Source organism: Opisthocomus hoazin, chromosome W (genome assembly GCF_030867145.1).
Source record: "Opisthocomus hoazin isolate bOpiHoa1 chromosome W, bOpiHoa1.hap1, whole genome shotgun sequence".
In the NCBI taxonomy this organism is placed as follows: Eukaryota; Metazoa; Chordata; class Aves; order Opisthocomiformes; family Opisthocomidae; genus Opisthocomus; species Opisthocomus hoazin.
Window position 1 is genome coordinate 40449935 of NC_134453.1, and position 144179 is coordinate 40594113.

The following is a 144179-nucleotide window of genomic DNA, read 5'->3' on the forward strand; positions in this document are numbered from 1 at the left end:
TAAATATACCCTAGACATCATATCATGTTTTTTGTTCCATTATGTACGTGTTATGGCATGAGCATACTGAAGATACACTGAGGATGTAAGATACTGAATGCACCCTGTTCTCACTGAAGTCAGAAATTTTGCTATGGATGTCATGGGTGTGGAACAACATACATCCTCACATGCAAGATTCTGTATTTGTGATTCTGAACAGAGACCTCTCACTTCTAATAGCAATTTGCCACTTTGCTGCTTTTGGGTGGTGAACTCCTGTAAGTCAGGAAATGGCAGGAAAATCCTCGCTGAGCATGAGACAAAGAGTTAAAAGGTCTAATACTTACAAGATACACTGGTTATTGGTGTTTTTTTACCATTGGGACCTACCAATGTTGTAAGTTCAGTGAATATAATTTGCATTTTGGAATCGGTATAGGTGACTGTCCTGTTTTGTTCAGCAGGAAAGGGGAAGATGAGCTTTTTAATTCTCTGTGTGGTACTGAAGAGTTATAACAATGACCAAGAGGCTTGACTAAAAACAAAGCTTTACTTGGAATGGCAGTGGAGTTACAAAAGATTATAACTTTGCAATTTCATAACATTACTTTTAGCACAGCAGGGTTGGAAATGAATATTGACTTGGCAAAGGTTTCAACAACACAATGTCTGATTTCACAAAAACCACAGAATATAGCAGGTTAACAAACTTATAACAACGTTACCCTTATGTGCCTAGAAAGTCAGAGGTAGAGAGGAAAACGAAAAGAGAGATAAGAGAAGAAATAAGAGAAAAGATATCACCACCCTTGGATCCAGCGGCGATCTCTGCTGGTGGTCGGAGTCCTCCGGTGGTGGGTGCGCACAGTAAGGGGCTGGCCCCCTCTCCTTTTATATCCTTCGGGTACCTGTCTCATAGCTTCCTGAAAGTTCTCAAAAATGAGTCAGTGGGCATGGAGGGGGGGTCTTGGTGGTCTCACAGTCTGTCCGTTGTCATTGTGTGTGTGTGTGTGTCCTGAAGGCAAGTGCTTAACTGTGGTGAATGACTTCACAGACACCAATCTTGTGCTCGATCAGAATCCTTTTATTGCTCAAGTGAATACCTTATATACTAATACAATAGTTACTAGAGTCAATCAGCTTTGGATTTGTGGCTTTGCGAATGCCAGTTCACAGTTGCTGTTTTCCAGGATCTTTTGCAGCTGGATGTGTGAAAACAGCTTATCTCCTGAGAACAGAGAAGGGAGGCACAGGATGCGCTGATCCTTCAGGGTCATGAGACAGTGCTGTTCTGTCTCAAGTTATATGGTTTCCCACATCTCCCCCTTTTTTGTTTAGCCAGACACTGTTGATAAGAGCTGACATAATTCTGCCTTCAGCTTTCTACAATCTTCTCAGAGGCCCACACAAACTACAATACTAAAAACAGCCAAGAGAACACAAATGCTAATAGAAGACACAGAGATGTGAAGTGCATACCATAACCTGCCTGGTGTAAAGAAAGATCAAATTAGCCTGAGAATAGTACATACTGATGGCAAAACTGTTACCTAAAATATGGGTGTAGATTGATTTACTTGCATCCAATTTTCTTTCTGTGTGGATGGTGGGACCCAAGCACTGCCTGACCACAACATATCATTATAGCCAATCGGAGAGGATGCATCCCACTATGTCAGGAGTTGAAATAATGGTGGATCAATGATATAAGCTCAGTAAATTTGCACTTGGGTTATAGGTATACTCATCACACATACAAACATCCATAACAGAATTGGCTATTCATATTAATCACCTAGGCTAAGATCAATGTATCTAAGGGTATAACTCATTAACTCTATACAATACCTGCAGAACTCACCAAACCAGAAGACACAAAAGCAGTTACTTAGTCCAGACAAATACATTAGATCACAGAAACCAAATAAATCCATCAGAACACAGAAATACAAACACTATGACAACAAACACATAAAACCACACAATCATAGTCGCGACCGCACATGCACAAGAACACCAAGTTTTCAACATTAATCCAAATATTACAAATAGACAGAGACTTACAATAATATTCAACATTTAACAGACAAATTCCCGAGCCTCAGTTTCATGAAGAGTACTCTCTTTTTAGTTCTGTTTTAGGAAGGGTACTTTCCCTTCTCCCCAGCAATATAGCCCAGTGCTGTGAAGCTTTCACTACAACTAACAGGCAAGCAACAAGAAATAATACTATAAGAATGCCTTTACCTTATTGATGGTCCTTGCTCAGAACCTCTTGGTCCAGGGATCGGAGGTTCTCCCCGAGAATCCCTCGGTGCCGGCTGGAGGTCCTGCAATCCCTCGGATCGTTGAGGCTCAGGAGCAGGGTCCCATCTGGGTTACCAAAATCTGTTACCTGAAAGTAGCAAAATAATTAACTCTCTAAAATTTAATTTTGGAGTTCTAGAAAGCAGGCATTCTTTACTGCAGCACTGGATGCACAGGGGATAGTTCTACCCAAATGTGCGTACCGAAAAGACACTACTACTAGATATTTATGCCATGTTAACATACATAAACATTACATTTCTGAGAAGTGCTTATCATTTTCCCCTTTTTTATATAAATATATATATAAATATCTTTTGTACATGTCTATTGGCACCTCTGGGCAGTTGTCGGGAGCCCTCAGATGAAGGTTCATACTTTTCCTCACGGTGTCTGCTAGTTGACCTTTGCTCTTGTGCAGACGCAGTTCTAAAATCACGTATACCGTGTCCTCCAAGATTGCTTCGTTATACAAAAGCTGTTGTGGGAGATAATTGCCAAATATGCAAAGAATGTATTAATTGGAGTGGGTGGTGCACCCACTGCAGCCATCAGAGTACTTGCGTTTGCTGTAATTTTTTCAGTTTTCCCCGTGTAATAGGATCATCCAGAGTGGATATCTTCTGCTTCCACGTCAGAGGTTGCTCCTTGAGAGTGAGTGTGGTCACCTCTGGCATCAGATTCTGGGTTGCGTTCTTCCAGCTCATGATATGGTTTCACATATTTTGCTGGTAATCATCGAGGGCCTGTTGAAAGAAGAACACATGCATACCCTCTTCCCCACGTTATTAGTTCTACAAGACCTGTCCATTGTGATTCCCCAAATTCTTTATACCATACCTTTGGTCGAGCCGCAAATGGAGGGACCACCCCAAACTGACGGTCAGCTGCTGTTGTAAATAATTGATCATCAGAACGATTTAAAAAATTAAGTACATATAATGCTTTGTCTAACTGTTCCTGTGGGGTAACACTGCCCATAGGATTCCCCCTTTTTTGTTTATTTAGCATAGCTTTGAGGGTCCCATGGACATGTTCGACAATGGCTTGTCCAGTAGGAGAATGCGGTATACCTGTAACGTCATGTACCCTAGTCCTGTAGGAAAATAGAAATTGTCCGTGAAACATAAGCAGGACCATTATCAGTTTTAACTGTTTTTGGAACGCCCATAGTGGCAAAACATCTTAGCCAGTGGCGTTTCACATCGCGTGCCTTTTCTCTTGTATGTGCAGTGGCTACCAGAAATCCTGAGAAAGTATCCACACTAACATGCACATAATGCAGTTGACCAAATGTTGATATATGTGTAACATCACTTTGCCACAATTCATTAGCTTGTAAACCACGAGGGTTCACTCCTGTGTATGATGATACGGGTGTAATACATTGACAATCAGGGCATGCGCGAACAATTTCTGTGGCTTGCCCTCGGGACAAAGGAAATTGTTTATGCAAGTGAGAGGCATTTTGATGAAAGAAGTCATGAGATAATTGGGCTTGCTCAAAACTGCGCGGCAGTACTGCTGCCATTGTCAATTTGTCTGCTACAGCATTTCCTTCAGTTATTGGTCCTGGTAGAGTAGTATGTGACCATATATGCATTATAAAATATACGTGTACACGACTTTTAAGTAGTGTAGCTAATTTCAATAGCAAGGCAAAAAGTTATTTGTTATTGACCTGTTTTATCATTGCATCTTCCATGTGTTGAACAATACCCACAACATATGCAGAATCTGCGACAACATTGAGTGGTTTAGTTGAAAACAATTCAAAGGAATGCAAGGCCGCTGATAGTTCAACAATTTGTGTGGATCCTTCAACGATTAAAATAGATGATTGCCAATCTGATGAATCTGTTTGTTTCCACCCAACTACAGCTTTATGTGTTTTCCCTGATCCGTCCAGAAACACTGTTCGTGCTCCTTTAATAGGAACAGGAACACATCGGTTTTTTGGCTGCAATGGCATTTGAGAGAGGGAATGTAGCTGATTATTTGAATGACATAAGTTATACCCTTCCACAACATAAGATGTTTTCCAGGATCTTTTGCAGCTGGATGTGTGAAAACAGCTTATATCATGAGAACAGAGAAGGGAAGTACAGGACGTGCTGATCCTTCAGGGTCATGAGACAGTGCTGTTATACGGTTATACGGTTTACCACATCTGAACTGTTTTTTGGTTTGGGGCATGGTTTGTTTTTTATAAAGAGAGGCCATTCCTACTGTTATAGTTTGGCTGCGGCTGGCAACAAAAGCGCCATGCGGCCGCCCCTCCCCCCACCGGGGTGCGGAGGAGAATGGAAAGAAACAGGCAGAAACTGGTGGGTCGGATTAAGGGCAGTTTAACAGAACAGCAAACAAAGGGAACAGGAACAACAACGATACAGATAAGGAGAAAACACAACACAAACTGCACTACCCAGAGAGCCGCTCTCCCAGACCGGACAGACACCATGTGCTCCCGAGCCGCGAGAGAGTTCCCGCCGCTCCGCTCCCCCCCACCGGAACCCAGCATGACGGCACATGGTATGGAATACCTGGCTCTGTTTGGCCAGGTTGGGTCAGCCCACCCGGCTGTGTCCCTTCCTGGAGTCCGGTGAAAATTAACCCTGCCCTGGCCGAACCCAGGACATTATCCACCCCTTATTCCATACCATCTACGTCATGCCCAGGTCCCCCATTGTCCAGTTGATCACCACCATTTCTCCTGTTTCCAGATATCATTCCCTTAGTCTATGGATCATCCCTCTAAAGTGTCCGTTGAGTTCATTTAATCCATGACTTCAGGCTCCATCTGTTGTAATGGTCTTCCGTGGCAGGAGAGGTGATGTGTGGTGATGGGTGGTCACTTGCTGCATCCGGAGGTCACGGCTGATGTATCTGGTGCGGCCCATGCCCACAGTCTGCAGGAGATGTTGATCTTGATGAAGTTGCTGGGTGCCAGTTGTTGAAAAGCAGGTCCAGTTCCATCATCGCTGTGCTCTGCTAGGTTTTCATCAAAAAGTCCATCCTTCTTTAATCTGGACGATTCTTACTATGTTACTACTGGTATAACATATAACAATTATAACAGTGATAACAGACAGTGACAGGGTTATTTTAACAATTAACTTTATACAATTTATTTATGGACTATTCTCACCCAAAATCAAATCCCCATGAGGTACACATCGGACTTCCCCATCCTTCCGCATTACCCGCCAGGTACATCCAGGTCCTTGAGCAAAAGTAATCCCGCGGACGGGCTTGCCTTTGCCCGAGGCAGGACTAACCCAAACTGTCTTCACTAACATGTTCCGCATGTGCACTACGGGGACTTTGTCCCCTTCTATGGGGCGCTGAGGTTTTGACTGGGCAGGACCAGCCCGGTTGGTGGACCCTCTGGTGTTAACCAAACAGGTGGCCTTTGCTAAATGAGTATCCCAATTTTTGAGAGTCCCACCTCCCATTGCTCTCAGAGTGGTTTTTAGCAGCCCATTGTACCGTTCGATCTTTCCCGAGGCTGGTGCATGGTAGGGGATGTGATACACCCACTCGATACCGTGTTCTTTGGCCCAGGTGTCTATGAGGCTGTTAAGAAAGTGAGTCCCGTTGTCCGACTCTCAATTCTTTCGAAAGTGCCATGTCGCCACAGGACATTTTTTTTTAAAGCCCAAGATGGTATTCCGGGCAGTGGCATGGGGCACAGGGTAGGTTTCCAGCCATCCGGTGGTGGCCTCCACCATTGTGAGCACATAGCGCTTCCATTGGCGGGTTTATGGGAATGTGATGTAGTCAATCTGCCAAGCCTCCCAATATTTATATTTTAGCCATCGTCCTCCATACCACTGAGGCTTTACCCGCTTGGCTTGTTTGATTGCAGCGCATGTTTCACATTCATGGATAACCTGTGCGATGGTGTCCATGGTCAAGTCCACCCCTCGGTCACGAGCCCATCTGTATGTCGCGTCTCTTCCTTGGTGGCCTGAGGTGTCATGGGCCCACCGAGCTATACATAGCTCACCCTTATGTTGCCAGTGCAGATCCACCTGAGCCACTTCAATCTTGGAAGCCTGATCCACCTGGTGGTTGTTTTGATGTTCTTCAGTGGCCCGACTCTTAGGGACGTGGGCGTCCACGTGACGCACTTTTACAGCCAACTGCTCCAGCCGGGCAGCAATATCTTGCCACAATGGGGCAGCCCAGATGGGTTTGCCTCTGGGCTGCCAGTTGTTCTTCTTCCATTGCTGCAGCCACCCCCACAAGGCATTGGCCACCATCCAGGAGGAAAGCCTCTCTTCCTCAGCTGTGGAGAAATTGTCCCAGAAGGTCCAGCAAATCAAAGAGAATATGTACTGCTCCCCACCTGTACGGGCCAGTGTCTCAGCTATTAGGGGCAAGTGTTCCTCTGCTCAGGAGAGAGAATACAGAGGCTACACACCACAGAGCACCCTGTGGTTTTACCTGCGTGACCACGGAGAGGACATGAGGAAGTGGGATAGAAAACCCACCTCAAGTCTAGAGGCACGAGTGCGTGAGTTGTGAGGTAAAACAATCACCAAAGGGGATTCTGTTAGGAAAAATGCCGCTCCAGTTTCAGCAGCCAGCTCTCCAGACCAGGTAGATAGTTTGATCTTGCTTCTGATCCTCTGGAAGGGACCTCCAAGTCATTCTTACAGCTAGTGAGCAGCAAATTCTCTGACCAGGATTACAGGGGCCCTGCCTCCAGCCAGGTGGAGAAAAGGGACAACCGTGTTTATTGGTCCGTGTGAATTCGGTGGCCTGGCACGTTAGATCCATAAGAGTATAAAGCTCTAGTGGACACTGGTGCAGAGTGTACTCTAATACCATCAGATTACAAAGGTTCAGAATCCATCTTTATTTCTGGAGTGACAGGAGGGTCCCAACAGCTGACTGTACTGGAGGCCGAAGTGAGCCTAACTGGGAACGAGTGACAAAAGGACCCCATTATGAGAAAACTTGCTGGAGAATGGAGAGTGACAGTAGACTACCGTGGCCTGAATGAAGTCACACCACCACTGAGTGCTGCCGTGCCAGACATGCTAGAACTTCAGTATCAGCTGGAGTCAAAGGCAGCCAAGTGGTATGCTACAATTGACATCGCTAATGCATTCTTCTCCATCCCTTTGGCAGCAGAGTGCAGGCCACAGTTTGCTTTCACCTGGAGGAGCATCCAGTACACCTGGAATCGACTGCCCCAGGGGTGGAAACACAGTCCCACCATTTGCCATGGACTAATCCAGACTGCACTGGAAAAGGGTGAAGCTCCAGAACATCTGCAGTATATCGATGACATCATTGTATGGGGTGACACAGCGGAGGAGGTTTTTGAGAAAGGGGAGAAAATAGTTCAGATCCTTCTGAAAGCCGGTTTCGCCATTAAGCGAAGTCAAGGGACCTGTGCAAGAGATCCAGTTTTTGGGGAAAAAATGGCAGGATGGGCGCCGTCAAATCCCAATGGATGTCATCAACAAAATAGCAGCTATGTCCCCACCACCCAGCAAAAAGAAGCACAGGCCTTCCTGGGTGTTGTTGGTTTTTTTGGAGGATGCACATCCCAAATTGCAGCCAGATTGTAAGCCCTCTGTACCACGTGACCCGGAAGAAGAATGATTTTGAATGGGGCCCTGAGCAACGACAATCATTTGAACAAATTAAACATGAAATATTTCATGCTGTAGCCCTTGGTCCAGTCCGGACAGGGCAAGATGTTAAAAATGTGCTCTACACCGCAGCCGGGGAGAATGGCCTAACCTGGAGTCTCTGGCAGAAAGCACCAGGGGAGAGTCGAGGTCAACCATCTGGACTGCCCCATTGTGGCAAGATATTGCTGCCCGGCTGGAGCAGTTGGTTGTAAAAGTCCGTCACGTGGACGCCCACGTCCCTAAGAGTCGGGCCACTGAAGAACATCAAAATAACCACCAGGTGGATCAGGCTTCCAAGATTGAAGTGGCTCAGGTAGATCTGGACTGGCAACATAAGGGTGATCTCCTTATAGCTTGGTGGGCCCATGACACCTCAGGCCACCAAGGAAGAGACGCGACATACCGATGGGCTCGTGACCGAGGGGTGGACTTGACCATGGACACCATTGCACAGGTTATCCATGAATGTGAAACATGCGCTTTAATCAAGCAAGCCAAGCGGGTAAAGCCTCAGTGGTATGGAGGACGATGGCTAAAATATAAATACGGGGAGGCTTGGCAGATTGTCTACATCACATTCCCATAAACACGCCAAGGCAAGCGCTATGTGCTCACAATGGTGGAGGCCACCACCGGATGGCTGGAAACCTACCCTGTGCCCCATGCCACCGCCCGGAATACCATTCTGGGCCTTGAAGAGAAGACCTATGACAAGATGGCACCCCTAAAGAAATTGAGAGTCGGACAATGGGACTGACTTTCATAACAGCCTCATAGACACCTGGGCCAAAGAACACAGTATCGAGTGGGTGTATCACATCCCCTACCATGCACCAGCCTCTGGAAAGATCGAACGGTACAATGGACTGCTAAAAACTACACTGAGAGCAATGGGGGATGGGACTCTCAAAAACTGGGATACTCATTTAGCAAAGGCCACCTGTTTGGTTAACAGCAGAGGATCCACCAACCGGGTTGGCCCTGCCCAATCAAAAATTGCACACCCTGGAGAAGGGGATAAAGTCCCCATAGTGTACATGAGGAATATGTTAGGGAAGACAGTCTGGGTTAGTCATGCCTCGGGCAAATGTTAACTCATGCGTGGTACTGCTTTTGCTCAAGGACCTGGATGTACCTGGCGGGTAATGCGGAAGGATGGGGAAGTCCGATGTGTACCTCATGGGGATTTGATTTTGGGTGAGAATAGTCAATAAAATGAATTGTATCATTTTAATTGCTAAATAACCCTGTCACTGTCTGTTATCACTACTATAGTTGTTATATGTTATATCAATAGTATCACAGTAAGAATCACCCAGACTAATGGAGGACAGACTTTGAGGAAACCTAGCAGAGCACAGCGGTGATGGGACTGGACCTGGCTTCAACAGCTGGCACCCAGCAACTTCAAGATCCACATCTGCAGTGCGCAGACTGTGGGCTTAGTCCGCACCAGATACATCAGCCGTGACCTCCGGATGCAGCAAGTGACCGGCCATCACCACACATTCACCTCTCCTGCCCTGAAAGTCTGTTACGACAGATGGAGCCCAAAGTCATGGATTAAATGAGCTCAACGGACACTCTAGAGTGATGATCCATCAACTAAGGGAGTGATATATGTGTGTATATATTAAAGACAGGAGAAGTGGTGTTGATTAACTGAAAAATGGGGGACCTGGGCATGACGTAGATAGTATAGAATAAGGGGTGGATAATGTCCTGGGTTCAGTCAGGACAGGGTTAATTTTCACCACAGGAGCCCCCATGTCGGGGGGGGGAGGGGGGGGGGCGGGATTGGCACGGGGACCCCGGCAGCCGCATGTCGGGGTGTGCGGGGCGAGGGGCGGTGGCTCGAGGTGTAGCAGCGGGAGTACGTCAGCAGCGAGGGGCGGGAGGGGAGGCCGCCGGGGGAGATGATATCAGGCGCCGGGCAGCAGGACTGGGGGAAGCCGGAGGTGAGCCGGGGAGCGCCGTGAACGCTGCCACGGAGCCCGGCCTCCTCCTCCGCCTCCTCCTCCTCGTCCCTGCGCCGCGGGAGGCTGCCTGGCCGGCTGAGGTGAGGCGCGGCGGTGATGTGAGGGGTAACCTACCGGAGCGTCCCACTTCTCCGCGCAGCGCAGCCGGGCCTGGCTAGGCGAGTGGAAGGACCCGGTGGCCGCCTGTTGCGGCCGGGGTAAGGGAGGCAGGTCCGGGCCCGCCGCGCCGATGGGCGCGAGGCGTGCTGCCCACCGGGAGGCAGGTGGGCGGGCCGGAGCGGCCACTGCCCCGCGGCCTCCCGTCCGGGCCCGCCGCCGCAGCAGGTCCTGGTGCCAGGTGTCTGCCTGCACCCCCGCCGCCACCTCCTGCGGGTGCCGTGCTCCCTCCCTGGGGACAGCGCCCGGCCTCCGCCTCCCTCTGCGGCCATCGCAGGACAGGCTGGCGTGGCTGTGCTGAGCCCGTCGTCGTGGGGGCTGCCGAGGCCGCAGAGGGGAGCAGATGCAGCTTTGTCAGGGCTCGGGTGGGCAGTGGGGCCAGCCAGGCCGTCCCGCGGCGGAGGGCGGCCCGGCCCGGCCCGGTCTCCCCTCGGCTGGGCCCGCCGTCCCTCGCCTCGCCTGGCCTCCGCCCGGCGCGGAACCAGGGGGTGCGGGCCAGGGCTTGCGTGGTGCCAGGTTTTGTGTGATTTTTCAGGAAAACGGCCACGTTTTGGCCCAGGCCACTCCGTATTGGGTAGGGCCAGTAATCTTTTTGTGGAGACATCTATTGTAGCATTGCAATTTACATATTATAGCCACACACATATATAAGATATTATATATACATATATCTTTATGCATATATATGAAAATAAAAATTGCAGTGCTCTAATAGATGCCTTCCACAAAAGCTGGCTCTGTGTGTGCATATGTGTGAAAATACACATTGACACATACAGTCTCACATACACACACTTTCCTGTTTTCCTGTATGTTGTGTGGGTTTTTAAAAATTTTATTTTGAGGTAGGGTTGATTCTTCCCCCTTAAAACAAGGGGAAGCATTTTGTCTAAGATATCCATTGATGTAACATTGCTATCCTGCTTATGATGCATTAAATCCAGCCTGAGAAAGTGGGTTACTTTGGGAGCTAGAGCAAAAGGTTTTACTAGCATTAATGGAAGACAAGATATACTAAGTTACTCATTTTAGATGCATATTAATGTTGAAGGGGAATAAGTATTGTGGCAGTGTGATCAGTATAAAATCAGTGCTGCTTCACTGGAGGACCTATAAAAGATTGCTGCAGATCAGAGTGATTGTGGTCTCTCCTCTGCTTAAAACTTCCTATGGGAACTGAATGCATCTTCTCTGTTTCCTTAACCACACCAGCACCCTTCTTGTTGTTTATTTGACCTCTGCTTGATTTAAATATTGAAGAACTTCACACTTCTTAATGGTGGCTAGTAAGAAAACATCAGGGCAGAGAGATGTTTATACTATAAAAGTTTAAATTCAGGTGTTATTAACCTCCGTGATCATCTCAATTTCAACACTTTTGTGAATGAAAAGCTGCTGGGGACTCTGATATAGCAGACTGGTGTTTAAATTGTTTCCCCATTCCCCTTTCCCCAATATGATCTTACTTAGCATCTGCTCTGTGCATAAGCAAATGTTTTACAGTGCCTTTCTTTATTGTTGTGGAATATGAGTAATTAAAATGGGATTCTACTGTACTTTTCCAATGAACTATCTCCAGCAATGCATGATCAAGACATACAGTACCAAGTCTTTTTGGAGTGTTTCATAACATAGCTCCTTTACAAAGAGGCATTACTCTGATAAATGACTTGTAAAATACTCTTAATTTCTTCTGTATGCATATTAAGATAGATGTCTCTTCAATTTAATAGTAATAAATAGGTGTATTTTTTTTTTACTCTTATTAGTATTGCAAAAATAACACAACTCATAACAAACTTAAAACTCTCCTTACTTATCCAAACATCCTATCTATGCAGGTTGGTTTAAATAGTTGTTATTGCACACCTATTACAGTGCAGAATCTTTGCCAGTGAAAGATGGAGTTTACTTCAGTGTTAAGGCTGACATTTAATAATGCTTTTGTTTATATTTTTAAATGTGAAAAATGGAAATGTTTGATACGAAATCACTAAGAGAAGAACATGGAATTCAGTGGTATTAGAGAAACTCATCAGAGTAGAAGAGCCCTTTACTTGCCTGTGTTCTTAGGTATAATAAGGTTTGGTTTATCAATATCTCGTACCAATCAATGGATATCAAGTAGTAGTAATAATTTAAAGGTGTTACCAATTGCATTTATAAACTTCTGTTGTAGTTTAACCTGGCAGCTGGCAACTAAGCACTAGACAGTTTTTCGCTCACCCCTCCCCTCCCCTTCCCCCCCCGCGGGATGGAGAGGAGAAATGGACAAAAGGTACAACTCATGGGTTGAGATAAAGACAGTTTAATACAAAGGAAATACTACTACTGATAATAATGAATATGCAAAATAAGCTATATACAGTACAGTTGTCTCACCACCTGATGACCAATTCGCAGTCAGTCCCCAAGCAGCGATCGCAGAACCCTGAACTCATGGATTTTGCAAATTTTGCAAAACTCCCAAAAAAGACCGAACTCCCAGAAAAGTTCAAACTCCCAGACAAGAGAGGATTCGAACTCATGGAAATTAGAAAGAAAAGATTCCTGCCCCCCAAGCCAACCCCCATTCATAAACTGAGCATGATGTCTATGGTATGGAATATTTCCATTGGCCAGCTTGGGCTAGCTGCCTGGCTATGTTCTCTTCCAGCTCATGCACACCTGCTCATTAGCTGAATAAGAGAAACTGGAAAAAACATCCTTGATTTCATAGTAACAACTGAAAACATCAGTGTTATCATCATTCTTCTCCTACTCAATCCAAAACACAGCAGCTATTGGGAGGAAAATTAACTCTATCCCAGCCAAAACCAGGACAACTTCAAATACAAATAGTACTATTAGAGCTGAAGTGAAGTGTACTTATGCTTACTTTCACATTTCTATTCCTTAAATATTTCTGTATTCAAATTACTAGCTTCTCATCTCCTCACAGATAAATACCTTCCTCCAGCCCCACATGGTTGTAACCTAGTCATCAAATTGAATTAACTATACATTCCAGAAATCTTTAGTCGTCCTTTGATCTGTGAAATGTTAAGTTTGGGGCAGCTCGCCTGGTATAGGTGCATGCTTTTCCTTGGAACTGTTTTCATCAGTGAATGACTACTGGATAGTCATTTCGTAAACTATTTAAAAACAAACAAACAAAAAACCTTTTTCATACAATAGAAATGTGTTGTGGGTTTTTTTTTTAAATAATCAAGCAAAATTCAACCTTCCTCCAAAACTTCTGATTCTGGCTGTTTCAGTATGGATTAAACAATCCTGAGTGGAAAAGCCTGCTTTAATGTGTTTCCACTACTGCATTATTTTAAATATGACTGAAATGGCATATGCAGTGTCTTGATAGCTCCTCTCTGGTTTCCTGCAGTTTTGTTTGCTATTTCTGACTTTTTTGTTTTGAACAATGGGGTGTGACAGCATGTATTTATTTAGTCATTATAAATTTAGTTGGTGTTCTCCAGTGAGCCTGAGATTTCAAAGAAGCTTTAAAATATCTTCCTAAAATATGTAAAAGGATCCTCCCTCAAAAGAGTAATGAGCTTTCAAATCTTCCCCAAAATTTCACTGAAATTAGTGAGAATAGTCAGGACTAATACATCTCTTTTTTTTTTTTTTTTTTTTTTCAAAGTTAACTGAAAAAATCTACCAATGTTCTAAATGATATATCTGTATATATTTAAATGATTCCTTGAGTTGCAGATCTAGCAAGATGGATTTGTCTGAGCTGTATACTGAACTGTTTGTTGTACAGCTATTAAAAAAATAGCATTTTATATTTTTTATTTGTTTTCAAATATGGGTTGTTCCTCTCTTGGTCCTGTACTTTATTTTTGTAGTAAAATACTACCCTATGATTTTATTATTACTGTAGAATGGGGGACCTGTATATTCATAGTGGCAGTGTCTCTCTTCTGCTTATGGTTAGAGATTGTTTATGGGCCAGGGTGAATTGAATTTACTGTTACCCTTTCTTCTAGGCTTCATCAAAACATGTAAATAAGGATGGTTAAACAGGTTTCTTCAATTCTGTGGAATCACTGAAGAGGAAGAATAATTAGTAAAGGTGTGGTCCCCTTTGAATCAGTAGCCCCTGAGGCAGTGCTAGAAGAATATACCTCATTCAGAAATTATAGCATAAGGGTGGTTGTGAGCCTGCTGCTGCACTGGCCTTTCCCAAGCACTGAATATAGATGAAATTCAAATGGTATGGAATGCTGCATTAACCACAACTGATTTTATACTTCTCATACACCAGATGTAAAAATGTGAAAATAGCTCTTTTGCAGGTAGAAAATCCTGCAAATATAAAGGTTTCCTAGCTTGAATAGCATTTCTCACAGCTGTTGTAGAATTAACCAGGAAAATTCATCATTTTGGGGAATTTGAATGATTTGTGAGTTGATAATAATAAAATAGTTGGGGATGTTAAAAATAACAGTGTAAATGATATTACAGTGCAGCACAGACAACTAAAAGGATTTTAAAATGTTGGAGTATTTATTTCTTTTGATACTGTAGCATTGAGAGTTTATGGTGTCAACCTTTACTCTGAAGCTGCAGAAATGAGTTTTCTGAAGAAGCAGGAGGTAACAACCTGATTTCTGCAACAGAGGCTTAAAGCTGAAACACTAATTTAGGATTAATATCATGAGTTAGCAGTGCTGATACTGTTCCAGTAATTTATACAGTATGGTATGGTAATTTTCAACAAAGGAAAGTGCAGGGTCCTGCACCTGGGGAGGAACAACCCCATGCATCAGTACAGGCTCAGGGCTGATCTGCTGGGAAGCAGCTCTGCAGAGAGGGAACTGGGAGTCCTGGTGGATGACAGGTTGACCATGAGCCAGCAGTGTGCCCTGGCTGCCAAGAAGGCCAATGGGATCCTGGGGGTGCATCAAGAAGAGTGTGGCCAGCAGGTCGAGGGAGGTTCTCCTTCCCCTCTACACTGCCCTGGTGAGGCCTCATCTGGAGTACTCTGTCCAGTTCTGGGCTCCCCACTTCAAGAAAGATGAGGAGCTACTGGAGAGAGTCCAGCGGAGGGCTACGAGGATGGTGAGGGGACTGGAGCATCTCTCCTATGAGGAAAGGCTGAGGGAGCTGGGCTTGTTTAGCCTGAAGGAGAGAGGGGACCTAATAAATGTTTATAAATATCTGAAGGGTGGGTGTCAGGAGGATGGGGCCAGACTCTTTTCAGTGGTGCCCAGTGACAGGACAAGGGACAATGGGCACAAACTGAAGCACAGGAAGTTCCATCTGAACCTGAGGAAGAACTTCTTCCCTCTGAGGGTGACGGAGCACTGGAACAGGCTGCCCAGGGAGGTTGTGGAGTCTCCTTCTCTGGAGGTATTCAAGATCCGCCTGGACAAGGTCCTGTGCAGTCTGCCGTAGGTGATCCTGCTTCGGCAGGGGGGTTGGACTAGATGACCCACAGAGGTCCCTTCCAACCCCTACCATTCTGTGATGTGTTCAGAGGTATGATTAACTTGCTTATCTTTGTTCTAAACCCACGCCTAACAAGCAAGTATCATCTGTATTTCTAGAGAAAAATAGTTATCGAAGATTTTAAGGCATTCTTTCAAAAATTCAAGTACATCAGGACAGGATAGCCTGAGTGCTAAGAGGTATAGCTTAGAAGTTTGAAGCACACAAACATCTATTACAGTGCGAAGCAGGGGAAATGCAGCATATTCAAAGAATCACAGAATCACAGAATGTTAGCATCCAAGAAGTTCTTGGATGGATGTCAGGATGGTTGATGATGGAGATAAAGACAGGATGACAACACGGGGGAGCTTATATTTGAGTTCCTTTCCGCTCTTAGAGACATTCTTGCTAATGTTCTCAGAGATAGAACTTCAGTCCTGTGGTAACATGTTCACTGATAGCTAGTGAATGCAAGTTAACGAATGTTTTTTTATAATGAAGCTGTGATAAATTGAACTAAAGCAGCAGTGGTTATACCCAGAGAATTGTGGGGAACAAAAATGAACCATCTGTAAGTACGAGACTGATGAAAGTAAAGGCAAACAAAGAGCTGCTCAGGAATGTGCTCTATCTGCTGAGGAGTTTGCTAAATATTGCTTTTGATGGCAATAGGTATGGACAGCAGGGAGAAGTGATTGATTTTGGGGAAGACTGTGCCCTGAGATGCTGCCTGTTTCTGTGGTCCCATTAGAAAGCTTAGAGAAGAGAGATCTGTACTGGGTTTGCATGGCAAGGTATTGGTAGCAGGGGGGCTACAGGGGTGGCTTCTGTGACAAGCTGCTAGAAGTTTCCCCTATGTCTGATAGAGCCAATGCAAGCTGGCTCTAAGACAGACCCACTGCTGGCCAAGGCCGAGCCAATCAGTGACGGCGGTAGAGCCTCTGTGATAACATATTTATGAAGGAAAAAAAAAAAAAAATCTCTGTAGCAACATTTGAAATAGGAAGAGAGCAGTGAGACTATGTGAGAGAAACAACTCTGCAGACACCAAGTTCAGTGGAGGAGGGGGAGGAGGTGCTCCAGGCACTGGAGCAGAGATTCCCCTACAGCCCCTGGTGAAGACCATGGTGAGGCAGGCTGTCCCCCTGCAGCCCATGGAGGTCCATGGTGGAGCAGGGGAAGAGTGTGAGGAGGAATGAGCGGCAGAGACAATGTGTGATGAACTGACTGTAACCCCCATTCCCTGTCCCCCTGTGCCGCTGGTGGGAGGAGGTAGAGAATTCAGGAGTAAAGTTGAGCCTGAGAAGAAGGGAGGGATGTGGAGGAAGGTGTTTTTAAGTTCTGGGTTTATTTCTCATTATCCTACTCTGATTTAATTGGTAATAAATTAAACTAATTTCCCTGGGTTAAGTCTGTTTTGCCTGTGATGGTAATTGGTGGGTGATCTCCTTGGCCTTATCTCGACCCATGAGCCTTTCATTGTATTTTTTCTCCCCTATCCAGCTGAGGAGGGGGAGTGATAGAGCGGCTGTGGTGGGCACCTGGCACCCAGCCAGGCTAAACCAGGACAGATGTAAGTCAATTGATGTCTGAAGAGATTCTTGAGGGCTCTGAACAATTAAATATTCTTTTGATGTTTTATTCTTCCTTTGTTCTGAGAACAGGACTTTCAGATAAACAAGAAATACCAGACCTTGTTACTTATTTTTTTTTTCTTCTAGCTGGAACAGCCTACAAGATGCCTGAATCTTTGCTAGCTTCTTAGTCATATTGATGTTAGGTTTGAATTTGCATTTCTTGAATGCTTATTTTTCAGAGGATGGAGTTTATTTCTAGTTCATATGTGCCTTTTTTTCCATCCTTCTGAAGATGGGATGAGGAAGACTGAATCCAGCTGTGAGCTGGATTGGAGTTGGAATAGTTTGTGTGGCCTTTGTAAAGGTGAGGAAGCATTGGTGCTGTTTTGCATGGACATATGAAAATGCTTGCACCTACACTTGTATTTGTGAGAATGTTATCTGTCACCTGTGATGGTAGCTTGAAATATCTCTTCACAAAATGACTGGGCTCAGATTGATGCTCAATAATGACTTGCTCATCATGTCTGTGGCCCAAGCATGGTATCTGAAAGCCCTGATTACTTGCTTTGAATATTGTTCCTAATGTCTGTGGTATTCTTGTCATCTGACTTTCACCCTATCTTTCTCTTAAGAAAGAACTTTCTTTACCTTGTCTTTCTAACTTTCTTTACCTTGTCTTTCTAGTTATCTGTGTCCTTAGCTCTCCTGGTGTTCTTTGATCCCATCCAGTTTTGGTAAGTCCACAAACTGCATTGCCTGTGAAGTTCATAATTTTGTTTTACACTGTCAAGCTTTTAGTTGCATGCAGCTGAAAGAATTTGCTACTGTAGAACATTGAGTGAAAATAGCAGTTAAAATTCAGAATTTGCTATTACTCAATGCCATATTTTTAACCATCTGTCATCTTCTGAAGATAATTGTAATAATGGTTACAGATATCTGCATGTTCCTTTTCTGGAAGAAATGCAGTTCTTAATCTGTGGTAAGGTTTAAATTCTTACTGCTCCAAATATGTTGTACTTACTGTAGTGCTGACTTCCAGATTCTGATCCTCAAGCTATGGTAAATGGGTCATAGGGCCATATAGTCAGATTCTGAAAATTCTCAGTTCTGTGTGCTTGCTGATCTGCAAGTAAGTTTTAGGGTTGACTGACAGGGATCTGTTGTTCCAGGGAACTGTTGTTTGTCTGCTATCCTTGCGTATTGGGTTTTGTTTAGGTTTGGCCTGGATAAATGCCAGGTGCCCACCAAAACCACTCTATCACTCCCCCTCCTCAACTGGACAGGGGAGAGGAAATATGATGAAAGGCTCGAGGGTCAAGGTGAGGACAGGGAGAGATCACTCACCAATTACCATCAGGGACAAAACAGACTGAACTTGGGGAGAAAAGGGAGTTTAATATATCACCAATCAAATCAGAATAGGATAATGAGAAATAAAACCCAAAACTTAAAAACACCTTCCTCCCACCCCTCCCTTCTTCCCGGGCTCAACATCAATCCCGTTTCTCTACCTCCTCCCCCCGAGCGGCGCAGGGGGATGGGGAATGGGGGTTACAGTCAGTTCATCGCACATTGTCTCTGCCGCTCCTTCCTCCTCAGGGGGAGGACTCACACTCTTCCCCGGCTCCAGCATGAGATCCCTCTCACGGGAGACAGTTCTACATGAACTTCTCCAGCGTGGGTCCTTTCCACGGGGTGCAGTCCTTCAGGAACAGGCTGCTCCAGCGTGGGTCCCCCACGGGGTCACAAGTCCTGCCAGCAAACCTGCTCCAGTGTGTGCTCCTCTCTCCATGGGTTTGCAGGTCCTGGCAGGAGCCTGCTCTAGCGCGGGCACCCCACGGGGTCACAGCTTCCTTCAGGCATCCACCTGCTCCAGTGTGGGGTCCCTTCCATGGGCTACAGGTGCATATCTGCTCCACTGTGGACCTCCATGGGCTGCAGGAGGACAGCCTGCCTCACCATGGTCTTCATCACAAGCTGCAAGGGAAGACTCTGCTCCGGTGTCTCGAGCACCTTCTCCCACCTTCTTCACTGACCTTGGTGTCTGCAGAGTTGTTTCTTTCTCAACAGTCTCACTCCTCTCTCTCAACTGCTGTTTCACCGCAGTTTTTTTTCTTCCCCTTCTTAAATATGTTATCCCAGATGCGCTACCACCATCGCTGATTGGCTTGGCCTTTGCCAGTGGTGGGTCCGTCTTACAGCCGGCTAGCAATGGCTTTATCGGACATGGGGGAAGCTTCTAGCAGCTTCTCACAGAAGCCACCCCTATAGCTACCCCTGCTACCAAAACCTTGCCACGCACACCCATAACAGTTTGCATGGCAAGGTTTTGGTAGCAGGGTGCTACAGGGTTAGCTTCTGTGAGAAGCTGCTAGAAGCTTCCCCCATGTCCGATAGAGCCAATCCCAGCCGGCTCCAAGATGGACCCGCCACTGGCCAAAGTTGAGCCAATCAGTGATGAGGTGGTAGTGCCTCTGTGATAACATATTGAAGAAGGGGAAGAAAACTCTGCGCAACAGCAGCTGGAAGAGAAGAGTGAGACTGTGTGAGAAAAACAACTCTGCAGACACCAAGGTCAGTGAAGAAGGAGGGGGAGGAGGTGCTCCAGGCACCAGAGCAGAGATTCCCCTGCAGCCCCTGGTGAAGACAATGTTGAGACAGGCTGTCCCCTGCAGTCCATGGAGGCCCACGGTGGAGCAAATATCCACTCTGCAACCTATGGAGGACCCCATGCTGGAGCAGATGAATGCTCCCGGAGGAGGCTGTGACCCTGTGGTAGGCCCACCCTGGAGCAGGCTCCTGCTAGGACCTGTGAACCCATGGAGAGAGGAGCCCACACTGGAGCAGGTTTGCTGGCAGGACTTGTGACTCCGTGGGGGACCCACGCTGGAGCAGCCTGTTCCTGAAGGACTGCACCCCGTGGAAAGGACCCACGCTGGGGCAGTTCATGAAGAACTGCGGCCCATGGGAAGGACCCACATTGGAGAAGTTAGTGGAGGACTGTCTCCTGTGGGAGGGACCCCACACTGGAGCAGGGAAAGAGTGTTAGGAGGAAGGAACGGAAGAGACAACGTGTAATGAACTGATTGCGGCCCCCATTCCCCATCCCCCTGTGCTGCTGTTGGGGGAGGAGGTAGAGAAAATTGGGAGTGAAGTTGAGCCTGGGAAGAAGGGAGGGGTGGGGGGTAGGTGTTTTTAAGATTTGGTTTTATTTCTCATTATCCTGCTCTGATTTGATTGGTCATACATTATATTAATTTTCCCAAGACAAGTCTCTTTTTTGCCTATGTCGGTAACTGCTGAGTGATCTCCCTGTCCTTATCTCAACCCACAAGCCTTTCATCATATTTCCTCTCCCCTGTTCAGTTGAGGAGGGGGAGTGATAGAGTGGCTTGGTGGGCACCTGATGGCCAGCCATGGTCAACACATTCTGCTTCACTTCTGTGACTTACTCCTACTCCTGGGAAGAGTCTGTGTTAATTTCTGCCTGCCCTTTCTGCATTTTCATTTGAATAATCCATGGAAACAAGGCAATTATTGCTTTCTCAATTATAGATCTACTGCAAATGACTTTAAAATTAAAACAAAAGCAACAAAAAACCTACACATAACTTTAAGAAGGCAACAATAGCTGGAATACTACTTTTCACTTGAATTTCCTACAGCTCCTCTGCTGAAAGCTATGACATCCACAGATTTTATGTGGCACAGTTGTAGCTCAGGCAACTGTTTCAATAGCTCCTTAGGTATGGAGGGTATGATTGCAAAGCTTAATGACCTGCTGCTCACCATTAGTAACCATGGTCAGCATCGTATTTGAATTTGCGTGTGGAATATTCTCAAAGCACTCATAAAGAGAGTTGATGTTTGGCTGATGAACAGTAACTCATTAGACTGTGCTAACATGTGTCTGCAATTAGCTGACCTAATCTGTGCAGCTTTGAATTCTGTCCCAGTTGTGGGGATAGGGGAGAAGACAGCGCAACCAAGTATTTTAAAAATAGATGCAAATGCGTACATAGGGTTACTGCAATACTAGTCTCACCACAGTGTTAAGTTAGTTATGTTAGGTTTGATAGTCTACCAGCTGTCTAACCATATTTGGTGGGGTTTTTGTAAGTATGGTCAAGAGAAGAGCTTTCTTTACTGTTGTCTCTGAAATCAGTAGGTATGTTTATGAGGTCACCCTTCGAAACTGGAGGGATAATGTTAGAGGGAGTAAGAAGGTTTGAAAACTGAACAAGTTGGCAAGGAACATGGGTGCCAAGTGGGAGTAGGAGATGGTCTTCTGATAGCAAGTGGCAAATAAAATTGCAGAAAATTAGAGAGGAGGTATATCTTATGGACTTGTTGAAGAGGCGCCTGGAGAAGCAGGAGATGAACCTGGGGACGCAGAGTTGTGGAAGATGAGCAGGGGCAAGAGCAGAGTGGCTGGCTGTGTGGGAGGCTGAGTGTGGGCTACAAGTGCTGAGCTATAGGAAGGCTGTTAATCTTTAAGAGCAGATGCTGTGACATATGAAGTGCAGGAGCAAAATTTGAGGGAGCTGACGGGGGAGCTGGAGAACTGCAAAACAGCAGCTCTAAACTGCTGAGGCATGCAAGGGAGAAAGATTAGCGACCAGAGAAGAAAGGTAGGTCATTGGCTATCTATGTGGTGTTTGATGTTACTAATCAGGTTTGTATTGTGTAGTGAAGGAGAGATAGAGGAAAGGGGGAGATTAGAAAGAGTGAGTACTGAGCACAGGAGAGATCAGATATATGTCAGAGAGGAGGATCCAGGAAGTAAAAATCTGCCTTAGTCCTATCTTTCTGTCTTTTAGATGTTAATTATTTTCAGATACACCTGAAATTGATTTCATTTTGTGTTGGATATATTCACTTCAAATCTGAATGGATATATTCACTTCAAATCTGAGAAGCTGAAAGGGAAAGCATGAAAATTTTGTTTAAGAAAACCTAATTTTTCAGATTTATTAACTGTGGCTATTTTGAGTTGTCTCAAACACAGAATTTTAATTTAGTAAATTTCCGTCACGCTTTCCTTGTAGGAAACACTTGTGTGTATTAATTTTCCAAATCTCTCTATCGAAGAAAGTGCTCTTCAAGAAACCAAATTATAATCTCATTAAAGCATGAGACTGTGTAGGAAAATGTAAATAACAGGTTAGTAGTTTGTATAACAAAGAACTTCGTTTTTGATTAAATAGGCTACCTAATCAAATTACTAATTTTAATCACTTGAGCAGAACACCAGTGGTGTCACATAGGTGCTTAATCAGGCATATGCTTAAAACCTTACTTACCTAAGGTGGGTTTCAGTGTGATGTTGCATGATATATTTTCCTAATACTACTCTGCCACCTCAGTTTTGATAGCTGGTAAGACTTCTGTTTTCATTAAAGCCATAGAATTTTGTAGTTGTTAAGAGATCATGTTTCTGCAAATATGACTGCTGTTTAATTAAAAGCACTCTTTAATGTTGTTGCTTATACTCTTAATAAGAGTATCTAGTTTTGTATTAGTACAGTTTGGTGACAGTTTAGTCTTTTGGAACTACTACATTGGGTGCCAAAAAGGATTGTGGTGGGTTAACCCTGGCTGGGTGCCAGGTGCCCATCAAGCTGTTCTATCACTTCTCATCCTTAGCTGGACAGGGGAGAGAAAAATATAATGGAAAGGCTCATGGGTCGAGATAAGGGTAGGGAGAGATCGTTCAGCAATTACCATCACAAGAAAAACAGATTTGACTCAGGGAAATTATTTTAATTTGGTTTTCTCTGTAACATCAGCAGCTAGGGTATATATGGAGATATATACTTAGTTTGTAATTTAAGTCTCTTCTTACAATGCTACCCCAAGTGTAGGTAGTCTGGGAGATCATGGTAGGATTGTAATTTTAAGACAGAACTTGAATCATGCACCTTGAACCATAAGAAATGCATTGTGGTCCTTGAGGAATTCTGTGATCCAGTACTTCAGCACTTGTTTAAATAGATTAAACCTTAGGTCAGGCACTGCTACAGTTTATTTTTTGTCAGAGTAGGCCAGTACTTCATCACAGGACTGGACCCGCTGTGTATGTCATGAGGGCTGGGGCTGGATTAGTTGTTCTGGTTTAGCAGAAACATTCTGCAGGTCATAGCTTGAGCATCCTGGTGTCTGTTCTCATAACTTCAAATTTTAATGAAAACTACTTAAATTTATTTTTCTTTATTTTTAAACTCAAATTTAAGTCTGAAGATGGATTGCCTGCTATGTAGCTGTTGATTTAGTTTTGCACATATTTATTATACTGTGTATGTTTATCTGTGCCAGTTATGTTAAAAGGTCCTTGGTGGATTGTTTGTGATTTTTAAAGGAAAATGACCTGTGGAATTAATTCATGCTGTGTAAGCAATTGTCTGCTTCCAGTACTTGTAAAGTTTTGATACAATTTGTGTTTGAGTATCTCATGATCTCGATAAAGTATTTTTCATACTGGTCTCTCTGGGGTAATGATTATTCCCATTTTATAGATGAGGAGTTCAAGCAGATCAAGTAACATATCTGTGTTGTGCGATTTGATATACTACTTACATAGAACTTGTTTAGCATTAGTAGCTAAATTTGCTGAAGCCTTAGGCCACAAGCTGTTAACTTTCACATAGATATGCTGAACTTTTACCTAGGTAAGTAAAAGAAGGCCCCAGAGCTGGTTTGAGCTGGAAGATAAGGAACCAAGGAAGGCCGCTACAATCGTCAGCTGACACAGCAACCTTAGAGATAAGAGAAAAAACGGCCCACCTTAGGGACAGTGAAGGGACCCAGTGAAGAACAGGAAGACCCCAGACCCTAATGTTACTGTTGGTCCGAACTGTCATGTGAGGGATGGGGAACTTAGATTGTAAGAGTATAATTGTCCAGGGATTTATTTGTTTGGGGTCCCTCTTTGGAGGCACCCATCTCAAGCTGCTCTGTGTTGAGTTTTGGGCCCCTCACTACAAGAAAGACATTGAGGTGCTGGGGTGTGTCCAAAGAAGGGCAATGAGGCTGGTGAGGGGTCTAGAGAACAAGCCTTATGAGGAGCAGCTGAGGGAGCTGGGGCTGTTTAGTCTGGAGAAGAGGAGGCTGAGGGGGGACCTTATTGCTCTCTACAACTACCTGAAAGGAGGTTGTAGTGAGGCAGGTGTTGGTCTCTTCTCCCAGGTAACTAGCGATAGGACGAGAGGCAATGGCCTCAAGTTGCATCAGGGGAGGTTTAGATTAGATATCAGGAAAAATTTCTTTACTGAAAGAATGGTCAGGCATTGGAACAGGCTGCCCAGGGAGGTGGTTGAGTCCCCATCCCTGGAGGTGTTCAAAAAACATGTAGACATGGCACTTCGGGACATGGTTTAGTAGGCATGGTGTTGTTGGGTTGATGGTTGGACTTGATGATCTTAGAGGTCTTTTCTAACCTATGATTCTATGATTCATGTCAGATAAATAAACTACTTATTTACTCAGTGGATTGGTGAGTCATCTTCTTCGAGCAGGAACCTAGGGCTGAGCCCTGCATAATTCCTGCAGGTGGTGTAATTCCCTCAACATGGGCCAAGGGTGTTGATGGTGGTATAATTCCTGGCAGGTGGTATAATTTCCTCAACAGTCGATATTAGAGCTGGAAATTCATTCCGATGCCTTTAAATCCTTGGCTGGCAGCCTAACTACTTAGGCTTGAGTTCCCCTAAGATGAAGGCACCCCAAGCTGTGTTTAAGCCCTGAGCCATGCTGTAAGAAACAATAACGCTTTTGGCTTCTTATCTTTCTGTTATTTCTGTTATTTCGTGGCACTCAGTATTGAGGGTCTGCAGGGGGGCAACCAGATCTCTCGATTCTAAGAGCCTGCTGAAATGATTGTGTGGCCTTGAAGCTGCATCTCTCCTTCATGCACTTTTAATATGAAATAGGGGTTGCAGCTATAATTTGTAATTAAATAAATTTCCAACTTTGTTCATTTATTTCCTATTTATTTTTTTTTCTATCTTAATGCTTACAGTAATGAAGATTTTGTGAATAAGGAACTGCCTCAGTTGCACAGGAATGTATTCACTCATCCTGTTAAATATGGGTTTTGTTGGTGTTCCTTGAATTGATCTCTGTTATCCTCTGGTGCTGTAGCTGTTCGTGAAAAAAGATGTGCCATTTCTTGCATAGTAGCTTGCATAATGTTGAGAAGGTGGAAAATGATACAATTCCACATTAAAGCAACTGTTGCTCATGTGAGTTTATTACATACAGTCTTTAATCCCATTATGTAAAATGATATGCTTATGAAGAATGTAAGATTTTTTTTTCTTTCAGTTAAAACATGAAAAGCATAATTTGCCTCATTTAAAAAAAAATAAACTTAATTTTCCTCCCTCCAAACACACACACACTTCTAATATGTTTTTTGTACAAATGGTCATGATGAGCTTGGTTGCTTAAGGCTATGTTACATGTGCTCAGTCAGCTTGACTGTTAGCTAACCAATTGGAGTGGTACCCCATGAGCAGAGCACGGTCCTGCAGTGCGTGACGAGGATTTGACTTGACAGTTTTACAGTGTGACACATGGAGGCTTAGAACAACAAAAAAGGGGCATGACGGACTTCATGGCAGGGACTTGTGCTGTTCCTGCTGCTTCTGTGGAGAAAAATGTGTAATGTTCTTGTTAAGGAAAAATGAAAAACTGTTTTCTCTCTCCTTTTTTCTCGCTCATGCATTAATCAAGAGACTGTCTAGATGTGGAGCCATCTGTATTTTTATTTTTTTAAAGACACTGATAAATCAGTTCTGTTTTTTATGAGGGAAATTATTATTTATTACCATTGGCAGCCATTTGATTTGTCTTTGCTAGGTTACTGTGCCTTTCAAAATGAAGGTGCTTGTAATAGACTACACACTTATGTTGTGCTGTAGATCGGAATGGGACTTTTCTAACCTAAAGAGATCCCAGTGTTCTTCCAGAACAAATTGAACTCATGAACTTGTGGTAGCTCATGCTTGTGAGAGTTTGGGCTGTAGCTTGAAAGGAGCTGATGGGTTTGTGTATAGTTCTATAGACCTGGAAGAGCCTTAGCTGAAGAGCACTCAGTGGACTCCAGGAGCTCTTGTTCATCTTAACCTGACACTGCTTTGACAAGGAGAATTTGAATCCAAGAGCTTTCAAGGAGCTATTGCCACTATGTTTGGTCTTCAGTGCTTTAGTTTTGTCTTGTCACTCCTTAAAGTGTCTATAGTCTGTTGTGAGCTTTTGTTTTTAACGACCTTGTAGCATCTCCTGTTCATAGTTGAAATGCTTTTGGAAACAACCAGCTGGTAGGCACAAAAACTGGCCAGTTGTAGAGAGAAGTTCTGAATAATGCTTCTGTTTGTTCAGAGATGGATTTCAGTGCAAAGTCTCAAAAATAAATGAACTTCTTCTTCCTGTTGTTATCTTTTGGGCCGTTTAATTTTTATTTGCTTAATTTGTGGTGATAACTGTGAATGTAACAAATGCAACATGTAGGGGATGTTATCACGTTAGGTGGTCAGAATCATTGCACAACCAAAACAAGTCTTGGTTCTTTGTGAATAATTGGGAAGGTTGTAAGATAAGGGACTCCTGAATAATCCCTTTAGGCGCCTGGGCCTTGGGAGAACAGGTATGCAAACTACAGAGATAAGGAGGCTGCAGGATAATCTGAAAACCCCGCCATCACCGAGAGAGACGCCAAACAAACATGTTCAACAGACATTACCATATACTAATGAGTTCTCAGAAAAACCATTACTGTGATAAGCATTTCTTGGAAATGTAATTAATATGTATGTTAACATAACATAAATATCTAGTAACTGTGTCTCTTCGGTGCACACGTTTGGAGGAGAGATCCCCCGTGTGCCTGGCACCGTAATAAAGAATACCTGCTTAATAGTCTTCTGACTATTGAGTCTTCAATTCCGGCTTTTCACGGCATCATTTCTGGCACCCCAAATGGGACCCACTCTGCTCGGCTGCAGGACCCGCTAAGAACAGGACTCTCCCTACGGTACCTCCGGGATTTCCTGGAGGGACTCCTTGTCTCACTCGGATCACTGCGGGAGCAGACAAGGACCATCTAAATGTCACTGAAAATCCAGGGATAAAACCTCGTAACACCAATGTAGTGTTAAAAGGCAGGCATTCTTTATTGCAGCGCTTGATGCACGGGGGATAATTCCACCAAACGTGCATACCTCATACCTTTTCCATGCAGTTTATATAGATCAAAAATATACATATTTATTTTATTCATACATATTCCATATTATTCTCTTTGGCGATTGGTGTAAACTTTTCTCGCTTCCTGCGTAAATGGTTGCGCAGACTCAGTTACCCTCTCCTATTGTTTCTTTTTGAGTAGGTGGTATTACTTGAGTAGGGGGCCAGTGAGTGGGTGGTCGCGATCTCCCCCTGCCGGAATTACCTTTTACCTACTAGGCTCGCAGTCTTGGCAATCCCGGTCAGTTTCTTCAGTCCGTTTCACAGAAACACACTCCATCATTTCTCTTGACAGAAACACAATTACCTACCATTGTTAGCATTAATAGTTACCTAGAGAGTAGACCTTCTGTTCCCAGACCTAATGTCCAGATGGGTCGGGCTGTACCAGGAACATAGCAGCATTGTTCATGTTTATGGTTAACTGATTCTATCACCCTGGTTACATTTCCCCCCTTTGGAAGTTTTGAAATAATCATCTTTTCAGTACTTCCATCCTAAATTAAATTATATTTTAGTTATACACTAATTCAATACTCTACTGTCAATAATGATTTTACAACAATTCAGTTATCCACTGTCCACTATATGATGGTGGGAGCGTTGTGACCAGATCACTTAAATGTTGTCTTTTGGCTACTGCCTGAGTAATTATTCGATTGAAGGCTGTTTTATTGGTGAGTACCTTTTTAAACAATAATAAATGAGTAATATCACTAAAAATACAACTAACAAATGTAGCCCAGTACTAATTAAGGATTTTACTTAGGAACTCAGATTCCACCCCAATCCACTGAAAATTTTGCCAAACCAATTTTCTTCCAGAGTTCTTGGGAAGTATATTAACTGTTCTGCTTTTATTGACAGTGGATCCTTACTTCTTGTTTTCACTTTTAATACTTTAAACAATGCTCCCATCAACATCAGTCTCCAGGTCAGAATTCATTTTTTTTCCCGGTTTTACAATGATAGCCCCCTCTTTTAGACATACTTTAAAATTAGTTTTGCAGTCTCTGGATCTCTACTGATGATTCTCCATGAAGGGGCCTTTTTCACTCGAGTATAGTGTATCCACGGTTCCACTCCTTCTACTTTGATCGCAGTGTAAGTTGTTAACAGTACCTGAAAAGGTCCTTTCCACTTCTCCTGCAGTGGTTCAGAGTTCCAAGTCTTTATTTACACGAAATCACCTGGTTGATACTGATGCACAGGCGTATCCAAAGCAAGCGATCTGGTCAGCACAATGTATTTTTGCAGTGCTTCAAGGGTTTTTCCCAAAAGAAGTCAAATACACTTTTAAATCTGTTTCCCCTGCTATTCTCATGTCCCCTGGGATTAGAGGAGTTTTGATAAGATCTGCCATACAAGATTTCATATGGACTTACACCATCTTGAAATCTTGATTGGATTCTGATTCTCAGGAGTGCTAAAGGTAAGGCTTGTGGCCATTTTAATGATACTTCTTGACAGATCTTCCTTATTTGTCTTTTTAATGTTTGGTTCATTCTTTCAGTTTTCCCACTTGATTGCGGCCTCCAGGGGGTATGTAAATCCCAATTTGTTCCTAAAACTTTACTTACTTGTTGAACTATTTCTGCTACAAAATGTGGTCCCCTATCAGAAGACATGCCTATTGGTACTCCAAACCTTGGTATTATTTCTTTTAACAATATTTTAACCACTTCTCTTGCTTTGTTGGTGCGACAAGGAAAGGCTTCCGGCCATCCAGAGAATGTATCAATCGATACTAATAAATACTTAAATTCACTTTGTCTGGGCAATTCAGAAAAATCAACCTGCTAATAGTCTCCTGGGGAGTTACCCTGTTTTGTAACTCCTAAGGGTGCCTTTCTCCGATTTAAGGGATTATTTTTGAAACAAATTGGGCACTTGGCTACTATTGATTTAATTATTTCTGTCATTCCTAGAGATGATTTTAAACTCGAGACCATAGCATCTACACCCCAATGTGTTTGCTCATGCTTTTCTTTCGCAACTTCTAACGTAACTTGGGGGTTACTATTACCTGCTTTTCTGGCATTACCCACCACCCTTCTGTGTTTTGTGATGCTTTCAATTGTTCCGCCAATTGCTCATCCAATTTACTATATTTTGGTTTCAGATTCGGGATTTTTATCTGTTTTACTGGTACTAGTGCAAGGATACCTCGTTTTGCAGCCTCCTTTGCCGTTTTGTCTGCCAATCGATTACCTATGTTTATAGCTGTCTGACCAAATTGATGAGCCTTGCAATGCATTATCGCCACTTCCTTTGGCTTCTGCACCTCTTCGAGGAGCTGGAGATTTTCTTCTTTATGTTTTTTCGGTGATCCTCGGGCTGAGAGCAGTCCTCTTTCTTTCCAGATGGCTCCATGAGCATGAATCACACCAAATGCATATTTGGAATCAGTCCATATATTTACCCTCTTTCCTTCTGCTATTCGCAAGGCTTGCTTTAACGCCACCAGTTCTGCTTTTTGTGCCGAGGTATTTGCAGGCAGCGTTCCTGACTCCAGTACCTCGGTGGTGGTGACAACAGCATATCCGGCCGTTCATCTTCCTTCTTTCACAAAGCTGCTCCCATCCGTAAATAACTCCAAATCAGGATTTTCCAGAGGTTCATCTTTCAGGTCCGATCTGCTGGAATAGACTTGTTCAACAGTTAGCAGGCAGTCATGTTCTAGACTTTCTGTCAGACTTTCCGTTGACAAAAACATTGCTGGATTTACAACAGTTGTGGTTTTTAATTCCACATCGTCCTGCTCCAGCAAGACAACCTGATATTTCAGCATTCTGCTGGGGGATAGCCAATGACCCCCCCTTCTGTTCTAAAACAGTTGCCACCATGTGTGGTACATATAACACCATCTTTTGGCCCACAGTCAATTTTCGAGCTTCCTGAATCAGCAATACCGTTGCTGCCACAGCACGTAAACATCCCGGCCATCCTTTACTCACATTTGTGAAGTTGTTTAGAGAAGTATCCTACTGGTCGTTTCCAGGATCCCAGACGTTGTGCCAGAACTCCAAGGGCCAGATGTTGCCTCTCATGGACAAACAGCTCAAAAGTTTTGGTTAGATCAGGTAGACCCAAGGCAGGGGTCATCATCAATGCCTATTTAAGTTCAACAATGTTGCCTTTCCCTGTCTCTGTTTCTTCCATATTTCTAATTCTTTTGCCAACTGGTTCCCAAATATTGTGGGGCTTTTTTTGAATCCTTGTGGAAGTACAGTCCATGTCAATTGCATCTTTCGTCCTGTGGCAGGGTTCTCCCATTCAAAAGCAAATATGCTTTGACTTTGTGTATCCAGAGGTATGCAAAAGAAGGCATCCTTTAAATCTAGTACAGTAAACCATTTACGTTCCTCTTTCAAAGATGTCACTAAAGTATAGGGATTGGCTACTGCTGGGTGTATATCTTGAACTATCTGATTTATCACTCTGAAATCCTGGACTAGTCGATATTCCTCCAATCTTTTTCGAGCCTCCCACTTAATAGGATATTGGTTTTGTCTTGCCAGTTTGGATCCAGGTTTTAAGGTCACTTTTACCAGTTCTGCCAATTTGGACCGTCCCGGCACTTCACTTGTCCGAACCAAGGGAATTACTGTGTTTTCCACCTCTTCTGGAACTTGTTCCTCCTTAAAAGAATCCTGTAACATAAACACTCTTGCCTCCATGGCTTTTGATTTTGGTATCAATAATTAATTTTCCCCATTTTTAAAATTTATTTGTGCCTCTAATTTGCTTAATAAATCTCATCCTAACAAAGGCAACGGACATTCAGGCATATATAGAAACTGGCGAGTTACCCACTGTTTTCCCAATCTGAATTTTAACAGCTTTAAGAAAGGTTAATTTTCTTTTTGCCCTGTTGCACCAACAACATCTACTGATTTATGACTAAATTTCCCTTTACATGCATTCAATACTGATTAAGTGGCCTCTGTATCTACTAAAAATTCTACTTCCTCATTCCTTAGCTTCTCGGAGAGGGGCTTGGAGGGGAGCTGGTTCAGCCACTCCCCCCTCCGTTCTTCTCTGTGTCCTTCCTGAAACTGGGCTGAATCCCTCTGCCACCGCCCCCCCCCCCCCCCCCCCCCCAGGAGAAGCAGAAGGACTATCAGCCTCCAAATTTTGATCCTCTTGATCATCTCCCCATCTCTGGTGAGGCGCAACCATTAATTTAACATCGTCTTCCTCAAGTTCATATTTTAAAAAAACTTTTACCAATACTACAAGCAGAACAACACTTTTAAAAATCCTCTTCAGATTTCCCTTTCTTTAAAACCATCACCCTAGGATTTTCTGGATGTATCCCACACAGCTTCTGCCACTCCGGATGATTTCTCAGTGTGAAAAACAGATCTGCATATATTATCTCCTTTACCTTCCCTTTTACAAAACAACATTAATTGCAAGATGGTGTTATAATGCAGTGTCCCATTCCCCGGTCATTTTTCCCCACTTTCCAAGGTATACTTTGGCCACCAATGATTGCAGCACTCAATCAATTGCTTCTGAGTCAAAGGATCACCCCCCAGATCTTTCCAATGTTTCAGAATACATCCCAAAGGTGTACCCCGTGGGATGGGCTTTTTACTCGGAAATGTGCGCATCTCCCAAACGACCAGGGGTTGTGATTGTGCACTATCACAGGCACTAGTCAGAGGGACCCCAACCCTTGCTGGAGCTTGCTCTGGGATCCTAGCCCCCTGCCGGAGATCCCAACCTTGGAGACTTCAACCCCTTACTGAAGACTCCCCCCTCGGGCCCCGCTCCACAGGCTTTCGCCTAGCAGAGACTTTCCAACCGAGGTACCTTTTTTCAGCCCAACCCTGCATGACTTTCGCTGCGCCTCAAGAGCAGGCTTCAGTGGGACTCTAACACACCTCCTGTGGGACTCTAACCCACGTCCTACCAAGAGCTCAGTTACTTGTTAAAAGAATGCCTTAATTAATTTCCAGGAGACTTACTTGGAATCCTTCGGTCCGGGGATCAGAGGTTCTCCTCGAGAATCCCTCGATGCTGGCTGGAGGTCCCGTGATTCCACGGATCCATCGGTATTCACAAGCAGGGTCCCATCTGGGTCACCAGAAACTGTCACCGAAAATCCGGGAATAAAACCTCGTAACACAATGTAGTGTTAAAAGGCAGGCATTCTTTATTGCGGCGCTGGATGCACGGGGGATAATTCCACCGAACGTGCATACCTCATACCTTTTCCACGCAGTTTATATATTTTATATATTTTTTGATATATATATATATCAAAAATATATAATTTTTTTATTCATGCATATTCCATATTTTTCTCTTTGGCGATTGGTGTAAACTGTTCTCGCTTCCTGCGTAAATGGTTGCGCAGACTCAGTCACCCTCTTCTATTGTTTCTTTTTGAGTAGGTGGTATTACTTGAGTAGGGGGCCAGTGAGTCGGTGGTCGTGATCTCCCCCTGCCGGAATTACCTTTTGCCTACTAGACTCGTAATCTTGGCAATCCTGGTCAGTTTCTTCAGTCCGTTTCACAAAACCACACTCCATCATTTCTCTTGACAGAAACACAATTACCTACCATTGTTAGCATTAATAGTTACCTAGAGAATAGACCCTCTGTTCCAAGACCTAATGTCCAGGTGGGTCGGGCTGTACCAGAAACATAGCAGCATTGTTCATGTTTATGGTCAACTGATTCTATCACCCTGGTTACATAAAGAGTAGAGGTATTCTTTAATTTTTTCTTCCTTTCTTTCTCTGTTTTGGAATCGGAGACTGGTCATTTGAAGAGTTCTCATAAGTCGTAGGAGACGTCCTGCACTGAGCGCTGTATACCAGGCTACTAGTGCGTGAGGGTATACGTCTTGGTTCATTGGTGTAAGCACAGGTTCTGCTTTGCACTTCTGTAATAACGTACTTTTGGTAGTTATGCATTGGTACAAGCATGAGTTAAGCTTTCTACTTCTTTAATAACGTACATTCGGTATTGGTACACTTAGGAAACCCGCTTAAGCTGTACTTCTGGCGATATGGATTTGTTGGTATTGAACTGGGATATCGGATATCTTGGATACTGGCTTGTTAACATACCCATCAGGCATCGTAAAACCGGCAATTGAATGTGAGTGAGTGTGAATGTGAGTTAACTGGTGAATGAATGAGTGACTGAAAGGCGGTATGGTTGTAAAGTGGGGGTGAGGGGGGGAAAAAAAAAAAAAAAGGCAAAAAACCCGAAAAAAACCCCACCCAACCTTGCACCGTGAACCTCTTTTCTCCTGACCAGAATATTAATTGTGACATTTTTGGAACGTGGTCAGAGCGGGACAGAAGGGGACAACAGGTTAAAATTGTTAAGATAAAGACTAACAGAAGTACAGAATCAACAAAGTAAAATGGGGGACAGCAAAGCAGTGGTATTTTAAAGAAAAGCCCCTTAGGATGTATTCTAGCACATTGGAAAGATTGTGTGACAGTGTATGAAGCCTCTATGTGAAAGACAAATAAGTAAAAAAAAAAAAAAAGAAGTAAAAAAAAAAAAAAAGAAAAAAAGGAATAAAATAACCACCATGTACGTTTGGTACGTTTTGCTGATTTCTGCTTTTTGACTTGGGACTGTTGTATTTGAACTCTGATTCATCGGGGCCGTGGTTTATGATTTCTTAAGTATCAGTGCAGGGTCTTCCCGCGGGGGGGGGGGGTGGTGGAGGATTTTGAGAGTAGGTGGAGACCCCTCACTCGACAACATCTTAATAATGTATGGGGTTTGGTTTGCTTAAAGAAAATCGGCGTGATTTAGGAATTGAATTGGGAATTTGGGGATTGGTTTTAAAATACTTACGAGTTGGTATATATTGTGGGGTTACAAGTTCTCTAGTTATTTGGCATTGATCGATCATTTAGGGACTCTGGTTTTGGGATATGTATTAAATATACTGTGTTATAAAGGCTAAGAGCCAGTTGTATTTATTAGAGCCAAATTTATTTAAGCAAGTAAATAAGCAGGCAAAAACAGCGCTGGGCAGCCGGGGCGTCTCCTGCTCTACCAACGGCGCGTGCCACCCAGTCCCCTTCCCCAGTTTATATGTGGTCTGCTAATACATATTCATACAGAAAGTTCTGGACTTTGCCATCGGTTCTCCTTGTTCCTAATACATATTCATAGGGAAGGTTCCAGACGGTCTACGTAGCCCATCCTGGTATCTTTCCGCGGCTGCACGTACTTGTTGCTAGGGGTCGTCCTACTCCCTCCAGTGGTCACTAGGACAAAGGTCGCAGTCCCCCTCCGCGCCGCGGACCAGCCTCCCCCCCCGGCCATGCCAGCCCAGCATGAAGCAAGGAAGCCGTGGCACCCCGCCAAGCAAACAAGTCCCAAAACTTCCCCACCCCAAGGTTAACAACGATTATGGAAGTGTTTTTTGCAATCGTTGCACAACAGTAATAAAGCTAACACCAAAGGAAAGGGAGGGGGCTCTTCCTCTTTCTCCATCTGCCGGTTTGAGAACAAATTTTATATGTATACATTTATTACATACTGTATATATTGTTTTGAAAGAGCTCTATGTATATATGTATATAAACATGTTAACTGAAGTGGTTTGCCTGTATATATTGTTGTACTTAGGTGATTGTTCTGGGTTTGGCCAGGACAGGGTTAATTTTCACCGGACTCCAGGCAGGGGCACAGCCGGGGGGTGGGGGCTGACCCCACCTGGCCAAACAGAGCCCGGTATTTCATACCATGTGACGTCACGCTGGGTTCTGGTGGGGGGGGGCGGCACGGCGGGAACTCACTCGCGGCTCGGGAGGGTGTGGCGCCGGTCCTGTCCGGGAGAGCGGGTCTGTTGTGCGAGTTTGTGTCCTATTTTCTCCTTATTTGTATCGTTGTTGTTCCTGTTTTCCCTCTGTTTGCTGTTCTGTTAAACTTCCCTTATCCCGACCCACCAGTTTCTGCCTCTTTCTTTCCATTCTCCTCCGCACGCCGGCAGGGGGAGGGGCGGCCATGTGGCGCTTTTGTTGCCGGTGGCAGCCGAAACCAAAACAGTGATACAGTTTGTAAACAGAAGGATTTTAAAAGATCCCTTCTAGAATGTGTGTGTGTGTGTGTGTACATGTGTGTTGTGTTAACCGATTGGTGGAGAAGTTTAGAAGTTATTTTATTGTAACATGAGCTTTGGAGGGAGATGATCCCCTCACAAAGAAACAATTAACTGAATTATGATATGTTATTAGAATTGATGCGGTTTTGTAGACAATTAAAAAGTATTGGATATGAAAAGTTTAACGCGGTATTGAGGAAAAAAACAAAAGGAAAATGCCTCTGGATTTTACAAAGGCTTGTGTAAAGTGATTAGAACAGAAAGGTATCAAGTTACAAGCTGCTTTGCTAGCTGCTGCTGTAAAAGAACAAAAAAAAAAAAAGCAAATTTAGAAGTTAAGCAACAGAAAAACGAAATGAAAAAGAGGGGAAACAAGGTAACTTGTTACAGTGTGGGCTACTAGTGGAGTGTGAATCAGAATACAATACTCCTGTGTTACCAGTAAAAAAAAAACAAAACAAACAAAAAAAAAAAACCCAAAAAAACACACCACCAAAACAATAACAGATTGAACTTATTGGGTAGTACAGGATTTAAGAGAAGTGAATAATATTGTTTGGGCCATACACCCTGTGGTAGCAAGTATGGTTTACGGTATTGGATTTAAAGGGTGCATTCTTCTGTCTGCCTTTAGCCAAAGAAAGTCTGAATTTATTTGCATTTGAGTGGGAAAATCCTACCACGGGTAAAAAAAAACAGCTTGCCTGGACAGTGTTACCCCAAGGTTTTAAGAATAGCCCAACAATCTTTAGAAATTAACTAGCATGAGAACTTGAAGCATGGAACCCTCCCTCCAGAGATGGAACCCTTTTACAGTATGTAGATGATATTAATAGCAACTGAAACAAAACCTGACTGTATACAGTGGACTATCAGTTTGTTAAACTTTTGGAGATTAAATGGGTATCAAGTCTCTCAACAGAAAACTCAGATGGTGCAGCAACGTGTAACCTACCTTGGATGCAAGCTGTCTGGACAAAGAGAACTAGGAACAGAACAGAATGAAGCCGTCTGTAGGACTCCCCTCCGTCAGACGGTAAAAGGGCTCAGGACCTTTCTGGGGCTGACAGGTTGGTGCCGATTATGGATTTATAATTATGGAGTAATATTGAGACCCTTATGTGAACTTTTGAAAAACAACCCCACCCGACTGATCTGGTCCAAAGAAGCTCAAAATGCATTTAAGACACTTAAGAAAGGACTAATGAAGGCTTCGGCTCTGGGCCTGCCTGATGTTACCAAACCCTTCTGCTTGTTTTCTTATGAGCTCTGGGGATCCCAGCTCAATGGCTGGGACCCTACAAAAGAGCTGTGGCCTATTTTGCTAAGCAGCTGGATGGAGTAAGAAAAGGATGGCCAGGATGCCTGCGAGCTGTGGCTGCGGTGGTCTTGAACATTCAGGAAGCCCGAAAATTTACCTTTGGCCAAAAGATCACAGTGCTGGTCTCACACACAGTATCAGCTGTACTGCAACAAAAAGGGAACTACTGGCTTTCCCCATCCCGATTTCCATGATGCCAGGCCATTCTGATTGAATCAGATGATATTAATATTGTAGTAACTAATATTACGAACCCAGCTTCTTTTCTCAGCGGATCAGTCTCTGAGCCATTGGTACATGATTGCTTAGAAACCATAGAGACTGTGTACTCCAGCAGACCAGATTTGAAAGAGAAACCCCTGGAAGATGCACAGGACTCCTGGTTCACGGATGGAAGCAGCATTGTCGGACAAGGTATTCGAAAGGCCGTGTATGTGGTGACAACAATCACTACCTGCTGGAACATCAGCTCAAAAGGCTGAAACTATTGCCCTAACGAGGGCTCTGGAGTTGACAAAAGGAAAAAAGATAAAAATATGGACAGATTCCAAATGTGCTTTTGGAGTTGTCCACGTTCATGGGACAATTTGGAAGGAGCGAGGACTACTGACTGCGCAAAGGAAGCAGATTAAATGTGCTGAGGAAATCCTTCGCCTATTAGAAGCCATCCAACTGCCAACAAAAGTTGCCATCATGCACTGCCAAGGACACCTGAAGGGTAACACTGACCAGGAAAGAGGCAACAGGTTGGCTGACTATGAAGCTAAACAGGCGGCAGAGAGTGCAAGAGATTTTGGCCTTAATTCCAGATAACAGAAATAGAAACCTGAATGACCAAAAAATACTGAGTAATCTAAAGCTGATGAACAATTAATAAAGGGACTAGGAGGACATGTCCCATCCCAGGGATGGGCCTACTCAAGTGATGGCAGGATTATAATCCCTGTTAAACAGATATGGGGGTGGTTAAAGAACACAATAGGACACATTGGGGAGCAGACTCCCTGTAGAAATTTTTAAATCAGAAATTTACAGGGGAAAAATTTGTATACTACAGTCTGACAAGTAACCCAACAGTGTGAAACATGTTTAAAAAATAACCCCAATACAGGTAACCAGGTACAATTAGGAAGTATTGGGAAGGGAAGCGTACCGGGAGAACACTGGCAAATTGATTTCTCTGAACTTCCAAGAGAAGGAGGGTACAGGTACTTATTAATACTCACGGATACCTTTTCAGGTTGGCCAGAAGCATTCTCCTTGTTGAACAAATAAAGCAAGGGAAGTAACTAAGGTATTATTAAATGAAATAATACCTTGGTTTGGGGCACCAACAATTATCTCCTCAGATAGGGGGACACATTTTGTGCAGAAGTAGTGCAACAGGTCAGCAAACTATTAGGAATCGATTGGCAGTTACATACGCCCTACAGATGATAAAGCCAGTGAGCAAGTAGAAAAGATGAACCACATGATAAAACAACAGACAGCAAAAATATGCCAAGAAGCGAACCTATATTGGTACCAAGCATTGCCTATTGCACTACTTCAGATACGTGTAAAACCTAGGGCCAAAGAAAATCTGAGCCCTTTTGAGATACTATATGGGAGACCATATCAGGCTAAATATCAAGGGGAAGATTTGAACCAGCTGGGAAATCAGTATCTACAGAATTATGTTATATCCTTGGGAAAACAATTAGAAAAGATCAGTAAAAATGTCTTGGGTACCAGGGCTAAAGGGTTAGATCACTCGATCCATCCATTTAGCCCTGGAGATTGGGTTTACGTTAAGAGAATTTTTCAGGTGCTCCACTGAGAGAGAATTGGAATGGACCTTACCAGGTATTGCTGACCACTTTTACTGCAATCAAGAATCGAGGACAACCAGCCTGGATCCATTATTCCTGAGTGAAGAAGGCTCCTAAACCAGGATGGATGGTTGAAAAGGCTGGCGGTTTGAAACTATTGATTGTGGCGGTAACTTTGTTAAACTTAGGCTTATCAGTGAACACTTGGAGTGAGAACTTATATTACAAAGCAATTCAGATGACAGGGAACGCCACGGGAGCTAAGGCTTGTTGGATTTGTACTGCCTTACCAAAAGGTGATATGAGAATCCCTTTATACGGGCTAGGATCTACTCACTGGAATTGTGACAATAGTACTTGGCCCGAGTTTTGGAGAAGACACAATAGAGGATACTGTGATTACGACAACTCGAGTTACATGACTGGACCAAGATTTGACCTACAGATATTAGATAACAACACTCAGGTATTGGATTCAGTTGAGACACACAGTGATTGGAAAAAGGAACAAGATTAGGCACCAAATAGAAACCGGAAAATACTTTTCCCGGACCCTTGGCGTGAAAGACTGAAGAAATTTGAATATAATACCTATAAAATACAGTAGTGAGGATTCATAGCTTTCTAGCTACAAATCCTCAAAAGAAAAGGAGGGATTGATAACTGTGAATGTAATAAATGCAGCATGTAGGGGATGTTATCACGTTAGGTGGTCAGAATCATTGCACAACCAAAACAAGTCTTGGTTCTTTGTGAATAATTGGGAAGGTTGTAAGATAAGGGACTCCTGAATAATCCCTTTAGGCGCCTGGGCCTTGGGAGAACAGGTATGCAAACTACAGAGATAAGGAGGCTGCAGGATAATCTGAAAACCCCGCCATCACCGAGAGACGCCAAACAAACATATTCAACGGACATTACCATATACTAATGAGTTCTCAGAAAAACCATTACTCTGATAAGCATTTCTTGAAAATGTAATTAATATGTATGTTAACATAACATAAATATCTAGTAACTGTGTCTCTTCAGTGCACACGTTTGGAGGAGAGATCCCCCGTGTGCCTGGCGCCGTAATAAAGAATACCTGCTTAATAGTCTTCCGACTATTGAGTCTTCAATTCTAGCTTTTCACGGCATCAGTGGCTTCAAAAGCATCAGCTGGGAGGGAGATAACTGAGCCTTTCACGTCAGGGCAGCGTGTGGTCTATCGTAAATGTGCTGCAAACAGGGGGACTGTGAGTTAGAAATCTGCCTGGTTTGGGTCTAGGGGGGTCTATGGGCTAAACCCTTCCTTTTCTGTTTATAAACACATTTTGGGTTCATGTATCATTTTACAGACTGGGTGTTAATAGGCGCCTAATAGCCTAATATTAATTAGGATATAATTAATAACCTAATTAAATGCCTGGAGCATTTCTCCTTTCTGGCTTGGACATAGAGGGCTCTAGAGAGCAGCAGAGGGGGGTGTTCAACAGTCTTAGTTATATGTTTAGTAGGAATATGTGATAAACTGGGCATCATATCTCTCAAACTTCCTGCAATATGTAATGATGTTGCTTATTTCTCAAGATGATGGCATTCCCTGTGGATATGTTGAACAGCTACAGTCATGAGGACTTGGAGAACTCTGCAAAGGACTACTTGTCTGACCTTCGGTGTGGGGATCCAAATTGTCCTGAATTCTTGTCCCTGCCAGACCACGGCAAAGTAAGAACCAATATCTTAGTCCCAGTTTTCTTGATATACATGTAGATTTCAAATATTTAAAATATCCAGCCCATAACTATTCAATTACATCATTATTTTAGCAAAGCTTTTATATTTTCCAAATTCCTATTTGTGTGTTAAGCTCTACTTTTTTTTTATTCTGTAACTGGGTTTGAATTTGGGCGTCAGTGACTTTGCTGCTTCTAGGCAATGGATCTGTATGCATTAAATAATTTAAAAAAAAACCCTTAAAATCTCAACTATGAGTCAAACTCTTTCCTAAAAACACTACCTCACATAAGTCACAGAAATCTGTCATCATAATTAAGGGGTTCATGATTTGCTGAAGCTTACTGGCTCTCTTTGTATCTTAGTCCTTCAGTGATCTTCATGGTTGGGTTCAATTCCTGATCAGCAAGTTTCACTAATTTTAGAAGTGATGCTTTTCTTTTTATCTGAAATATTCCCTGCTGTTGTTGGGAGTTCTAGTAGAATCTGGCTGTGACACTTCATGCTTTAAACACTTATCCCTTGAGTGATAAGTTAGTCAACGTTGGTTCTGTCTAGATGAGCACTTCTAATAGAATTAGTGCCAATAAAAGCAATGGTGTGTAACTTGAATGAAAAATAAGTGAGCTGAGAGGATTCTCTGTTGGAACAAAAGGTCAGTGCTGCAGATTCCTTGGCAGAAGCAGAGTCTTGAGTACTTTCCTGCATTTCTGCAGGTGCTGTATACATAAATATTTGTCTGTATTGACATCATTGTTTGTGGCATAGCATATCATAATCTTCTTAAATTGGGTAAGCAAATCTATTTACCACACCATTAATGCCTGTCTAGTTTTTATGTATTAACTAAGTATTGAAAATGAATAAAATTAAATATCAAAATGAATTTCACCAAGTTCCTCAATTCCTGAAAGGTGGATTGATTTAATCCTTCTCATGTTGTTCCTGAGGGACAGTCAAGCAGACAAATTTGGAATTCCTAAAATGTGTGCAATTTAAGGGAAGAAAACCCTTTTGAATCCAAGCTTCCCAGCTTGGCATGTTAGGACTCATTTTCACGAACAGCAATTTTGCTGTGCCAGTTTGTTTCTGTGCCTGACTGCCTGCCTCATTCTTCTATCGGCTTTGACAGCTTGCGTAGCTGGGGCAGTTGAAGTGAACATACTGCTGGCTCTTTGCACACCTTAATTCAGTTGTGCACATAAATGCAAACTGATGACAGTAGAGAGCTGTAACAGTATAAATTCAGCTTCATTGGGGGCCCAGCTTAAATGCCTTTATGCAAATGCACACAGCAGGAGGAATAAACAAGAGGAGTTGGAGATGTGTGCACGACTCCAGGGCTATGATCTCATTTGGCATCACGGAGATGTGGTGGCATGGCTCCTAAGACTGGAGTGCTGGAATGGAAGGATACATGCTCTTTAGGAAGGACAGGCAGGGGAGATGAGGAGGGGATGTCGCCCTCTATGTCAATGACCAGCTGGAGTGCATGGAGCTCGGTCAGGATGAAAGGGAGGGCAGGGACTGGTGACATTATAGTGGGGGTCTGCTACAGGCCACCCGATCAGGAAGATTGAGCGGACGAGGCCCTCTATAGGCAGATAGAAGCAGCCTCATGTTCACAAGCCCTGGTCCTCATGGGGGACTTCAACCTCTCCCCCCCCCTCCCAGATATCTGTTGGCGGGACAACACAGCAGGGCATAAGCAATCCAGGAGGTTCCTGGACTGCGTTGGTGATAACTTCCTCCTCCAAGTGACAGAGGAGCCCATGAGGAGAGGTGCTATGCTGGACCTTGTCACCATCAAGGAGGGGCTGGTGGGGAATGTGAAGCTCAAGGGCAGCCTTGGCTGCAGTGACCATGAAATAGTGGAGTTCAAGATCCTTTGGGCAGCGAGGAGGGTGCATAGCAAGCCAAGCTCACTGCCCTGGACTTCAGGAGAGCAGACTTTGGCCTCTTCAGGGACCTGCTTAGTAGAGTACCATGGGATAAAGCCCTGGAGGGAAGAGGGGCCCAAGAAAGCTGGTCAATATTCAAGGATCACCTCCTCCAAGCTCAGGAGCGATGCATCCCAACAAAGAGGAAGTTAGGCAAAAAAAACAGGTGGCCTGCATGGATGAACAAGGAGCTCCTGGACAAAGTCAAGCACAACAAGGAAGCCTACAGAGGGTGGAAGCAAGGACAGGTAGCCTGGGAGGAATACAGAGAGATTGTCTGAGCAGCCAGGGATCAGGTTAGGAAAGCTAAAGCCCTGATAGAATTAAATCTGGCCAGGGATGTAAAAGGCAGCAAGAAAAGATTCTGTAGTTACGTCGGTGATAAAAGGAAGAGTAGGGAAAATGCAGGCCCTCTCTGGAAGGAAACAGGAGACCTGATTACCCGGGATATGGAGAAGGCTGAGGTACACAACGACCTTTTTGCCTCAGTCTTCACTGGCAAGTGCTCCAAGTCACACCGCCCAAGTCACAGAAGGCAAAGGCAGGGACTGGGAGAATGAAGAACCTCCCACTGTAGGAGAAGATCAGGTTCGAGACCATCTAAGGAACCTGAAGATGCACAAGTCCATGGGACGTGATGAGGTGCATCCATGGGTCCTGAGGGAACTGGTGAATGAAGTTGCTAAGCTACTATCCATCATATTTGAGAAGTCATGGCAGTCCGGTGAAGTTGCTGCTGACTGGAAAAGGAGTAACATAACCCCCATTTTTAAAAGGGGGAAAAAAGGAAGACTCGGGGAAGTACAGGCCAGTCACTCTCACCTCTGTGTCTGGCAAGATCATGGAGCAGATCCTCCTGGAAGCTATGCTAAGGCACATGGAAAATAAGGAGGTGATTGGGGACAGCCAACATGGCTTCATTCAGGGCAAATTGTGCCTGACCAATTTGGTGGTCTTCTGTGATGGGGTTACTGTGTTGGTGGATAAGGGAAGAGCAACTGATGTCATCTACCTGGACTTGAGCAAAGCATTTGACACTGTCCCGCACAACAGCCTTGTCTCCAAATTAGAGAGACATGGATTTTGATGGATGGGCCACTGGGTGGATAAGGAATTGGCTGGATGGTCGCACTCAAAGAGTTGTGGTCAATGGCTCGATGTCCAAGTGGAGACCAGTGACGAGTGGTGTTCCTCAGGGGTCAGTACTGGGACCAGTGCTGTTTAACATCTTTGTCAGTGACATGGACAGTGGGATTGAGTGCACCCTCAGCAAGTTTGCAGATGACACCAAGCTGTGTGGTGTGGTCGACAGGCTGGAGGGAAGGGATGCCGTCCAGAGGGACCTTGACAGGCTTGAGAGGTGGGCCTGTGTGAACCTCATGAAGTTCAACAAGGCAAAGTGCAAGATCCTGCACATGGGTCAGGGCAATTCCAAGCACAAATACAGGGTGGGCAGAGAACGGATGGAGAGCAGCCCTGAGGAGAAGGGCTTGAGGGTCTTGGTTGATGAGAAGCTCAATATGACCCAGGAATGTGCACTCACAGCCCAGAATGCCGACCGTATCCTGGGCTGCAGCAAAAGAAGCATGGCCAGCAGGTTGAGGGAGGTGATTCTGCCCCTCTACTCTGCTCTGGTGAGACCCCACCTGGAGTCCTGCGTCCAGCTCTGGAGCCCTCAGCAAAGGACAGGCATGGACCTGTTAGAGCAGGTGCAGAGAAGGGCCACAAAAATGATCCGAGGGCTGGAGCAGCTCTCCTATGAGGAAAGGCTGAGAGAGTTGGGGCTGTTCAGCCTGGAGAAGAGAAGGCTCTGGGGAGAGCTTATAACAGTGTCATGTGAATTTATCAACGGCAATTCAGAATTGCTGTTGATAAATTCACTTGCTGCATTTAGCCCTAAATGTCTTAAGGCTAGACAGTAATTAATTAAACCGTATTAACAATTTCCCTGGGTGTCATCGGACACCTGAATCTTAGGGAAGAAGCGTCCCTGCTTGGGGAGGAGAGAGGTCCAGGCCTGTCCGTCAACGTTTGCATGTCAGAGCCCTCTCAAGGAGTTTCACTGAGTCAGTTTCACAAAGTTAATCAGATATAAATGATTTATTAATGCTACAAGCAGCCTTCCAGTAGCTGAAGGGGGCCTACAAGAAAGCTGGAGAGGGACTTTTTACAAGGGCACGTAGCGACAGGACAAGGGGTAATGGCTTTAAACTGAAAGAGGGTAGGTTTTGATTAGATGTAAGGAAGAAATTGTTCACCGTGAGGGTGGTGAGACACTGGAACAAGTTGCCCAGAGAAGTTGTGGATGCAGCATCCTTGGAAGTGTTCAAGGTCAGGTTGGATGGGGCTTTGAGCAACCTGGTCTAGTGGAAGATGTCCCTGCCCATGGCAGGGGGGTTGGAACTCAATGATCTATAAGGTCCCTTCCAACCCAAACCATTCTATGATTCTGTTAAATTGTTGTTGCTAAATCTGCCAAAGCTTGAGAGTCAGAGCTCATTATCATGTAGTCTGTCTTTAGGAAGAAAATGTCTGAAGTAAGAGCCAAGGTCTGATATTTGTCTTTTACAGTTAACTGTTAAGCACTCTGTTTTCCGCATTCGACTTGCTTACCCTGCTAAATATTCTTTGTATATTTTACTAATGTTGTATTAGCAAGAGTCTACTGAAGTATTATACATTCTTGTTTCAGATTCCTATTAGCTTGTCAACTGTGGGCTTCGTTCCTCTTTATGGTGGAGAGCAGACACACAAAGTTCTTGCTTTGTTTGTACCAGAGGACTCGCTCACAGGTTTCATTTTAAGAATGTAGTCTCTCTGTGTGTTGTTGTTTTTTGTTTTTTTTTTTCTGTGACAAATACATGTAACCAGCCTTTTTACATTCATATGGCTCCCTAAAATGTGCACAGTTTCAATATAAATATCCATTAACAACCCAAAACTAAAATAAATGTATGAATGAGACTCTTCTTAACAGGCCCAGTTTTCAGTGGAAGGAGGTGTTAGAGCACAGTGACACAGTCCCTGTATGTCATGCTGCACAAAATCTGCATTTGGTTTTATTGTTTTCAGTTTTCAAACAATTTTTGGACCAGGGAGTGTTTGTGGTGAGTTGACCTTGGCTGGCTGCCAGGTGTCCATCAAGCTGCTCTCTCACTCCCCCTCTTCAATTGGACAGGGCAGAACAAAATACAACAAGTAGCTTGTGGGTCGAGATAAGGACTGGGAGAGATCACTCGGCAATTACCATCACAGAAAAAACCAGACTCAACTTGGGGAAATTAATTTCATTTACTACCAGTCAAATAAGAGTAGGGTAATGAGAAATAAAACCAAGTCTTAAAAACACCCCTCCCTTGTTCCCAGGTTCAACTTCACCCCCGATTTCTCTACCTCCTCTACCCCAGCAGCACAGGGGGACAGGGAATGGGAGCTGTGGTCAGTTCATCACACGTCTCTGCCGCTCCTTCCTCCTCACATGCTTCCCCTGCTTCAATGTGGGGTCCCTCCCACAGCAGACAGTCCTCCACTAGCTTCTCCAATGTGGGTCCTTCCCATGGGCCGCAGTTCTTCATGAACTGCCCCAGCAAGGGTCCCTTCCACGGGGTGCAGTCCTTCAGGAACAGACTACTCCAGCTTGGGTCCCCCATAGGGGTCACAAGTCCTGCCAGTAAACCTGCTCCAGTGTGGGCTCCTCTCTCCATGGGTTCACAGGTCCTGGCAGGAGTCTGCTCCAGCGCAGGCTCTCCATGAGGTTACAGCCTTCTTTGGGCACATCCACCTGCTCTGGCAAGGGGTACTTCATGGGCTACAGGTGGATATCTGCTCCACTGTGGACCTCCACAGGCTGCAGGGGAATCTCTGCTCCGATGCCTGGAGCACCTCCTCCTCCTCCTTCACTGACCTTGGTGTCTGTAGAGTTGTTTCTCTCATGTATTCTCACTTCTCTCTCCCGACTGCTGTTACACAGCAGTTTTTTCTTCCCCTTCTTAAATATGTTATCACAGAGGTGCTATCACCATCACTGACTGGCTTAGCCTTGGCCAGCGGTGGGTCCATCTTGGAGCTGTCTGGCATTGGCTCTATTGGACATGGGGGAAGCTTCTTCCAGCTTTTCACAGAAGCCACCTCTATAGCCCCCCCCTGCTACCAAAACCTTGTCATGCAAATCCAATACAGTGCTGCATACTGGGGGGAGGTGTGTGTATAGCACCACATATGTTATGCTAAGGTAGAAAGAGCTGCATTAATACAGTGCCAACTAGAAGATCTTTAACTTGGTTACTACAGTTTTATTCCTAATTGTTTAGCAGTTTTAACTAATATGTTTCTTTTTGGAATAGGAAGAATCACTAACTTTTTATTTCCCCTTGTTTCTTTCAAGCTGTAGCCCTGTATCTTGCTGACCGTTGGTGGTCAATTGATGACATTGTGAGAACATCTTTCCCTTCTAGAGAGGGACTTCAGGAGGTAAAGTGCTCCAACATTCACCTAGCAATTATTCTTATCCTTCAAGACAATGGCAAATAGCTAGTCTGTGAGATGTTACATGTTTTCATTTCATTCAGAAATTAATTAGCTGTCTCATGTCAAAAGCAAGGTCAATGGGAACAGAGGAAATAGGAACTAGGGGGAACGGTTGTTAAGACAGTATCTAGAGAAAGAGGGACTCTTGTACAGTAGCTTCATATGCAAGCTATTTAGATGTTGATGATACGAAGAGTTTTTTCCTTTTCAGAACATAGTATGTCTGATTGTATTGAAACATCTTAGTAGAGTGGTGCATTTTATCACAGCAGTCCCTATCGGTCTTATCAGGAGACTAGTAAGCTAAAAATATTGAAAGGAAACTGTTTGATAGAGGCAAGTTGGAGCTGATGGCCTGCAGTGGCGATACATGAGGTTTGGGAAAGTAAGTTGCCTGGTATCTGCTTTATTGCTCATCACTGGGCTGTGTTACCATTACTGACACCTATGTAGTATGGAGTTTTGGTTTCTTCCAAAACTGGAAACCTGTATTTTTCCAGGAGTGTAATTTGTATCTGGACACTCATCTTTGATTTTTGTATTTAAATTTACTCTAGAGAATTTGGCATGTAGCCTTGTTTTCCATTTGCTGCATAATGTTAGGCTAGTGAGTAAATGAGGAAAGCTGAATCTTTTACAGGTAGGGTAGCTGAGACTTTGGACATTGGGAAGGGAACATGGTTTCTTTATTCTTCCTTCACAGTGGGTAGGATAGTGGTGAATTTAAATTTCATATGTAAAAGGAACCCTGCAGAACAGAGAAAAGGCTATTGAATTCCTTGTTTCATACCACAGAAACTGTTCTGACTAGTTCTTCCACTGCATATCATGTCGTCTTGCCACTCTATCAGCAGTGACTGAATGTGCCAAGTCCTACTACCCCATGAGGCTCATAATTTTTTCTTTGTAGCACTCCAGTTACCTACTAGCCTGGGAAATCTGAGACTGGCATACTGCTATTGTATGTGGTGAATGTTTCTTAAATTCAAAAATAGTTCTGAGGTAAAATCAAAACATTCCCCCCACTCCCAGCACTTCTCTTAGCTTTTACCCATTGGATTGGGAGTGACACTGAAGTAGTGAAATATCCTCTATGGTAGTGCTTTATACTTAACCTGTTGCTGTGCCTTCAGAGCATCTCCTAGGCCTCAAGCAAACCCCAGAGCTTCATCCTGCTTTAGCACTTATAGCTTCTCTTGACTCCGTCTGCAGCTGTGTTAGCTGACAACTTTGAAAAATAAGGTCCCTGATGCGTGAGTATCAACTAAACTAACTACTCTTCTGAAATGTTTTTCTGTGTTTCCCTAGGTGAAGTCTGTTGGAGAGAGGGTGGTTCTCTATGTTCTGAATCGAATTATCTATCGGAAACAAGAATTGGAAAGAAATGAGGTCCCATTTCTCTGTCACGGTAGTAATGACTATGCTAAGATCATGTGGAAAAAAGGAGAGGCTATTGGGTTCTATTCTGTTAAACCTACAGGTAAAACACTTGTGTATTGGGGGATTTGAGGGGGTAGAAGGGGGGAGATAGGGAACTTATTTGAAGAGTATTGTTTAATAGACTTTACAAGCCTTGCAGGCATAGTGAGTTGGTGTTTTCTTGAATTCGTAAGAAGTCAGATTGCAGTTAAAATTTCTAGCTTAAATGCTTATGTCCTTTAGTAATCTAAGAAAGTTTTTAGATTTTTTCGTATTCTACAAAATAGATTTAAAATTGTGGAAATGAGGAATACCTGAAAGCTTTTTTTCTCTCTCTTTTTTTTTTTTTTTTTCTTCTCCCTGTAGAACAATTGTTTACTGTTAGATTGGGCTATGCTTGGTTTTTGGTGGTTTTTTTGTGGGTTTTTTTTTTTTTTACCTAGCTCCAGAATGCAGAAATCCCATTTACCTGAAATGATTGTAGAATCAGATGTCATTATCACTTAAACATTTTATAGCATTACAACATGGAAACTTTGCACACAGGTACAAGATTCAGCTATACTTGGTGGTAACAAACAGATTCCCTTTCATTCCACACATGCATTCCCTCAGAGACTGCAGTTTGGCTAGCAAGTTTATGACATTAATGGTACATATTTTCTGGTGTTTTTCTAAAACATTATAATTTCCCTTTAGTTATTTTGGACTTAATTGTGTTTTTCAATTTTTGCTAAATAAAATTTGGTATTTGAGTAGGTGGTTTAGCACGTTGGTAGAACTTTGTAGAATATCAACTTTTGGATTAAGAAGAAACAATCTGGAATTTTTGTTTTATCTCCAGAGGGGGTTAATGAATTCAGTATTAATGATGGTACTGGAGGCTTGCTGGAGACTTCCCCCATTTGACATACGTATATGCCTTTGCAAACTGTTAAAAATACAATAGTAAACTGTCTGGGTCACTGACCTATTCTGGTCTGTCAATCAAGATAGGAAAGCAACTAGCTAATTTGTTCTGATTGTGTTATCTTTTTTTTTTAAGAAATGATGCATTGCATAATTTGTATAATTCTCAGTATTATTTTTAATGTAAAAAAATGCTGCAGCATGGTGGTCACAAAGTAGTATTTGCATTGCGATGTTTTTTGTTGTGCCCTTATAAAGCTGGAAATTAGAGTAGTGGTTCTACTTTTAGTCTAGAATGGGGATGCTTGTTTATGTGGCTCTGAAGTTTTGCTATACTCATGCTCATTTGTTATAGTTTTCATGATGCTCTCCCATTTACTTGTTCTGAGTTAGCAAACACTAAAGGCATTATCGATATTTCACCCATGTTTGACTGTGTGATGTATTCTCCAAGCGAGTAGCCCACATGGAGAAAGACAGCTCTGGATACAGATGATTAGGAAAGAGTGGTGGAGCTTGACTGGTATCCCAAAGGGTACCCAAGTAATGTAACCTCTCTGCTTACATTGTCCTTGCTTGAAAAATGAAGATAAGTATGTTCATTGGTTTCAAAAGTACAAGGTTGCGAAGACAAACTATATTGTGTAGATGAATGTATGCTTCTCTGGCCTCATCTCTATTAACCCCCACCCTCCCACCAGAGGAAGGGAAAAGGAGGAAAAGGGAGAGAGACTTACAAATTGAATATAAAAAGTTTTACTAATAACACTAATAATACTAATAATATTAATAATAATAAGAGAAATTATGTAAAATATACAAAACCGATACTGAGTTTCTCGGAGTTGGGTGTTGGGGTGCTGGCATCCGGCCAGCAGCTGCTGGGCAGCACCAGGAAGTCCCAGACTGGCCTTGGCAGCAGACAGGGACAGGAACTGGACGCAGGAGTGCACAGATCGGAATCTGAATCAGGATCGCAGGCAGGACAAGGACCAGGGTCCTCTTCAGAAGGCGGCCATGGATGCAGAGAGCGAGACCCTTGTGATCCCCCAGCTTTAAACGGAGTATGACGTGCATGGCATGGAATACCTCGTTGGTCAATATCGGGTCACCTGACCTGTCCGCCCTTCCCCGCAAGTGTGACCCTTTACGACTCCTCACTTGCAGGACCTCAGAGATCTGTTGGTGACCTTGGCTGCTATAGTAATAATTATAAACAGGGGCCTTTTTCTGCATTCCTTTCCTGCCATTAGCTCAGTGTAACTATAAACATTAGGTGTTATCAGCTTTGGAGTGGACAGTGTCTGTAAAATATGCATCCAACTTCAGAAAAATGGAGTTACTTAGAAGAACTTAGCTGTAAGGAAGATTCACTAAAAGAGAATCGGTTCTGCTTTTAACCAAAACCAGGACAAGTCCTTAAACAAGAGCTGAATTGTAGTCTTCATATTTGTCCTGAGGAGTTATATAATCTACATTAAAAAAAAAAATTTATTGTCTCCTTTTCCCTCCTCCCTTGGGGAGGAGTGGCTGGAAAGCTGCCCAGCAGAAAAGGACCTTGGGGTGTTGGTCGACAGCTGGCTGAACATGAGCCAGCAGTGTGCCCAGGTGGCCAAGAAGGCCAACAGTATCCTGGCTTGTATCAGGAATAGTGTGGCCAGCAGGAGTAGGAAGGTGATTGTGCCCCTGTACTCAGCAGTGGTGAGGCCGCACCTGGAGTACTGTGTTCGGTTTTGGGCCCCTCACTACAAGAAGGACATTGAGGTGCTGGGGTGTGTCCAAAGAAGGTCAACGAGGCTGGTGAGGGGTCTAGAGAACAAGCCTTATGAGGAGCGGCTGCGGGAGCTGGGGCTGTTTAGTCTGGAGAAGAGGAGGCTGAGGGGGGACCTTATTGCTCTCTACAACTACCTGAAAGGAGGTTGTAGTGAGGCAGGTGTTGGTCTCTTCTCCCAGGTAACTAGCGATAGGACGAGAGGCAATGGCCTCAAGTTGTGTCAGGGGAGGTTTAGGTTGGATATTAGGAAAAATGTCTTTACTGAAAGAGTGGTCAGGCATTGGAACAGGCTGCCCAGGGAGGTGGTTGAGTCCCCGTTCCTGGAGGTGTTTAAAAAATGTGTAGATGTGGCACTTCTGGATATGGTTTAGTAGGCATGGTGTTGTTGGGTTGATGGTTGGACTTGATGATCTTAGAGGTCTTTTCCAACCTATGATTTTATGATTCTATGATTCTTCCTTTTTCAGCTTCATTTTTAGTATGATTTTCCTATGGAATTGTGTAGTGAGATTTCAAAGTGAGCCTTTCCTCTCTATCTCTGCTATCCTTTTCTGATACTACTGGACTGCTTTAACAGACTCTTTCTAACATATTAATCTATGATGTATCTTGGCAACATTATGAAGCATGCCCAAAGAGCCAATAAATGTCTGATAGCAATTATTTATTTTTATAACTTTAATATAACTTTATATATTTATATGACTTATTATATAGTTTGATATAATTTTATAAATTATAAAGGGCTTGATTTGAATATGCTAAAATCCATATGGCAACATGTCAGTGCTGAAGTACTGATGGATTCCCTCCCTCCCCTATTATTTCAGGAAGTATTTGTAGCTCTTCTCTTACTCAGAGTTATCAGCTGCCAGTGCTAGACACAATGTTTGTAAGAAAGAAACATCGTGGGAAAGACTTTGGGCTAGTCATGTTGGAAGACTTTGTGGATTCCTTTACTGAAGACACTCTTGGCCTACGATACCCACTGTCATCCTTCATGTACATAGGCAAGCTTTTTGATTTATTCTTCTGATCTTTGTGCTTTCTTTACATGTCCAAATGAGTGCTGTTGTTCAAGCTCCATGTTTGTCTGCATCCTCAGTTTTTGTATTAAATGTCCTGCTCTTCAGTGAAGGTTAAAAATCCTGATTTGTTGAAGATGGTGAAGTATTTCCTGGTTAGATTTTAATCCTCTGTGTGAGGTTAGATTATTGGATATCTGTTGGCTTTCTGTTACCGTGCAGTTTACTGCTGTATTCCATTCCCCCCCCACAAGCCTCCAGAGTGGGCTGAGGTGTTTTTGTGTATGATCTCCTAACTTATATCTTCTTTGTAGCACCTTTTTCTTCCTCACATCTAAACCTCACAAGGTCATTTAATTCATGCTTTCTCAGAACTTCTGGTCAATTGGACATACTAGGCTACATTTTAACTTGGGTATAAGAAAGCACAGTTCTAATGTACAAGAATGTACTGGGTTTGCATAAACACTTATGGCTCTTCTATTAACAACCCAAGAGGGTTATGTCAGCTAGGAAATGACACACATTTTGGAAATGATGTTGCTTGAGACTGTGTTCAGGCAAGAAGCATTTCCTTTGTCCCGTTTCTCAAGGCCTACTCTTGGGCCATCTGTCAGGCTTCCTTCTATTAACATTTTCATCTGGCCTTCTTAGGCACTGGGAATTTTCTAAGTACCACTGTCTACTGTTGGATCTGTCTAGTCCTGGTTTGTTAGGCTTCAACCAGCAAACTGTCTTGAGCAGAATTTAATCACTAATACATTTCCCTGGCCAAGGAATGATACGGCAGGGATCTTGTCCACTGAGATTATGCATCAGAAATGAATCAGGTGAAAAATGGTAGTTTTCCTGGTAGCTACTACAGAATAATGTCAGAACATTCCTCTCTACATGGATATTTTGTATGTGTATTGAGAGGAAAGAGGTGGAGGGATAGCAGGGAAGAAAATATTCCAAAAATGAACAGTGAGTGGATGATAAACCATGCAATGGCACCATGTTCATGTTCCCAAAGAGTGCTTTTCACAAGTGCCTATAATAACATGAGGTGACAAAAATCACTTGACTACATCCTCTAAGAGCCCTTCCATTCTGGTCGGGTCTTGTTATTGGCAAGGACAGTGACCAGTGAAGTTGTAAAACTTCAAAGTGGGTGCTTAGAGAAGAAGAAAAGAAAAAAATCCAATCTATCTTTGTTTGCAGTTTAAGATAATAATGAAAGTGCTTAAACCTGAGGAAAGGATTTATTGAGAAGAATGACTAGGTTGGGTAAAGCAATATTATGTTTATTTCAGACTGGACTGTTTTGTTGAACAGTTCTTTCTGTAGTGGTTTATGTGTATGATGGAAGATTGCAAATGAATTTGATTTCAGATAAACTTTAAAAACTGAGGTACAGATGAGTATGTAGTATATATAGTAGTGTGTTTTTTCTTATGTTTGTTCAGCTTGTAAGCACTATTTTGAGAAGTACCCTGGGGATCATGACCTTTTGTGGGAAGTCGAGGGAGTAGGACATTGGTTCCAGAGAACACCTATTACCACTGTATTGCAAAGGGAAAAACTCAGAATTGCAGGTATGGATGCTTTGTTTTGTTCTCTGACACTTTGTAAAAGTTGTACTGTAGAGTGTTTGTTCAACAGTGACTTCTGTGAACATTGCCCATGAAAATTAGCAGAAAGATTTTTATTTGTCCTGAGATCAGTGAGATCATATTTGGAATAGTTAATTGTTATATAAAGGTACCATAATTTTCCTTTTCCCTATTTCCTCTTTTAAAACTTAATAGCAGAGGTCTTTCAGAAAGAAAATACAAGTTTCCAAGCAGAGGATTATTTTCAACAGTCTGCAGCAGAATCTGAAGCAAGTGGACAAAAGACTGAGCTAGAAACACAGCTAAGTGTAGGTACACAGACTGTTTTCCATATATTAAAAAGGCTTGAGAGCTTTTAAGAGTTTTCTATAATCATATAACGTATCTTGTCCTATTCTTCTGACTTTAATTACCTGTTCTTTCTATTCAGTAAATATTTTTAATTTCTACAAAAGAATATGTTTCTGAAATTAAAAAGTGTAGATTTTCAGCCAATGAGTATGTTTGATCAACTGTATGTTATGCTTCCTTGATATTTCTATTTCAAGTTCTCAAAGAACAGTCCTGGGTTATGCAGAGAGCTTGTACTTTTCGTATCTCTTCACTTTGTCTAAGTGGCAGCCACTCTGACAGAGCCCATGTTTTTTTGATTGCTTTGTTACTAAAAAAACCATAAAATATAAGAAATGTTTTTTGTCCATCTCAGTATAATTGAATTGGTTCAAGTCTGCACTATATATAAAAGACTTTAAAAAATGCTTTTGTTACTTTTTGGGTGGTTGTTATGCTTCCCATTGATGTAACACCAATGACTAAGTTGGGGTTAAAAATACACTTTTTTTGGGGGGTGGGGGGTGTCCCATGAATATAGAGGTGTCTGTCACACCTGTCATGGTCTAGTAATTTGAGCTGTTTTCTGTCAGCTTAGAGAAGGAGAGTATTTCAACTGGCTCTGAGATTAAACTGTCTAGAAAGGCTGTTGAACAGTAGAGTCATCTTAAGAGTGGAGAGAATGAGGAAAAGTGTTTATAGAAGTGCACATTCACATCACAGTTCAATACAAAGTGTTTAGTTTGCATTCAGAGTTATACATTGACCATATAGGAGGACTGCAGCTTTGTACGTATTTGAAATCTCAACTAGATTTCAGCTACATATGGATATGTGGTCATGAATATATTTGTGTCTTAGAATATTATGAAACTGTTCCTCTATCTTATTTGTGTTCTGAAGCCACACAGAATGTGCTTGAGAAAAACTTGTAGTTCCAAATACAGTGAGGATGGATTTGTGTGCTTCAGGACGGTCTGTAGTATTGACATGACCATGCTCTCGTAGAAGTCAGTTTAAAGCCATTACCCCTTGTCCTATCGCTACATGCCCTTGTAAAAAGTCCCTCTCCAGCTTTCTTGTAGGCCCCCTTCAGGTACTGGAAGGCTGCTAGAAGGTCACCCCGGAGCCTTCTCTTCTCCAGGCTGAACAGCCCCAACTCCCTCAGTCTTTCCTCACAGGAGAGCTGCTCCAGCCCTCTGATCGTTTTTGTGCCCTCCTCTGCACCTGCTCTAACAGGTCCATATCTGTCTTATGTTGGGGGCCCCAGAGCTGGACGCAGGACTCCAGGTGGGGTCTCACCAGAGCAGAGTAGAGGGGCAGAATCACCTCCCTCAATCTGCTGGACATGCTTCTCTTGATGCAGCCCAGGATATGGTTGGCCTTCTGGGCTGCGAGCACACACTGCCGTGTCATGTTGTGTTTCTGGTCAACCAACACCCCCAAGTCCTTCTCCTCAGGGCTGCTCTCAATCCGTTCTCCACCCAGCCTGTGTTTGTTCTTGGGATTGCCCTGACCCATGTGCAGGACCTTGTACTTGGCCTTGTTGAACTTCATGAGGTTTGCACAGGTCCACCTCTCAAGCCTGTCAAGGTCTCTCTGGATGGCAGAAAAACTTGCAGAAAAAATGGAAATAATGTGGTGGTGGGGAAGAAGAAGAGACAAAAGAGCTCTAGGGAGAGGGATCTCTGACATAAGCAGCCTTTGGTTTTTTTTTTGTCTGATCTCTGCTTTTTTATTTTAAGATAATCCATGCACTGCCATATTTTATTGTGTGCCACAATAAAAATAAGACTACAAAATAGAATACAAGTATAAAAACGAAACTGTCCTGATAAATTTTGACAACTACTGTAGTACAGTCTCTTGGGTTTATACAAAAACTAAAAAAAAAGAAAAATGACTTACAGCATTTAATTCTGTGGACACCCATTATAAACTGAATGGTTAGGAAAAAACTTGGTGATGGTGTTTATGTCAGGTTTCTTTCAAGTCTTATCTTCTATGTTGAGGCCAGAAGTAAAATGCAGAAAAATTCATGCTCGTAGTAAAGGTGATAAAATATATTTATACATACATACATATATATAAGTATCTTAAATTAAGAATGGTCATAGCTGCTCTTCCATAGGATCATTACTATGAAATAGTGCTTAGAAAGATGCAACCACAGGTAGGGAGATCAAGATATTTCAATCAGTTCAGAAGTTTTTGGAATAACATTATCCTTGCTTTTGCTTCACAGGCTGACTCTCAAAAAGGTAAAGAGTCAATAGATGTCCATGCAAGCACATCTGAAGGTAAAAATAACCTTGATTGTAAGTATTGTGATTACTAGCAGGCTCTTTTACTGCTTTCAAGTTTAGCGTATTCTTCTGCAAAGTGTATAAAAAAACATGCCTTCCTCTAAGGTGCTGAGGCTCAACTCATAAATATTTTGAGGACTTTGGATGAATTTGTTAGGAGTCTTGGTAAAGAGACTATGCATGTGTATTCAGAAAATAAGTACCACAGTGCAATATTTTACTTGTGCTCAGTCGCTTTAATGAAACATGGGCGGGGGGAATATGTGCAGATCTTACAGACTGCATGTTCACTTTGCATTTATTTTGTTTTTTTCCTAAGACCCTGACAAAACTCCCATATCCATTTGGACACGAAGCAGTCATTTAAAACGTCTCAGGATAGGAAAAAATATCCAGGAATCTGAACTTGAAACTTCCCAAGGAAATGAGGAAAATGTTCTTCATGTATCAGAAAGCAGGTAAAGGACCCCGTATTTCATTGATCGTTTCTTATTTTGTTGCTTGGGCAGTCACAAACTGTTTCCCAGTGTTCTGGTTTGGCTGCCACCGGCAATAAAAGCGCCACGCGGCCGCCCCTCCCCCCGCCACGGTGCCGAGGAGAATGGAAAGAAACAGGCAGAAAACTGGTGGGTCGGGATAAGGGCAGTTAACAGAACAGCAAACAAAGGGAACAGTAACAACGATACAGATAAGGAGAAAACACGACAAAACAGACCGCACAACAGAACTGCTCTCCCGAACCGCCGCCGCTGCACGCTCCCGAGCCGCGAGTGAGTTCCTGCCGCGCCACCCCCCCCCACCGGAACCCAGCATGACAGCACATGGTATGGAATACCGGGCTCTGTTTGGCCAGGTTGGGGTTGGGTCAGCCCACCCGGCTGTGCCCCTTCCTGGATTCTGGTGGAAATCAATCCTGTCCTGGCTGAACCCAGGACATTATCCACCCCTTATTCCATACCATCTACGTCATGCCCATATCCCCCGTTGTCCAGTTGATCACCACCACTTCTCCTATCTCCAGATATCATTCCATTAGTCTATGGATCATCACTCTAAAGTGTCCATTGAGTTCATTTAATCCATGACTTCAGGCTCCATCTGTTGTAATGGTCTTCCATGGCAGGAGAGGTGATGTGTGGTGATGGGTGGTCACTTGCTGCATCCGGAGCTCACGGTTGATGTATCTGGTGTAGCCGGTGCCCACAGTCTGCAGGTTGTAGACGTCGATCTCGATGAAGTTGCTGGGTGCCAGTTGTTGAAAACGAGGTCCAGTTCCATCATCGCTGTGCTCTGCTAGGTTTTCATCAAAAAGTCCATCCTTCTTTAATCTGGACAATTCTTACTATGCTACTACTGGTATAACATATAACAATTATAACAGTGATAACAGACAGTGACAGGGTTATTTTAACAATTAACTTTATACAATTTATTTATGGACTATTCTCCCCCAAAATTAAATCCCCATGAGGTACGCATCGGACTTCCCCATCCTTCCGCATTACCCGCCAGGTACACCCAGGTCCTTGAGCATAAGCAATCCCGCGGACGGGCTTGCCTTTGCCTGAGGAAGGACTAACCCAAACTGTCTTCCCTAACATGTTCCGCATGTGCACTACAGGGACTTTATCCCCTTCTATGGGGCGCTGAGGTTTTGACTGGGCAGGACCAGCCCGGTTGGTGGATCCTCTCGTGTTAACCAACCAGGTGGCCTTTGCTAAATGGGTATCCCAATTTTTTGGAAGTCCCATTCCCCATTGCCCTCAAAGTGGTTTTTAGCAGCCCATTGTACCAGTTGATCTTTCCAGAGGCTGGTGCATGGTAGGGGATGTGATACACCCACTTGATACCGTGTTCTTTGGCCCAGGTGTCTATGAGGTTGTTGCGAAAGTGAGCCCCGTTGTCCGACTCCATTCTTTCAGGAGTGCCATGTCGCCACAGGACTTGTTTTTCCAGGCCCAGGATGGTATTCCGGGCAGTGGCCACTCAGAGTGCCACTCCAGATCCACCTGAGCCCCTTAAATCTTGGCAGCGTGATCCACCTGGTGGTTGTTTTGATGTTCTAAAGTGGCCCGACTCTTAGGGACATGGGCGTCCACGTGACGGACTTTTACAACCAACTGCTCCAGCCGGGCAGCAATATCTTGCCACAATGGGGCAGTGCAGATAGGTTTGCCTCTGGGCTGCCAGTTGCTCTTCTTCCATTGCTGCAGCCACCCCCACAAGGCATTGGCCACCATCCAGGAGTCGGTGTCAAGATAGAGCACTGGCCACTTCTCTCGACTGGCAATGTCTAAAGCCAGCTGGATGGCTTTCACCTCTGCAAACTGGCTGGACTCACCTTCTCCCTCGGCCGTTTCCGCGACTTGTCGTGTAGGGCTCCATACAGCAGCCTTCCACCTCCGCTGCTTCCCCACAATGCGACAGGACCCATCCGTGAACAGGGCATACTGTTTCTTATCTTCTGGCAGCTGGTTATACAGTGGGGCCTCTTCAGCACGTGTCACCTCCTCCTCTGGCGATGCTCCAAAATCTTTGCCTTCTGGCCAGTCCATGATTACCTCCAGAATTCCTAGGCGACTGGGGTTTCCCATTCAGGCGCGCTGTGTGATCAGTGCGACCCACTTCCTCCATGTAGCCTCGGTGGCATGATGCGTAGAGGGGACCCTCTCTTTGAACATCCAGCCCAGGACTGGCAATCGTGGTGCTAGGAGGAGCTGTGCTTCAGTGCCGACCACTTCTGAAGCAGCTCAAATGCCTTCATATGCTGCCAGAATCTCTTTTTCAGTGGGACTATAGCGGGCCTCGGATCCTTTGTATCCCCGGCTCCAGAACCCCAGGGGTCGACCTCGAGTCTCCCCTGGTGCTTTCTGTCAGAGACTCCAGGTTGGGCCATTCTCCCCGGCTGCCGTGTAGAGCACGTTTTTAATATCTTGCCCTGACCGGACTGGACCAAGGGCTACGGCATGAACTATCTCCCGTTTAATCTGTTCAAATGCCTGTCGTTGCTCAGGGCCCCATTCAAAATCATACTTCTTCCGGGTCACGTGGTACAGAGGACTTACAATTTGGCTGTAATTTGGGATGTGCATCCTCCAAAAACCCACAACACCCAGGAAGGCCTGTGCTTCCTTTTTGCTGGTTGGTGGAGACATAGCTGCTATTTTGTTGATGACATCCATTGGGATTTGACGGTGCCCATCTTGCCATTTTATCCCCAAAAACTGGATCTCTTGCGCAGGTCCCTTGACTTCACTTAATGGCGAAACCGGCCTTCAGAAGGATCTGAACTGTTTTTTCCCCTTTCTCAAAAACCTCCTCCGCTGTGTCACCCCATACAATAATGTCATCGATGTACTGCAGATGTTCTGGAGCTTCATTCACCCTTTTCCAGTGCAGTCTGGATTAGTCCATGGCAAATGGTGGGACTGTGTTTCCACCCCTGGGGCAGTCGATTCCAGGTGTACTGGATGCCCCTCCAAGTGAAAGCAAACTGTGGCCTGCACTCTGCTGCCAAAGGGATGGAGAAGAATGCATTAGCGATGTCAATTGTAGCGTACCACTTGGCTGCCTTTGACTCCAGCTGATATTGAAGTTCTAACATGTCTGGCACGGCAGCACTCAGTGGTGGTGTGACTTCATTCAGGCCACGGTAGTCTACTGTCAGTCTCCACTCTCCAGTAGATTTTCTCACTGGCCATATGGGACTATTAAAGGGTGAGTGAGTTTTGCTGATCACTCCTTGACTCTCCAGCTGGCGGATCAGCTGATGAATGGGGACAAGGGAGTCTTGGTTAGTGCGATATTGTCTCAGGTGCGCCGTTGTGGTCGCGATTGGCACCTGTTGTTCTTCAACCCTCAGCAACCCCACAACGGAAGGATCCTCCGAGAGACCAGGCAAAGTAGCCAGCTGTTCAATTTCTTCCGTCTCCAAAGCAGCTATGCCAAAAGCCCACCGATACCCCCTTTGGGTCCTTGAAATAGCCTCTCCTACAACAGTCTATACCAAGGATGCACGGAGCCTCGGGGCCAGTTACAATGGGGTGCTTCTGCCAGTCCTGCCCAGTGAGGCTCACTTCAGCCTCCAATACACTCAGCTCTTGGGACCCCCCTGTCACTCCCGAAATGCAAATGGACTCTGACCCTTTGAAATCTGATGGCATTAGAGTACACTGTGCACCAGTGTCCACTAGAGCTTTATACTCTTGTGGATCTGAGGTGCCAGGCCACCGAATCCACACCGTCCAATAGACACAGTTGTCCCTTTCCTCCACCTGGCTGGAGGCAGGGCCCCTCTAATCCTGGTCAGAGAATTTGCTGCTTACCTGCTCTAAGAATGACTTGGAGGTCCTTTTCAGAGGATCAGAATCAAGGTCAAACTGTCTACCTGGTCTGGAGAGCTGGCTGCTGGAAACTGGAGTGGCATTTTTCCTAACAGAATCCCCTTTGGTGATTCTTTTACCTCCCAACTCACGCACTCGTGCCTCTAGACTTGAGGTGGGTTTTCCATCCCACTTCCTCATGTCCTCTCCGTGGTCACGCAGGTAAAACCACAGGGTGCCCCGTGGTGTGTAGCCTCTGTATTCTCTCTCCTGAGCAGAGGAACGCTTGCCCCTAACAGCTGAGATGCTGGCCCGTACAGGTGGGGAGTAGGACATGCTCTCTTCGAGTCGCTGGACCTTCTGGGACAATTTCTCCACAGCCGAAACGAGGGAGGAAGAGAGGCTTTCTTCATATTGCCGGAGTCGGACAGCCACCTCATCCACTGTTGGTGCCTCTTTACCTTTCCAGTCTACTATTGCCAGTGGGTTAACATATGAGGAAGGTGCGCTCCGCACAAACTTTCTCCACATGTGCTGTGTGCAGTGGACTTCATCTGGGTCTGTGGGTAACTGGTCATCGTCTGGTTCACAGTAAACCAGCTCCCGCACAGCTAATTCCCTCAAGTACTGAATACCCCTTTCCATATTGGTCCACTTGCCAGGATAACATACGAAATTTTCACTGAAGGGGTACCTGTCCCTCACGCCTGACAGAAGTCTCCTCCAGAGGCTGAGGACTTGTTCCTTTTTCCCAATGGCCTTGTCAATGCCCCCTTCCCTGGCCAGGGATCCCAGCTGCTTGGCTTCCTTGCCCTTGAATTCCAAGCTGCTGGCCCCGTTATCCCAGCACCTCATAAGCTAGGTGGCAATGTGCTCACCAGGGTGGTGGCTGAAATCTTTGTGCATGTCTCGCAGCTTGCTCAGAGACAGGGACCGGGTGATGATCTCTGCCTCTATCTCCCGCGATGACCCTGGCTCATTGTCATCCCTCCCAGAGCGATCTGCTCTCTTTGCGTCTTTCTTTAGTTTTACAGGGGCGACTGCTACCAGCACAGGTTGGTTATTGGGCTCAGCCGCCATGCCTGCAGCTGGAACTGGGGCTGGCGCAGCTGCTGTGCCCTCTGGGGAAACCGAGGCAGACCCTGCGGCTGTGGCAGTGGCAGCGGTGGTGCCGGTTGGGGGGGCTGTGACTGCCTGCTGGGCTGGAGGGGCTGCAGGGCCGGCTGGGGGGCAGCACCAGCCGCAGTGCCTGCCACTTCGTTTTCTCCCCCTTCCCCTTTAAGGCACTGAACACTGTTGAACAGGGAAGCTCGTTAGGCGTGGGCCAGACCCCAGCACATTGTGGTGATTTGTGTCTCTCTGGAGTTCCCAGGGTGGCAGCACACTTTTTGCAGGTATTTTACTAGTTTGTCCGGATTCTGCACTTGTTCAGGGGTGATTTTAAAAAACACCGGTGGTGCCCACTGCCCTAGGTGCTTTGCAATGCTGTCCCACACACCCAGCCACTCAGAGCTATCCAGCCCCGGGGCAGGTCTCTGCACAATGTTCTTAACTACTTGTTTAGCCCTAAACAAAACCTGCAACCCATTCAGGAGGCATAACAAAAGGAGTGTGCTGCCCTGAGCATCCCACGGGTACTTGAAATTCTCAGAAGCCCTTAGGACCAGCCTGAAGGAGAGAGGGGGGGCGAAAGAGTGGGGGAAGGCATCCCCTCCGGTTTTCCCCACAGCTTGGGTTTGATTACTAACAAATTCTAAGACATAGGATCCGAGGTATGGAAATGACCGCAGGGCCGCGTGCAAATGCAAGCCTAATTTCATGCACAGTGATGTTATCATATCATAAGTCGACATCATACAGTACAGTAAAATCATAATCGTTATCATTTTCCCTGAGGTAATGAACATCACCACAGGGAACAAGTACAGCAAGTACGGATTCAAATACCACAGCTATTTGATTAAAGTCAGAAACATTTTTACCGGCGCCTGTTTAACTAACACAGTAAATACGTACAACAAATTATAACAAAACCTAAGAAAGCTATTTTAACACCCGCTGCTCAGCCCTGCCTTTATCTCTGCCCCACGTTGGGCGCCAAATTTAATGTTCTGGTTTGGCTGCGGCCGGCAACAAAAGCGCCACGCAGCCGCCCCTCCCCCTGCCGGGGTGCGGAGGAGAATGGAAAGAAACAGGCACAAAACTGGTGGGTCGGGATAAGGGCAGTTTAACAGAACAGCAAACAAAGGGAACAGTAACAACAATGATACAGAAAAGGAGAAAACACAACAAAACAGAGCCGCGCTCCCGAGCCGCGAGTGAGTTCCTGCCGCGCCACCCCCCCCCCACCGGAACCCAGCATGACGGCACATGGTATGGAAAACCCGGCTCTGTTTGGCCAGGTTGGGGTTGGGTCAGCCCACCCGGCTGTGCCCCTTCCTGGATTCTGGTGAAAATTAACCCTGTCTTGGCTGAACCCAGGACATCCAGTCTGCTAACTGGTTTTTGTTCTCCTTTTTATCTTCTCTGTTTGAGTGCTCGATTTTAAAATTACTGAAAATAAAGGCTGGTGTGAGAAAGGAAATTGAGACATCACCTGAAGAGTGATTGCACCAAAATGTCTGGTGTCTCTGACAGCTCAGTAGATATTGGAAACAACAATAAGAAAATGGTGAGGACTGAGGCTGTATATACAAGGGGATGTGTTCTGTTATAACTGAGTCTGCATTAAGGTAAAACCATCTGTATTCTGTCGTGGTTTAACCCGTCAGGCAGCTAAAAACCACACAGTTATTAGTTCACACACACAGTGTGGATGGGGGAGAGAATCAAGCAGAAAAAAAAAAAAGCTGAACTCGTGGTTGTTGCTTAAAAAGGGGTAAAGGAGTCTGATAAGTGGCAAAAGGAAAGCCCTCCCATTGAGTCACGAGGTTCAGAGAAGACCCCCTTGTGTTGTGAACTCTCTCTCAGAGAGGAGTCTAGGTGGGGATGGATCTACTCCTAGTGCCAGACTTGGTCAACGGTTTATGCCTAAAGGGTTAAGTGTGTAGCCACTTATCAGAGTCAACTTGCCTGTCAGAGCCCTTCCAAGGACTTTCACTGACACAAAGTTGAAACAATAGGTAATTTATTCAAGCGACAGGTATCACAGATTCGGGATTGCTATTGATAAATGCACTGTCTACAAAAGTTGAGCTCAAAGTGATGGTTTAGCGCTTTAGTTAACAATGTGTTCCCGGGGATATGTCTGACAAAGTCAGAGGCACGACTCTTACCAAATAGGCGTCCCTTCTTGGGGGGGGAAGAGAGGTTCAGGCCCGTCGACCCGTCCATCACGTAAGGTTTTCTCTTGGCTCCTCCTCCCAAAGAGAGTTTTCAAGGGCCAATTTTTATATGTTTAGAAATCTTTTTGCGAGGTGGGACTAAGTCGATTGGCTCTTGGCACGGAATGTCGTGTCGTCAGAAGCAGGACTCAGCAGTGTGACACGCCTATGGAGCGGCCATCTTGGTATGTGCTCAGGAGGGCCATCTGTTCTTTATCTGAAGCAATCTCTGGCTGCGGGGCCTCCGCTACGCCCCACAGATCACTTGATTTACAGTGATGACAGAATCACAGAATGGTAGGGGTTGAAAGGGACCTCTGTGGGTCATCTAGTCCAACCCTCCTGCCGAAGCAGGGTCACCTACAATAGGCTGCACAGGACCTTGTCCAGGCGGGTCTTGAATACCTCCAGAGAAGGAGACTCCACAACCTCCCTGGGCAGCCTGTTCCAGTGCTCCGTCACCCTCAGAGTGAAGAAATTCTTCCTCATATTCAGACGGAACTTCCTGTGCTTCAGTTTGTGCCCATTGCCCCTTGTCCTGTCGCTGGGCACCACTGAAAAGAGTCTGGCCCCATCCTCCTGATACCCACCCTTCAGATATTTGTAAGCATTTATAAGGTCCCCTCGCAGCCTTCTCTTCTTCAGGCTAAACAAGCCCAGCTCCCTCAGCCTCTCCTCATAGGAGAGATGTTCCAGTCCCCTCACCATCCTTGTAGCCCTCCGCTGGACTCTCTCCAGTAGCTCTTCATCTTTCTTGAACTGGGGAGCCCAGAACTGGACAGAATACTCCAGGTGGCGCCTCACTAGGGCAGTGTAGAGGGGAAGGAGAACCTCCCTCGACCTGCTGGCCACATTCCTCTTGATGCACCCCAGGATCCCATTGGCCTTCTTGGCAGCCAGGGCACACTGCTGGCTCATGGTCAACCTGTCGTCCACCAGGACACCCAGGTCCCTCTCCGCAGAGCTGCTCTCCAGCAGGTCCACCCCAAGCCTGTTCTGGTGCATGGGGTTGTTCCTCCCCAGGTGCAGGACCCTGCATTTGCCTTTGTTGAACCTCATCAGGTTCCTCTCTGCCCAACTTTCCAGCCTGTCCAGGTCACGCTGAATGGCAGCACAACCTTCTGGTGTATCCACCACACCTCCTAGTTTGGTGTCATCAGCAAACTTGCTGAGGGTACACTCTAACTCTTCATCCAGGTCGTTGATGAAGAAGTTAAACAAGGCTGGGCCCAGTACTGACCCCTGGGGGACACCACTAGTTACCAGCCTCCAACTAGACTCAGCGCTGCTGACGACAACCCTCTGAGTTCTGCCGTTCAGCCAGTTCTCAATCCACCCCACCGACCACTCATCCAGCCCATACTTCCTGAGCTTCCCTAGGAGGATATTATGGGAGACAGTGTCAAAAGCCTTGCTGAAATCTAGGTAGACAACATCCACGGCTCTCCCTTCATCTACCCAGATGGAGTGTCCCCCCTTACTTCTGTCTGATAAGATAAGCACAAGTCAATTGCTCCCTTTGTTAACTCTTCGGCTTTAGATGCCTGAGTCTGAGCATATGTCTTTTGTCTTGCATTGACAAGTCCAGCAAGGCCATCAATTACAGTGGGTTGAGATAAAGACAGTTTAATAAGACAGCAAAGGAATGGAACAATAATAATAGTAATGATAAAAGAATATACGAAACAAGTGATGCACAATACAATTGTTCACCACCTGCTGACTGATGCCCAGACAGTCCCTGAGCCATGGTGCACCCCTGGCCAGCTTCCCCCAAATTTATATGCTGAGCATGATGTCATATGGTATGAAATATCCCTTTGGCCAGTTTAGGTCAGCTGTCCTGGCTGTGTCCCCTCCCAGCTTCTTGTGCACCCCCCATCTCCACATTGGCAGGCCAGTAAAAGAAGCTGAAAAGTCCTTGACTGCTTAGCAACAACTAAAACATCAGTGTGTTATCAACATTATTCTCATCCTAAATCCAAAACACAGTACTATACCAGCTACTAGGAAGAAAATTAATGCTATCTCAGCTGAAACCAGGACAATTCACACAGCATAGTTTCTTGCAGTAATATAACTGGACACATTCACAAATACTATGTGTGATCTTTTGAGAGAGGTTCCTTCCTGACCCCTTTTTATGGTGGCATATTGCAGTAAAATAAAGCCTGACTCTTGTTTAGGAGCTGTTTACTGCTTGTCACTTAATAACAAGAGTTACAGGGAGCCACCCATCTTCAAAGTAAATCCCTTTGTTTAGACAAATTCTGTTTTAAAACCATCACATCCAAACTTACATCCTTAAAAAAAAAAGTCATCTCCAGTTTAAAGAATATTACCCTGTGTAATAACTATCAGCTGAGGATGTGAAGAATTGTACTGCTTGTGTTCTATAACAGTTCATACAAGACAGGGTCTGAAGTACTAATTTGCACTGGCTTCCATCCAGAAAGCAGAGCTGTGCCTATTTAAAATAAATAAATAAATAAAAAATTCCTTCCTCCCCCTTCCTGTGTGTGGGTGTATGTACACTCGTAGACACACTGCTTCTCTCTCTCTCTCTGTCTCATTCTCTTAAACAAACAACTAAAAAACCCCAAAATAACCCTCACCCCCAACAAACAAACAAAAAGCCACAAACCCTTATTTTGGGAACTGAAGATGACATGATTACTTTCTAGGAAATACCTCGAACGTGTTCTGTTAGCTTTATTTAAAATTATAACATTAGGTGGGTTTTTTGTTTTTTGGGGTTTTTTTTGTTTGGTTTTTTTTTTGTTTTTTCCTGTGAGGCCCAGTTCTTCAGCTACCTGTAGCCTAATTTTTACATTTAAACTACTCTCTGGAACTACAGAGATGCAGAATTGCTGTCCTGCACTGTCAGCGTGCTGCCCTAAGCTGCTTCAAAACAGGCAAAATGGCATGGTTTGACTGCCACAGGTTGAGAAATTCTTTGCTGCTACTACTAACTGGCTAGTTGGTGTGTGAGAGGACTAGTCTGTTCTGGAACATCAGTATTTTGGGCCTTGCAAGGTGGAGTCAACAAGGTGCCATTACTCCTTTGCACAAGATGTGTAACATGGTGCTCATGAGCAGAGCTACAGTGAATCCTTATGGCAACAGGGCAGGATATCAGCTTGATTCTTCCCTTCCATGCACATTAGCAAATGCAGCAGGGTCTTCTGTTAGGGACTTTCTCCTCCGGAGTGCTTTCATCTCAAGACTGGCACCTGGGATAAAACCCTCCGATACTGCCGATACTGCCTTGGTGGATTGAGAACTGGCTGAATGGCAGAACTCAGAGGGTTGTCATCAGCGGCGCTGAGTCTAGTTGGAGGCCTGTAACTAGTGGTGTCCCCCAGGGGACAGTGCTCGGCCCAATCTTGTTCAACTTCTTCATCAATGACCTGGACGAAGGGATCGAGTGTACCCTCAGCAAGTTTTATGACAATACAAAGCTGGGAGGAGTGGTGGATACACCAGAAGGCTGTGCTGCCATTCAGCGTGACCTGGACAGGCTGGAAAGCTGGGCAGAGAGGAACCTGATGAAGTTGAACAAGGGCAAGTGCAGGGTCCTGCACCTGAGGAGGAATAACCCCATGCACCAGTACAGGCTAGGGGCAGACCTGCTGGAGAGCAGCTCTGTGGAGAGGGACCTGGGTGTGCTGGTGGATGACAGGTTAACCATGAGCCAGCAGTGTGCCCTGGTTGCCAAGAAGGCCAATGGGATCCTGGGGTGCATTAAGAGGAGTGTGGCCAGCAGGTCGAGGGAGGTTCTCCTCCCCCTCTACACTGCCCTGGTGAGGCCCCATCTGGAGTACTGCATCCAGTTCTGGGCTCCCCAGTTCAAGAAAGATGAGGAGCTACTGGAGAGAGTCCAGCGGAGGGCTACGAGGATGATGAGGGGACTGGAGCATCTCTCTTATGAGGAAAGGCTGAGGGAGCTGGGCTTGTTTAGCCTGAAGAAGAGAAGGCTGCAAGGGGACTTTTAAATGCCTATAAATATCTCAAGGCATGGTGGTGTTAGGTGGATGGTTGGACTTGATGATCTTAGAGGTCTTTTCCAACCTCTGATTCTATGATTCTATGAAATATCTTAAGGGTGGGTGTCAAAAGGATGGGGCCAGGCTCTTTATACTGGTGCCCAGTGTCAGGACAAGGGGCAATGGGCAAAAACTGAAGCATGGAAATTTCCATCTGAACATGAGGAAGAACTTCTTCCCTCTGAGGGTGACGGAGCACTGGAACAGGCTGCCCAGAGAGGTTATGGATTCTCCTTCTCTGGAGATACTCGAAACCCGCCTGGACAAGGTCCTGTGCAGCCTGCTGTAGGTGACCCTGCTTCGGCAGGGGGGTTGGACTAGATGACCCACAGAGGTCCCTTCCAACCCCTACCATTCTGTGATTCTTTGATTATTATGAGACTGTGAAGCAGCCTCCTGCAAATCTATTGTGTGCACTTTTGTCTTTGCTTGTATATAATACTTCCAGTACATCTAAGTGTTATCATCTCAAAAATGAGAACTGAATGTTTGAGATGGTGTTACTACCTATCAGGTGCATCAGAGCTTCATCTTTAGCTTTTTGCTAATTTATTCTCTAGCTGATTGAATGTTCTTCAGCCTTGATGTGTTTATCACTTTGAATTCTTTTCCAGTCATGGTCTTTGTAATATATGTATATTCAATGATTGTACAAGCATATTTGCTTATATAGCTCCATAATTTTAAGCTGTTTCTTGAGTGAGGCTGGGAGAAGTTGCTTCCTTTCTCACCCCTTTGCAGCTTCCAAATACGTAATTGATTACTGCATTCTAAATTTAAAACAACAAACTTAAACACATTTCTGACTCTTATTCACATAAAATTGAAGTGGGATAGATGTCTTCATTTTATACTTGTCACAGCAATTTTGTTTAGTTTATGTATTTTTCCTAATTAGTAGTTAGCTGGTTTTAGATGTATTTAGTTTTCTGAATTCATATTTTCTATGGCAAGTATGTGATATAGCAGTTTAAAATTGGTCATGAAAGAATTTTCCTGCTGCTGAGTTCACCAAAACTATGTATTAATCTAAAAGACTTAAAGGACATATCTTAATACCTGCTGCAGGCTGGAACTTCCTGCCTATGCATTTGAAAGCTCTGAAGACTTAATAGAAGAACCTGAGGAGAGTTCTGTCGAGAATGATGAGGAAATGATTATTGAAAATGAAGACCGATCTGTGTTAGAAATGGAGTTACATGCATCACGCCCTGAGAATCAGGGTGAGAAGGAGGTGAGTTGGATGTGATAGCGATAGTAGATAAGAAGTTTGGAATACATCTACAGTTTAAGTATGGTCCTTGCTGCCTTGATCCACGTGACTATCAACTCTTTGATTTTTGTACCAATGCTTTGTTGAGAAGTATATCTGAGAAGCTAAAGCTAGTATAGAATTGGTATCAGGGAATATTCCTTTACTTATTTTGAATGATAGAGTTCATAGGATCTTCAGTAAGGTGAATTTCTAGCTTGTCTATCAACCTAACTTTCTTAATTGATTTGTCCTACTCAGATATTGTGGAGAACTGAAGTAGGGTCAAGATCTGATTCGGTATCTCTAATTTTAAAACAAAACAACAAAAAAAATTATTTGAAGAAGCTAATAGCTGGTATGCTTCAGTGACTATTGTTGACTCTTTATTTCTCCCCTTAAAGCTTGCCTGCTTTGATTTTTAAATCCAACTTTTATCTACAAATACTTGTTACCAGCTTGAATTAAAATCTGGGAATACCCTCTGTGCCTAGCGATACCTCCAGGGTTTTATGTTCTTACTGACTAGTGAGAAAGTGGATCTTGCACTATCTTGGGTTCGTTAACGTATGGTTTCAAGGAAGGACTGCAGCATGTATGCTTGTGAGATGCATAAAAACTACTCGGCTTGGCTCCTAACAGTGTAAGCCATGGTCAGAAACTTAGTGCAGGTGACAACACCAAGCTAATATGCTGGTTAAGTAGTTGGATAGCGACTCTACACTAAGCTATATCTTCTTAGTACCTTCTTAGTAATTTCTAGGTACCCGAGCTAGCTGCTTCTCAGATTAAGCTGCAAATTTAGATCACATATACATCCACTGGTGTTTCAGAACAATAGTTGGGCATAATCTTGACTTAGAAATGTGATTTTTAGGAAACTCCATCTGAACCTCTTAACGGTGAGGTAACAGAAGAAATTGGTAAGACCTCATTTATGGCTGAAGAGGAAATAGCAAATGAAGTTCTAGGTGGTGAATCAAAATTGCAGTCCGAGAGTCAAGGAGAAGAACCATTAACACTGTTTGTTCCATTAATCCTTGAATCTCCAGCAAAACCTTCAGAAGACACTGTATCAGAGGTGAGAGAATTGAAACAAAATGCTAAGTCATCTTTCCTTCAGAGTATACATACCTTGCTGTTTTTTCTTTTGTTAAGTAACAGATAGAAAGTAGCCCCTACCATTGGTCAGGCATTGGAATAGGCTGCCCAGGGAATTGGTGGAGTCACCATCCCTGGAGGTGTGCAAAAAACGTGTAGATGTGGCACTTCAGAACATGGTTTAGCAGGCATGGTGGTGTTCGGTTGACAGTTGGGCTTGATGATCTTAGAGGTCTTTTCCAACCTTTGTGATTCTATGATTCTCTGATCATATGAAATTCTTGGGAGAAGCAATTATTAGGCCAGATGATGTAAATCCATAAACAGAACATACTCATGTTTCTGTTTTAATATGCAGAAGTGGGGCATACAGGTATGTGATACCGAAAAGAAAGATATGTTGCTCCAGTTTGCCTTGGCAATAATAAAACAGCTATTTCTCACTAAAATAATAGTTGGATATGAATGAAAAGCCACATCCTTACTTTGTCTAGTAATTTTGCCCTGGTGAAGTGTACAAGCAATTAATTAATGGTAAAATACCTTTCTAGAACATAGATTTTACTGGTTTTTGTTTCTAGTGCAAAAGCAGATTGTTATATGCAAAATGATAATTGTATCTGTCTAAAATAAAACACCTTTATTTTTTTTCCCAGGATTAATTTCATAATGTTTTTACTGTATCTGAATAATCCATTGAATAATTTGAATTTGAAAATAGGAGAGCAGCTCTGGATATGAAATGCAGTTCACAAAATAGTCTTGTGCAAAAAGGAGGAGCGGACTTGTTTTTTGACTCTGCATGTAGTCATGCCGAATGCCAAAATAGCCTCTGAGGTTGCTAGCTAGGGGCAGTAGTTGTTCAGCCTCTTGTATCTTGAATTAATTGTCCATTTGATTGTTTTGACACCTTTCCTCTCCTCCTGCAGGTTTTAAATGCAAATGATTCAGAAGTTCTGACTGAAGAAAGCACATCAGTAGAGAAGGAGGGCACTGAAGAACACCACCAAGAATCTGAAAAGAAGTCATCATCCACTGAAAATGCAGCTGCTTCAGCACCCAAAGAAGAACCCTCTGACAATGGCTTGCCCAACTCTATGGTAATTGAAGCAGCAGAAGAATCTGTTTCTGAAAACGTATTGCCCAAAACATCTTCCTCAGTGGAAGATCAAAATAAGGAAGCAGGGCACAACTCACAGGAGGCCCCTGTTGCTTTAAGTCGGAGCTCTTTGACAGTGGTTGAACTTGAGGGTGTTTCTTTTCAGCAGCCTTCTGGACAGGAAGTACAGAAGAATCAGTTGGAAGAACACTTGGAAGAGTCTTCTGAGCAGATGCATCAGTACACGCAGACAGTGGCAGAGCGGGCTGCTGACAGCAGCTCTGAGGAAGCAGAAATTGAGGTACCCATTGTAGATCGGAGAAATTTGCGAAGAAAGGCCAAAGGTTACAAAGGTCCACCCAAGAAAAAAGGAAAGCCAGCTTAAAAATTAAATATTGATTGTTCATTAATCTATTTGTAAGGAAGTTATTATTTTGTGTAAAACACTAGGTTATAACTAAACCATATGGGACACAGGACACACATGTTTAAAATACTGGGTTGGACTTCCTTTTGGGATTCATCACCTTTCTTCGAGTTTTCTTGAATTTTTAGCCACTAGACATTGAGCTTCATCAGAGTATGAAAGTAAACAGCCAGTCTCCTCCTTTTATAAAGGATACATGCTGAATAAATACAGTTGTGCTAGCAAAGGGAACAGTTTGTATATTTGAGGTGGCAGTCTTGGAAGAAAAATAAAGTGTGAAATCCTGGCGCTACTAAGATCCCTTAAATTACCATAGACTTCCACGAGGCCAGACATCACTCTAGAATTTGTTTAATAACCTTGTTTTCTCTACTGTGGGGAGAAGCAGAACAAGAAAAATCCTTCCTTGCTTCTTGTTGCCTCCCCATAGACTTTCTCAGATGGGATTAAATGAATGTAAGATTCTGTAATTATAGGTCTCAAAATATATAAGAAGGTGTAACTCAGTGGATCAAAACAGCGTAAGCAGCATCTTTCACGAGAATTAGACTGGAGAGAATTGACTCCACTTCTGATTCCCAACTACTATTTGCTCATCATTTGAAACAGCTGAGTCAGCAGAAACACCATCAATGCCATATCTACCATAGCGCACTCTGATAATTAAGTTCTTTATGTGAAGATTAAGAAATGTCTACACAGTACTGTAGCTTCCAAAGTGAACGTCTCGCAAAGTGTAAGTTTTCCCAGAATGTATGGAGTGTAGACTCCAGTACATGTATGGAATTGTTTGAACTGACTTCCTGACTACTTGCATGTGTTGAATGGATACTTGTTTCATCTTTACATCACAGGAAAACAACTTTTGATCTAGTTTTGGTCTGAATAGAAGCCGTGTTTTGTGTTTTCCAAATACTTGGCTGATGCTGTGGGGTAACTATTAAAATGTATCTGCCAGATGTATGACTCCTGTGAGCTCTGGCCTTTCAGGTGGTTGAGACATTCATTAGTGTGAATATTAGTGGGTGTTTCAGCAAATACTTGTTTGCCAAACTTTTATGCCTTTAGGAGTTAGCAGGTGATTGCTGCAAATACTTGTGATTCCCACTTTCTTTTTCTAACTTGGGTGTAATTCCTGGGATAGTAGCTTCCCAGTTCATAGCTTTTCTTAAAAGCAGCAACCAAACTTCAAACAGAAATAAAGAGGCTCTTCATGCATGTTTCCCTTCAGAGGTTCTCCTGGCAAACCATATATTGTATGTATGACAAATTAGGTTAAATAAGTTACTCCGTAGTTTGCTATGTGTTTCTTTCAATAAATGAAGCTCCTCTCATAATGGGTTAAAACCTCAGGAGTAAGAAAGAACAATGGTTCTAAGAACAGGAAATCATGCAACTGTTTGTCCTGCTATATACCTTTTCTAAGATGAATGAACTAGTCTCCTACAGCATCTCAAAAATACAGGTATCTAGAAATTGCTGTTCAGGACTTCTGAGTACAAGGTTCACTTGAACAGCTGCAATGCTGTCTTAATTTTTATCTGTCTATGAAGCTAATGTAAGAATCTGGTTTTGGATTTTATGCTTATACAGTTTAACTGTATTTATAAGATATTTTAACTGTATAAGATATATTCTTATTATTCATTTCAGATGATGAAGTAGCATGCTCCATTTTAATCCATTAAGAGAAGCTTATGGAAAAAAGGCAGTTTTTAAGAAACATGTATTACCTAAACTTTAGATTTAAGGTGCATGAGATTAACTAGTTAAATCTGGGTTTCTTGCACTGTTGCACATAGCTGTAACTTCCTATCAATGTACATACATGTATTCCTTATGAACCCTGTGACTGATAAATGTTCACTGTCTTTCATGATTGTTTGTAAACGTATTCAAGTGAACCGTAAGCATTTCTAAAACTAATCAAACATTTTCTGTGAAGCACATGAGACAAAACTTCTGTTATCTTCTGTATGGCTTCTCTTTTAGTGCTAAGATTTATTGTGTTTAAAAAAAAAAGTGGCTAGAAAACACTTCCATTGCATTGCTAAGAATTTGGGATTTGTGAGAGTTGATGGCTTAAAAAAGGGTGGTTGTATGCAGTATATTGTGACTAATCTTCTATTTTTTAGAGCAAGCTTTACTAAACATTGATCTGCTGAATACTTCAATTTAAACAATTGAATCCACTTTCAGTAAGTTAAGGATTCTTTTGTTTATGAAAAGTGAGGCCCAGTTATTTCAGTTACTTCTAGGTGGATTTTTGATACATATGTTTCTCGCTTGTATTCCCTGTGAAGTTGGTAATTTCACTCATCTGGCTTTTACTTTTCATGGCTAAGTTGGAACTGATTTCAATTAGTATCATACTTTTAAAACATTTGTATGGTAAATGCATGAATATTACAACAGGATTATTAGATTAGGTCAATCTTGGTTTCTGCTGAGAACAATCAGATTTCTGATCTAATTTCAGTGAGTCAATTTTAAATACTGAACTTAAGAGTACACTTAAAAACATGAATTTGAGTAGATACCTCTGTAAATCTGGGGTACCTGAAACGGTACCTAGTGGCCAGATTGTTATGTACAGAATGTGGGCAGTCAGGGTACAATTAACAATTCTGATAACCAGTACGGTCTTGAAAACTGGACATAGTTCTAATTGTGATCACAGCAGTACTTTGAACTAAAGGGCACAGTTTATTTCTGTAACAACTTTGACATCAATTATCTTGCAGTAAATACAGGGTAGCAAAATCAAAATACTAAATAATAATAGTTTTTATTGCTGTACTGATTGTCCCATTGGAACAGTAGTCAGTCTATAACTTCTGTTACGTTAATGCAAGGAAACATGTCTGACAGCTGTATTGACTGGTGTTTTACCTTGGGAAAACCAGCATTTTTTAGGCTTGGATGATTTTGTGTGTGTGTGTCTGTTAACTGTCTTATTACCGTTGAACTCTTAAAGAATTTTTAAGATATTATCTCACCAGCAACCAATGATTAAAACATCAACTTTATACAACTTTGTACCAAATGCTATTGCAACATGCTGTGGAACTACATGTGTACAGTGAAAGCAAGTAGTATTATTTTTGAGCTTTATTTAGTCTAGCAGTAGAGTTTAAAGAACATTAATTTGTGACTTCAGCCTTGAACTTAAAGGGTAAATGGTTTTGTATTTGAATCCAACATTTGTTCAAATGTCTCTCTTTTACTGCTTGTTAACTTTTGACAGGATTTGCTTTTCTTCTCCCACATTCTCTTTTGGTCTCTTCATTTCATGCAGAATTCTTGTTTACTGTTCTCCTGTTTCATAGCCCATTTCATTTGTAAATGTCAGTAATCAAATTTATCATTTACAATGTCATCAACACTAGTAAGTTAAGCATAAAATAAGCCTAAATAAGTTAAGCACAAAATAAGCCTAAGTTTCAGCTTCTTTGCTCTGTGACCATTTTAAAATTTTGTTTCCAAGAGGATACACTTCTAAATTTATTTTAATAAATGTGGTGTTAGATGTTTTCTAAACTAGTGATACCTTGTTTATAAATCTTATGAAAGATGTGTTGCTATTCTAGAGTACTGTACTTAAGTCCTGTTACAGTGTGTTTTTAGTTTTTTCCTTTTTTTAGTATTGCCTTGACTGCTTTTGAAATGTTTTGAAGTAGTAATTAAACTTATATTTTGTGATTTTTTTTTTCATGATTTTTAGTATTTGAGTCCTTTCTGCTCTCCAGGAGGCATGTTTTAAAGTGGTTCAGTTCACTAGAACTAGTATCATTTCACAATCTGTCCGCAACCAAGGAACTTTAAAAGCTCAAAAATTATTAATTGAAAAATCTTTTGCCTATTAAAATAATTTCCTGTACTTAATTAGCTTATGCATCAGAATTTTTATAAAAAGCTGTAGAATAGGCTGTTCTGAATGTTACAACAGCAAAAAACTCCCCCACTGACACACATAGAAGGGAAGGGGGCTGATGTGGGAAATTGACAATTAGTTCGATTTTGCTATAGCTTTAGTTTAATTTTGTTATATAACATTGCATCTATGTTAAGGTAAGAGTATGAACAAAAGGACCTTAATAAAGTATTGTAATCAGTGATAGCTTTGGTATAAATTAGATGATGAGGAAAATAGCCCTCTAATGGAACCCTGAATTATAATACTTTGTTGCAATTGATGTTATTTTTGAGAAGAAAAAGAAGTGGGATGAGGTTTCGTATGCAGCCGGTAACTATTTCTCAGTGCCTAAAGTATGGAAGTTTGATTAAGAGTTGGAGCTGTCGGTGTTAAAAGGATTTGTTTAAGTGCAAAGTTGATTTGTCATACGTTGATTAAGGGACAGAGAGGCGGACATGGTAAATAACGGGGATTTCACAGAGCAGAGAGATACGGAAGAAAAGCCCTTTGGGCTGTATTTTGTATAAAATAAGGAAAAGGAACAAGGAAGTTGAAAGGATGTGGCTCAGCGTGTAGTATAGGGCAGAGATGTACTAAGTTGGATAAAATGAAGGATCCTGGAGGGATCATGTATCTGACCTACCAGAACATTATTCATTGGGCAGTCAGCAAGTGATGCAGAAACTGAGAGCGGCAGACAGCAGAAATTTGGAAAATTTACTAGACGAAGTGTGGAGAGTGTTTAGTAACAGGGAGGAGGAGGATCGAAAGAAAGATAAGCAGATGTTGGCACCAGTGTTACAAGAAAGTAAAAGAAGCGGATGTTAGTAGCGGTGTTACAAGACCGTGAAGGATTCAGAAGTGAAGGACCTGAGAGGCCCTTGGAAAGAAACCAACGTGCGTGTTGTAGGCAGAGGGGACATTACAAAAAAATGAATGTCCAGAAAGGCAGAGAAGGAGAAAAAGAATACAGGCCCACGTCAAGGAGGATTGACGGGGACCTGGGGAATCTACCCTAGCGGATCCACTGGTTGTATTAAAGCTAGGGAAACGGCAACAGAGCATGGAATTTTTAGTTGATACTGGAGCAACATTGTCAGTTTTAAATCAGGCTTTGACACCTGCTCTGAGGTGTCAAGAGCAGAAGAGATAACCAAGGGAGTAATTAACTGGTGCTTATCTTATCAGACAAAAGTAAGGGGGGATAGCCCATCACTGTAAACTCAGTGATCTGTGGGGCACCGCGGAGGCTGCACAGCCAGAGATTGCTTCAGAGATTGCTTTGGATAAAGCACAGATGAATACACATACCAAGATGCCCGCTCCGAAGGCTGTCACACTGCTGAGTCCCGCTTCTGATGACATGACATTCCATGCCAAGAGCCAATCGATACACAATAATTGACTTAGTCCCACCTCGCAAAAAGATTTCCAAACATATAAAAATTGGCACTTGAAAACTCTCTTTGGGAGGAGGAGCCAAGTGAGGAATTCACCTGACGGACAGGTCGACGGGCCTGAACCTCTCTTCCCCCCCCAAGAAGGGACGCATTTTTGGTAAGAGTCGCGCCTCTGACTTTATCAGACATATCCCCGGGAACACATTGTTAACTAAAGCGCTAAACTATTACTTTGAGCTCAACTTTTGGAGACAGTGCATTTATCAATGGCAATCCTGAATCTGTGATACCTGTTGCTTGAATAAATTACCTATTGTTTCAGCTTTGCGAAACTGTTTCAGTGAAAGTCCTTGGAAGGGCTCTGGCAGGCAAGTTGAATATCAGACTCCCCTTACCCCCCCCTTTAACGTGACAGTAAAAAAATTGGCATAGTAGGCAGGATTGCCATGGATAAACTGCTACAAAAATATAAGTGTGCACCTTCACAAGCAGGAAATGAATGGGTCCAGAAATTCTGGAAAGATGAGGATAAAGTGGTAGAACGGATAAAACAATGTTTAAGTGAGCAAAAGATCAAAGGCACTAAAGGCAAAAAACTTATTTGTGCTGTATTAGGGGCTTGCCTATCTTGCGCGCAGAAAGAAATTAAAGAGTCCCCACCGCCTGAAAAAATTGCAGATGTAGAATATGCTGCACTAAAATCAGAAAATGAAGTGTTAAAAACTTCACTGACTTTTGAAAAGGAAAGTCGAAAGAAATTGGAGACAGAAATCGACACCCTAAAAGGTGAAATCGGTTACCTTAAATCGCAATTGTTTTGGGCCAATAGGTGAGAAAAACATTTAGAAGAAAAATTAAATCTCTCATTAAACCCGATACCGTCCTCGGTCTCAGCTAAACAAGTCTGCAAATTAATACAGTATGCGGATCCCGAGACATGGGATGGAGACATCTGGGACAGTGATGATAATGATGAACTGGAAGAAAATTCTGGTTATGATTTGGCCCCAGAACCTATACCTATTCGACCATTGATTAAAACAGAAACCACCGATGAGGGTGGAGAACAGGCTCGTACTACTGTACGAACCATCCCATGGTCTCCTGCTGAATTGGCAAAATTGCAGGAAAAATATTCCAGGCGTCCGGAGGAATCCGAGATGGAATATGTATGTCGAGTCTCCCTTACCGGGGGAGACCGAATCCTCTTAAATGAGGAAGAAGCAGGAGGCTACTGGGGTCCTGGAGTATTCCTAACTACCACTCCAGATAATCATAATTATTCATTAACTATGCGAGCTGCTTATTGGGCTGGTGGCATAGACCCACATGATAGAAAAGAACCTTCTGTTATAAAAACCTCAGGGTTCTCTGATTTTGTGACATCTGTGCAAAAGGCTGCCTGCATACAAGCAATGCATGAGCGGGATGTGTTAAGATCCCCAATGTTAGCCCCTATAGATCCGGCAAGATTAACTCCACTGATCCGCAGCCTCCCAGACAGTTTAAAAACATATGTGGCCAATATACAAGATCGACTTCAAGTCGCTCGCCCCAGACAAGGCCGACGCCCACGTCGAGGGCAAGATCAGGATCAGGACCAAGATCAAAATCAAGTAATCACTTGAAGTGAATTTGTACAAGATATAGTAAACTACGGGCGCAGGATGGGATGGATCAGATCCTCACAGTTATCTGATCCGCCACCTCAGCGACTTCGCCTGATTCATAGCCCTAAGGCTAAGCCCGAATGCAAATTAAAATTTGATAAGGAGCATAACGAGCTCTGGCATAAAGCTCGAGCTATTGGGGTGCCACGGCATCTACTGATTGGTATATCCAGGACTGGGGGGTTGGACTAGATGACCCACAGAGGTCCCTTCCAACCCCGAACATTCTGTGATTCTGTGACTGACCTAAAAATTCTTGTACAGTTGTTAAGCCATAAGCTTAATTCAACAAAGACAGGTCAGCCGGCAGAAAACAAAGCAACTGTTAATGCTGCACCCTCCGCCGCACAGCAGGAGCTAATTGATCTAACAGACCCTCAGGCAAAAAACGCCTATCCGCGGGGAGGGCTGTGAGCCTCCTTCCTCGGCGGGTACTAGCTATACAGTGGCTCTCTGATATACCTCCCGAACCTGTCATTGCCATTCCGGTGGGACCAAAGAAAGTTTTTGTAAATTTCCTCATTGATACGGGTGCTCAAATTTTGGTAATCACCAAGGAGACTGCAACATGCTTAAATGTAAAACCTGGTCGCCGTAAAGTAAAATTTACAGGCATTGATGGAGTCATAAGGGAATGCCCTACAGCAAAAATTACCCTGTGGCTCCCGGGCGAACCAAGATTAACCCGCACTGAAGTATTGGTCGGTGCTGCCAACACTAATATTTTGGGATTTGATTTGTTGTATGGCAGAGTGTGGAAACTCCCTGATGGTTCAGTTTGGAGTTTTGCTGGGCGAGAAATTAAACAGAATGAACCTTACCAGCAGCTGCGCAATCGGGTATTGACGGAGTGGTAAAAGACTTAGAAAACCGAGGCATCATCACTCGTACACACTCACCCTATAATTCCCCTATTTGGTCAGTAAAAAACCCAAATGGGCAGTGGACACTCACGATTGATTACAGGCGAATAAATGCCAACACTGCACCTTTAACTGCAGCTGTACCTAGCATTGCAGAATTGGTAACTCAGATACAGGGAGCATCTCAGACATGGATGGCAACTTTAGATGTAAAAAATATATGTTTTTTATGGTTCCACTCCAGGAACATGATAAGGCCCTATTTGCTTTTACCTGGAAAGGGACACAATACACCTTTAACAGGCTGCCTCAGGGATATAAACATTCCCCCACCATTGCTCACAATGCTTTAGCTAAAAAACTGAGTGGAAAGGCCATCCTTTACTCACGTTGTCAAGTTGTTTAGAGAAGTACCCTACTGGCCGCTTCCAGGATCCCAGACATTGTGCCAGCACTCCAAGGGCCAGATGTTGCCTCTCATGGACAAACTGTTCAAAAGGTTTGGTTAAATCGGGTAAACCCAAGGCAGGGGCCATCATCAATGCCTTTTTATATTCCTTAAACGATTTTTGGCATTCAGGTGTCCATGTCAGATACAAGTCTTTGGATTCTTTTAAAGCTTAGTAGAGTGGCTTCACATATAGTCCATAGTTTGGAATCCAAAGCCGACACCATCCAATCATTCCCAAAAAGGTTCTCAGCTCCTTCGGACTGTTGGGTTCTGGGATTTGGCAAATGGCTTCCTTTCTTTCATTACTTAATTGCCTTTGCCCTTGAGATATTTCAAATCCCAGATAAATCACCGCTTCTCTTCCTGTCTGGGCCTTATTTCTGGAGACTCTATATCCTCCTTGGCCCAGAAAATTCAACAAACTAATAGTAATTTCAAAACATTCTTCTTTGCTTTCTGCTGCTATCAGAATATCATCCACATACTGTAACAGTGTCCCTTTTTCCTGGTCCTGTCTCATCCATATTTCTAATTCTTTTGCCAATTGATTTCCAAATATTGTGGGGCTATTTTTGAATCCTTGTGGAAGTACAGTCCATGTCAGTTGCATCTTTCGTGCTGTTGCAGGGCTCTCCCATTCAAAAGCAAATATGCTTTGACTTTGTATATCCAGAGCTATGCAAAAGAAGGCAGCCTTTAAATCTAGTACAGTAAACCATTTATGCTCCTCTTTCAGGGATGTCAATAAAGTATAAGGATTAGCTACTACTGGGTGCATATCCTGAACTATCTGATTTATAGCTCTTAAATCCTGGACTAGTCGATACTCCCGTCCCCCAGGTTTCTTTACTGGTAATATAGATGTGTTATATTCTGACTCGCATTCTACCAAAAGTCCGTATTCCAAAAATTTCGTGATTAACCCCTCCAATCCTTTTCGTGCCTCCCACTTAATAGGATACTTTTTTTTTCTTACCGGTTTGGATCCAGGTTTTAAGGTCACTTTTACCGGTTCTGCCAATTTAGATCGTCCTGGAACTTCACTTGCCCAAACCAAGGGGGTTACAGCATTTTCCACTTCTTCTGGAATTTGTCCTTCTTTAAAAGATTCCTGTAACATAAAGACTTTCGCCTCTATGGCTTTTGATTCAGGTATCAATAATTCAGTTTCCTCATTTTTAAAAGTTATTTGTGCCTCTAATTTACTTAGCAAGTCTCGCCCTAACAAAGGCAAAGGGCATTCAGGCATATATAGAAACTGGTGTGTTACCCACTGTTTTCCCAACTTAAATTTCAATGGTTCCAGAAAAGGCCGATTTTCTCTTTGTCCTGTCGCACCAACGACATCTACCGACTGATGACTGCATTTTCCTTTGCATGTGTTTAATACCGAATAAGTGGCTCCTGTATCTACTAAAAATTCTGTTTCTTCATTCCCTAGCTTTAATGTAACCAGGGGTTCAGCTAGGGTTGACTCCCCCGGTCCTCTTTATCATTTCTCATCTGAAGTCATCAATTTGATCGCGCGAAGAGTCGGATCTAATTCCCCGGCCTTAGGACATTCCCTTTTCCAATGCCCCCGTTCCTTACAAATAGCACATTGGTCCGTCGCTAATCGAGGATTTATCCTTCCCCTTTCTCCGATATTCATCCCTCTCCCTCTTCCTCTACCTCTCCTATTATTCCCAGTCAGAGCCGCCAATAACTTTCCATCCCTCCGAGCCTGTTTTACTTCCTTTTCCTTTTCTCTATTATTATACACAGTCCATGCTACTTCAAGCATCTTACCCAAATCTCTAGATTCAGGTCCTTCCAATTTCTGGAGCTTTTTCCTAATATCAGGGGCTGATTGACCCATAAATATGGAGGCCAATTGCATTGCTTCCTCTGGTTTCTCTGGGTCCAGATTAGTATATTTTCGGGCAGTTTCCTTCAGTCTCTCCATGAAGGCTGAAGGGGACTCATTTAATTCCTGCCTTCATAAATTTTTGACCAATTTATCGCTTTCGTCATCACATGTTTAACACCAAACAAAATCCACCTCTGATATCTGGTCAACATTCCCCTGGGTCCCGGATGATTTGGGTCCCAGTCAGGATCTGAAGAGGGAAAGTTCTGATCTACCGTTCCCTGCAAATCTCCATGGGCGTGAGCTCCCTCTACCTGTTTCTTAGCAGTATTCAATACCATCCTTTTCTCTGTGTCATCAAGCAAAGTATCTAAACTCACCTGTAAATCATTCCAATCAGGGTCCTGGGTCCTAATTATTGTCTCAAAGACCTTCGCTACTCTTTCAGGGTCTTCTCGATAAGTGCCTGCTATTTCCTTCCACGACCTTAAATCAGTTATTGAAAACGGAACTTTTACTGTCACTGGACCAGTATTTCCTACTGCCTCTTGGAGAGGAGCCTGGAGGTGAGCTGGCTCTGCTACCCCTCCTGTCCTTCCCCACGTTCTTCCTGAAACCGGACTAAATCCTCCCGCTCCCTCCCCCAGAGGGGAAGTGGAAGGGCTACTGATCTCGGATTCCTCTTCCTGATTATCCCCCCATCTCCGACGCAGTGCCACCATTAGCTCGACATCATCCTCCTCAGACCAAAATTTCAGACACTCTTTCCCGACGCTACAAGCGGCGCAGCATTTCTTTGAACCTTTTTCACATTTTCCCTTTTTCAAAGCCATTACCATAAAACCGCGCGGATGTATCCCACACTGCCTTTGCCATTCCAGATGATTTCTCAACGAGAAAAACAAATCTACATATGTCATTTCTTCCCATTTACCTTCCCTTTTTCAGAACAACATCAATTGCAAAATGGTATTATAACGCAGTGTCCCATCCTCCGGCCACTTCTCCCCATCATCCAGAGTATATAACGGCCACCAATGATTACAATACTCAATTAACTGTTTCTGAGTTAAAGGGTCCCCCCCCAGCTCTTTCCAGTGTTTCAAAATACATCCCAAAGGCGTGCCCCATGGGATGGGTCTTTTACTCGGAAAGGTGCCCATCCTTCAAATGACCAGTGGTAGTGATTGTGCACTATATCACAGACACTAGCCAGAGGGATCCCACCCTCTGTGAGATCTCCCTCTCAGATCCCAGCCCCCTGCTGAGATCTTGGAGACTTCAACCCCCTGTTGAAGACCTCCCCCTTGGGCCCCGCTCCACCAGCTTTCACCTAGCAGAGATTTTTCACAACGGTACCTTTTTAGCCCACCTCTGCGTGGCTTTTACCGCGACTTACGAGCAGGCATGTATTATACCAAAAGAATGCCTTAATTAAATTCCAGGGGACTTACTTGGAATCCTTTGGTCTGGGGATCAGAGGTTCTCCTTGAGAATCCCTCGATGCCAGCTGGAGGCCCTGTGATCCCGCAGATCCGTCGGTATTCACAAGCAGGGTCCCATCTGGGTCGCCAGAAACTGTCACCGAAAATCCGGGAATAAACCTCGTAACACCAATGTAGTGTTAAAAGGCAGGCATTCTTTATTGCAGCGCTGGATGCACGGGGGATAATTCCACCGAACGTGCATACCCCATACCCCTTCCGTGCAGTTTATATAGATCAAAATATACATATTCATCTGATTACATAAGCTCTTCCTTTCATAGTCGAATCAGTCTATTTCCATACACTCCTCCCAGTTGCGCTTGCGCAGTGCCTCCTAGTGGTGGTCGTCGGGGGTCTCAAGATGAAGGCTCATCCTCTTCATCACAGTGTCCGCGGGTTGACCCCTGTTTCTGCGCAAGCTCAGTCCTCTTCTGGCTCTTGTCCCTGCGGCACGGGTCGTCTTGACCAGTTCTAGGCACCCGCTAGTTTTAATTAAAACTAACTTCTTTGGTGGGAGATGTATGACTTTTTGCTTCAGCTAATTTACACAATAGATAGGTACCACAAATGCACCTGCAACTATTTGGTAATGCTATTTCTATTAAAAATCCCCCTCCACCATTATTGTTTAACATTAATGATTACCTAGGGACTAACCCCTCTGTTCCCAGACCTAATGTCCAGACGGGCAGGGCTGTGCAAGGGACATAGCAGCACTGTTCATGTTTATGGTTAAATGATTCCATCACCTTGGTTACATATAGATGATTGGAGGGGAACAATTTGACACTGTCAAACAGGCTATGGATGATGTGACATTGCAATTAACAACCTTGGGTCTGGAAATTCCCCCATCCAAGTGTCAGGGACCCGCACAGGAAGTTAAATTCCTCGGGGTCTGCTGGATCAAAGGAGCCTTATCTATCCCTCCTGACACACTGGAGAAAATAGAACAGGGACAGGACCCCTCTAATGTTAAGGAATTGCAACAAGTTTTGGGAACTTTAGTATACTGGCGTAAACATGTCCCTGGATTTTCTATCATCGCTCGACCCCTTTACAATTTACTGCGAAAAAAGAAATCATGGGAGTGGACAAATCAACATTCTAATGCCCTGGAGACACTGGTCAAAGAATTGAGACTATTTCAGCAGCGAGGTCCTGTACATCCCTCTGATGCAATTCATGTGGAATGGGGATTTAGTGAACACGGTTCTCACTGTAATGTTTGGCAAAGAGGACCTGAAGGGCCTGAGCGTCCACTTGAATTCAGTTCAAAGTCCTTTAATGATACTGAATCGCGATACTCAGATCTGGAAAAGGGACTATTGTCTTTGGTACGAGCTGTAAAGCGAGTGGAACAAATAAGAAAAAAAAAACAGAGTGTAATCATTCAGGGACCTTTCCGCCTCCTAGACACAATTTGTAAAGGGACAGTGCCGCCTGCTGGCATTGCCCAAAAGCCCACGGTCTGTAAGTGGTATGCCTAACTGGAAAGCATCCATGACATTATGCCTATCACAGAGGGAAGCACTAAAGTGTCTGAACTGCAAAAAGATATAGACAGTACTTCGCTGTTCCAAACTCCTCCAAGCAAACCATCTCCAATTCGGGAGGCGCTTCCTCTAACAGAAACCAGCAACCTCGAGGGGGTATGGTTCACTGATGCATCATCCTACAGGCAAAACAATGAGTGGAATTATACTGCAGTGGCGCTGGAAGTAGCCACGGGAGAACAGGTCAGCGAAACAGGTAAAGGAAGTGCACAAGTGGGGGAGCTTAGGGCAGTCTTACTAGCTGCACAACACGGTGCTGACTATATTTACACTGACTCATATGCTGTTTTTAAAGGAGCTACCGAGTGGGTGAGCCACTGGGCAGCTAACAACTGGCAGGTAAACAGAGTCCCAGTCTGGCAAACTGACAGCCGGAAACAATTGCTAAAAATAGGAGAACAAAGGATACTGCACACTGGTTGGGTTGTCACCGAAAATCCGGGAATAAACCTCGTAACACCAATGTAGTGTTAAAAGGCAGGCATTCTTTATTGCGGCGCCGGATGCACGGGGCATAATTCCACCGAACGTGCATACTTCATACCATTTTTGTGCAGTTTATATAGATCAAAATATACATATTCATCAGGTTACATCACCTATTCCTTTCATAGTAAAATTTAGTCCATTTCCATACGCTCCTCCAACCCGCGCTTGCACAGTGCCTCCTAGTGGTGGTTGTCGGGGGTCTCAAGATGAAGGCTCATCCTCTTCATCACAGTGTCCGCTGGTTGACCCCTGTTTCTGCGCAAGCTCAGTCTCCTTCTGGCTCCTGTCCCTGCAGCAGGGTCGCCTTGACCGGTTCTAGGCAACTCCTAGTTTTAATTAAAAACTGACTTCTCTGGTGGGAGATGTATGGTTCTTCGCTTCAGTTAGTTTCCACAATGTAAGTACCCTGAATATGTCTGTGGTTACAATATATAAGTACCATGAATACGTCTGTGGTTAGCTAACAACGTTATTCCTATTTACCATTGCTTAATACTTAATGATTGGAAACTTAACTGTTCATTCCCACTAATGTCCAGATAGGTAGGGCTGTGCAAGTGTCACCGAAAATCTGGGAATAAACCTCGTAACACCAATGGAGTGTTAAAAGGCAGGCATTCTTTATTGCGGCGCCGGATGCACGGGGGATAATTCCACCGAATGTGCATACCCCATACCCTTTCCATGCAGTTTATATGGATCAAAATATACATATTCATCAGGTTACATAAGCTCTTCCTTTCATAGTCAAATCAGTCCATTTTCATACACTCCTCCCACCTGCGCTTGCGCAGTGCCTCCTAGTGGTGGTCGTCGGGGGTCCCAAGATGAAGGCTTATCCTCTTCATCACAGTTTCTGCGCAAGCTCAGTCCTCTTCTGGCTCTTGTCCCTGCGGCACGGGTCGTCTTGACCAGTTCTAGGCACCCGCTAGTTTTAATTAAAACTAACTTCTTTGGTGGGAGATGTATGACTTTTTGCTTCAGCTAATTCACACAATAGATAGGTACCACAAATGCACCTGCAACTATTTGGTAATGCTATTTGTATTAAAAATCCCCCTTCACCATTATTGTTTAACATTAATGATTACCTAGGGACTAAACCCTCTGTTCCCAGACCTAATGTCCAGAGGGGCAGGGCTGTGCAAGGGACATAGCAGCACCGTTCGTGTTTATGGTTAACTAATTCCATCACCTTGGTTACACAAGGGACATAGCAGCATAGTTCATGTTTATGGTTAACTGATTTTATCACCTTGGTTACAGGGTGAAAGGGCATGATCGATCAGCCTCTGCTGCTGCCCAGTTCAATCAACAAGTTGATAGCCTCACACGGCTACACAAAATTGATATTGTAAGTGATGAATTAGAATGGGAATGGTTACATGTAAAACGAGGGCACACTGGCCCAGCTGATTTGTATCGGGAAGGCATAGCCCGAGGATGGCCTGTGTCAACAAAACTGTGTGAACAAGTGGTCACTGCCTGTTCACAGTGTCGCCTGCGACGTAACAAAGATCATCCAAGTAAGGCACCTCCCATGCACATCTGAAATAAAACCACACTGTGGCACACCTGGCAAATTGATTACATAGGTCCATTGCGACCCTCAGGGGATAAAAAACATATATTAGTAGGGGTGGAAGTTGTTTCAGGAATTACCATGGCAACAGCTGTCCCGGCTGCAACTGGAGATAACACAGTTTACAGCCTGAAGGAATGGTTCAGCACCCTCCCCCTTCCTGAGGAGATTCAAAGTGACAACAGATCACACTTTACAGCTACAGTGGTACAAGACTGGGCAAAAGAAGAAGCAATTCGGTGGGTATTCCATACTCCATACTACCTCCAAGCAAATGGTATTGTTGAGAGAACAAACGGGTTAGTTAAGCGATTTGCTAAAACCCACGAATCTGGGAGGCATCTGCGATTATCCAATGCCATCTATCAATTAAATAATAGATGGGCTGGAGACGGCTGTCCCAAAATGAAAGCATTCTCTGCTCCTGCCACAACTCTGGTGCCGAAGGCACATGTAAAACCAGAACACCCTACTGGCTTTTACGCAGTCCAGCCAGTGCTGGTTAAAATGCCTCAGATTGGAACAGTGGCACTAGTATTAACAAAACCAAAAAATCTTTACGCTTGGGAAGCGAAAGATAGCTCTGGAAAACTGCATCGAATCAGTGCTAGATGGATAGTACCTACCTTTTAACCTATTATATACCGGTTTCAATGACAACCGAGCATTTTCCTTTCTTTTCTGTTTACAGGTATTTTCCAAATGCTGGGAAACTACGCCTGAAAACACGGACTGTCATGTGTCAAAACAGACTGCCATCAAGGACTGCTGATTTATACTTCTAGTCCTAATCTGTGGAATCATCTGTGAACCAAAGTTTCCAGAAGGTCAAAACAATCTGACAAAAAGGACAATAGTGATTTAATTTTGATAGGAATACTGATTTCTAATTTTACTTGTATATTATGTGACCTTTTTACCTTTTTGCTTTATTGTTTAGGTTACTGTTTTCATAATGCAAAATAGTTTTCTTTTGTTGTGGTTTTGATAGTTATAATTTACTATAGAATTGTCAATATGAATCTTCTATCATGCATTGGCAGTGGTAGACAAATATGTGTAAGTTTAACATGTGTTTACATATTAGGTGTAATAATTGTGCATATGTTCCATAGAGATTATAATCAAAAAACAAAAAAGTCTTTGGGTATGATCGAGGAAAACGCAGCCTTTAAGTTGTTACAAGGATTTCTTAGAATGATGAATTGGACTCAGGGAACCACTTGTCTTATGTTGCCAACGACCCCTGCAGAAGGACTCCCTTTTCTTGTATTACAAAAGTGGATCCCAAACAGGTTAACACATGGGCATATCATATAGTTTCTAGCAACAATGCTGAGCCACAGGCCAAAAGATGCCGAGTTCCTTTCCAGCATTATCTACATGGACATAATAGCCTCGATGAACTCGAAAATAGTACGTGTAGCACTTTAATGCTGCCTGCACCACCTGAAACCGTATGGGTGTGTTCTAATGGACAAATATCAGACTACATTCAACTCTACTGGGATGGATTAGAATGTACTCTAGGTATTCCAAGCTTGTGTCCTACTGTAGCTTTTAATTTCATTCAATCCTTAACAAAATCACGAGGACATAGAGCTAAAAGACAGTCACAAATGTGGAACTCTATGCAAGAAAATGGTAATCTTTTTGCCTGGACAAGCTATTATACACCAGCAATGAGAATAAACTTGGGAATGAAAGCTTTTTGGGGTTATTGGACAGTAATTACCAATAATCGATTATATATAGAAAATTTGACATGGCAAGTAGAATCCTTAGCAAACTGGACAAAAACAGCAATTCATGCAGTTGGCTTGCAGCTGCAAGCTACATCCAAAATGACGCTACAAAATAGGTTAGCCTTAGATATGATTTTGTTAAAAGAAAGTGGTGTTTGTGGATGGCTAAATGCCTCCTATCCTGATGAAACCTGTTGTGTTTCTATCCCAAATGTATCCGTCACTTTACATCAAGCCATGGATGAAATGCATAAGATTGCGGAACAGTCTCGAGAACTCTGTGAAAATATGAAACAGAAGCCCTGGGAATGGACGGGGTGGATCTCGAAAGTTTTTAATAGACTTGGACTAAACATTAGTGGATGGATACAAAGTTTGATTCAATATGTACTGATGTTTATTGTACTCCTTATTGTTATTTGTGTGGGTTTATCATGTGTACAATCTTCACTAGCTAAAACTTTTAGTACGCATATTAGAATGCTTAAAGTTCATAACCCTGATTATGTTCCTTTAATTCCTTCTCCTATTAGGGAGGAAGATGAGCCCCTCAACCGTCTGAACCTAAATTCATCTAATATTCCTTTTTGACGAGATGTGACTAAAGTCACGGGGTGGATAATGTAATCGATGGCCTTGCTGGACTTGTCCAATGCAAGACAAAAGACAAACTTGGACTGAGGTTGTCAAGAGCAGAAGAGATAACCAAGGGAGTAATTAACTGGTGCTTATCTTATCAGACAAAAGTAAGGGGGGATAGCCCATCACTGTAAACTCAGTGATCTGTGGGGCGCCGCAGAGGCTGCGCAACCAGAGATTGCTTCAGAGATTGCTTTGGACAAAGCACAGATGGCCCCCGAATACACATACCAAGATGCTCGCTCCGAAGGCGTGTCACACTGCTGAGTCCCGCTTCTGACGACACGACATTCCATGCCAAGAACCAATCGATACACAATAATTGACTTAGTCCCACCTCGCAAAAAGATTTCCAAACATATAAAAATTGGCACTTGAAAACTCTCTTTGGGAGGAGGAGCCAAGCGAGAACTTCACCTGACGGACGGGTCGACGGGCCTGAACCTCTCTTCCCCCGCCAAGAAGGGACACCTTTTTGGTAAGAGTTGCGCCTCTGACTTTGTCAGACGTATCCCCGGGAACACATTGTTAACTAAAGCGCTAAACTATTACTTTGAGCTCAACTTTTGTAGACAGTGAATTTATCAACGGCAATTCCGATTCTGTGATAACTGTCGCTTGAATAAATTACCTATTGTTTCAACTTTGCGAAACTGTTTCAGTGAAAGTCCTTGGAAGGGCTCTGACAGGCAAGTTGACTCTGATAAGTGGCTACACACTTAACCCTTTAGGCATAAACCGTTGACCAAGTCTGGCACTAGGAGTAGATCCATCCGCACCTAGACTCCTCTCTGAGAGAGAGTTCACAACACAAGGGGGTCTTCTCTGAACCTCGTGACTCAATGGGAGAGCTTTCCTTTTGCCACTTATCAGACTCCTTTACCCCTTTTGTAACCAGGGTGATAAAATCAGTTGACCATAAACATGAACAGTGCTGCTTTGTTCCTGGTACAGCCCTACCCATCTGGACATTAGGTCTGGGAACAGAGGGTCTAGTTTCTAGGTAACCATTAATGTTAAACAAAAGTAGTGAAGGGGATTTTTAATAGAAATAGCATTATAGTACCTATCTATTGTGTAAATTAACTGAAGCAGAGAGTCTTGCATCTCCATACAAACGGGTTAGTTTTTGATAGGGGCTAGAAGTCACCTAGAACCGGTCAAGACGACCCTACTGTGTGGATGGGAGCCAGAAGAGAACTGAGTTTGTGCAGAAACAAAAGTCAATCAACAAACACTGTGATGAAGAGCATGAGCCTTCATCTTGGGACCCCCGACGACCACCACTAGGAGGCACTGCGCAAGTGCAACTGGGAGGAGTCTATGGAAATGACTTCTTGGAACTGATTTTAATATGAAAGGGGTAAGTTATGTAACCTAATGAATACATATATTTTTGATCTATATAAACTGCACGGAAAAGGTATGAGGTATGCACGTTCGGTGGAATTATCCCCCGTGCATCCAGCGCTGCAATAAAGAATGCCTGCCTTTTAACACTACATTGGTGTTACGAGGTTTTATTCCCGGATTTTTGGTGACAGTTTCTGGTGACCCAGATGGGACCCTGCTTGTGAATACCGATGGATCCGTGGAATCACGGGACCTCCAGCCGGCATCGAGGGATTCTCGAGGAGAACCTCTGATCCCCGGACCGAAGGATTTCAAGTAAGTCTCCTGGAAATTAATTAAGGCATTCTTTTAACAAGTAACTGAGCTCTTGGTAGGACGTGGGTTAGAGTCCCACAGGAGGTGTGTTAGAGTCCCACTGAAGCCTGCTCTTGAGGCGCAGCGAAAGTCATGCAGGGTTGGGCTGAAAAAAGGTACCTCGGTTGGAAAGTCTCTGCTAGGCGAAAGCCTGTGGAGCGGGGCCCGAGGGGGGAGTCTTCAGTAAGGGGTTGAAGTCTCCAAGGTTGGGATCTCCGGCAGGGGGCTGGGATCCCAGAGCAAGCTCCAGCAAGGGTTGGGGTCCCTCTGACTAGTGCCTGTGATAGTGCACAATCACAACCCCTGGTCGTTTGGGAGATGCGCACATTTCCGAGTAAAAAGCCCATCCCACGGGGTACACCTTTGGGATGTATTCTGAAACATTGGAAAGATCTGGGGGGGTGATCCTTTGACTCAGAAGCAATTGATTGAGTGCTGCAATCATTGGTGGCCAAAGTATACCTTGGAAAGTGGGGAAAAATGACCGGGGAATGGGACACTGCATTATAACACCATCTTGCAATTAATGTTGTTTTGTAAAAGGGAAGGTAAAGGAGATAATATATGCAGATCTGTTTTTCACACTGAGAAATCATCCGGAGTGGCAGAAGCTGTGTGGGATACATCCAGAAAATCCTAGGGTGATGGTTTTAAAGAAAGGGAAATCTGAAGAGGATTTTTAAAAGTGTTGTGCTGCGATTGAGAGACGGGACACCGCTTGATGCAAGCAGGATGATCGTTTTATTGTTCTTACACACATACATTTATACAGATCAGAAGGTAGCGTGTTTTAAACTGATTGGTTAAGTTTCAAACTAGGCACCTATTGATTGGTTAACACAGTTGCTAATACAGACACATTCTTTTCCTAAGCTCATCTAAACTAAGGCCATGCAGACACATTCTTTTCTTATCTTATCCAAGGCCTTGCTTCCTCCCTCAGGATGGCTCGGCACTATCTCTCTTCTTCTCAGGGTCAGGATGGCTGGGCACTAACTCCCTTCTTCCCAGGGTTTATGGCCCACAAGTTCCAACACATCCTCCCTCATCAATTGCACCGCACTGGGGGCCCTGCTGAGGCCCACATCTCCCCCTTCCTGTTGTACAAAAAGAATTCCTTTTACTGAGTGTGTTATTAGTTTTTGTAAACACTGCAACAGGCATGGAAGGAGTAATAACAGAAAAATAAAAACAGCTAAAGCATACACTGCTGTCTTTACAGCATGTACACAAAACCCATGGTTTGCAAGTGTTACAGAAAAGACACGAAACTTTCGTGACTGGTGTTTCTATATGCTGGTTCATACAGTCCTTCTATGTTTATGATTCTACCGTCCTGATTGTCCCGGTCCTCTGGAGGAGGTTCACCAACTTGCTGCTCTGAAGGTTGGTCCCGGGTGCGATCCGATTCGTCCTCAGACGGTTGTGGTAACGATTCACGGAAAGGCCGCACACTTTTTGCTGGAATCCATTGGGGGCCTCTTTCTGTGGAAACACAAGCATAACCTCTGCCCCACGTGATAAGGGGGTAGGGTCCCATGATCTTACCTGTTTCAGGATCTCGAATCAATACTGGGGCCTTGATTGTTGCTTCAAACGAAGCGTTTGTATTAAAATGACGAACTATCGGAGGGTTGCTGTCTAACAGAGAACAATTTAAAAAATTAAAAACATGTAAGGCTTTCTGTAGACGCTCCTCAGGGGTAGCAGTCCCTACTCCCTCTTTTTGTTGTTGTAATAAACGTTTCAGAGATTGATGAGAGCGTTCAATTAAGGATTGGCCTGTAGGGGAGTGAGGAATGCCAGTAACGTGAGTAATCCCCCAGGAGTTAAAAAAGGTTTTTGTTGCGGCGGACACGTAGGCAGGGCCGTTGTCCGTCTTGATTTGAGAGGGTATACCTAAAGTGGCAAAGGCACGCATTAAATGTTTTTGAACATCACGTATCTTTTCTCCTGTGTGGCAGGAGGCAAATAGGGCACCAGAAAAGGTATCAATGGAAGAGTGAATAGATTTTAGATGACCAAATTCTGAAAAGTGGGTTACATCAGTTTGCCACAGTTGTAAGCTCTGCAGTCCCTTAGGATTAACCCCTCCCGCTACCGACGGAAAGGAGTGTTTTTGACAGTCAGGACACACGGCGATAATGTTAGTTGCTTGCTGGGTAGTGAGGTCAAATTGCCGTTTAAGACCTCCAGCATTCTGGTGAAAGAAAGAATGGCTGAGTTTAGCCTGTGCTATGCGATCCGGTAATACTTGCACTGGTAATGTAAGTATATCAGCTCGTCGATTCCCTTCTGCAATAAAACCAGGTAAAACAGTATGTGCCCTGACGTGCATGACAAAATAGGGATGAGGGCGCGAGTCCAGGAGGAAAATAAGTTCCTGCAATAAAGCAAACAATTCAGAATGTGAGACATCACGTAACACAGATGCTTCAGCCCGTTCAACAATTCCTGTAACATAAGCTGAGTCAGTAATTATGTTAAGCGGTGTGGACCACTTTCGGAAAACTCGAACAACCGCGTTCAGTTCTACTATCTGAGGAGAACCAGGCACAGTCTCTATATCCAAGTTCCATTGTCCACACTGGTCATCCCACCATAGGATGACCGATTTATGCGACTTTCCAGAGCCGTCCGTATACACGGTGAGGGCCTGCAAGGGTTGGTCGCTTCTTTTTGGCCTGGACAGAAGACGAAAGTCAGCATTGAGTAGCTTATGAGATGGTGGGTGAGAAGTAAGTTGTCCTGTATAGCCAGCTATTGCTACACTGAAGGCATCGGATTGTTGGTGGAGCCACTGTAAGTAAGTACTTGCCACAGGCAAACAGATGCAGGCAAAGTCCATTCCTGATAGTGTCAGCAAACGTTGTCGGGCTCTAATGATTAAAGATGCAAACATCTCGTGCTGTGTTGAAATAGTCTTTGAAGACTGATTCGGTAAGAAAACCCATTCAATAATCAGCAGTGGGTCTGATTTCTGAGAATCCCACTGAAATATTAGCGCATGCGGTTGTCGAGCGGGGTTCAGAATAATCAGAAAAAAGGGTAGCTCGGGAGCCCATCGATGTGCTTGTCGAAGACTAATTGCTGTAGCAACCTTTTGCAGGGAAGTAGTGGCTTCAGGGTCAAGACTGCGGGGGGAGTGCAAGTCAGTGTCCCCTTTTAGCAGTCTAAATAAAGGACTTAAATCTGCATTAGAAATCCCCAACAGTGGTCGAACCCAATTGATTGTTCCCAATAATTTCTGTGCATCATGTAAATTTTGTATGTCTGTCTGTATCTGCAGAGGTTGGGGAATTATAGTCTGGGCCCTGATGCGCCAACCTAAGTATTTCCATGGAGATATTTTTTGAACCTTTTCCGGTGCAATACAGAGGCCTGCCGAGTTAACGGCAGCCATGACAAGAGCTACGGCTTCCTCCATGACCTCATGGAGTTGTGCAGCCACCAGGATGTCATCCATATAGTGATACAACAAGACACTAGGCATTGTAGTTCTAACAGGGGTAAGTACTTTAGCTAGGTACCACTGACAAATCGTAGGACTATTCTTCATTCCCTGTGGCAGCACAACCCACTGGTATCTTTGCAATGGGGCTTGCATGTTGACGCTTGGAACTGAAAAGGCAAATTTAGGAGCATCGTCTGGATGCAGTGGGATATTAAAAAAGCAGTCTTTGAGGTCAATAACAGTCAAGTGCCAATCTCGAGGGATCATAGTAGGGGACGGGAGTCCTGGTTGAAGGGCTCCCATATCTTCCATAGCGTCATTAATTTTTCTAAGGTCATGGAGTAAGCGCCACTTGCCAGTTTGTTTCTTGATGACAAAGACAGGTGAATTCCAAGGGCTAGTGGAGGGCACGATGTGCCCTTTTGTTAACTGCTCCGTGACTAATTCCTGGAGGGCGCGAAGCTTTTCCAGAGGGAGGGGCCATTGATCTACCCAAATAGGGTCATTGGTTTTCCAAGTTAATTTCAGGGTGTCGCGCACTTCAATGGCCCCACCTAAAAATGGGTCCGAATGGACATTCCCCACTGAGACAGTATGTCGCGCCCCCACAGGACCATAGGAACAGGTAACACAAAAGGCTTAACAGAAGCTGTATGCCCTTCCGGACCTTGGATTTGGATTAATTCTACGCTTTGGTGGCTTTTACCAGTTCCCCCAATTCCAGCTAATATCTGGGAAACATTAGCCAGAGGCCATTGTGGAGGCCACTTGGCCTGGGATATTACTGTGACATCAGCTCCAGTATCAATAATCCCATTTAATATTACTTGTTGCCCCCCACGAATAAGGGTACATTGGTACACAGGTCGTTTTTGGGAAATAGACTGTACCCATAAAATTTGTGGGTCCCCCATAGATTTAAACCCTCTCTGCCTTTGTTGAGGCTGGTTAGGAACTGGGGAGTCCGTCACTGTGGGAATCAATATCAATTGTGCTATACGGCTGCCTTCTGGTACCGTGCAAGGAGGAAACGGGGTCCATGCCATGATTTTAATTTCATCAGTACTGTCAGAATCAATAACCTCTGGTAGTACAAAAAGTCCTGACAAGGTGGTAGATGATCTTCCTAACAAAAGCGCTTGAGTTTTTGGGGGTAGGGGTCCCGAAACGTTTGTTAACAATAAGTGAACCGAGGAATCGAGCAACGTTACTGTGTGGGAGGTTGCCAGGTCCAATCCGGCGCTACCAGCTGCTGTTGGGTGGAGACTTGAGACACTGCTGGTTCCCTCCGTAGGGGTTGAAACGTCGGCTGCGGTACTTGTGTCTGCGCGCGTCGCTGCCCCGCGCTCCGCGATCGGTTTCCCTGTATCGGTTGACCCTGGAAATCATACTTAGACCGACATTGATTAGCATAATGACGCCCTTTTCGGCATCTAGGGCAGACCCCAAGGGCCTGGGGCCTGGCACCAGCATTGGTAGCCAAACAGTTCCTTTTCAAATGACCTGGTTTGCCGCAACCATAACAATTCCTGGGCCCCCCAGAGCTGTGCATGGCCGCGAAAGCAGCAGCCATGGCTTCAAGTTTATGATCCACAGTGCCAATTCTATTACAAGCCTCTACCATTTCCACCAGTGTGGGGTTTGGATTTGGGAGAGATTTCAGTAACTTTTTACAATCCACATTAGCATTTTCTACAGCCAATTTTAACAACAAAATCTCCCGCGCTTCCGTGTTGTCTATCTGACGCTCCAGAGCTTGCTTCAGCCTGTCAATAAACTGCATATAAGGTTCCCGGGGGTCCTGGGTAATCGTAGTGAAGGTTTTTAGCGGTTTTTGTGAGTCAGGGACCTTAAAAAGGGCTTTTTTAGCTTTTTCACGAATCGCTTCAAGAGCTTCCCGTGGGATATCCCGGGCTTGAGCCACCGGATCAGAATACTGACCCGTGCCAGTAAGGTGCTCTATAGTCAGCGCAGCTATAGCTGCATTGCCGTGACCCACGTAAGTCGTGACAGAGTGCCTGGAGTCCCCCCCTCCAGTGTGACTCCCACAGGGAGTACTGTGTCGGAGTCAGTAACAGTTGCGCTAAAGATTTTAAATCATGCGGAGTCATAACATAAGTGTCAAAAACAGAAGACAGCAAACTTGCAAAATACGGAGACGAAAGCCCGTGCTCAGTAACAGTACGACGCAGTTCCTTAATTACCGAGAAAGATAAAGCCTCCCACTGAGCCCCCCGACCCTGATAGATCACAGGGGCTACAATTGTTTTAGCGATTTCTAACTCCCCCTCCTTCAAGGCTTGGCGTTTTATATTAGCCCACACATCGCGCGGGTTAGGGGGGTAGAGATCCGGTTCTTTTTCAGGATCCACCGGGCCCGGGTCAAAAGGATCCCCCCCCGGGGGGTATCCTGCAGCACACACTCTTAAGGGTTTGTTCTCCGGCAGCACCGGAGGCGCCGTGGGAGAGTTATCCTCCTCCCCTGCTTTGTCTTTATGATTTTTCTCTTGCGCTTTTAAAGTCTCAAAAACACTCCTCCACCAGGGGAGCATACGCTGCGCTTCAGCGTTCCCTGTTGTTGCCGCGTCCCATAGTTTCACCCCCACATCGTCCCAAAGTTCCCGCGTAAAGATAGTAGACGCAGTTACGGTGGGCATCTTCATTTGTACCCATTTAAGCATTAGTTTAAGATCATGCCCAGAAATATTCTTTCCATGTTTTTTAAGGAGAGCTTTCATAAGCTCATATACGTCTCTCTCTGGGGAAGATGTCTGACTTCCCATGTTTCCCACAGCTCACCTCTCAGCTCCAGAGGGATTGTTTAAGCCGGCTCCTGCTTCCTTTCAGCAGCTCATTCAACGTCCTGTGGGACTCGCAGCATGCCACGCAGATAGGTGGTTTTTCTCCGAATCACGTCGGGGTCACCAATTTGCCGCGATTGAGAGACGGGACACCGCTTGATGCAAGCAGGATGATCGTTTTATTGTTCTTACACACATACATTTATACAGATCAGAAGGTAGCGTGTTTTAAACTGATTGGTTAAGTTTCAAACTAGGCACCTATTGATTGGTTAACACAGTTGCTAATACAGACACATTCTTTTCCTAAGCTCATCTAAACTAAGGCCATGCAGACACATTCTTTTCTTATCTTATCCAAGGCCTTGCTTCCTCCCTCAGGATGGCTCGGCACTATCTCTCTTCTTCTCAGGGTCAGGATGGCTGGGCACTAACTCCCTTCTTCCCAGGGTTTATGGCCCACAAGTTCCAACACATCCTCCCTCATCAATTGCACCGCACTGGGGGCCCTGCTGAGGCCCACAGTGTTGTTCTGCTTGTAGTATTGGTAAAAGTTTTTTAAAATATGAACTTGAGGAAGACGATGTTAAATTAATGGTTGCGCCTCACCGGAGATGGACAGATGATCAAGAGGATCAAAATTTGGAGGCTGATAGTCCTTCTGCTTCTCCTGGGGGGGGGGGGGGGGGCGGTGGCAGAGGGATTCAGCCCAGTTTCAGGAAGGACACAGAGAAGAACGGAGGGGGGAGTGGCTGAACCAGCTCCCCTCCAAGCCCCTCTCCGAGAAGCTAAGGAATGAGGAAGTAGAATTTTTAGTAGATACAGAGGCCACTTAATCAGTATTGAATGCATGTAAAGGGAAATTTAGTCATAAATCAGTAGATGTTGTTGGTGCAACAGGGCAAAAAGAAAATTAACCTTTCTTAAAGCTGTTAAAATTCAGATTGGGAAAACAGTGGGTAACTCGCCAGTTTCTATATATGCCTGAATGTCCGTTGCCTTTGTTAGGATGAGATTTATTAAGCAAATTAGAGGCACAAATAAATTTTAAAAATGGGGAAAATTAATTGTTGATACCAGAATCAAAAGCCATAGAGGCAAGAGTGTTTATGTTACAGGATTGCTTTAAGGAGGAACAAATTCCAGAAGAAGTGGAAAATGCAGTAATTCCCTTGGTTCGGACAAGTGAAGTGCCGGGACGGTCCAAATTGGCAGAACCAGTAAAAGTGACCTTAAAACCTGGATCCAAACCGGTAAGAAAAAAAAAATATCCTATTAAGTGGGAGGCTCGAAAAAAATTGGAGGGGTTAATCACAAAATTTTTGGAATATGGACTTTTGGTAGAATGCAACTCAGATTATAACACTCCTATATTTCCGGTAAGGAAATCTGGAGGCAAGGAATATCGACTAGTCCAGGATTTAAGAGCTATAAATCAGATATTCCAAGATATACACCCAGTAGTAGCCAATCCATACACTTTACTGACCTCTTTGAAAGAGGAACATAAATGGTTTACTGTACTAGATTTAAAGGATGCCTTCTTTTGCATAGCTCTGGATATACAAAGTCAAAGCATATTTGCTTTTGAATGGGAGAACCCTGCCACAGGATGGAAGATGCAATTGACATGGACTGTACTTCCACAAAGATTCAAAAATAGCCCCACAATATTTGGGAATAAGTTGGCCAAAAGAATTGGAAATATGGAAGAAACAGAGCCAGGGAAAGGCAACATTGTTGAACTTAAAAAGGCATTGATGATGACCCCTGCCTTGGGTCTACCTGATCTAACCAAAACTTTTGAGCTGTTTGTCCATAAGAGGCAACATCTGGCCCTTGGAGTTCTGGCACAACGTCTGGGATCCTGGAAACGACCAGTAGGATACTTCTCTAAACAACTTCACAAATGTGAGTAAAGGATGGCCGGGATGTTTACGTGCTGTGGCAGCAACGGTATTGCTGATTCAGGAAGCTCAAAAATTGAATATGGGTCAAAAGATGGTGGTATATGTACCACACATGGTGGTAACTGTTGTAGAACAGAAGGTAGGTCATTGGCTATCCCCCAGCAGAATGCTGAAATATCAGGTTGTCTTGCTGGAACAAGACGATGTGGAATTGAAAACCACAACTATTGTAAATCCAGCAATGTTTCTGTCGATGGAAAATCCGACAGAAAGTCTAGAACATGACTGCCTGCTAACTGTTGAACAAGTCTATTCCAGCAGATCGGACCTGAAAGATGAACCTCTGGAAAATCCTGATTTGGAGTTATTTACGGATGGGAGCAGCTTTGTTGAAAAAGGAAGACGAACAGCCGGATATGCTGTTGTCACCACCACCGAGGTACTGGAGTCAGGAACGCTGCCTGCAAATACCTCGGCATGGATAGCAGAACTGGTGGCGTTAAAGCAAGCCTTGCGAATAGCAGAAGGAAAGAGGGTAAATATATGGACTGATTCCAAATATGCATTTGGTGTGATTCATGCTCATGGAGCCATCTGGAAAGAAAGAGGACTGCTCTCAGCCCGAGGATCACCGAAAAAACATAAAGAAGAAAATCTCCAGCTCCTCGAAGAGGTGCAGAAGCCAAAGGAAGTGGCGATAATGCATTGCAAGGCTCATCAATTTGGTCAGACAGCTATAAACATAGGTAATCGATTGGCAGACAAAACGGCAAAGGAGGCTGCAAAACGAGGTATCCTTGCACTAGTACCAGTAAAACAGATAAAAATCCCGAATCTGAAACCAAAATATAGTAAATTGGATGAGCAATTGGCAGGACAATTGAAAGCATCACAAAACACAGAAGGGTGGTGGGTAATGCCAGAAAAGCAGGTAATAGTAACCCCGCAACTTATGTTAGGACTTGCGAAAGAAAAGCATGAGCAAACACATTGGGGCGTAGATGCTATGGTCTCGAGTTTAAAATCATCTCTAGGAATGACAGAAATAATTAAATCAATAGTAGCCAAGTGCCCAATTTGTTTCAAAAATAATCCCTTAAATCGGAGAAAGGCACCCTTAGGAGTTACAAAGCAAGGTAATTCCCCAGGAGACTATTGGCAGGTTGATTTTTCTGAATTGCCCAGACAAAATGGGTTTAAGTATTTATTAGTATTGATTGATACATTCTCTGGATGGCCGGAAGACTTTCCTTGTCGCACCAACAAAGCAAGAGAAGTGGTTAAAATATTGTTAAAAGAAATAATACCAAGGTTTGGAGTACCAATAGGCATGTCTTCTGATAGGGGACCACATTTTGTAGCAGAAATAGTTCAACAAGTAAGTAAAGTTTTAGGAATAAATTGGGATTTACATACCCCCTGGAGGCCGCAATCAAGTGGGAAAATTGAAAGAATGAAGCAAACATTAAAAAGACAAATAAGGAAGATCTGTCAAGAAGTATCTTTAAAATGGCCACAAGCCTTACCTTTAGCACTCCTGAGAATCAGAATCCAACCAAGATCCAAAGATGGTGTAAGCCCATATGAAATCTTGTATGGCAGATCTTATCAAACTCCTTTAATCCCAGGGGATATGAAAATAGCAGGGGAGACAGATTTAAAAATGTATTTGGTTTCTTTAGGAAAAACCCTCGAAGCACTCCGAAAATACGTTGTGCTGACCAGATCGCTTGCTTTTGATACGCCTGTGCATCAGTATCAACCAGGTGATTTCGTGTACATAAGGACTTGGAACTCTGAACCACTGCAGGAGAAGTGGAAGGGACCTTTCCAGGTACTGTTAACAACTTACACTGCGATCAAAGCAGAAGGGGTGGAACCGTGGATACACTACACTCGAGTGAAGAAGGCCCCTTCACAAAAAGTCATCAGTAGAGGTCCAAAGACTGCAAAACTAATTTAAAAATATGTCTAAAAGGGGGGCTATCATTGTAAAATATGGAAAGAATAAATTCTGACCTGGAGACTGATGATGATGGGAGCATTGTTTAAAGTATTAAAAGTAAAAACAAGAAGTAAGCATCCACTGTCAATAAAAGCAGAACAGTTAATATACTTCCCAAGAACTCTGGAAGAAAATTGACTTGACAAAATTTTCAATGAATTAGGGTGAAATCTGAGTTCTTGAGTAAAATCCTTAATTAGTACTAAGCTATATTTGTTAATTGTATTTTTAGTGATATTACTCATTTATTATTGTTTAAAAAAGAAACTCACCAACAAAACAACTGTCAATCAATTGAGTATTCAGACAGTAACCAAAAAAAAAAATTTTAAGTGATCTGGTCACAACGCTCCCACCATCATATAGTGGATAGTGGATAATTGAATTATTATAAAATCATTATTGACAGTAGAGTATTGAATTAGTGTGTAGCTAAACATACAAAGGGGTTAGTTTTTGATAGGGGCTAGAAGTCGCTTAGAACCGGTCAAGACGGCCCTGCTGCGTGGATGGGAGCCAGAAGAGAACTGAGTTTGTGCAGAAACAAAAGTCAATCAACAAACACTGTGATGAAAAGCATGAGCCTTCATCTTGGACCCCCGACGATCACCACTAGGAGGCACTGCGCAAGCGCAGCTGGGAGGAGTCTATGGAAATGACTTCTTAGAACTGATTTTAATATGAAAGGGATAAGTTATGTAACCTAATGAATACATATATTTTTGATCTATATAAACTGCACAGAAAAGGTATGAGGTATGCACATTCGGTGGAATTATCCCCCGTGCATCCAGCGCTGCAATAAAGAATGCCTGCCTTTTAACACTACATTGGTGTTACGAGGTTTTATTCCCGGATTTTCGGTGACACTTTGGAGAAGTTGTAGGCTTTTATACAGGTTACAACAAAGAAGAAGTTGCACAATACTTGCTCATTGGTCGACTTTTAGTTGCATAACTGATGTACTCCTGCGCATGTTCTGATTAGTGATTAGTTCATTATACAAAGGTGGTCCTACATCAGCATATTAGGTCTCCTCCCAGGGATGTGATTTTTACTATGCTAATTAGTCTTAGGTTACCTTTGGGCAGCCTTATCTCCTTCTCCCCCATCCCCCTGGTCCTCTTTGATGACATTAACTCATTCTTGTAATTCCTGTTGACGTGATTTTCTCACCTTGAGGAAAACACTTCTTATTTTTCCCTTTCAGCAAAGTGCAGCTTGTTTTGTTCGGTGATCTTGTTCTGTGATTTTTTCCATTCCCATAACGTTATTTTAATTCCTCCTCATCTGTTTTTTTCTGTTCTACCATTTAGAAGATTTTTTTCTAGTTGGTTCTTAGAACTATTTTTTTCTGTTCTACCTTAGAAACATTTTTTTCTGTTCTACCATTCTGTTCTACCATTTCTTTTTTACTGTTCTACCAGTAACCACAGCAAACATTCCAGGTGACAGCAGAACCGTGGGCTTGTAAAATAGGCACAGATTTGCTGGAAGGAATCAATATTGGGTTTAGTGTCATGCTTCAGATACTGGAACATCTTTCTTTTGTCTTACATTGTCTTCAGAAATTGTTTATCATGCTGTTTGCAATGGTATACCAGTCTTACCCTAGTAATTCTAGTTAAATCAGAATCAAATCAAAGTCATTCCCTTAAAATGTAGCATGTTACATTTGCCAGCACTGAATTTCATGAAGCTTTAATGTAAAAAATATCTGCATGGCTGTTGGTTTTATTAGTTGTTTCCAACTATCTTCACAACAGTATATGATGCCTCCTCTGGGAATTATGTTTTTGCACTTGCAGCCTCTATAAATGACTGTTAAAAGCATAAACCAATAGCATTTCATAATTTGTGGATTACTAGAAAATCAGTTGCCAGTAGATCAAATTTATTAATTAGTTAAGAGATGAGGCTACCCACATGCATGGGGGTGGTTTGTATTTATAGCACATATATAGTATGCTATTTATTCCAGTGTTACCGGAAAGTGGCATAATAGTTCACTCTCTAAAACTTAAGTTTGGAGTTTTAGAAAGCAGGCATTCTTTATTGCAGGGCTGGATGCACAGGGGATAGCTCTGCCCAGATGTGCGTGCCGAAAAGACATAACTACTAAACATTTATACTACATTTACATACATATTCATGATTTTTCCAGGGACTCATTAAAATATGTTAATATCCTGTGTGCATGTCTATTAGCACCTCCGGGTGGTCGTCGGGGGTCTTCAGATGAAGGCTCGTACTCTTCATCACGATGTCCACTAGCTGACCTTTGCTTCCGCACAGACTCAGTTCTAAGATCATGTATACCGTGTCCTTCAAAGTTGTTTTGTGTTGCGGTGGGATCAACGGCTCGACCAATGTGATCCATAACAGTCAACTTTATTAGCAGAGAATCTGGATTATATAGACAGCACTCAGTTATGATTAGTCACTATACATAAACACTCTATACAGCACTCAGTTATGATTGGTCACTATGCATAAAACATCTATCAATAAAACACCCCGGTTACATAAGCAGTACTCAAACTATGATTGGTCATTATTCATAGAACGACTGTTTACCTGCAGCTGGCCTGAGAATGACTGTCTTTCCCACAGCCAGCCTGGGAAAGGTCTGTTTTCCCACAGCCGGCCTGAGAAAGGCCTTGAGGCCTGTGCTGCTACAAACCAATCAAGTCCATATTCAGAGTGTCTGGGTTGCTCACAATATGTCCCTGTTCTTGCAGAAACCCCACAGTTTTGTTCTATTCTTGCAGTCACCTTGCACCTGCCTTATCTCTATAATTCCACACATCTGCCCATCCAAGGCCGAGCTGTCTACAGTGGGATTATTCAAAAACTTCTTATCTTAAAACTATCCTAGCTATTCACAAAATTTACTTTTGTCTGGTCACATCTGTTATGCAATAATTCTAACAACTTAAATTGATAGCTTCTCATCCATATTCGCAGGTATCACCAGGGTACCAAACGAGCTCAGTTCACCCCATTTGTTCTAAGTAACTCTGTTACTCAGACCTGTTCTTGAAAATGAGGGAGCAGAATTTTTCCCTTGTTGGGCAGATTGTAGAATTACGTGTGAACCAAGCTCTTTTGCAGGCCAGACGGAAAAGCTCTCATACGCTGCCAGCCTGAGCGATGCTTCTCAAGCTCATTCTGCACTGCAGAGGAAAGGACTAGTTATTGTAGAAGACTGCTACGAACTGGTTTTGTCTCGACATTGCCGTTGTTGTCTCTTCCTGGCCTCCAAAAAAAACGCCACAACAACCTGCAGGAAAGAACCACGTTGCACTTGCGTGCGGACTAGCATGCGGACTGGCAAGAGAGGACTTGTCTAAGCAGGCAGCACATACGCAAACACACACTGCGCATGGGCAAATGCCCCTATAAAAGGACAGCACATGCTCCTCTGAGGGCTCTCCTCGCCGCCTTGCTGCCGGACCCCGTCCTCGCCGGAACCTCCATGCCTGCACAGAGAGTGAGCCGACTGGACATCGCTGGACATCACCGAATCCGTTGTGGTGGTAACCGATCCCCCCCACCCCGCACTCCTTTCCTCGCCCACTGGGATTGTTCGACTTTACTCCTTTCTTTCTTTCTCTCGCCCTTTCTTTCCTTTTTCTTTTTTTTTTTTTTCTTTCTTTCTCGTGTCCTCTCCCCGCTGCCGTCCCTGCCTGACCTCCGATTCCCGGTTCACCGAAATAAAGTTTACAAGGTTGCACGGCATCAGACTCTGTTTGCGTCTTAATCTTGTCCTTGGGATCATATTGAAACCTCCCCGACATCAGACCAGGACAGTTATCCTTCTGAGGATAGCAAAATACTGACAAAATGCAGTGCAGAAAACCCATACATATACAGTTCTAGAGTCAATTTGTGTATTTATTTTATTTATTTTTAAATAACAGAAGAGTAACTGTGGTAGTTTGATCGAGGGTTTAAGTCCCTATTCTGGCTTCCAGCAGGGCCTCAACTACATGCCTAAGGAAGAGTAAAGACAAGGCAAGCATAAATCATATCTCTTTCTAATACTCTTCCAGCTTCCAACTATTTTTAATTCAAGGCATTTCCAGAGCCTTTTATGACTTGTCTAATCAGTAACCTGCAATGGGCATGTCTTTGTCCAGATTCCCTCTGCAACCTTGTAAAACTTTTCATACACAACTTCCTCTGCAAGACATTCCACAGCTTTAATGCCTACTATGTGAAGCACCACCTCATTTTAACTATTTTGAACGTGCCTCTCTCTAGATTCTATAAGTGGCCACTAGTTCTTCTGTTGGAACAGTTGGCAGTGAAGAACGGATTACTATTCACGCTTCCCAAGCTCTTCATTTTGTAGATACGTTCCCTGTTCCAGGCTGTAGTTCCAGCATGGGATTTAGTTGGTATTTACTTTTCCATGGCATATGTTTCATTTCTGATCCAGACAGATAGTGTTATCCGAACTAAGTTTTCCTGAGACACTGCTGCTAGAGATGTCTGTTGTATAGCCCTACCCTTACTGGTTTAAAGCCAGACAAGAAGTTAATATTATCTAAACAATGTGTCTTTGTCTGACAAGCAGGAGGTGGCTGTTGAGAGCAGAAGTTTAACTGATGTATTACTAGCCCAACTAGCAAACCATAAAGAAATGCTTAGACTTGCCAAAAGAAACAGGTAACTAGAATCACAGAATCACAGAATCACAGAATCACAGAATGTTCGGGGTTGGAAGGGACCTCTGTGGGTCATCTAGTCCAACCCCCCTGCCAAAGCACAGTTACCTACAGCAGGCTGCACAGGAACTTGTCCAGGCAGGTCTTGAATATCTCCAGAGAAGGAGACTCCACAACGTCCCTGGGCAGCCTGTTCCAGGGCTCCATCACCCTCAGAGGGAATAAATTCTTCCTCATATTCAGACGGAACTTCCTGTGCTTCAGTTTGTGCCCATTGCCCCTTGTCCTGTTGCTGGGCACTACTGAAAAGATCTTGGCCCCATCCTCCTGACACCCACCCTTGAGATATTTATAAGCATTTATTAGGTCCCCTCGCAATCTTCTTTTCTTCAGGCTAAACAAGGCCAGCTCCCTCAGCCTTTCATAGGAGAGATGCTCCGGTCCCCTCATCATCCTTGTAGCCCTCCGCTGGACTCTCTCCAGCAGCTCCTCATCTTTCTTGAAGTGGGGAGCCCAGAACTGGACACAGTACTCCAGATGGGGCCTCACTAGGGCAGTGTAGAGGGGAAGGAGAACATCCCTCGACCTGCTGGCCACACTCCTCCTAATGCACCCCAGGATCCCATTGGCCTTCTTGGCAGCCAGGGCACACTGCTGGCTCATGGTCAACCTGTCGTCCACCAGCACACCCAGGTCCCTCTCCACAGAGCTGCTTTCCAGCAGGTCCGCCCCAAGCCTGTCCTGGTGCATGGGGTTGTTCCTCCCCAGGTGCAGGACCCTGCACTTGCCTTTGTTGAACCTCATCAGATTCCTCTCTGCCCAGCTCTCCAGCCTGTCCAGGTCACGCTGAATGGCAGCACAGCCTTCTGGTGTATCCACCACACCTCCCAGTTTGGTGTCATCAGCAAACTTGCTGAGGGTACATTCTAACTATTCATCCAGGTCATTGATGAAGAAGTTAAACAAGACTGGGCCCAGTACTGACCCCTGGGGGACACCACTTGTCACCAGCCTCCAACTAGACTCTGCTCTGCTGATGACAACACTCTGAGCTCTGCCATTCAGCCAGTTCTCAGTCCATCTCACTGACCACTCATCCAGCCCACACTTCCTCAGCTTCCCTAGGAGGATGTTATGGGAGACAGTGTCGAAAGCCTTGCTGAAGTCAAGGTAGACAACATCCACGGCTCTCCCCTCATCTACCCAGCCAGTCATGCTATCGTAAAAAGCTATCAGACTGGTCAAGCATGATTTCCCCTTGGTGAATCCATGCTGACTACTCCTGATAACCTTCTTTTCCTCCACTTGCTTGATGATGACCTCCAGGATGAGCTGCTCCATCACCTGTGGGAATCGGCTGGGCCGTGGGTGGCCTTGACGGTCTTACTGGAATAGAGCCGCATTTATGAGCTAGTTATTTTGTGCACCTGTGGTTGAAAAACAGGAGGAAAGGAACGAAGAGACAGGATGGGAAAATCCAACTCTTTGATAAGCGTGAAGGTCGTGTGAACGGACACATGATGACCAATCAGAACAAAGGAGCTACATGCCAAAAGACCCTCACCAATGAGACTCTGGGGGTGGGGGACAAGGGGATATAAAAATGTTATGATTAACCATTAAAGTGCTTCTGCTACTGCTTCTGCTTGCTTTTGCTTGCTTTGTGATTGCCGTAACTTTTTGTGGCGTGCTGCCACAATCACCTTTCCCAGGATGGAGGTGAGGCTGACCGGCCTGTAGTTCCCTGGGTCCTCCTTCTTGCCCTTTTTGAAGACTGGAGTGACACTGGCCTTTCTCCAGTCCTCGGGCACCTCTCCTGTCCTCCAGGACCTCTCAAAGATGATGGAGAGTGGCTCAGCAATGACATCCGCCAGCTCCCTCAGCACTCGTGGGTGCATTCCATCGGGGCCCATGGATTTGTGGGCGTTCAGATCGCTTAAGCGATCCCTCATGCAGTCCTCCTCGACCAAGAGAAAGTCATCCTCTCTGTGGACTTCCTCTCTTACCTCCGGGGCCTGGGATTCCTGAGGGCCTGCCTTGGCACTGAAGACTGAAGCAAAGAAGGCATTCAGTAGCTCTGCCTTATCTGCATCCTTCGTCACCAGGACACCCGCCTCATTCAGCAGCAACCCCACATTGTCCCTAGCCTTCCTTTTGCTGCTGATGTAGTTGAAGAAGCCCTTCTTGTTGTTTCTGACATCCCTTGCCTGTCCCTCTTTCCACATTCCATGGACCTTTCTCTTCCATCTGAGCTCTGCTAGAAGCTCCTTGTTCAACCATGCAGATCTCCTGCCTCCTTTGCTAGATTTCTTTCTCAGGGGGATACACCGCTCCTGAGCATGGAGGAAGTGAATTTAAAGTGCGACCAGCACTCTTGGACCCCCCTGCCTTCGAGAGCCTTGGCCACGGGATTCCTCCAAGTAGCTCCTTGAAGAGGCCAAAGTTAGCCCTCCTGAGGTCCATGGTTTTGATCCTACTTATCGCCCTGCTTCCTCCACGCAGGATCCTGAACTCGACCATTTCATGGTCACTGCAGCCGAATCTACCTCCAACCTTCACCTCCTCCACCAGTCCCTCCTTGTTTGTTAATACAAGGTCCAGCAGAGTGCCTTTCCTTGTTGGTTCCTCCACCACTTGCATCAGAAAGTTATCATCGATGCTCTGCAGGAACCTCCTGGATTGCGCCTGCCTAGCTGTGTGGTCTTCCCAGCTGATGTCAGGGTGGTTGAAGTCCCCCATGAGAACCAGGGCCTGGGACTGTGAGGCTGCTTGCAGCTGCTTGTAGAAGGCCTCATCAACTTCCTCCTCCTGGTCAGGTGGCCTGTAGTACACACCCACAATAACATCACCCATATGAGCCTGTCCCTTAATTGTAACCCATAAGTTCTCAACTCCTTCTTCATCCGCCCCCAGGCCAAGCTCAATGCATTCCAGTTGCTTCCTCACATACAGAGCAACTCCCCCACCTCTCCTTGTTGGCCTGTCTTTCCTAAAGAGTCTGTAGCCATCCATGACAGCATGCCAGTCATGCGAGTTGTCCCACCATGTTTCTGTGATGGCGACCAAGTCATAGCCATCTTGCTGTATAATAGCTTCCAGCTCCTCCTGTTTATTGCCCATGCTACGTGCATTGGTATAGACACACTTGAGCTGGGCTGTCAGTCTCACCCCTGACCCTGGCACGCTAAGCCTGGGCTTGTCCCTAGCGAGCTGGGCTATGACCCCTTCCCCCTTCGAACCTAGTTTAAAGCCCTCTCAATGAGCCCCGCCAGCTCGTGGCCAAGAATCCTTTTTCCCCTTTCAGATAGCTGGACTCCGTCTGTCGCCAGCAGGCCTGGTGCTGTGTATACCTCCCCATGATATCATGAAGCAATCATGCCATCATGAAGCAAGTGGAAGAAAAGAAGGTTATCAGGAGTAGTCAGCATGGATTCACCAAGGGGAAATCATGCCTGACCAATCTGATAGCTTTCTACGATGACATGACTGGCTGGGTAGACGAAGGGAGAGCCGTGGATGTTGTCTACCTTGACTTCAGCAAGGCTTTCGACACAGTCTCCCATGATATCCTCCTAGGGAAGCTGAGGAAGTGTGGGCTGGATGAGTGGTCGGTGAAGTGGATAGAGAACTGGCTGAATGGCAGAACTCAGAGGGTTGTCATCAGCGGCGCTGAGTCTAGTTGGAGGCTGGTGACAAGTGGTGTCCCCCAGGGGTCAGTACTGGGCCCAGTCTTGTTTAACTTCTTCATCAACGACCTGGATGAAGAGTTAGAATGTACCCTCAGCAAGTTTGCTGACGACACCAAACTGGGAGGTGTGGTAGATACACCAGAAGGCTGTGCTGCCATTCAGCGTGACCTGGATAGGCTGGAAAGCTGGGCAGAGAGGAACCTGATGAGGTTCAACAAGGGCAAGTGCAGGGTCCTGCACCTGGGGAGGAACAACCTCATGCACCAGTACAGGCTTGGGGTGGACCTGCTGGAGAGCAGCTCTGCGGAGAGGGACCTGGGTGTGCTGGTGGATGACAGGTTGACCATGAGCCAGCAGTGTGCCCTGGCTGCCAAGAAAGCCAATGGGATCCTGGGGTGCATCAAGAAGAGTGTGGCTAGCAGGAGGAGGGAGGTTCTCCTTCCCCTCTACACTGCCCTGGTGAGGCCTCATCTGGAGTACTGTGTCCAGTTCTGGGCTCCCCATTTCAAGAAAGATGAAGAGCTACTTGAGAGAGTCCAGCGGAGGGCTACGAGGATGGTGAGGGGACTGGAGCATCTCCCCTACGAGGAGAGGTTGAGGGAACTGGGCTTGTTCAGCCTGAAGAAGAGAAGGCTGAGAGGGGACCTTATAAATGCCTACAAATATCTGAAGGGTGGGTGTCAGGAGGATGGGGCCAAGCTCTTTTCAGTGGTGCCCAGTGACAGGACAAGGGGCAATGGGCACAAACTGAGGCACAGGAAGTTCCGTCTGAACATGAGGAGGAACTTCTTCACTCTGAGGGTGACGGAGCACTGGAACAGGCTGCCCAGGGAGGTTGTGGAGTCTCCTTCTCTGGAGATATTCAAGACCCGCCTGGACGGGGTCCTGTGCGGCCTGCTGTAGGTGACCCTGCTTCGGCAGGGGGTTTGGACTAGATGACCCACAGAGGTCCCTTCCAACCCCTACTATTCTGTGATTCTGTGATTCTGTGATGATCAAAGAAGCCAAAATTCGACTGATGGCACCAGTCCCTGAGCCACCTGTTAACCAGGTGAGTCTTCCTGCCCCTTTCAGTGCTCTTCCCTGCCACTGATGGGATGGAGGAAAACACCACCTGCGCCCCTGATCCCTCAACCAGTTGCGCCAGTGCCCTGAAGTCCCTTTTGATGGCCTTGGGACTTCTCTCTGCGATCTCGTCCCTGCCAACCTACATTACCAAGAGGGGGTAATAATCAGAAGACCGCACCAGACCAGGGAGTTTCTTAGCAACATCCCTGACCCGGGCCCCAGGGAGGCAGCAGACTTCCCTGGGGGATGGGTCCGGTCGGCATATCGGGCCCTCTGTTCCCCTCAGAAGGGAATTGCCTACGACAATTACCCTCCTTTTTTTCTTAGCCGAGGCAGTCGTAATACATGGGGCTGACTGACTCATTCTAGGCAACCCCCTGGATGGACCTTCACCCACATCCTCTTTGGCCGGTCCCTAGGGGAAAGGTAATTCCGGCAGGGGGAGATCGCGACCACTGACTCACAGACCACCTACCACATTTATATCACCGACTCAAATGATGAAGTTTAAGAAGAGCAACTAAGCATGCATACTAATTTACATGCTGGTCAAAGAGACTTTAGCCAGTCATTTAATATAGTAATCATTTAATAGAATAAACATTTAGTGGAATAACAATGCATATGTATTAGGAAGTTGAATATGTTAAAGCTTTGTGTATTAATAACTGTTCATTTGGAAGCTTGGGTGTGCTAGCGTTGTGGAAAAGCCACCTAGCACCCAAACTTGTGCAACTTTGTAATAAAATCAATATCTCTGCCCTTGTGTGTAGTTTGGCTCATTGCACACCGAGTAACGCATCCACTTTTGGACAGCAATAGCTACACGTCTCCATCTGAAAAGCAAGATGGCACTTGGTTCTAAAGAAAATGTGAATATTAGAGGAAGGTGTAACTGTCCCATATGGTATGATACAACATAACTGAGAGTTCATGTGAAGCTGCTGAAGAACAAGTGTTCTGTAGAGAGAGGTGGCTAAATTCTGTTCCAGACTTGAGGACAGTGTTGTTAAACATGGCATTGCTGGGGACCTTTGTTTAGTGCTGTAGCCACGGGACTGAAACAGTTAGATGATCTCACTCTTCCCAACAGCGAACTACTTTGTGGGAACATCCTATCTAAAACAAGAAGCATTTTCTCTTGCATAACCCTCCTGTTGTCTCACAAATGGAGCTTGTTACCAGGTGTGTTACATCCAATATGCACACAGAGCCGAGATATCAGTTTATTTCAAGTCTGTGCAGAAATGGGTGCTAGGTGGTAACTCCACAGAGCTAGCACCCTTTGGCTAACATGCGGTAAACATTTATACATTTAAAGCAACAGTTATCCATAGTTTTACAGTTATGCTTAATCACCCTCTTTCCCCATTGGTCCTTATATGTCTCGTCTCCACCTACAGTCACAGTATTCTCCCTTTTTACTGCGGATGCTCAGTAAACAAGGGTCTCTGCTTGGGCTGGGGTCTTCAACTCAAGGGGTGTGAATTTTTTGTACTATAATGAGGACAGTTCCTTTAAAGGCACTCTTTATCATTCTTATGCTGTACCAACTTGTTCAGAAACATGTTACTTAGCTTACATATTCTTCCAAGGTATACTTCGTTCCCAAGGACAATAGTTCCTGTATCAGTATCGTGGTTCAGCCCTGGCCAGCAACAAAGGACTACAAGGTCGCTCTATTGCCCCTCCCCCCACTGGGGTGGGGAGGAGAATGGAAAGAAAAAGGCAAAACTCGTGGGTCAGGATAAGGACAGTTTAACAAAAGAGCAAAGGAAGCAAACAGTAACAACAATAATACTGATAAGAAGAATATACAAAACAAACATCGAAAAAGGACAGAGCAACTCTCACCGGCCAATGCCCAGCGCGCTCCAGAGCCGTGATTCACTTCCCCCTGGCCAGCTCCCCCTCAGAACCGAGCATGATGGCACATGGTATCGAATACCCTGTTTTGTTTGGCTAGTTTGGGTCAGCTGGCCTGAGTGTGTCCCCTCCTGGCTTCTGATGATAATTAACCCTGTCCTCGCCGAACGCAGGACAATCGACCACTCTCGTCAACATCTTGGCCCTCTTTTAATTCTAGACTACACATTATCCTGTGCAGCCTGCTGTAGGCGACCCTGCTTCGGCAGGGGGGTTGGACTAGATGACCCACAGAGGTCCCTTCCAACCCCTACCATTCTGTGATTCTGTGATTCTGTGATTATAGCTAAATAATTAGGTCAGACAGACCTTCTGTGCATACTCGTATAATGTTGAGTTCAATAGACTACATTCCCTCCTATGATCTGCTAATTCCCATTGATGGAAAACATGCTATCATGAAACTAGCTACTAGACCACTAAATCAGAATTAGATAATTTATCAAGCAGTAATTGCAAGCAAAGAATAAAATTACTTTGATGTTTTTAACTCTCACAAACCAGATCTTATCTCATTAATCCATTTCAGGAAGTTAATCATAAACTATTTAAATGACAGGCTTCTGAGAAGTCCAGGTCTTATTATTCTTGTTCGTTAGCTGATTTGGTCTACATTTATTTTTCCCATACTGTCTACTAAAAGAATCTGGAGCAAAACAAATAAAATATTTAAAATGTCACAATACATCTATACCACATGTTGACTCAGAACAAAATAAAGATGCCTAAACAGTTGAGAGTTAAAATGTCATAAAGCTGCTCATGTAAAACTTGTGTGTAACGAGACTGTAGCATTAATGCATGCTTTTTTCCATGTTATGCTATGGAATACGGTTTTGTCCTGGGTTTGTCTGGGACAGGGTTAATTTGCACAAGAAGCCAGGAGGTGACACAGCTGGGACCTGGGACAGGGGTATTCGATACCATTCTTGTTCCAAGTAGGGGAGCTGGCCGTGGGAGGTGGGGGGGGAGGTTAATCTTGGCTTGGGAGTGCGCTGGGCATCAGGGTGGGGGGCGAGAGAGAGCTGCTCTGTGTATTCCCTTATTCTTATCAGTATTATTGTTGTTATTGTTCGCTTCCTTTGCTGTTCTCTTAAACTGTCCTTATCCTGTCCCACAAGTTTAACCTTTTTCTTCCCATTCTCCTCCCCACCCCAATAGGGGGAGGGGCGATAGAGCCTTTGTTGCCGACCTGGGCCAAACCACAACAGGTTTCCAGTTACATGTTTCTGTAGTAAGCAGGTATTTAGCTTTGTAGGTGTTCATGATAAAAATCAACAGATACTACTTGAAGAAAATGAGTGAGATGTCAACTACTTGCAGTGTTGTGGATAGAAGTTTTGCTCTCCCCTGTAAAGAAAATCGCCTGTGAAGAAAATTGCCTGGAGCCTTTTTAACCCGACTGCCCACTTGAACAAAGTAATCACAGATTATTTTAAAAGTACTTGGGATCTCCTGCTGTTACTATATTGTCCTGCTTCCAAACTGCTGAGAAAACTCGAACAGCATAATAAGAACAGGAAATCTTATTTCTATTATAATACACAGTGAAAATCAGTGCCCTGTTGGTATCTGCTGTGCCTGATGCTATACAAATATGTAGTGAAAGAAGACAGTCTTTCTTTAGGTGTGACACAATATGGTAGGAGGGAGGCAACATTCAGCCCTGTAGGCACAAATATAACAAACTTTGCTTCCAAAATCCCGTGCTACTACTTTTTCAACAGGATCCACACCTCATTCATCCCACATCATCTAAGTACAGATGAGGATTGTATAATGGACAAGGCTGTTGGGACCTGCTGTAATTGTTACAGACCTTGGAAACTCAGCATAGTAGGAAAAAGAAATAGGTCTCATTTAAGGCAGCTGAATACCACCTGAGAGAATCAGTTTTTCTCCCTACCTCTGTCCCAGGCTGGATTTCAGAAGAACTGAGCACTCACAGCTGCAGCTGAAAACCAATTGAGGTTATGCTTTCACTGTACAGACTGCTCTCTAGTCCGACAGCCTCAGGAAAATTAGTGCTCACACAAATTACCCAAATCACTCACTTTGTTTATTACCACAATCTTTCCATGCCATGCCTGCCTGTGGAGATAAGACAGTCCTATCACTTTGCAGGGACCAGGTGATGAATTAATATTTAAGAACCACTCAGTTGCTGTAGTGGTAAATGTCATTGGAAGCCAGAGCTAGGAGCAAGTACTTGATGATGATTCCCATCAGGCTTCAGTTTCCACCAACTCATCCCAGTCTCTCATCACAATTAACATAGCTACCTACAAATTTTCTTCCCCATATCCTTTTCTTTGCCAAGCATCTCTCTGTATGTGTGATCTAAAGAAATCCTTGTTTATAACCTGTCTAAACCCAAGTTTGTCTGGCAGTGCCTTCCACTCTAGCTTACACCCGGGAGGTCTGACAGCTTGCTCATTTCAACTTAGAAGTTGCATGTTTGGATCTCAGATTTCTGTGTCAATTTTAGATGTGTGCTCAGTAGTCACCTCCAGTTTTGGTCATGCCTCTGCAGTGTCAGGAGACAGCAGAAGCTCCAAGACAAACAGTGTTTTGCAAAGCAGTCATTCGGGTACTGCTCCCTTCTGTGCGGTCCAGGACCTGCTTTGGGGCATCCCGTAACAGAACGGACAAATGGATGATAGATGTTCTGCCATACTTGCTTTGCAAGGAAACTGTGACAGAGCCAGATGTATACTAAAAACTAATAAAACCGTATGTTGAACTTTGACGTATTTATCAGAATGGGATTATTTTGTTCTAAGTTCATTGACCTACAAAAGAAAAAAATACAATAGAATAATGTCGGTTGTAAGCCAAAACCAAATTTTTCTGCCTTTCTGTCTAGAAAGGTGTTTTCTGAATATATGCGTGTTTGGTTTTCAGTGTAAGGCTTTGTCATGATGTGCTTCAAAACTCAGGAACAAGTAGTATTGTCACCAAAAATCAGGGAATAAAACCTCGTAACACCAATGTAGTGTTAAAAGGCAGGCATTCTTTATTGCAGTGCTGGATGCACGGGGGATAATTCCACCAAACATGCATACCTCATACTTTTTCCATGCGGTTTATATAAATCAAAAATATGCATATTTATTTTATTTATACGTAGTCATTATTATTCTCTTTGGTGATTGGTGCAAATTTGCTCGCTTCACATGTAAATTATTGCACAGACTCAGTCATCCTCTTCCATTGTTCTCTTTTGAGTAGGTGGTATTACTTGGGTAGGTGGTCAATGGGTCGGTGGTCGCGATCTCCCCCTGCCGGAATTATCTTTTACCCACTCGACTCACAATCTTGACAGTCCTAGCTAGTTTTCTCAGTTCGCTGCACGAAAACACACTTCATCATTCTCTTTTGACAGAAACACATTGTCTACTATTTTGTTAGCATTAATGGTTACCTAGAGACTAGAATACAGATTAAAGAATACACTAATTGGTATCAATCTCCCACTCCCTTTCTGTTGTTCATTGCTATGGTTAGCAGACTCTATCACTCTGGTTACACTATGGTTAGCAGACTCTGTCACCCTGGTTACATTTCCCCCCTTTGGAAGTTTTGAAATAATCATCTTTTCAATACTTCCAACTTAAATCAATAATATTCAGTTATATACTAATTCAATGCTCTATTGCTGCTGCTGATTAGAACCTACAACAATTCAATTATCCACTATTTACTGTATGATGGTGGGAGCGTTGTGACTGAATCACTTAAATCTTGTCTTTCAGCTATTGCTTGAATGATCATCTGATTGAAGGCTGTTTTGTTAGTGAGTTCCTTTTTTAAACAATAGTAAATGAGTAGTATCACCAAGAATACTATTACTAAAAGCAGTCCAGTACCAATTAAGGACTTTACCCAGGAACTCAGATTCCACCCCAATCCATTGAAAATTTTGTCAAGCCAATTTTCTTGCATGCCTTGTTGAATTTCTTGAGTGTCCTATTCTATTTGTCCTAATAAATCTGTCATGTTCAACATCCTGAGTAGCGTTTGGAATATGTATACAGCAATGGTCTATCCTATCCTTCAGGTACCCACAGACTCCACATTCCTTTAGTAAGAGCATATCTAAAGCTATTCTATTTTGCAAGGTCATTCTCAAGGTTGCTTGTAACTGCAAGTTTAGTTGTTTGAATCCTTTCCTTGTTATATTAGCCAATCTTTCTACTTGACCAGTTAGTTTATATAATCAGGCCTTATTCCTACAGGTTGATAAGGGAGTCAATAAAGATTCCAAGGCCCATCCAATTTTTACTCCTGTTGAAGGTTCATTCCATTCTTCATTATCATCAATTTGTGATCTTTTTGTCCGTATCAGTTTTAAATTTTCAGAATTCCCTTTGGAGTCTTTTTCCAAATCAGACATAATGTCGGCATCCCCAAAGTAATTTGTTCTACCTTCCCATCCACTGGTAGATGAGTGGACCAGGTTCCATCACTCATTGCCCAAACTAAATGTCCTGGACTCTGAATTGTAGATCTTCTACAACTAAATATTGTTCCTCTCTGGGGCTTATATGTATCAGTCAATTGTAAATCATTTTTAAGTCCTCTACACCAGTATCCATATTTCAATGCAGCTGCCAGAGATGGAACACTTTGGACCGCTTTACTGACTGTACTACAATTATATGTCCTTTTGCAGTTCCACCAAGGTACGATAATTTCCTTTTCCCGGGACGTACTTCCTTTGTCATTGACCGATGGGAAAGCTGCAAAAGTCATTCCATACCAAGTAAAACACAAGGAAGCATTGGCCATGTCCCCTGCTACTCTCATGTCCCCTGGGATTAGAGGAGTTTGATAAGGTCTGCCATAAAAGATTTTGTATGGACTTACATCATCTTTAGATCTCAGTTGGATTCTAATTCTCAGAATTAAAAAAGCTTGTGGCCATTTTAAAGATACTTCTTGACAAATTTTACTTATTTGTCTTTTCAATGTTTGATTCATGCTTTCAATTTTCCCACTTGATTGAGGCCTCCAGGGGGTATGTAAATCCCAATTTATCCCTAAAATTTTACTTACTTGTTGAACTATTTCTGCTACAATATGCGGTCCCCTATCAGAAGACATACCTATTGGCACCCCAAACCTTGGTATTATTTCTTTTAACAATATTTTAACCACTTCTCTTGCTTGTTAGTGCAACAAGGAAAAACTTCGGGTCATCCAGAGAATGTATCAATTAAAGCTGATAAATACTTAAATTCATTTTGTCTGGGCAATTCAGAAAAATCAACCTGCCACTAGTCTCCTGGGGAATTACCCTGTTTTGTAACTCCTAAGGGTGCCTTTCTCCGATCCAAGGGATTATTTTTGAGACAAATTGGACACTTGGCTACTATTGATTTAATTATTCTTATCATCGCTACACACACTACAGACGTATTTAAACTCGAGACCATAGCATCTACACCCCAATGTGTTTGCTCATGCTTCTCTTTTGCAAGTCCTAACATAACTTGTGGGTTGCTGTTACCTGTTTTTCTGGCATTACCTACCATCCTTCTGTGTTTTGTGATGCTTTCAATTGTCCTGCCAATTGCTCATCCAGTTTATTATATTTTGGTTTTAAATTTGGGATTTTTATCTGTTTTGCTGGTACTAGTGCAAGGATACTTCGTTCTGCAGACTCTTTTGCCGTCTTGTCTGCCAATCGATTACCTATGTTTACAGCTGTCTGACCAAATTGATGAGCTTTGCAATGCATTACCGCCAATTCCTTTGGCTTCTACACCTTTTCTAGGAGTTGGAGAATTTCTTCGTTGTGCTTTATCGATGATCCTTGGGCTGACAGCAGTCCTCTTTCTTTCCAGGTAGCCCCATGAGCATGGATTACACCAAATGCATATTTGGAATCAGTCCATATATGTACCCTCTTTCCTTCTGCTATTCGCAGGGTCTGCTTTAACGCCACCAGTTCTGCTTTCTGTGCCAAGGTATTTGCAGGCAGCGTTCCTGACTCCAGTACCTCGGTGGTGGTGACAACAGCATATCCGGCCATTTGCCTTCCCTCTTTCTCAAAGCTGCTCCCATCTGTAAATAATTCCAAATCAGGTTCATCCTTCAGGTGCAGTCTGCTGGAATAGACTTGTTCAATACTTAGCAGGCAATCATGTTCTAAACTCCCTGTCAGATTTTCTGTTGATAAGAACATTGCTGGATTTACAGTTGCTGTGGTTTTTAATTTCACATCATCTTGTTCCAGCAAGACAACCTGATATTTCAGCATTCTGCTGGGGGATAGCCAATGACCCTCCTTTTGCTCTAAAGCATTTATCACAATGTGTGGTACATACACCTCTATCTTTTGGCCCATAGTCAATTTTCGAGTTTCTTGAATCAGCAATACTGTTTCTGCCATGGCACGTAAACACCCCGGCCATCCTTTACTTACTTTGTCAAGTTGTTTGGAGAAGTATCCCACTGGCCACTTCCAGGATCCCAGACGTTGTGCCAGCACTCCAAGGGCCAGATGTTGTCTTTCATGTACAAACAGCTCAAAAGGTTTGGTTAGATCAGGCAGACCCAAGGCAGGGGCCATCATCAATGCCTTTTTAAGTTCTTTGAATGATTTTTGACATTCAGGTGTCCAAGTCAAATACCGATCTTTGGATTCTCTTAAAGCTTCATATAGTGGCTTCACATATAATCCATAATTCGGAATCCAAAGTTGACAACATCCAACCATCCCCAGAAAAGCTCTCATCTCCGTCGGGCTGTTAGGTTCGGGAATTCGACAAATGGCTTCTTTTCCTTAATTTCCTAATCATCTTTGTCCTTGAGATATCTCAAATCCCAAACAAATCACTGCTTCTTTTCCTATCTGGGCCTTATTTCTGGAAACTCTGTATCCCCCTTGGCCCAGAAAATTCAATAAACTGATAGTAGGTTCAAAACATTCTTCCTTACTTTCTGCTGCTATCAGAATGTCATCCACATACTGTAACAATATACCTCTCCCTTGGTTCTGTTTTTTCCATATTTCCAATTCCTTTGCCAACTCATTCCCAAATATCGTGGGGCTATTCTTAAATCCTTGTGGAAGTACAGTCCATGTCAGTTGCATCTTCCATCCTGTGACAGGGCTTTCCCATTCAAAAGCAAATATGCTTTGACTTCGTATATCCAGAGGTATGCAAAAGAAGGCATCCTTTAAATCTAGTACAGTAAACCATTTATGTTCCTCTTTCAAAGAGGTCAATAAAGTGTATGGATTGGCTACTACTGGGTGTATATCTTGGAATATCTGATTTATAGCTCTTAAATCCTGGACTAGTCGATATTACTTGCTTCCAGATTTCCTTACCGGTAATATAGGAGTGTTATATTCTGAGTTGCATTCTACCAAAAGCCCATATTCCAAAAATTTTGTGATTAACCCCTCCAATCCTTTTCGAGCCTCCCACTTAATAGGATATTGTTTTTGTCTTACCAGCTTGGATCCAGGTTTCAAGGTCACTTTTACTGGTTCTGCTAATTTAGAGTGTCTTCGAACTTCACTCGCCCAATCCAAGGGAGTTACTGCATTTTCCACTTCTTCTGGAATTTGTTCCTCCTTAAAGCAATCCTGTAACATAAACACTCTTGCCTCTATGGCTTTTGATTCTGGTATCAATAATTCAATTTCCTCATCTTTAAAGGTTATTTGTGCCTCTAATTTGCTTAATAAATCTCATCTTAACAAAGGCAACGGACATTCAGGCATATACAGAAACTGGTGAGTTACCCACTGTTTTCCCAATTTCAATTTTAACAGCTCTAAGAAGGGCCAATTTTCTTTTTGCCCTGTGGCACCAACAACATCTACTGATTTATGACTACATTTCCCCTTACATGTGTTCAATACTGAGCAAGTGGCCCCTGTATCTATTAAAAATTCTATTTCTTCATTCCCTAGCTTCAGTGTAACCAGGGATTCAGCTAGGGTTGATTCCACAGAATCACAGAATTACAGAATGGTAGGGGTTGGAAGGGACCTCTGTGGGTCATCTAGTCCAACCCCCCTGCCAAAGCACAGTTACCTACAGCAGGCTGCACAGGACCTTGTCCAGGCAGGTCTTGAATATCTCCAGAGAAGGAGACTCCACAACCTCCCTGGGCAGCCTGTTCCAGGGCTCCGTCACCCTCAGAGGGAAGAAGTTCCTCCTCATGTTCAGTTAGAACTTCTTGTGCTTCAGTTTGTGCCCATTGCCCCTTGTCCTGTCGCTGGGCACCACTGAAAAGAGTCTGGCCCCATCCTCCTGACACCCACCCTTCAGATATTTATAAGCATTTGTAAGGTCCCCTCTCAGCCTTCTCTTCTTCAGGCTAAACAAGCCCAACTCCCTCAGCCTGTCCTCGTAGGAGAGATGCTCCAGTCCCCTCATCATCTTTGTAGCCCTCCGCTGGACTCTCCAATAGTTCCTCATCTTTCTTGAAGTGGGGAGCCCAGAACTGGACACAGTACTCCAGGTGGGACCTCACTAGGGCAGAGTAGAGGGGAAGGAGAACCTCCCTCGACCTGCTGGCCACACTCCTCGTAATACATACCAGGATCCCATTGGCCTTTTTGGCAACCAGGGCACACTGCTGGCTCATGGTTAACCTGTCGTCCACCAGGACACCCAGGTCCCTCTCCACAGAGCTGCTCTCCAAGCCTGTCCTGGTGCATGGGGTTGTTCCTCCCCAGGTGCAGGACCCTGCACTTGCCCTTGTTGAACCTCATCAGGTTCCTCTCTGCCCAACTTTCCAGCCTTTCCAGGTCACGCTGAATGGCAGCACAGCCTGCTAGTGTATCCACCACTCCTCCCAGTTTGATGTCATCTGCAAACTTGCTGAGGGTACATTCTAAACTCTACATCCAGGTCATTGATGAAGAAGTTAAACAAGACTGGGCCCAGTACTGACCCCTGGGGGACACCACTTGTCACCAGCCTCCAACTAGACTCAGCGCCACTGATGACAACCCTCTGAGCTCTGCCATTCAGCCAGTTCTCAGTCCATCTCACTGTCCACTCATCCAGCCCACACTTCCTCAGCTTCCCTAGGAGGATGTTATGAGACACCGTGTCGAAAGCCTTGCTGAAGTCAAGGTAGACAACATCCACGGCTCTCCCCTCATCTACCCAGCCAGTCATGTCATCATAGAAAGCTATCAGATTGGTCAGGCATGATTTCCCCTTGGTGAATCCATGCTGACTACTCCTGACATAACCTTCTTTTCTTCCACTTGCTTGATGATGACCTCCAGGATGAGCTGCTCCATCACCTTTCCAGGGATAATACTGATAAAAAGAATATACAAAGTGGGGTATACAGTGCAATTTTGCTCACTGCCTGATGCCCAGCCCGCTCCAGAGCAGAGATTCCCCTCCCCCAGAAAGCTCCTCCATTTATATCCTGAACATGATGTCGTGTGGTATCAAATGTCCTATTTTTTTATCTGGTTTGGGTCAGCAGTCCAGCTGTGTGTCCCCCAGCTTCCTGCACACAGGTACAGATTCCACATGGGTGCACACAGCATAGTTCTGACCAGCCTGGTCTTTTGGAGTTATGTCCCTTGCTGCTTCCCCTTCTGGAGGTAACACAGGGCCAGTTTGAGCACTTGTGCAGTACTATCTGAACAGACATGTGTGAGGGGACCTTTTCCGCCTGCATGCTGTAATTACAGACCCTCCAGTGATTCTCATTTGTTAATTCTTTCTGTGTTGAGGTAGCAATAAGCAATAGGATAAAGTAAATACATTACTAAACTTCCTAGCCTTTCAAATCCAGTTTTGAGGAATTGTTATCTACTCATTGGATTTTTACATGTTGTAGAAACATAATCCTCAGTGCCTTCTGCTGTTGGGAAATAGGCATCTGTCAGTGACTGGCAAGTACTAGATAACAGAGCAGATGGTAAAGCTCGAGTGACTTGGATTTAATATGAAAAGCATAAATTTGTCCTCAGAATTTAAATTACTGGTGCTTTTTCTTGTAGTCTCTGACCTGTAGTCTCCTATCATTCTGTGATTCTTTTCCTTAATGTGCTTTTGATGGATTGTTTTCTGGTAATATTTCTTACCCCCTGCTTTTCAGATGGTGGGCAGGAGAATGGCAGAAATGTTTGACTACATGTTGCCCAACAGACCAGAAGAAGCAAACTGTACTTTGCATCCAGATGGTGGAATCTGATGAGCGGTCACGGAGTGCCAGCACCTACTCAAACCAAAGTCATGCAACAGAGATGTCTTGTGCCCATCTGACTGAACAGTGAGCAACTGGACTGAGGTAAATTCGTGTCAGCTATGACATTGAACATTGTTTTCCAAATGACCTATTGTAGTCAGCAGATAGGACCAATGACCTGCTTTTTGCTTTTTTTTTTTAATTTTTCATTAACACGTCTTCACAAATCCTTTGTGCAGAGAAGTATCTGCACTGCTTGCTAAAGGCCTCAGCAAGTGTTGCATGTTAGCTGTTTGTAAGGATTTGGCTTGCTGAGCTTTTGGGACTAGAACAGAGCACACTTGCATGCTCAAAAGTCTATGCAGTACTCATTACTGGGGGGAGGCTCTGTGTCATGTCTATAGGCCTACAAAGAATCATTTTTGCATTTTTTACATTAATATCTCTTTAATTCATAACTCTGCTGGTTTTGCCACAGCATGCAAGCTTTTTACTTTTAGTACTAGTCTGAAGCCCTAACAAACACTGTGCATCCTTCTAGAGTTAATTAAATATTGTGCATTTATTTCACAGGTAGCTGATGAACTGCAGAACATGAGGTCATCAAAATGATGACTGCAGTATACTAAATATGTTTAAACATGCTGCAAAATATTTTTGCAATATTTGTTAGTATTACTAGGGAGCACTCATTCAATGTGCTTCATCATAGGGTTTAATCTGTGGAAGAACCTTGTGCTGCTTAGCTTTCATTAGGTTAGGATGCTGGTATCTGCAGGTGCTTCACAACATTGAAGCCAAGGAGAGTTCAGGGTCCTCAACACATGGAACAGTCTACTTCTCCATGAAAACTAAATGCACTAAGATATTCTTGAGGGGGGGGGGAGGAGGTTTTGAGTCATGTGAAATTTTAAAACTGCTTTATTCTGATTCTGTTATAGTACGACTTGCTCATGGTTCAGCTCACAAATAGGCAGTTTTGTTGTATAAGCTGAGATAAGAAAGTGTAGCTGATAATCATGACAACAAATATTTTCCATTTCAGGTGTCAATAAAAATGGAAGTTTTGAAAACATGAGTAAACTTCAAGACTTTCTTTTTTGAACTTCTCTTCCTTCTTCCTCTTAACTCAATTATCTCCATGAGATGGTACCTGAGGTATAGTAATAGCTTCAGTACAAACTGCAAATACCAGATTAAGCCCAAGGTCAGTGTTCTAATAACAAATCTCACAGGCAAAACATTACTAATCATTGCAGAGTACAGAAAATTGGAAAAGCCAACACCAATCTTTAACATGTACAGCAAAAACAAGAGTATGATGTAGATCCAATAAACTAATATTGAGAACAGATGAAACAATATCGTGACCCCCCGTCAACAGACATAAATCCCTTAATACGGTCTGATTAATCTGTTATTGTCTCAAACACTTTGAGCCTCATATTGGGTGCCAAAAAGGACTGGTTTAACCCCAGCCAGCAGCTAAGCACCAGACAGCCACTCACTTGCTCCACCCCTGGTGGGATGGGGGAGAGGATCAGAAGGGTAAAAGTGAGAAAACCCACGGGTTGAGATAAAGACAGTTTAATAGGGAAAGCAAAAGCCGCATGCGCAAGCAAAGCAAAACAAGGAATTCATTCACTGCTTCCCATCAGCAGGCAGGTGTTCAGCCATCTCCAAGAAAGCAGGGCTCCATAACGCGTAACAGTAACTTGGGAAGAAAAACGCCATCACTCTGAACATCCTCCCCCTTCCTTCTTCTTCCCCCAGCTTTATATGCTGAGCATGATGTCATACGGTATGCAATACCCCTTTGGTCAGTTGGGGTCAGCAGTCCCAGCTGTGTCCCCTCCCAACTTCTTGTGCACCCCCAGCCTACTTGCTGGTGGGATGGTGTGAGAAGCAGAAAAGGCCTTGACTCTGTGTAAGCACTGCTCAGCAATAATGAAGACATCTCTGTATTATCAACACTGTCTTCAGCACAAATCAAAAACATAGACCCATACTAGCTACTATGAAGAAAATTAACTCTATCCCAGTGTCCTGGGTTCGGCCAGGACAGGGTTAATTTTCACCAGAAGTCAGGAGGGGACACAGCTGGGCAGGCTGACCCAAACTGGCCAAAAAAACCAGGGTATTCAATATCATGAGCCATCATGCTGGGTTCTGGTGGGGAAAGCTGGCTGGGGGGAGGGGAGTCACGACTCTGGAGCATGTGGGGCACCGGGCGGTGAGAGTTGCTCTGTGCATTTCGCTGTTTGTTTTGTACATTCTCCTTTTCTGTATTGTTGCTACTGTAACCAAGGTGATAGAATCAGTTGACCATAAACATGAACAGTGCTGCTATGTTCCTGGTACAAGCCCTACCCACCTGGACATTAGGTCTGGGAACAGAGGGTCTAGTCCCTAGGTAACCATTAACGCTAACCATAGTGGGTAATTGTGTTTTTGTCAAGAGAAATGATGGAGTGTGTTTCTGTGAAATGGACTGAAGAAACTGAGCAGGACTGCCAAGATTGCGAGCCTAATAGGTAAAAGGTAATTCCGGCAGGGGGAGATCGCGATCACCGACTCACTGGCCCCCTACTGAAGTAATACCACCTACTCAAAAAGAAACAATAGAAGAGGGTGACTGAGTCTGCGCAACAATTTACGCAGGAAGCGAGAAAAGTTTACAACAATCGCCAAAGAGAATAATATTGAATATGCATGAATAAAATAAATATGTATATTTTTGATCTATATAAACGGCATGGAAAAGGTTTGAGGTATGCACGTTCGGTGGAATTATCCCCTGTGCATCCAGCGCTGCAATAAAGAATGCCTGCCTTTTAACACTACATTGGTAGTGTCCCCCCCCTCTCCTAATAGCCAATAGCGTTTAACCCATGAAGTAAGCAGACGGAAGTGATGCTGTAAACCTAGGCTATATAACGCTGTGTTATTTATCAATAAACGCCATTTGCCGTCCACCACATTGGTGTCTGCGAGCTGATGACCCGAGCGGCCGAGGGGTGGGTCGCCGAGCCGTCCCTGAAACAGGTCGCCACGCCTACGAAGGCAACAAGTGGTGCCGAAACCTGGGAAAGACTCGCCTGGAATCGGGTGTACGGCAGCCGGAGCGGCAGGACCAGCCCGGCGGGGAGGACGCTCCCGGACTAGCAAGGAGGATGGAAGCCCTTGTGAAGGTCGTATCGCAATTACATAAGCAGTGGGGGATTGATTGTAAGCCCAAAGATTTTACGCTCGCAGTTGCGAGACTTTTGCATATTGGGGTCATTGACCAGCCGGTGGATATTCTTCACCCCGAAGTGTGGGATAAGTGTACTAAAGCGTTAGCCAAGGAGATGATGTCCTCGGGTTGTGGGAAAAACCTTAAGTCGTGGGGGAAAGTCGTACAGGCCCTGCAGAAAGCTAGACAAGAGCAGGAGACCTGGAAGGCGGCAAAGAACTGTTTGTTTGCTACCCCGAAATTGGGAATCGGGGCAGCCACACAGACTTTGCACCCCCCAGACGATAACGGCTCTGCTGAGCCTAAAGATCAGCAAGAGGGCGACACGTCCCCTCAATTCCCGGACCCCGACCCGCTTACGGAGGGAGAGAAACAGGCTAAATCCTTCTGGGGCGGGTTAGCCGAGGAGGCTAGGGGCGCCGCGAAAAAAACAGAGTCTGAGGAAGTCTGGGCTACACCACCACCCTATGCACCACAAGATGGCGCCGAGCACAAAGGGGAAAGGCGGGACGAAAATTCCTTTGGTGATAACAGAGAGGAAGCACTAAAGCTATCAAGCGCACACAAGCGGGAGGTGGAAGAGATCAGGGGGGCGAGTGGGGAGCAGAGAGCCAATCAGAGCGTGCATTTTGAAAGGTACGCCTGTGAGGTGGGCACCCCGCCGAGTGGAAGGCGGGGCGGGCCCGGAGGGGAGGAGCGGTCCGCCCATAGAGGAGGGGGCCGGAGCTCGGCAAAAAGGTACTGGAAGCCGGAAGTAACCAGTCAGTCGAGTTCCGACTCCGATTCAAATACCAGCGGGGACGAGTGGCTCGTAACTGATTTAAACGTAGTAGAGGAGGAAACAGAGATAAATAAAGTCAAGAGTCAAAATATTCCCATCCAAATTAAAGAGAAACCACGAGGTGGGGAAATCCCATTGTGGATCGTCTCCAAGCAGCGGTCGATTCTTCGGCCTTGCCAGCGGAGGCAAAAGGCCCAGTCATAGCGGAATGTTTACGTCAGCAGTGTAATTCGACAACCAAAGAAATCCTGCGATCGCTGCCAGCGGGATCCAGCATCGCGGACATGATTAAGCATGTCGCGAAGGAAGAACATCTAACCCCCATCCAGGTGGCCGTTCGCTCCATAATGGCTAATGTAATGACATGTTTTAAATGTGGCCAGGCAGGCCACGTCGTAGCAAACTGTCCTCGGTTGAGGGACCTGTGCCAAAATCGATCCAAAGGACCGTGTTGGGCCTGTGGAAAGAAAGGGCATTTCGCCAAAGAATGCAAATCTATAAAACAGGGAAACGGAAGGGGGAGAGGGCACTCGGGCTGTGCACAGCCCTCTCCCACATGGGACATGAGGCGGCCCAATTATGCCAACCCCAAGTGGGGCGAGGCGCTTCCGAACCCACTACCCCCTCGAGAAGCGACCAATTTTATGGCTCAGCCGACGATCCAGCCGAACCAATGTTATTTTGCAAAAGGGAAGGTAAATGGGATGAGATGACATGTAGATCTGCTTTTCACACTGAGAAATAATCTGGAGTGACAAAAGCAGTGTGGGATACATCCACAAAATTCTATGGTAATGGCTTGAAAGAAGGGGAATTCTGAAGAGGACTTGAAAAAGTGCTGTTCTGCTTGTAGTGCTGGGAAAAGGTGTTTAAAATATGGACCCAAGGAGGATGATATTGAATTAGTAGTTGCACCTCGTCGGAGATGGGGAGATGATCAAGAGGATCAAAATTTGGAGGCTGGTAATCCTTCTGCTTCTCCTATGGAAGGGGAAGCAAAGGGATTTAGCTTGATTTCAGGAAGGACACAGGGAAGAATGGAGCGAGGGGGGTGGGGGTGGCTGAACCAGCTCCCTTCCAAGCCCCTCTCCAAGAAGCAGCAGGGAATAATGGTCCAGCAGTAGTAAAAGTCCCATTCTCAGTAAGTGATTTAAGATCATGGAAAGAGATGGCAAACACCTATCAGGAGAATCCCAAAAGGGTAACCAAGGTAATTAAAACAATAATTAGCTACTTATTTGGTACTGAACGTATGTAAAAGGAAACTTAGTCATAAATCAGTATACACATTATACACATTTATTGTGTTAGTTAAATAGTCGATGGTGAAAATGTTGCTGTCTTTGGTCAAATGGCTGTGGTATGTAAACCCTTACCTTCTGTATCTGTTCACTGCGGTGCTGTTCATCATCGCTGGGAAAAGGATTAGGATTATGATTTTGCTGTACTGTGTAATATCGACTTATGATAAAATCACTGGACATGAAATTAGGATTGTATTTGCATGCGGCACTGCAGTCATTTCCATACCTTGGATGCTGTCTCTCAGAATTTATTAATAATCGAACCCAATCTGTGGGGAAAACCGGAGGGGATACCTTCCCCCACTCTTTAACCCCCCCCCTCTCCTTCAGGCTAATCCTAACAGCTTTTAAGAATTTCGAGTATCCATGGGATGTTCAGGCCAGCATGTTTCCATTGTTCTGTCTCCAGAATGGGTTTCAGGTCTTGTTTAGGGTTAAACAAGTAGTTAACAACATGGTGCAGAGACCTGCCCCGGGGCTGGATAGCTGTGAGTGGCTGGGTGTGTGGGATAACATGGGCAAGTACCTAGGGCAGTGGGCACCCCCAGTGTTTTATAAACTCACCCTTGAGCAAGTGCAGAATCGGGACAAACTAGTAAAATATTTGGAAAAACTGTTCTGCCATCCTGGGAATTCCAGACAAACACAAATCACTGCAATGTGCTGGGGTCTGGCCCATGCCTACCGAGCCCTGTTCAACATGATTCAGTGCTCTAAAGTGGAAGGAGGGGAAAACAAAGTGACAGGCACTGCGACTGGCGCTGCCCCCCCAGACGGCTCTGCAGCCACTCTAGCCTAGGAGGCTGTCCTAGCCTCCCCGACTGGCACTATGGCTGCCGCTGCCACGATCGCAGGGGCTGCCCCAGCTTCCCCAGCGGGCAAGGCGGCTGCTCCAGCTCCAGCAGCAGGCACCGCAGATGAGTTCAAAAACCAATCCGTGCCAGTATCAGTCGCACCTATAAAGAAAAAGAAATACACAAAGAAATCAGTTCGACCCGTGAGGGATGACAGTGAGCCAGGGTCATCACAAGAGCAGGAGGAGGCAGAGCCAGAGATCATCACCCGGTCCCTGTCCCTGAGCGAGACATGCGGAAAGATTTCAGCCGCCACCCAGGCAAGCACATTGTCACCTGGCTGCTGCAGTGCTGGGATAACGGGGCCAGCAGCTTGGAATAGGAGGGCAAGGAAGCCAAGCAGCTGGGATCCCTGGCCAGGGAAGGGGGCATTGACAAGGCCATTGGGAAAAAGGAACAAGTCCTCAGCCTCTGGAGGAGACTTCTGTCAGGCGTGAGGGAAAGGTACCCCTTCAGTGACGATTTTGTGTGTTATCCAGGCAAGTGGACCACTATGGAGAGGGATATGCAGTACCTGAAAGAATTAGCCATGCAGGAGCTGGTTTACTATGACCCGGACAATGCACAGTTCCCCACAGACCCAGATGAAGTCCAGTGCACACAATCCATGTGGAGGAAGTTTATACGGAGTGCACCATCCTCATATGCCAACTCACTGGCAGTAATAGACTGGAAAAATGAAGAGGAAATGGCAGTGGATGAAGTGGCTCTCCGACTATGCCAATATGAAGAAAGCCTCTCTTCCTCTTTCATCTCACCCATGGAGAAATTGTCCTGGGAGGTCCAGTAAATCAAAGAGAATATGTCCTACTCTCCACCTGTACGGGCCAGTGTCTCAGCTATCATGAGTAAGGGGTATCCCTGCTCAAGAGAGAGGATACAGAGGCTATACACCACGGGGCACCCTGTGGTTCCACCTGCGTGACCACGGAGAGGACATGAGGAAGTGGGATGGAAAAGAAGCATGAGTGCGTGAGTTCCAAGGAAAAACAATCACCAAAGGTGATTCTGTTAGGAAAAATGCCGCTCCAGTTTCCAGCAGCCAGCTCTCCAGACCAGGTAGGCAGTTTGATCTTGATTCCGATCCTCTGGAGGGGACCTCCAAGTCATTCTTACAGCAAGTGAGCAGCAAATTCTCTGACCAAGATTAGAGGGGCCCTGCCTCCAGCCAGGTGGAGGAAAGGGACAACCATGTTTATTGGACGGTGTGGATTCGGTGTCCTGGCACGTCAGATCCACAAGAGTATAAAGCTCTAGTGGACACTGGTGAACAGTGTACTTTAATGCCATCAGATTTCAAAGGGTCAGAGTCCATTTGCATTTCGGGAGTGACAGGGGGGTCCCAAGAGTGTATTGGAGGCTGAAGTGAGCCTCACTGGGCAGGACTGGCAGAAGCACCCCATTGTAACTGGCCCCAAGGCTCCGTGCATCCTTGGTATAGACTATCTTAGGAGAGGCTATTTCAAGGACCCAAAGGGGTATCGGTGGGCTTTTGGCATAGCTGCTTTGGAGACGGAAGAAATTGAACAGCTGTCCATTTTGCCTGGTCTCTCGGAGGATCCTTCCGTTGTGGGGTTGCTGAGGGTTGAAGAACAACAGGTGCCAATCGCGACCACAACGGTGCACCGGCGACAATATCGTACCAACCGAGACTCCCTTCTCCCCATTCATCAGCTGATCCGCCAGCTGGAGAGTCAAGGAGTGATCAGCAAAACTCGCTCACCCTTTAATAGTCCCATATGGCCAGTGAGAGAATCTACTGGAGAGTGGAGACTGACAGTAGACTACCGTGGCCTGAATGAAGTCACACCACCGCTGAGTGCTGCCGTGCCACACATGCTAGAACTTCAGTATCAGCTGGAGTCAAAGGCAGCCAAGTGGTATGCTACCACTGACATTGCTAATGCATTCTTCTCCATCCCTTTGGCAGCAGAGTGCAGGCCACAGTTTGCTTTCACCTGGAGGGGCGTCCAGTACACCTGGAATCGACTGCCCCAGGGGTGGAAACACAGTCCCACCATTTGCCATGGACTAATCCAGACTGCACTGGAAAAAGGTGAAGCTCCAGAACATCTACAGTACATCGATGACATCATTGTATGGGGTGACACAGCGGAGGAAGTGTTTGAGAAAGGGGAGAAAATAGTTCAGACCCTTCTGAAAGCCAGTTTCGCCATTAAATGAAGTGAAGTCAAGGAACCTGCGCAAGAGATCCAGTTTTTGGGAATGGAATGGCAGGATGGGCACCGTCAAATCCCAATGGATGTCATCAACAAAATAGCAGCTATGTCTCCACCAACCAGCAAAAAGGAAGCACAGGCCTTCTTAGGTGTTTTTTGGGTTTTTGAAGGATGCACATCCCAAATTACAGCCAGATTGTAAGTCCCCTGTATCAAGTGACCCAGAAGAAGAATGATTTTGAATGGGGCCCTGAGCAACGATAAGCTTTTGAACATATTAAACGGGAGATAGTTCATGTCGTAGGCCTTGGTCCAGTCCGGTCAGGGCAAGATGTTAAAAACGTGCTCTACAACGCAGCCAGGGAGAATGGCCCAACCTGGAGTCTCCGGCAGAAAGCACCAGGGGAGACTCAAGGTCGACCCCGGGGGTTTTGGAGCTGGGGATACAAAGGATCCGAGGCCCGCTATACTCCCACTGAAAAAGAGATTCTGGCAGCATATGAAGGCTTTCGAGCTGCTTCAGAAGTGGTCGGCACTGAAGCACAGCTCCTCCTAGCTCCACGATTGCTGGTCCTGGGCTCAAAGAGAGGGTCCCCTCTACACATCATGCCACCGATGCTACATGGAGGAAATGGGTCTCACTGATCACACAGCGCGCCCGAATGGGAAACCCCAATCGCCCAGGAATTCTGGAGGTAATCATGGACTGGCCAGAAGGCAAAGATTTTGGAGCATCACCAGAGGAGGAGGTGACAGGTGCTGAAGAGGCCCCACTGTATAACCAGCTGCCAGAAGATAAGAAACAGTATGCCCTGTTCACGGATGGGTCCTGTCGCATTGTGGGGAAGCAGCGGAGGTGGAAGGCTGCTGTATGGAGCCCTACACGACAAGTCGCGGAAACGGCCGAGGGAGAAGGTGAGTCCAGCCAGTTTGCAGAGGTGAAAGCCATCCAGCTGGCTTTAGACACTGCCAGTCGAGAGAACTGGCCAGTGCTCTATCTTGACACCGACTCTTGGATGGTGGCCAATGCCTTGTGGGGGTGGCTGCAGCAATGGAAGAAGAGCAACTGGCAGCCCAGAGGCAAACCCATCTGGGTTGCCCCATTGTGGCAAGATATTGCTGCCCGGCTGGAGCAGTTGGTTGTAAAAGTCCGTCACGTGGATGCCCACGTGCCTAAGAGTCAGGCCACTGAGGAACATCAAAACAACCAGCAGATAGATCAGTGTGGGTAGTTAAGGCTTGGCGGTCTGAAGATGTCGCGCTGTACGGAAAGGTAGTGTCCCCCCCCTCTCCTAATAGCCAATAGCGTTTAACCCATGAAGTAAGCAGACGGAAGTGATGCTGTAAACCTAGGCTATATAACGCTGTGTTATTTATCAATAAACGCCATTTGCCGTCCACCACATTGGTGTCTGCGAGCTGATGACCCGAGCGGCCGAGGGGTGGGTCGCCGAGCCGTCCCTGAAACAGGTCGCCACGCCTACGAAGGCAACAAGTGGTGCCGAAACCTGGGAAAGACTCGCCTGGAATCGGGTGTACGGCAGCCGGAGCGGCAGGACCAGCCCGGCGGGGAGGACGCTCCCGGACTAGCAAGGAGGATGGAAGCCCTTGTGAAGGTCGTATCGCAATTACATAAGCAGTGGGGGATTGATTGTAAGCCCAAAGATTTTACGCTCGCAGTTGCGAGACTTTTGCATATTGGGGTCATTGACCAGCCGGTGGATATTCTCCACCCCGAAGTGTGGGATAAGTGTACTAAAGCGTTAGCCAAGGAGATGATGTCCTCGGGTTGTGGGAAAAACCTTAAGTCGTGGGGGAAAGTCGTACAGGCCCTGCAGAAAGCTAGACAAGAGCAGGAGACCTGGAAGGCGGCAAAGAACTGTTTGTTTGCTACCCCGAAATTGGGAATCGGGGCAGCCACACAGACTTTGCACCCCCCAGACGATAACGGCTCTGCTGAGCCTAAAGATCAGCAAGAGGGCGACACGTCCCCTCAATTCCCGGACCCCGACCCGCTTACGGAGGGAGAGAAACAGGCTAAATCCTTCTGGGGCGGGTTAGCCGAGGAGGCTAGGGGCGCCGCGAAAAAAACAGAGTCTGAGGAAGTCTGGGCTACACCACCACCCTATGCACCACAAGATGGCGCCGAGCACAAAGGGGAAAGGCGGGACGAAAATTCCTTTGGTGATAACAGAGAGGAAGCACTAAAGCTATCAAGCGCACACAAGCGGGAGGTGGAAGAGATCAGGGGGGCGAGTGGGGAGCAGAGAGCCAATCAGAGCGTGCATTTTGAAAGGTACGCCTGTGAGGTGGGCACCCCGCCGAGTGGAAGGCGGGGCGGGCCCGGAGGGGAGGAGCGGTCCGCCCATAGAGGAGGGGGCCGGAGCTCGGCAAAAAGGTACTGGAAGCCGGAAGTAACCAGTCAGTCGAGTTCCGACTCCGATTCAAATACCAGCAGGGACGAGTGGCTCGTAACTGATTTAAACGTAGTAGAGGAGGAAACAGAGATAAATAAAGTCAAGAGTCAAAATATTCCCATCCAAATTAAAGAGAAACCACGAGGTGGGGAAATCCCTCTCACGGACTGAAGGAGAATAAAGATTGCGTGCGCTGACTGGGCCCCATCGGCCGCGCTAGCGTTCCCGGTCCGGGTGACGGACGGAGGACAGAGGGTCCACACACCAATAAACCCTAAGGACATACAAGCGATTGTTAAGGCAATCGCGGATAAAGGCCTTAATTCTGCCATGGTCTCTACCCTCATAGATGGTATATTCGGGGGAGACGACATGCTTCCGTTCGATATAAAACAAACTTGTAGATTGATCTTTGACGGGGCAGGAATGATCGTTTTTAAACAAGAATGGGAGGACAACTGTACGAAGCAACTGGCCCAAGTAACTGGGGCAGACCATCCACTGCATGGCTCCAGCCTGCAGCGATTAATGGGCACAGATCCCACAATGATTACTCCCCAGGCACAAGCCCAGGGCCTGCGGGCCCATGAAGTTATGGCAACTACTCGTGCGGCCAGAGGAGCTATTCGCACAGCCTCTAGAGTCATTGCCAAACCATCGCCATGGTCCACAATAAAGCAAAGTGAAAGTGAGAGCTTCACAAAATTTGTGGATCGTCTCCAAGCAGCGGTCGATTCTTCGGCCTTGCCAGCGGAGGCAAAAGGCCCAGTCATAGCGGAATGTTTACGTCAGCAGTGTAATTCGACAACCAAAGAAATCCTGCGATCGCTGCCAGCGGGATCCAGCATCGCGGACATGATTAAGCATGTCGCGAAGGAAGAACATCTAACCCCCATCCAGGTGGCCGTTCGCTCCATAATGGCTAATGTAATGACATGTTTTAAATGTGGCCAGGCAGGCCACGTCGTAGCAAACTGTCCTCGGTTGAGGGACCTGTGCCAAAATCGATCCAAAGGACCGTGTTGGGCCTGTGGAAAGAAAGGGCATTTCGCCAAAGAATGCAAATCTATAAAACAGGGAAACGGAAGGGGGAGAGGGCACTCGGGCTGTGCACAGCCCTCTCCCACATGGGACATGAGGCGGCCCAATTATGCCAACCCCAAGTGGGGCGAGGCGCTTCCGAACCCACTACCCCCTCGAGAAGCGACCAATTTTATGGCTCAGCCGACGATCCAGCCGAACCAATGTTATTTTGCAAAAGGGAAGGTAAATGGGATGAGATGACATGTAGATCTGCTTTTCACACTGAGAAATAATCTGGAGTGACAAAAGCAGTGTGGGATACATCCACAAAATTCTATGGTAATGGCTTGAAAGAAGGGGAATTCTGAAGAGGACTTGAAAAAGTGCTGTTCTGCTTGTAGTGCTGGGAAAAGGTGTTTAAAATATGGACCCAAGGAGGATGATATTGAATTAGTAGTTGCACCTCGTCGGAGATGGGGAGATGATCAAGAGGATCAAAATTTGGAGGCTGGTAATCCTTCTGCTTCTCCTATGGAAGGGGAAGCAGAGGGATTTAGCTTGATTTCAGGAAGGACACAGGGAAGAATGGAGCGAGGGGGGTGGGGGTGGCTGAACCAGCTCCCTTCCAAGCCCCTCTCCAAGAAGCAGCAGGGAATAATGGTCCAGCAGTAGTAAAAGTCCCATTCTCAGTAAGTGATTTAAGATCATGGAAAGAGATGGCAAACACCTATCAGGAGAATCCCAAAAGGGTAACCAAGGTAATTAAAACAATAATTAGCTACTTATTTGGTACTGAACGTATGTAAAAGGAAACTTAGTCATAAATCAGTATACACATTATACACATTTATTGTGTTAGTTAAATAGTCGATGGTGAAAATGTTGCTGTCTTTGGTCAAATGGCTGTGGTATGTAAACCCTTACCTTCTGTATCTGTTCACTGCGGTGCTGTTCATCATCGCTGGGAAAAGGATTAGGATTATGATTTTGCTGTACTGTGTAATATCGACTTATGATAAAATCACTGGACATGAAATTAGGATTGTATTTGCATGCGGCACTGCAGTCATTTCCATACCTTGGATGCTGTCTCTCAGAATTTATTAATAATCGAACCCAATCTGTGGGGAAAACCGGAGGGGATACCTTCCCCCACTCTTTAACCCCCCCCCTCTCCTTCAGGCTAATCCTAACAGCTTTTAAGAATTTCGAGTATCCATGGGATGTTCAGGCCAGCATGTTTCCATTGTTCTGTCTCCAGAATGGGTTTCAGGTCTTGTTTAGGGTTAAACAAGTAGTTAACAACATGGTGCAGAGACCTGCCCCGGGGCTGGATAGCTGTGAGTGGCTGGGTGTGTGGGATAACATGGGCAAGTACCTAGGGCAGTGGGCACCCCCAGTGTTTTATAAACTCACCCTTGAGCAAGTGCAGAATCGGGACAAACTAGTAAAATATTTGGAAAAACTGTTCTGCCATCCTGGGAATTCCAGACAAACACAAATCACTGCAATGTGCTGGGGTCTGGCCCATGCCTACCGAGCCCTGTTCAACATGATTCAGTGCTCTAAAGTGGAAGGAGGGGAAAACAAAGTGACAGGCACTGCGACTGGCGCTGCCCCCCCAGACGGCTCTGCAGCCACTCTAGCCTAGGAGGCTGTCCTAGCCTCCCCGACTGGCACTATGGCTGCCGCTGCCACGATCGCAGGGGCTGCCCCAGCTTCCCCAGCGGGCAAGGCGGCTGCTCCAGCTCCAGCAGCAGGCACCGCAGATGAGTTCAAAAACCAATCCGTGCCAGTATCAGTCGCACCTATAAAGAAAAAGAAATACACAAAGAAATCAGTTCGACCCGTGAGGGATGACAGTGAGCCAGGGTCATCACAAGAGCAGGAGGAGGCAGAGCCAGAGATCATCACCCGGTCCCTGTCCCTGAGCGAGACATGCGGAAAGATTTCAGCCGCCACCCAGGCAAGCACATTGTCACCTGGCTGCTGCAGTGCTGGGATAACGGGGCCAGCAGCTTGGAATAGGAGGGCAAGGAAGCCAAGCAGCTGGGATCCCTGGCCAGGGAAGGGGGCATTGACAAGGCCATTGGGAAAAAGGAACAAGTCCTCAGCCTCTGGAGGAGACTTCTGTCAGGCGTGAGGGAAAGGTACCCCTTCAGTGACGATTTTGTGTGTTATCCAGGCAAGTGGACCACTATGGAGAGGGATATGCAGTACCTGAAAGAATTAGCCATGCAGGAGCTGGTTTACTATGACCCGGACAATGCACAGTTCCCCACAGACCCAGATGAAGTCCAGTGCACACAATCCATGTGGAGGAAGTTTATACGGAGTGCACCATCCTCATATGCCAACTCACTGGCAGTAATAGACTGGAAAAATGAAGAGGAAATGGCAGTGGATGAAGTGGCTCTCCGACTATGCCAATATGAAGAAAGCCTCTCTTCCTCTTTCATCTCACCCATGGAGAAATTGTCCTGGGAGGTCCAGTAAATCAAAGAGAATATGTCCTACTCTCCACCTGTACGGGCCAGTGTCTCAGCTATCATGAGTAAGGGGTATCCCTGCTCAAGAGAGAGGATACAGAGGCTATACACCACGGGGCACCCTGTGGTTCCACCTGCGTGACCACGGAGAGGACATGAGGAAGTGGGATGGAAAAGAAGCATGAGTGCGTGAGTTCCAAGGAAAAACAATCACCAAAGGTGATTCTGTTAGGAAAAATGCCGCTCCAGTTTCCAGCAGCCAGCTCTCCAGACCAGGTAGGCAGTTTGATCTTGATTCCGATCCTCTGGAGGGGACCTCCAAGTCATTCTTACAGCAAGTGAGCAGCAAATTCTCTGACCAAGATTAGAGGGGCCCTGCCTCCAGCCAGGTGGAGGAAAGGGACAACCATGTTTATTGGACGGTGTGGATTCGGTGTCCTGGCACGTCAGATCCACAAGAGTATAAAGCTCTAGTGGACACTGGTGAACAGTGTACTTTAATGCCATCAGATTTCAAAGGGTCAGAGTCCATTTGCATTTCGGGAGTGACAGGGGGGTCCCAAGAGTGTATTGGAGGCTGAAGTGAGCCTCACTGGGCAGGACTGGCAGAAGCACCCCATTGTAACTGGCCCCAAGGCTCCGTGCATCCTTGGTATAGACTATCTTAGGAGAGGCTATTTCAAGGACCCAAAGGGGTATCGGTGGGCTTTTGGCATAGCTGCTTTGGAGACGGAAGAAATTGAACAGCTGTCCATTTTGCCTGGTCTCTCGGAGGATCCTTCCGTTGTGGGGTTGCTGAGGGTTGAAGAACAACAGGTGCCAATCGCGACCACAACGGTGCACCGGCGACAATATCGTACCAACCGAGACTCCCTTCTCCCCATTCATCAGCTGATCCGCCAGCTGGAGAGTCAAGGAGTGATCAGCAAAACTCGCTCACCCTTTAATAGTCCCATATGGCCAGTGAGAAAATCTACTGGAGAGTGGAGACTGACAGTAGACTACCGTGGCCTGAATGAAGTCACACCACCGCTGAGTGCTGCCGTGCCACACATGCTAGAACTTCAGTATCAGCTGGAGTCAAAGGCAGCCAAGTGGTATGCTACCACTGACATTGCTAATGCATTCTTCTCCATCCCTTTGGCAGCAGAGTGCAGGCCACAGTTTGCTTTCACCTGGAGGGGCGTCCAGTACACCTGGAATCGACTGCCCCAGGGGTGGAAACACAGTCCCACCATTTGCCATGGACTAATCCAGACTGCACTGGAAAAGGGTGAAGCTACAGAACATCTGCAGTACATTGATGACATCATTGTATGGGGTGACACAGCGGAGGAAGTGTTTGAGAAAGGGGAGAAAATAGTTCAGACCCTTCTGAAAGCCAGTGTCGCCATTAAATGAAGTGAAGTCAAGGAACCTGCGCAAGAGATCCAGTTTTTGGGAATGGAATGGCAGGATGGGCACCGTCAAATCCCAATGGATGTCATCAACAAAATAGCAGCTATGTCTCCACCAACCAGCAAAAAGGAAGCACAGGCCTTCTTAGGTGTTTTTTGGGTTTTTGAAGGATGCACATCCCAAATTACAGCCAGATTGTAAGTCCCCTGTATCAAGTGACCCGGAAGAAGAATGATTTTGAATGGGGCCCTGAGCAACGATAAGCTTTTGAACATATTAAACGGGAGATAGTTCATGTCGTAGGCCTTGGTCCAGTCCGGTCAGGGCAAGATGTTAAAAACGTGCTCTACAACGCAGCCAGGGAGAATGGCCCAACCTGGAGTCTCCGGCAGAAAGCACCAGGGGAGACTCAAGGTCGACCCCGGGGGTTTTGAAGCTGGGGATACAAAGGATCCGAGGCCCGCTATACTCCCACTGAAAAAGAGATTCTGGCAGCATATGAAGGCTTTCGAGCTGCTTCAGAAGTGGTTGGCACTGAAGCACAGCTCCTTCTAGCTCCACGATTGCTGGTCCTGGGCTCAAAGAGAGGGTCCCCTCTACGCATCATGCCACCGATGCTACATGGAGGAAATGGGTCGCACTGATCACACAGCGGGCCCGAATGGGAAACCCCAATCGCCCAGGAATTCTGGAGGTAATCATGGACTGGCCAGAAGGCAAAGATTTTGGAGCATCACCAGAGGAGGAGGTGACAGGTGCTGAAGAGGCCCCACTGTATAACCAGCTGCCAGAAGATAAGAAACAGTATGCCCTGTTCACGGATGGGTCCTGTCGCATTGTGGGGAAGCAGCGGAGGTGGAAGGCTGCTGTATGGAGCCCTACACGACAAGTCGCGGAAACGGCCGAGGGAGAAGGTGAGTCCAGCCAGTTTGCAGAGGTGAAAGCCATCCAGCTGGCTTTAGACACTGCCAGTCGAGAGAACTGGCCAGTGCTCTATCTTGACACCGACTCTTGGATGGTGGCCAATGCCTTGTGGGGGTGGCTGCAGCAATGGAAGAAGAGCAACTGGCAGCCCAGAGGCAAACCCATCTGGGTTGCCCCATTGTGGCAAGATATTGCTGCCCGGCTGGAGCAGTTGGTTGTAAAAGTCCGTCACGTGGATGCCCACGTGCCTAAGAGTCAGGCCACTGAGGAACATCAAAACAACCAGCAGATAGATCAGTGTGGGTAGTTAAGGCTTGGCGGTCTGAAGATGTCGCGCTGTACGGAAAGGTAGTGTCCCCCCCCTCTCCTAATAGCCAATAGCGTTTAACCCATGAAGTAAGCAGACGGAAGTGATGCTGTAAACCTAGGCTATATAACGCTGTGTTATTTATCAATAAACGCCATTTGCCGTCCACCACATTGGTGTCTGCGAGCTGATGACCCGAGCGGCCGAGGGGTGGGTCGCCGAGCCGTCCCTGAAACAGGTCGCCACGCCTACGAAGGCAACAAGTGGTGCCGAAACCTGGGAAAGACTCGCCTGGAATCGGGTGTACGGCAGCCGGAGCGGCAGGACCAGCCCGGCGGGGAGGACGCTCCCGGACTAGCAAGGAGGATGGAAGCCCTTGTGAAGGTCGTATCGCAATTACATAAGCAGTGGGGGATTGATTGTAAGCCCAAAGATTTTACGCTCGCAGTTGCGAGACTTTTGCATATTGGGGTCATTGACCAGCCGGTGGATATTCTCCACCCCGAAGTGTGGGATAAGTGTACTAAAGCGTTAGCCAAGGAGATGATGTCCTCGGGTTGTGGGAAAAACCTTAAGTCGTGGGGGAAAGTCGTACAGGCCCTGCAGAAAGCTAGACAAGAGCAGGAGACCTGGAAGGCGGCAAAGAACTGTTTGTTTGCTACCCCGAAATTGGGAATCGGGGCAGCCACACAGACTTTGCACCCCCCAGACGATAACGGCTCTGCTGAGCCTAAAGATCAGCAAGAGGGCGACACGTCCCCTCAATTCCCGGACCCCGACCCGCTTACGGAGGGAGAGAAACAGGCTAAATCCTTCTGGGGCGGGTTAGCCGAGGAGGCTAGGGGCGCCGCGAAAAAAACAGAGTCTGAGGAAGTCTGGGCTACACCACCACCCTATGCACCACAAGATGGCGCCGAGCACAAAGGGGAAAGGCGGGACGAAAATTCCTTTGGTGATAACAGAGAGGAAGCACTAAAGCTATCAAGCGCACACAAGCGGGAGGTGGAAGAGATCAGGGGGGCGAGTGGGGAGCAGAGAGCCAATCAGAGCGTGCATTTTGAAAGGTACGCCTGTGAGGTGGGCACCCCGCCGAGTGGAAGGCGGGGCGGGCCCGGAGGGGAGGAGCGGTCCGCCCATAGAGGAGGGGGCCGGAGCTCGGCAAAAAGGTACTGGAAGCCGGAAGTAACCAGTCAGTCGAGTTCCGACTCCGATTCAAATACCAGCGGGGACGAGTGGCTCGTAACTGATTTAAACGTAGTAGAGGAGGAAACAGAGATAAATAAAGTCAAGAGTCAAAATATTCCCATCCAAATTAAAGAGAAACCACGAGGTGGGGAAATCCCTCTCACGGACTGAAGGAGAATAAAGATTGCGTGCGCTGTCTGGGCCCCATCGGCCGCACTAGCGTTCCCGGTCCGGGTGACGGACGGAGGACAGAGGGTCCACACACCAATAAACCCTAAGGACATACAAGCGATTGTTAAGGCAATCGCGGATAAAGGCCTTAATTCTGCCATGGTCTCTACCCTCATAGATGGTATATTCGGGGGAGACGACATGCTTCCGTTCGATATAAAACAAACTTGTAGATTGATCTTTGACGGGGCAGGAATGATCGTTTTTAAACAAGAATGGGAGGACAACTGTACGAAGCAACTGGCCCAAGTAACTGGGGCAGACCATCCACTGCATGGCTCCAGCCTGCAGCGATTAATGGGCACAGATCCCACAATGATTACTCCCCAGGCACAAGCCCAGGGCCTGCGGGCCCATGAAGTTATGGCAACTACTCGTGCGGCCAGAGGAGCTATTCGCACAGCCTCTAGAGTCATTGCCAAACCATCGCCATGGTCCACAATAAAGCAAAGTGAAAGTGAGAGCTTCACAAAATTTGTGGATCGTCTCCAAGCAGCGGTCGATTCTTCGGCCTTGCCAGCGGAGGCAAAAGGCCCAGTCATAGCGGAATGTTTACGTCAGCAGTGTAATTCGACAACCAAAGAAATCCTGCGATCGCTGCCAGCGGGATCCAGCATCGCGGACGTGATTAAGCATGTCGCGAAGGAAGAACATCTAACCCCCATCCAGGTGGCCGTTCGCTCCATAATGGCTAATGTAATGACATGTTTTAAATGTGGCCAGGCAGGCCACGTCGTAGCAAACTGTCCTCGGTTGAGGGACCTGTGCCAAAATCGATCCAAAGGACCGTGTTGGGCCTGTGGAAAGAAAGGGCATTTCGTCAAAGAATGCAAATCTATAAAACAGGGAAACGGAAGGGGGAGAGGGCACTCGGGCTGTGCACAGCCCTCTCCCACATGGGACATGAGGCGGCCCAATTATGCCAACCCCAAGTGGGGCGAGGCGCTTCCGAACCCACTACCCCCTCGAGAAGTGACCAATTTTATGGCTCAGCCGACGATCCAGCCGAACCTGTCCTCACCTCAGGGACAGCAAGGATCACCCCTTGGGGGTGAGACCCCAGGGTGGCCCTGGCAGTAAAGTGTGATCACCCGCCAGTAGTGTGGGGAATCTGTTCCCTCTATGACACCCCAAATAGCACCATCATCAGTGTCCCTTTTTTAATCAACACCGGAGCAGATGTTACAGTTATCCCTGAGACAAACTGGCCCCCACATTGGAAATTGGAAGATGCCCCCATGGTGGGAGGAGTCGGGGGATTAACCCGAGCTCGGAAGAGTGCCCAATTGGTAGCAATCACACTTCACACTGAAAAAGGACCGGAGAAAACCATTACCCTTTTTCCATATGTTATGACAGGAGTCCCACCCCTGTTGGGAAGGGACGCTCTAGCCCTATTAAAAGCCAGGGTGACAAATTTACTGTAAGGGCCACTGCCGTACACCCACCTCCACCAATTAAATTGACGTGGAAATCGTCCGACCCGGTGTGGGTCGAGCAGTGGCCCCTGTCCAAGCCTCGAATGGATGCCCTTCTTGAGCTAGTTGACCGAGAGTTACAACGAGGTCACATAGAGCCTTCCACTAGCCCATGGAACACCCCAGTTTTTGTAATACCTAAACGAACCGGCGAAGGGTTTCGCCTCCTCCATGATCTATGTGAGGTAAATAAAAAAATTCAACCCACGGGCCCTGTCCAAACGTTTTTACCCATGAACTCTATGGTACTGGAAGGACAACCTTGTGCTGTCCTTGATATTAAAGACTGTTTTTTCTCGATACCTCTGCATGAGGGAGACAAGGAGCGGTTTGCTTTTTCTGTTGTGTTTCCAAACAGCCAACGCCCTAACTTACGCTTCCAGTGGAAAGTGCTGCCTCAAGGAATGATCAATTCGCCTACCATCTGCCAAATTGTGGTGGACCGGGCGTTAACACCAGTCCGACACAGCAATCCGACCGCGACCATCATTCAGTACATGGACGATATCTTAATCGCCGCACCATCGGGAAGCCACGTGGACCAGCTAGTGTCAACAGTCTCAGAAACTCTGAAAACGAATGGGTTCGAAATCGCGAGTGCAAAAATTAAAAGAGGACCGTGCGTAAGCTTTTTAGGAGTAGGGATCACGAGTTCCTACGTGACCCCCCCCCCCCAAATAAAAATCCGTCGCCACATCAAAACACTCCATGATATGCAGCAATTAGTAGGGTCCTTACAATGGCTCCGCAACATTGTATTGGTCCCTCCCGAAATCATGACTCCCCTGTACGATCTCTTAAAGGGAAAGAACCCATGGGAGCAAAAAATCCTAACAACGGAAGCAGCAAACTCTCTCGACTTTATCGAGCAACAGGTATCATCAAGTACGCTTGCCAGATGGAATCCAAATCTGCCACTTGATTTATATGTACACTTTACAAAAGGCGGGGGAATGGGAGCACTAGCACAAGGTCCCCCTGAAAAAGCTCAACCAATACAATGGGTAGTTCTGGGAAAACCATCACATGCATTTTCTCCAGGAGTCGAATGCCTTGGTAATCTCATCATGAAAGGCAGAAAACTCGCCCTAAGACACCTAGGCATCGAACCCGCCAGGATATACCTACCCTTCCGCAAACAACTCCCTGTGCAATCAGTAGCAATGTCAGAGTATCTAGCCATAGCTCTCGTCAGATTTGGCGGAGAAGTCCGTTATGCTACAAAACCTCCCTGGGCTCAAATGATGGCAATTGTCAACATCGACCTCCCGCAAAAGATCATAGATCGACCTCAACAAGGACCAACAGTCTTCACAGATGCGTCCTCGACAACTTCAACCGCGGCGGCGGTATGGCAATCGGGAGGAGAATGGCACTGCATTAAAATGACCGATCGTGCGCTCTCAGCCCAGCAATTAGAAGCTGCAGCCGTAGTATTACCATGTGGACTGTTCCCGACAGAACACCTCAACATAGTAACCGACTCGATGTTCGTGGCCAAACTTTGTTTAGCCATGTCGGGACCTGGCATGTCAACATCCACAACAGCTCTAATGCTAGAAGAAGCACTTTTCTCCCGAAAAGGCACCATATCAGTCATTCACGTTAACAGCCACAACCCAATTAAAGGC

At 45.0% G+C, this 144179-nt stretch overlaps 1 protein-coding gene across 9 annotated transcripts; it reads left to right on the top strand.

Moving 5' to 3' along the window:
• The first annotated feature begins 9908 nt into the window (after positions 1-9908).
• Positions 9909-75394, top strand: LOC142365669 (soluble lamin-associated protein of 75 kDa-like). Of its 9 annotated transcripts, none has more exons than XM_075446704.1 (16): positions 9911-9999; positions 17328-17452; positions 17776-17825; positions 38560-38732; positions 40136-40273; positions 44915-45014; positions 46607-46692; positions 48058-48229; positions 51682-51861; positions 53325-53453; positions 53667-53779; positions 56047-56101; positions 56427-56565; positions 68867-69032; positions 69928-70131; positions 71081-75394. In XM_075446704.1, exons 4-16 carry the CDS (start codon positions 38691-38693, stop codon positions 71633-71635), a joined length of 2079 nt encoding a protein of 692 aa, XP_075302819.1. In that variant the 5' UTR covers positions 9911-9999; positions 17328-17452; positions 17776-17825; positions 38560-38690; the 3' UTR covers positions 71636-75394. The 9 variants fall into 9 exon arrangements, with proteins under 9 accessions (XP_075302821.1, XP_075302824.1, XP_075302819.1 ...); XM_075446707.1 differs by having other exon boundaries at positions 53670-53779; XM_075446705.1 differs by having other exon boundaries at positions 9912-9999; positions 17381-17452.
• Positions 75395-144179: the final 68785 nt, after the last annotated feature.

Coding starts and splice junctions, on each gene's coding strand:
- LOC142365669 (XM_075446706.1), top strand. CDS start 38,691: ATGGTTGAAAAGGCTGGCGGTTTGAAACTATTGATTGTGGCG. Junction 69,033..69,927: donor AGAATCAGGGTGAGAAGGAG/GTGAGTTGGATG, acceptor TGTGATTTTTAG/GAAACTCCATCTGAACCTCT. Junction 70,132..71,080: donor CAGAAGACACTGTATCAGAG/GTGAGAGAATTG, acceptor CTCCTCCTGCAG/GTTTTAAATGCAAATGATTC.